General features: G+C 40.9%; 1 protein-coding gene across 2 annotated transcripts; it reads right to left on the reverse strand.

The window, feature by feature from the left end:
- Positions 1 to 35,105: 35,105 nt before the first annotated feature.
- Positions 35,106 to 108,004, reverse strand: GMPS (guanine monophosphate synthase). 2 transcript variants are annotated; one of them, XM_023223359.2, is made up of 16 exons: positions 107,642 to 108,004; positions 81,623 to 81,804; positions 77,310 to 77,424; positions 70,374 to 70,471; positions 67,467 to 67,570; positions 62,548 to 62,741; positions 62,153 to 62,318; positions 58,522 to 58,673; positions 56,935 to 57,108; positions 53,220 to 53,325; positions 50,013 to 50,128; positions 47,053 to 47,178; positions 42,267 to 42,382; positions 38,454 to 38,584; positions 36,978 to 37,150; positions 35,106 to 35,886 (listed from the first exon to the last, which is right to left on the reverse strand). In XM_023223359.2, the coding sequence occupies exons 1-16, from the start codon at positions 107,666 to 107,668 to the stop codon at positions 35,785 to 35,787; spliced, it is 2,082 nt and encodes a 693-aa protein (XP_023079127.1). In that variant the 5' UTR covers positions 107,669 to 108,004; the 3' UTR covers positions 35,106 to 35,784. The 2 variants fall into 2 exon arrangements, with proteins under 2 accessions (XP_023079127.1, XP_023079128.1); XM_023223360.2 differs by lacking the exons at positions 62,153 to 62,318; positions 62,548 to 62,741.
- Positions 108,005 to 117,086: the final 9,082 nt, after the last annotated feature.

Genomic DNA, 117,086 nt, shown 5'->3' on the forward strand with positions numbered 1-117,086 from the left:
ATACATATGTAACAAACCTGCACGTTATGCACATGTACCCTAGAACTGAAAGTATAATAAAAATAAAAATAAAATAAAAATAAAGGCCAACTGTTACTAACTCAGGTCACCAAATAACTCAAAGAAACTAGCACCATGTTAACAATAATGAGTAACTGCAGGCAGAGAGGGGATAGAGAGGAGAGGGAAGGAAAAAGTGGAGGGAAAGGAGAAACAATACAGAAATCATTGGACTTGAATTCTTAATACAGAAAATCTTGGACTCCAGAGGTGAAAGAAGAAAAAGCTGAGAAGAAAATTGTTTGCATTAATGAAAGAGAAAGCACACAGAATATTGCCCACTGCCTCTTTTAAGCTTCCAAGGGCTCCTGACTATGGGTCACAATCAGTGTCTCTGTGAGAACTGTCCCCCAATTGGGGCCCACTGACTGTATGATTTGAATGTTTAAAGATCAGGTTTTTGCACCTATTCTGTACCAGAATTTCTTCAAGGGAGAGACGTTTCAGCTCAATTCTTCTTTTCTCAAATGATCTTCTAACCACTGTCACCAGACTTTGCCCAAAACGATCAAACCCCATACTCCCAGCAAGTATCTCCCTTCCCTCCAGACTCAGGGACTCAGAGACTAACCTTTATCACTCCATGATAGCTCCAAATCTTCATAACTTACTGGCTGCATAAATAATGGGCTACCATCTAAGGCTTCCTTACAAGAAATATTTCTTACTTATTTTTGTTGTAAATTGTTCTGCATCCTGAATTTAAACGAGTCTTACTGAAGGAACGAGAATATTCCACTTATGTGATTTTCCTAAAAACATGTCCTAAGGGAAAAAACCCTTTAAGATAATCTGGGTTAATTCAACCACCAAATACTTACATTCTGGTCAAATTTTGGTCAAATGCACAAGGAATGACAGAACCAGGACTCAAGAATTAAACTTTCAAGATTAAGCTGACTTTTAGTACAGTGCTTTTTCCTATACACCATTTACCCCCTATAATTTCAGAATAAAATAATTTGGGTCTCACAAGGAAACAAGGCAGACCTGGATATTGGACTTACTCTTCTAAACAGAGTACAGGATCCCTCCTTTTAAAAGAAGGTCATTCTAAGTATATCTTAGGCTGTTGTGTGGAAAGCAGGAAGCATATGTTCGGCAGATAGTCGTACAGATGTTGGCAGCCATCTGCCCCATTCTAAGAGCTTTGAAGGCCAAGGAGTGCCTCGGGGTGCCAGGGCAATTACAGGATGTACAGACCAGCGGCAGGGCTCAAAAATGCCCATGCCATGCACTCTCTTCAATGTTGGGGAAAGAAATGTGTCAAGAAGGGACTAGAGACACATATGTTGTGTACAGGGACCAGGAATTGACATATGCAAGAAGAGCCCATCATCTCCAGCCATTGTTGGGAGCAGGCTTTCAGCAGCTGAGATTCTGAAATGTATTCATTATAAGGTGAAAATATGAAATGACCACTAGCAAATACTAGCTCTCACAGCACGTAGAACAGTATCAGTGCTTTCTACGTGCTATGCCCTATTCCAAGCACTTTACACATATTAACTCATTTACTCACCAAAACTTGCCCAAAAACAGATATTATTATTATCCCTATTAAACTGCTGAAGAAGTTGAGGCACAGGATTAAGTAACTTCACTGACATACCAAAGCTAGCAGTGGCAAAACCAGGATTCAAATGGAGGTAACCTGGTTCTGGGTCCATACTAATGCTGCATTCTCCCCCTTACAACGCTACCAATTGGTAGCCAATTTCAAGCTAGCAGTATGACATCACTGAACATACGGTTGGAGAAAGATGTGCACAGTTGGTTCTTGCCAGCTGTGAGCCAGCTCCAGCATGCCAGTGGGTTGAGTGAAAGAGGGAAAGAAAAAAAGGAAGGAAAGAAGGAAGGACAGGAGGGAGGGAAGGAGTTGTGGGGGGCAGAGACTAGAATAATAAGATATGCTTTCACCATGTGACCTCTCCCAGCAGTGATGCCTGGGGAATTTGTAGGCTGTCACAGGGAGGATCCCATTGTTGAGTCTGGTTGTGACATATCTTATTCATGTAATGAGTTGTTTCTTACCACCAGTAATCTCAAGGTGCAATTAAGACAAGATGACAAAATCTAGAGCTTTTTGCTGACCCCCACCAGCATGAATGCAGGAGCCTACCCATTGGCTCTTCTGTTCCATAATGGGGGACTCTCATCACTTGTCACCTTAGTCCTCTCTGTGACCATCTCGTATGTTTTTGGAATGGAGTCTGGGATGGTGCCTCTGGCTGCCAGCCCTGCCACCGTGGCTGACAGGGCTGCCTCCCCACCACGAGGTGGCTGCCATTTTTGTGGCTGCAGCCGTTCCTGCTCTCTCTTAACCAATGTAGCTGCTATTGTGCTACCACCTCAGGCACCAGTGGGACTGGTAGTTCCTTAGCACTGCTTCTGGCCACAGCACCCCTCAGGCCCACCCACTGTCTTCTACCTAAGTCCTAGGGCCCTTCTCCTCATCCAGACAGAACAAAGTTGGTCCTCCAAATGTTGCGGGACTTTTCCTTAGTTCAGCTAAAGTCAGGGTCCTTGTCCCATGGCCATGAAAATTTAGATTCGCAGATAGTCTGAAGGGTGAGTAAAGCAGGGTTTTACTGGGTGAAAAGGGAAAAAAAGGTAAACAAGGACCCTCTGCAAATCCAGAGTCCCTGCTGGTGCACTTTTGGCCTCACAGTTTGAATTCCAGGTTCCACCCAGGAAGAGGAGGGGCCAGGCTCCTCCTCTTGCTGCAAAGGGCATGAACTTCTGTGTTCCACCCCAGTGTGCACTCCTCCCTGTGCACAGGCACCTGGAGTTTTGCCAGGGAGCCCTTGCCACCTGTCTGTCTCACGAACATCAGGAGGCACATGCCTATTTCAAATCCAAACGCATCCAGAACAGTTCCATTTCTACCTCAAGCCTGGTTACCCTAAATTGAATCAGTATAGTCTCCCATTTGTACAACAGACATTTATGGAGAGCCTAGGCACCATGCTGACCTTTCAAAATGCAACAGTAAACAAAACAGTACCACTTCTGGGGTTTACAGCCTGGCTGGGGGTTGGAGGAATAGATTCCAGGGAAGTGTGAAGCTTTGCTTTGCTAGGAGAGTGCACCAAGAAAACTGATCCTGAGAAACTAACCTCCAATCAGCTTGCTGGTAAGCACTCAGAAATAAGCAGTGTGCTTGTATGTGGCCTACTCAGCTACTTGCCTGACCTGGCTCCTGCAGCTTTCCCCATCCTCCATGCCAGAAACCTTTCCTCCCAAAATATGCATGCAGCTGTCTTTCCTCACTTCACTCAGGTCCTGGTTCACATACCACCCAATCAGAGAGGAGTTACATGGCCACTTAATAAAAAAAAATAGCATCCTCACCAACATGTGAGAAAGATTCAACTGGCTGCTGCTGGCTTGGAAAATAAAGAGGCCACAAGCCAAGGAATGCAGGCAACCTCCAGAAGCTAGAATAGGGAAGGGAATGGACTCTCCCCTAGAGCCTCCAGAAGGCATACAGTCCTGTTAACACCTTCCTTTTAGTCCACTGAAACTCATTTCAGACTTCTGACCTCCACAATTGTAAGATACTAAATTTGTGTTACTTTAAGCCACTAAATTTGTAGCAACTTGTTACAATAGCAATAGGAAATTAATACACTAATGTTCCCAGCACATAGAGCCAAAGTATGAGTAGCAGTTTTAAAAGCAGCTGGGGGAATGTTTTTCCAGCCAGAGGAAGCAGTGGCAGCATGTGCAGAGCCAGGCAAGTGAGAGAACATTATGCTTTTAGAGAACTGGAAGTAAAGGGTAGGTAACATTGAGGGGTATACAGTGTACTACACATGCAATTTCTTATTTTATCTTCCAGAGATTATCTTATTTTCCACTGACCAGATCAAAGCAAAGAATGACAAGTTTGAGTGCTTTGTTCAAGAACCCAGCACAGGCCAGGTGCAGTGGCTCACTTCTGTAATCCCACCACTTTGAGAGGCCACAGAAGGAGGAGAGCTTGAAGCAAGAATTTCAAGACCAGCCTTGGCAACAAAGTGAGACACCACTTCTGCAAAAAATTTTAAAATTAGCTGGGTGTGGTGGCACATGCCTATAGTCCCAGCTACTCAGGGGGCTGAGGATGACTGCTTGAGCCCAGGAGGTCAAGGCTGCAGTGAGCCATGATCATGCCATTGCATTCCAGCCTAGGCAACAAAGTGAGACTCTGCCTTAAAAAAAAGAAAAGGAAAAAAGAATCCACAGCAAGTAAAATGCAGCCAAAGATGGCCAAGAACACACCTGTAATTGAACAAAACTGGGTTTAATGATATTCTTGTAAGAATGGAAAGCCATGCGACCTTTTATAAAAGTTTCTTAGCAAGTGCTTATTTTGTGATTTGGGCTTGTATTGAGGAAGCACATTGTGTTTTGTTTTTTTCTGGATTGGGTGCTCTCACATAATGGGAACAATTCTATACTTGGATATCTGGATAACTCCTATTTAGCAGGCCAGAGCTAGTACTGCAATGGGTAGAGAAGCAGTGGTCACTCGTGTGAGCCAGGTGAGGGGATGTTTAGTGTTTTTGTATTTTGTACAATGTCCTATTTTTGTCAGCGCCCAGACATGATTATAAGTGTGGTCCTTCGTCTCCCATTGTTGTGGATACACAATGACCTTGTCAGATATTGGTGTTTTGTGAAATTGTTTACATTCAACAAGAGTACCCCATGCCAAGCCAGCTCCCACTTGACAGCTGTCAGGGGCTGCCTTCTTATTTCTCACTTAGCTGGGGCTCAGATTCCTATCTTCTGATGCCAGGTCCTATGCTCCTTCTACTTCATGGCTCCGCCACCATTCACTGGATCTGTAGAGTTGCAGTAATTACAAGACCTTAGCCAACAGTTCCAAACTCCTTCTCCTTTTGTTCCAATTTCTTCTCCCCTTATTTCCATTTTATTTTCTGAATATGTTGTATATGATTTTGTATCCGGCCAGGATTGGTGGCTCACGTCTTTAATCCCAGCACTTTGGGAGACAGAGGTGGGAGGATCACTTGAGTTCAGGATTTCAATGCCAGCCTGGGCAACAAAGCAAGACCCTGTCTCTACAAAAAATTAAAGAATTAGCCAGGTGGTGCATGCTTCTAGTCCTAGCTACTCAGGAGGCTGAGGTGGGAGAATCACTTAAGCCCAGGAGTTCAAGGCTGCAGTGAGCTATAATCATGACACTGCATTCTAACCTGGACAACAAAGCAAGGCCCTGTTTCAAAAAGAAAAGGAAAAAGGAAAAAGGAAAAGAAAAGAAAAGGAAAAAGGAAAAGAAAAGAAAAGAAAGAATAAATCGTAATCACAAAAGAAAAGCATAATCAGTTTGTACTATTATATAATTACTCACAAACGCACTTTGCTCACATACCACCTGGTTCAGTTTTGCATTTCTTTCTAGATCTGCTCCAACAGCATCCACATTTTTATACAGACATGATGATAGGGTGAATATAATATTGGGTTTTTTTCATTTAATACTATATAAGAACCTTCTTTTCAAACTATTACAAAATTACACAGCATAATGAAGAATAACTTTGAATAAAAAATGTATCCTTTCAAAGGATCCAGTCATTTTGGGTGGTTGTCAGTGGGATTCTACACCCAAGATGAAAAAAAAGAGAGATGGAAAAGTAAATAGACTGAAAGGGTACAACTGAGTAGAGTTAGTGATTGGCTGAATGGCCTCCAAATTCTCACACCTTGGAGGCCACTGTAGACTCTAGTGTTCCATAATTGTTTTCTTGAGCTCTATCCTATGGAATCTGGAGTATATCTTTGGGGATAGGAGAGCTCCATAGAGGCAAGGATAATCTGGAGACCAGTCATCTTTTAAATTTTTAAATTTACTGGCTCAGAGAACAGCAAAAGGAGAGCTTAAAGGAAAATTTAAAAGATGACTGGTCCCCTGACACCAATCAGGAAGAGCCTGAACACACTCTCTGAGGGAGCTTAGACCAGGACCACTGCTGGGGAACCTGCCAGGAATTGCCCCAGTCACGCAAGTGTGGAGGTGGATACAGAGCTATGGGTTCTGCTGGAACCTCACAGCCAGAAAAGCGCTTCACCCTAGAAACTGAAAACCAGCCCATGTGTGGAAAACCAACTTTTCCAGGAAAGAGTCATCTCAGAGGGTACTGTAAGCATATCCTGTAATCATCTTCCGGGACTGCACCTGACACTACAGGTTTTGGAATGGAAGCATCTCAGGTCTCAATACCTCTAGTGAGTGTCCTACCCATCTTTCCTATTGAACAACAGAAGGGGCAGAGATTGATTTCTTTTTAATCAACACATTTTATGAGGGAGCAGCATATCCAACTAAGAAATGTTATGAGGTTTGGGCTGATGAAGGTGGTTGGAACTAGATGGAGTGTGGCTGGCCAAGACCGACAGACTGCAATTAAAACTGTTCCAGAGGAAGGAGATTCATGGAAAATACTGAATTCATTGCAAAATACTCTAATCTCAACTCACGTCACCATCTGGGTGTATGTATGTTAATGGTCAGTTCCATACCCAAGCTGCTTTAGCTCTGACTGATGTAGAAGAATGTTACCTGTGAGAGCTGAGATTCCTAGGTGTATTTGTCCATTTTTGCATTGCTACAAAGAAATACCCAAGACTGGGTAATTTATAAAGAAAAGAGGTTTAATTGGCTCATGGTTCTGTGGGCTGTACAGGAAGCATACCAACTTCCGTTACGGAGGAGGCCTCAGGAAACTTACAATCAAGGCGGAAGGCGAAGGGGAAGCTGGCACATCTCACATGGCCAGAGCAGGAGGAAGAGAGATAGAGAGGGGAAAGGTGCCACATATTTTTAAAACAACCAGATCTCATGAGAACTCTATCATGAGAACAGCACCAAAGGGATAGTGCTCACCCATTCAAGAGGGATCCACTCCCATGATCCAGTCACCTCCCACCAGGCCTCATTTCTAACATTAGGGATTACACTTCATCTGAGATTTGGGTGGAGACACAGATGCAAACCATAGCACTAGGTGCCTTTTCTCTGAATAGGGAAGAAAAATTCTGAGGCCTGAGCTGGGTATTGAGACATTTAAAAAAGAGAAAAAGAGAGAGAGAGACAGCACACATAATGTGGTTAAGGAGCTCCCCTCTCCCCACGAGGAAAAGTGTTGCCAGCCTTAGGACATGGGGGCTGGTGCTCCAGAATCTTAGGGTGCCCCCCTCCCCCTTAAGAAGGCAGAGCTTCCCAGGCATCTGAGATAGCTTTGTGGAAAGGAAGAGCCATAGGATAATTGTGGACTCAGCAGCAGTAGGCTGGGCCAGGAAAGGGAGATGAAGTGTCTGAATTTTGCCTTTGCTCATGATGAAGAGAAGACAAAGGGGATGGCAGAGGGGGATAGAATAAGACACATGGCTGTTAGAGAACCATAAGAAACAGCTAAAGCATGAAGTAGTCCCAGAGTAACTTTTGGAGAGATGGCTACTTCCTTTTAAGTCTGGGATCAGAACATCAGGGACCATTCTGTTGAATTGGGGAAACTGGCATTCTTTTTACTGTGATGGGAGAGGTTCTCTGGTGTCACTTCTGAAACCTGTGAAGGCAAGGGAGGGAAAGTTACAAGAGTGTCAAAAACAATGAGATAAGAAAGCACAAAGAGAAAGAGAAGCTGTCAGATCATGGGTACCTAACAAGGGTCCTAGTTTTACCCCTTATTGACTATCACCTCTGGGACCATTGGGAGGATACCCAGAAGACTGGAATCATCCAAACTAGATCCAGAAACACTGGACTGACAAGTGGGTTGTCAGTCCCACTTGGTGGGTTGATTTCTGAGCATGGATAGGAATATAAGGAATATAATGAAGCCATGGTGTTGGGTAGGAAGTCGTTGTAGAGAACCAGGATCTTAAATGGGCTAAGAACTGTGCCTGGGGTTGCCTATTTAAAATGGTATACTTGCATCCAGATAGCCAGGTGGGGCCCACATTAGTGAGGACTGGACCCTAGAAAATGTTGGCTCACCTATTACTATTAATTGCAGGAGTGTAAAAGAGACTACTGAGGGATGTGGAATGAAATTGTGGCAGTACAAAACTTCAGTAACTAATCTTAGCTAATAAGGATGAGACAGAAAATGTTAGTTCCTTTGTGGATGATAACTGGAAATGTTTTAAGGTTATTGTTGAATTGGGGAAATTGGCACTCTTTTCATTGTAATGTCTTACAAACTATTTGATAAGACAAAACTTGATAAATTTTTATCCATGGGGATAAGCCTGGTTGTGTCCACATTGAATGAGGAACAAGGTACCAGAAAATGTTGGTCCCAGGCCGGGCGCGGTGGCTCAAGCCTGTAATCCCAGCACTTTGGGAGGCCGAGATGGGCAGATCACGAGGTCAGGAGATCGAGACCATCCTGGCTAACATGGTGAAACCCCGTCTCTACTAAAAAAATACAAAAACTAGTCGGGCGAGGTGACGGTCGCCTGTAGTCCCAGCTACTTGGGAGGGTGAGGCAGGAGAATGGCGTGAACCCGGGAGGCGGAGCTTGCAGTGAGCTGAGATCCGGCCACTGCACTCCAGCCCTCCAGCCTGAGCGACAGAGCGAGACTCCGTCTCAAAAAACAAAAAAGAAAATGTTGGTCCCTCTGTTGATGGTAATTGGAAGAGCTTTAGGGCAACTAATGAGACTGGACTCAAATAGTAGGTCATCCAAACTTGGATGACCAGTTATTTATAGGGACCAGCTAGTTAGTGCCCACACTGGGTAAGAATCTGGTACCCTAAAATGTTAGTTTCTTTGTTGATGGCAGTTGGAAAAGCTTTAGAGTGGCTAGAGAGAAGCCTAAAGAGAAATTGGGTTAGGACAAAAACTAGATGGCCAATTAGATTCAAAAGAAAAAGGTTAGGAAAGAACTAGTTTCTTCAACCTATTGAGTCGCTGAGGGCCCTGCCCCTGTGTTTGGTCAAATGATATTTTCCATGTGTTCTGATTCTTATCGTTTAAAAACAATTTGTTTTAAGGTAATAGGGTGAGACATAGCAAGGGTTTATTGCACAGAAAGAAGCAGCTTCAAACAAATGGAGTTGAAGTACACATTGAGAATAAAAAGAACACTGGAGATGGAGAAAAAAGAAAAATATGGTAACTATTAGTGGTATCAAAAATGGAATGAGAAAGGGCAAGGAGGCAAGAGAAAAACACTGTGTCAGTCAGACATGGAAGACAGCCACAGAGCCAAAGAAACAAAAATAAATTTCTCTCTCACCCTCACTCCTGACTTCCTTTTTTTTTTTTTTCCTTCCTTTAACAATCATGGAGTGGCCACTATGTGTCAAGCTAAGTAGAAAATGTTCTACACCATGTTCTATAGGCCGGGCGCGGTGGCTCACGCCTGTAATCCCAGCACTTCGGGAGGCCGAGACGGGCGGATCACGAGGTCAGGAGATCAAGACCATCCTGGCTAACAGGGTGAAACCCTGTCTCTACTAAAAATACAAAAAAAAAATTAGCCGGCCATGGTGGCGGGAGCCTATAGTCCCAGCTACTCGGGAGGCTGAGGCAGGAGAATGGTGTGAACCTGGGAGGCGGAGCTTGCAGTGAGCTGAGATCGCGCCACTGCACTCCAGCCTGGGCAACAGAGCGAGACTCTGTCTCAAAAAAAAAAAAATGTTCTATAAAATATAAGACTCACTCTCTGCTCTGTGGGTCATTGCTTGGGACTAACACTTGGGAGAGTACAATAGTAAACCGCTAGTAAGATGGACATCAAGCTTTTAAGAGGAATTAAGAAGGAGTGGCAGAGTGAGGATCAGATGACCAAAGATTTAACTACCAGGGATCTCATCCCTGAGAGAAAGGCCAAGTCTGCTATGGAGAAAGGCCAAGGAGAGCAGGGTGGGAGGGCAGTTGTGAGAGCCACTTCCTACAGCCTAGAGTCTCTGAAGGGCCACAGATTTAATTCCCACCCCACATTTCGAGGTCGACTTACCAGATGTTGCCATTCTTGGAGTAAGAATGTTGTGCCGGGCGCAGTGGCTCAAGCCTGTAATCCCAGCACTTTGGGAGGCCGAGACGGGCGGATCACGAGGTCAGGAGATCGAGACCATCCTGGCTAACACGGTGAAACCCCGCCTCTACTAAAAAAATACAAAAAAAAACTAGCCGGGCGAGGTGGCGGGGCGCCTATAGTCCCAGCTACTAGGGAGGCTGAGGCAGGAGAATGGCGTGAACCTGGGAGACGGAGCTTGCAGTGAGCTGAGATCCGGCCACTGCACTCCAGCCCGGGCGACAGAGCAAGACTCCGTCTCAAAAAAAAAAAAAAGAATGTTGAATTGCCTGTGCTCAGAGACCTGGCCACCCAGCTCCCAGGCATTATAGGTGCAAATGACTCACACCATCCCACATCTAGTGGTGGCGTGGTTACACCAGGAAGCCTTTACACACGGGGAAGTTCAAGAGAATCTGTGTGTTAGTGCCCACACTGGGTAAGGACCCGGACATTTATTTTTGTTTCTTTGGCTCTCTTCCATGTCTGACACAGTGTTTTTCTCTTGGCTTCTTGCCGCATTCCATTTTCAGTACCACTAATCATTATATTTTTCTTTTCTCTTCCCATATCTCCATTTTTAAAACACTGCAGGGTGTGGGGTCAGAGAGGAGATTCTCTATCTGTACTTCAGTTGTGAGTTTAGCTGAGCCAGCTGGAGAATCACAAAATGCCAACCTGGTGCGGCCTAAAGCAGGCATTCATGTTACATGGAATTTTTAAATGGGTTAAGGAAAGTTCATAATTTTTAGCATTACCAGGAAACACATAAAGATATTCTTTAATATATTATTGATTGGCACTCTGTTTCCAAAAGGCTTTTGAGGTAGCTCTTTGTTGATGCTAGGTTCCCATTTTCTTTTTTTTTTTTTGAGACGGAGTCTTGCTCTGTGGCCCAGGCTGGAGTGCAGTGGCCTGATCTCGGCTCACTGCAAGCTCCGCCTCCCGAGTTCACGCCATTCTCCTGCCTCAGCCTCCCGAGTAGCTGGGATTACAGGCGCCCGCCACTACGCCCAGCTAATTTTTTGTATTTTTTAGTAGAGACGGGATTTCACTGTGTTAGCTAGGATGGTCTCGATCTCCTGACCTCGTGATCCGCCCACCTCAGCCTCCCAGAGTGCTGGGATTACAGGCGTGAGCCACCGCGCCCGGCCCCCATTTTCATTTAATGGGAGGAAAGCTTCAGGAGAAAGAGTCATGGGCCGGTAAAATTTTGATGGGAGAAAATGCAGCAATAAATCTGAAGTATTCACATCACAATAGAAGATCTGCAGAAGCTACAGGACAGTGGAGAAAAGTGATACATGTGCTCAGAAAAAGGGGTGGGAAAAAGAATTTCAAGTGGAAGACAAACTTTTCTTCCGTTGTGTCATATTCTACACAAAAAGCAAGAAACATTGTATTGCTACTGTGGACTTCAAAAGTAATACACAAGGCCGGGCGCGGTGGCTCAAGCCTGTAATCCCAGCACTTTGGGAGGCCGAGATGGGCGGATCACGAGGTCAGGAGATCGAGACCATCCTGGCTAACACCGTGAAACCCCGTCTCTACTACAAAAAATACAAAAACTAGCCGGGCGAGGTGGCGGGCGCCTGTAGTCCCAGCTACTCTGGAGGCTGAGGCAGGAGGATGGCGTAAACCCGGGAGGCGGAGCTTGCAGTGAGCTGAGATCCAGCCACTGCACTCCAGCCCAAGGACAGAGCGAGACTCCGTCTCAAAAAAAAAAAAAAAAAGCATTATTTCATAATCATCACTATCTGAATCAAGGATCTGCATGTCTATGAATCATTACAGAAACTTATGGAAATATAGAATTAAGGTCAACTTAACAGTTTTCCTTTATAAAGAGAATTGTGAAATATACCAATAAAGACCAAGAAACACACTTTTCTTTTTTTTTTTTTTTTTTTTTTTGAGACGGAGTCTGGCTCTGTCGCCCAGGCTGGAGTGCAGTGGCTGGATCTCGGCTCACTGCAAGCTCCGCCTCCCGGGTTCCCGCCATTCTCCTGCCTCTGCCTCCCAAGTAGCTGGGACTACAGGCGCCCGCCTCGTCGCCCGGCTAGTTTTTTGTATTCTTTAGTAGAGACGGGGTTTCACCGTATTAGCCAGGATGGTCTCGATCTCCTGACCTTGTGATCCGCCCGTCTCGGCCTCCCAAAGTGCTAGGATTACAGGCTTGAGCCACCGCGCCCGGCCCACACTTCTCAATAAATATATTAAAGTCATTGTCAAAACAGACATCATTGCTCTGGAATGCACAGGGAAGACAAAAAAGTGAGAAATAGGGAGAAATAGTGAGGGATAAAGGAAGAGACATAAACTGTTTACACTTTCAGAAGCTCAATGGACACAGTATTAATAATTTACTTTGAAATACATTTTCTGAAATAAAGCATCTCAGCTTTCAAAAGTCCAAAAATATTAGTAAATTTGCCAAGTTTACATTTATGTGACCAACAAACATGAAAAACAAAGCTCATCATCACTGGTCATTAGAGAAATGCACATCAAAACCACAATGAGATACCATCTCACACCAGTTAGAATGGTGACCTAGTCAGGAAACAACAGATGCTGGAGAGGATGTGGAGAAATAGGAATGCTTTTACACTGTTGGTGGGAGAGAAATTAGTCCAACCACTGTGGAAGACAAGTGTGGCGATTCCTCAAGGATCTAGAACTGGAAATACCACTTGACCCAGCAATCCTATTACTGAGTATATACCCAAAGGATTATAAATCATTCTACTATAAAGATACATGCACACATATGTTTATTGTGGCACTATTCACAATAGCAAAGACTTGGAACCAACCCAAATGCCCATCGATGATAGACGGATAAAGAAAATGTGGCACATACACACCATGGAATACTATGCAGCCATAAAAAAGGATGAATTCATGTCCTTTGCAGGAACATGGATGAAGCTGGAAACCATCATTCTCAGCAAACTAACACAAGAACAGAAAACCAAACACTGCATGTTCTCACTCATAAGTAGGAGCTGAACAATGAGAACACACGGACACAGGGAGGGGAACATCACACACCAGGGCCTGTCAGGATGTCGGGGGCTAGGAGAGGGATAGCATTAGGAGAAATACCTAATGTAGATGACAGGTCGATGGGGGCAGCAAACCACTATGGGACATGTATATCTATGTAACCTGCACGTTCTGCACATGTATCCCAGAACTTAAAGTATAATTTTAAAAATTATTACTTAAACTATAGCAGCAGAAACTTTCCTAAAATTCCCTATTTTCCGAATTTTCAGTTAAATATATATACACACACTGTGGACTAGAGAAAATGACTTTTTCGATTTTACAAACCAGGAGTTAAATTTCATAGAACAATACCCTTGTCCTCCAATCCCCTAGCTTCTAGAATATTGCTACAAAATACTTTTTGTGTGTTTGTTTGTGATGAAGTCTCCCTCTGTCGCCTAGGCTGGAGTGCAGTGGCGCAATCTCTGCTCACTGCAACCTCTGCCTCCCGGGTTCAAGCGATTCTCCTGCCTCAGCCTCCAGAGTAGCTGGGATCACAGGCATGCACCACCACACCCAGCTAATTTTTGTATTTTTAGTAGATACGGGGTTTCACCATCTTGGCCAGGCTGGTTTCAAACTTCTGACTTCAAGCAATCCACCCGCCTCGGCCTCCCAAAGTGCTGGGATTACAGGAGTGAGCCACCACCCCCAGCCAAATGTTGTTACAAAATACTTTGGAAAGTACATTACATTTTTGTCTATATACATGAGCCAGTTTATATGAAGCCAAGGTAGATATCACATATGAGGGATAGTTTATTCTCTCTTCCCATCTCCTGCAGCACTAGTTGCCAAACTTGGAATTCCCTTAAGGCTGCATTTATAAAAATGTGCAGTATTCAGTCATCAAGAAGCAGCTGAGGATCTAAATTTAGCAGTCTGGAAAATAACTCGACGTCAACCATCTTTGCTCCTTAGAGGCTGTAAGATTCAGAAGCAGAGTTTTGAGGCACAGACAAGGTGACAGACACAGTATGGGCTCAATTGGCTCATTAAATTTTTCTGCCAATTACCTTTTCATGTGCATTTATTTAAACAACACTTATGTAGAACTTTCTATAGCCCAAGCTGTATTCTAAAGGCTTTGCTCTCATTGCCTGTTTCTCATCTGCCAACTGGGAATGAAAATAATAACACCTACTTCACAGAGCTGTGAGGTTCTATGAGGTTAAGTTTGTCTGAGGTCGTATCTACTGCGTGGTGGAGTCACTTAGCCACGCTTCATCTTCTCTGGGTTCAGCCTTTTCCGCTTCCCTTAACCACTAGTTCATTCAGTCCCCCAGTTCACTGTGATGGAGATTAGATGGGACCTAGAAGTTCTATCCAATCCCATCTTTACTAGTCTCCAAGTTTTCTAGCACTTGTTCTTGAGTGCTCAGTTGAAATTTATGATTTAAGAAATTTACTATTTAAATCTTTTTTTTTTTTTTTTTTTTTTTTGAGACAGTTTCACTCTTGTCACCCAGGATAGAGTGCAGTGGTACGATCTCGGCTCACTGCAAACTCCACCTCCCAGGTTCAAGTGCTTCTCCTGCCTCAGCCTCCTGAGTAGCTGGGACTACAGATGCCTGCCACCACACCCGGCTAAAAATATTTAAATCTTGAATTAAAATATTATCATGAATACAAAACCTAAAAGAGTTAGGAGAGCCAGAAGAAAAACTGGAATTTTTAAAATAGTTTTGAGAAATTATGAAAGCTTTTTCCCTTTAACTCTCATGCGACAACAAAATTTGATATCTGGGAAAGAAAGAGAGTTTGATGAAGCTTACAATGGATTTAGATCAATGTAAACCAGTTTGTGTTTTTCTAAATAAATTTCTCTGGTTAGGGTAACTATTAATCACATGTTAATTAGTGACAGTGACCCAATATTAAAAGTCAAGAAACAAACTAACCAAAGATAAAACAATGAATGTTGTAGTATATCGTTAGGTGTACACCATCGCCCCCCACCCCCTCACAAACACATCCATTTCCAGTTATGTGCACCTTTCAAGAGTCACTGTTGACCTGCTACAGAATGCATGTTCAAGTCTCCTGGAGGCCTGATCTGTCTCTCCTGCGGGCAGATAATTCATGGTTTTCCCCTCTCTAATGCAGGCCCCTAGTGGTGTGACTTCTAGTTGTGGGTTTACATTATACAAGTCCAGTAACATGGAGCTCATTGCACCTTACAAGGTGCCCAGCTTCCCGAGGCCTATTTAGTTCAAAACACCTGGTCCAACAAAATAATTAAGTCAAACCACAAGAATGGGGTTTCCTGGTAGGCAACTGCTTTTCTGTAGTATTTTCACTTTTTCTTGGGCTTTCAAAGAACTTATGCTCCCCTGCCAAGTACCAAAAACTTTTGCTTTTATCAAGACTTCTGTTTCACATGTCCCTAAGCCTCTGCAAACCACTTTTAAACCATTAATTTTATCTAAAAGTCCTATTCCTGGTTTCTTCAGGTACTGGTTAAACAAAATGAGGGTTTAAAGTGCTATTAGTTGGCAGAGCAAGGTGGCTCACGCCTGTTATCCCAGCACTTTGGGAGGCTGAGGCAGGTGAATGACTTGAAGTCAGGAGTTTGAGACTAGCCTGGCCAACATGGTGAAAGCCCATCTCTACTAAAAATATAAAAAATTAGCCAGGTGTGGTGGCATGTGCCTGTAATCCCAGCTACCAGGGAGGCAGAGGTGGGAGGATTGCTTGAACCAGGAGGTAGAGGTTGCAGTGAGCTGAGATCGCGCCACTGCATTCCAGGCTGGGCGACAGAGCAAGGATCCATCTCAAAAAATAAAATAAAATAAAATAAAATAAAAATGACCCTCAGAGGAGTATCATTTGGGGAATATATTTTTTCTCCTATGAAAGTAGCATGTGTTGTGGGAAATTTAGAAAATTCAAACCAAAAAGGGGGGAAATTTAGAATACCCTCTAATTTCATTACCCTGTGATAACTCACCAATAACATTTTAATGAACACCCTTACAATTGTTTTCATAAGGATATTTTTGCAGAAATAAGTTTAATTAGTACATGCTTCATATACCAAAAGTATCTTCTTGTGATTACAATTTTCTATCACATCAATTTTAGTATCTATTATATGGATGTACTTTAATTCATGTAACCAATATACTGCTGTCTCAGGTTATCAGACTCTGAGAACTTGCACCTAGAAGAGACACCCCACTGGAGACCCTGAGAACAGGAGGCCATGGTGTGATGGGAGTTCTCTCCCAATGAGGAGAATCACAGTGCCTTTACAGCAGAGTGTGAAATACATAGGTTATATCAGGTGGAGGATTCTTCGGAACTGTGTTTTCATGTATGGAATGAACAGTCCTATCCTGTGTTAAGAGGCCACAGCATTTAAACACTAAACCTCTCTTGAGGTGTCTGCCCATCTCACAATATATTTATTTAACAGTGATGTTACTTCAAAGCCATGTTTACCTTAAGATAGACACAGTTAGATAGATGCCAAAACAATTATAACAATGTGTACACACATGTGCTAATATACACTCATATTTCCTAGCTTGTCCACTAGGGTCTGGAGGCAGTAACACACACCCCAGTAGCAACAAGCTCCTAGATCTTGGTTTCTATACCATTCTCCAAAAGAAACCAGAGCTCTTTGAAGAAGTGGCTGATTTTAGGGCTGGGGCAGGGAATATATAAGATGAACCTGGAATATGACAGAAAGAAAGGCTTTACAAAAAGGAAAAAAAAGATCAGACATCTCAAAGCGACAAAGGTGCCAACCTAAAAGAGCTCTCAATGGCCAAAGCTGGAGCACTTTCAACAGCAAAATAAACAACATAGTCCCATAATATAATAAAATAAATATCCATGAGTACATACTGGTCTAAACAAATGACTGAATGGGAGAAAAGAGCAAATCTCCTGTACAGAACTCTAATTTATGTAGATACTCCCACCTTCCACTCTCCTCCCCCAATTGCTTCCAAACAGTAGGGTATAGAAAGGAAAGAATAAGTAACTTAACAGTGAAGGAACCTGGCCAACACTACCTTGGCCTGGTAGTCAAGGTTAACATCATGAGTGCCAAGACATAGAGATAACATGTTCCTCCTGAAATGACATCATGAAGGCACTTCACCTTTGTGGTCTTCCTCACAAAATCCGTAACTTCGTTCTGAAAGAAATATCATGCAAACCAAAACTGAGGAAATATTATTTGGCAATACAAGTAAATGAAATACTGGTACAATCTATAATGTGGATGAACATTGAAATCATGCTCAGTGAAAGCAGTCACAAAAGACTACATAATATCTCACTGCATGTGTATGAAATGTCCAGAATTGACAATCTACTGCCCCAGCCCTAAAATCCATAGAGACAGAAAGTAGATTAGTGGTTTCCTAGGGCAGGGAAGTTTGAGGGGAAACTGGGAATAACCACTAATGGGTAGGGAGTTTCTTTTTATTTATTTACTTTTATTTTTTTCAAGTGGTCAGTCTTATTACTGAAGTTTTTTTTTTAGAGGTGATAAACTGTTCTACAATTATCTCTATAATGAGAATTACAAAATATTGCCAAAAGAAATCAGAGATGACACAATCAAACGGAAAAATATTCCACACTCCTGGATAGGAAAAATCAATATTGTTAAAATGGCCATAGTGCGCAAAGCAATTTATGGATTCAGTGCTATTTCTATGAAATTACCAATGACATTTTTCACAGAATTAGAAAAAACCTATTCTAAAATCCATATAGAACCAATAAAGAGCCTGAATAGCCAAAGTAATCCTAAGCAAAAAGAATAAAGGCAGGCATCATATACCCAACTTCAAACTATACTACAAGACTACAATAAACAAAACAGCATGGTATTGGTACAAAAACAGACACACAGACCAATGGAACAGAATAAAGAACCTAGAGATAAAGTCATACAAGTACCACCATTTGATCTTTGACAAAGTTGACAAAACAAGCAATGGAAAATGGACTCCCTATTCAATAAACAGTGCTGGAATAACTGGCTAGCCATATGCAGAAGATTAAAAGTGGATCCCTTTTTTTCATCATATAAAAAATTAGGCTGGGTGCAGTGGCTCACACCTGTAATCCTAGCACTTTGGGAGGCTGAGGCTGACGAATCATTTAAGGCCAGGAGTTCGAAACCAGCCTGACCAACATAGCAAAACCCTGTCTCTACTAAAAATGCAAAAAATAGCCAGGCATAGTGGCGCATGCCTGTAACCCCAGCTACTTGGGAGGCTGAAGCATGAGAATTGCTTGAACCCAGGAGGTAGAGGTTGCAGTGGACGAGATTGTACCACTGCACTCCATCCTGGGAGACAGAGTGAGACCCTGTCTCAAAAAAACAAACAAACAAAAAAACCCTAAAAGGAAACCTAGGAAATACCTTTCTGGACATAGGCCCTGGGAAAAATTTCGTGATGAAGACACCAAAAGCAATTGCAACAAAAACAAAAATTGACAAATGGGACCTAATTAAACTAAAGAGACCCTGCATAGAAAAAGAAATTATCAACAGAGTAAAAAGACAACCTACAGAATGGGAGAAAATATTTGCAAACTATACATCCGACAAAGGTCTAATATCCAAAATCTATAAGGAACTTAAGTTAACAAGCAAAAAACAAATAACCCCATTAAAAAATGGGCAAAGTACATGAACAGACACTTCAAAAGAAGATATACACATGGCCAAGAAGCACATGAAAAAATGCTCAACAGCTTACCAATCATTAGTAAAATGCATATCAAAACCACAATGAGGCTGGGCGCAGTGGCTCACACCTGTAATCCCAGCACTTTGGGGAGGCTGAGATGGGTGGATCACGAGGTGAGGAAATAGAGACCATACTGGCTAACACATTGAAATGCCATCTTTACTAAAAAAACAAAAAAATTAGCTGGGCATGGTGGCGGGTGCCTGTAGTCCCAGCTACTCGGGAGGCTGAGGCAGGAGAATGGTGTGAACCCAGGAGGTGGAGGTTGCAGGAAGCCGAGATCTCGCCACTGCACTCCAGCCTGGGCGACAGAGCGAGACTCCATCTCAAAGAACAAAACAAAACAAAAAAACACAATGAGATACCATCGCACACCATCAGAATGGCCATTATTAAAAAGTCCAAAAAATAATAGATGGTAGCAAGGTTACAGAGTAAAGAGAACACTTACGCTGGTGGGAGTGTAAATTAGTTCAGCATCTGTGGAAAGCATTTTGGAGATTTCTCAAAGAACTTAAAACAGAACTACAATTTGATCCAGCAATCCCATTACTGGGTATATACCCAAAGAAATATAAATTGTTCTACCACAAAGACACATGCATGCCTATGTTCATCACAGCACTATTCACAATAGCAAAGACATGGAATCAACCTAAATGCCCATCAACAGTGGGCTGGATAATGAAAATGTGGTGCATGTACACCATGGAATACTAGACAGCCATAAATAAGAATGATATCATGTCCCAAGAAGTAACATGAATGGAGCTGGAGGCCATTATCCTAAGTCAATTAATGCAGGAACAGAAAATCAAATACTGCAGGTTCTCACTATTTTTCTTTTTCTTTTTTTTTTTTTGAGACGGAGTCTCGCTCTGTGGCCCGGGCTGGAGTGCAGTGGCCGGATCTCAGCTCACTGCAAGCTCCGCCTCCTGGGTTCACACCATTCTTCTGCCTCAGCCTCCCGAGTAGCTGGGACTACAGGCGCCCGCCACCTCGCCCAGCTAGTTTTTTGTATTTTTTAGTAGAGACGGGGTTTCACCATGTTAGCCAGGATGGTCTCGATCTCCTGACCTCGTGATCCACCCGTCTCGGCCTCCCAAAGTGCTGGGATTACAGGCTTGAGCCACCGCACCCGGCCGCCAGGATGGTCTTGATCTCCTGACCTCGTGATCTGCCCACCTCGGCCTCCCAAAGTGCTGGGATTACAGGCTTGAGCCACCGTGCCCGGCAGGTTCTCACTTATAAGTGGGAGCTAAACACTGAGTACACATGGACACTAAGAAGGAAACAACAGACACCAGGGCCTACTTGAGGGTAGTATCGAGTACCATGCTTTTTACCTGGGTGACAAAATAATCTGTACACCAAACCCCCACAGCATGTAATTTACCCATGTAACAAACCTGCACATGTACCCCCAAACCTAAAATAAAAGTTGGAAAGAAAAAGTAAATAAAATAAGAATTATACTGGATAACATTTAAAAAGTTAAACATGTATCACAGCAATTTCACTCCTAAGAATGTGCCCAAGATAAATGAATGCATATATCCATGCAAGCTTATACAATGTCATAGTGAAACCACCATTGCAAAATTATAACTGAGACAGTGAAAGAGATCTGACCTAACCAACTCCATCTTGCTTCTAACTTCCAAGCTGCCCTTGTTCATTCCTGGGCATAGGGCAAACTAACTTTGGGCGGAACTTAGTTTAGAGTTTAAAATAAAGACGATAACAACCCTTTCCCAGAGGAGACCTCCTTCTTGCCTGGAGACTAGATTGCCTTTGTAGGACTAACAAACTAGCCAAAAGATTAGAAATTATGGTTTAGGCATCATGCAGCTGGAGGCTACAGGATTCTGACCTTCTCTAAACTGCTCCTAAGAGATATTTTGCACACCCTGCACTTGACAGATCAGCTGGCACCACCCAGATACATCAACTGGCTCATCTGATCTTGTAGCCCCCACATAAGAACTGACTCAGCCCAAGAAGACAGCTTCAACTCCCTATGATTTCATCTCCGAACCAACCAATTAGTACTCCCAATTCACTGGCCCCCTACCCACCAAATTATCCTTAAAAACTCTGACCCCCAAATGCTCCAGGAGACTGATTTGAGTAATAATAAAACTCTGGTCTCCTGCACAGCTGGCTCTGTGTAAATTAGTCTTTCTCTATTGCAGTTCCCCTGTCTTGATCAATTGGCTCCATGTAGGCAGCAGGCAAGGTAAACCCAATGGGCAGTTACAATAGCAACTCTTTTCATCACAGCCCCTAACTAGAAACAACCCAGATGTTGATCAGCTGGTGAATAAACAAATTGTGATACATCTTTTAAAAAAGAAATGTTCTACTATTGATGGTGGCAATGGTTACACAGCTCTGTGAATAAACTTAAAACCATTGAATTGTACAGCTTAAATGGGTGAATTGTTATGTAAATTCTATCGCAATAAAATTGTTTTTTTTTTTTTTTTTTTTTGAGACGGAGTCTTGCTCTGTCACCCAGGCTGGAGTGCAGTGGCCGGATCTCAGCTCACTGCAAGCTCCGCCTCCCGGGTTCACGCCATTCTCCTGCCTCAGCCTCCTGAGTAGCTGGGACTACAGGCGCCCGCCACCACGCCTGGCTAGTTTTTTTGTATTTTTTAGTAGAGACGGGGTTTCACCGTGTTAACCAGGATGGTCTCGATCTCCTGACCTCATGATTCGCCCGTCTTGGCCTCCCAAAGTGCTGGGATTACAGGCTTGAGCCACCGCGCCCGGCCTAATAAAATTGTTAAAAAGAAAACAAAACAAGGCGCATTCAGCAAAGTACCTGACCGGTACTGATACAGGAAGTAAAAAGAAATCACTTAGGTAGATAGTGAGGGTAAGGAAGTCCTCAATAAGGTTTTCCTTTCAATGAAAAGCAGCCCCCAAATCATTTCTTCTCTAACAAAGAACGGCCTGTAAAAATCAAGCTGCAGACACAGATAAGCTGGAAGCTTGCATGGATGAATGCTGGCAGCTGTACCAATATGAAAAGGCTATGTGGGGGCTAGGCATGTTCAACATGGCAGCTCCATCTTCCTTCTTCTTTGCCAACCATGTGTACAGTAAGGAGCAGACAACATGGTGCCAGCCGGGTAGAAAACACATTTGCGTTATATAAAAAGATTAGGGTGGGGTGGCCAGCTTCTTCGTGGGCTATGTAAACATCACACCTGGTCCAACCAATCTTTGGGTCCTATGTAAATCAGACACTGCCTCCTCAAGCCAGTCTACAAAATCTTGTGCACTCTGCTGCAGACCAGAAGTCCCACTCAGGCACCCCTCTCTCTGCAGGAGGGAGAGCTGTGCTCCTTTCTCTTTCTTTTGCCTATTAAACCTCTGCTCCTAAACCCACTACTTGTGTGTCTAAGTCTTCAATTTCCTTGGCATGAGACAACGAACCTCAGGTATTTCCCCAAATGACATCCACACCACTTCAGTACATACAAAACTGTCAAGGTCATTATAAACAAGTCTTAGAAATTGTTACAGACAAGGGGAGACTGAAGAGACATGAAAACTAAATATAATGTAGTGTCCTGGATGGGATCCTAGAACAGAAAAAGGACATTAGGAAAAATCTAGTGAACTAGTAATAAAATGTGCCTGGTTACTAATGCACCAATATGAGTTCCTTAACTGTTATAAACGTAACGCACAGGAATGCACCCAGGCCTGTCTCATTCTACAGTTTGTTTTTTTTAGCCACCAAACCACACTGCCTCTCTGTAACCCTAATTATGGAAGCTGACCCTGCCCTCATGTTGGAGGCTTATCTCTGTCTCATCCAGGCCTGCTACTGAGATCCCAGGAGGCCTCATCAAAAAGCTGCATCAGTTAATAAAAGAAACATCACTTCCTCCATAGTTCTGTCTAAAGACAGATTAAAATATAAAGCAGAATCAAAGTATATGAGAACCACATTATGACTCTCTTCTGAGTCATAATGAGGTGATTGAAGCATGGAGTGGGCATTCAAATGTTGGTTAACTAAGTAAATGAATTAGCTTCTGAAGGCATTAAATTGCTCTTTTCTTCAAACACTTAAAAAGTTAGAATAAGAACATTTAAAAAGTTCTAAAAGTCTTTTTAGAACTCTGCTTTCTAAAAGACCTCTGAGATTGAAAAATCAGTCCCTATGATCTGATACAGATTAGCTTGAAGGGGGAAGAAAAGCTTTTTCAGGTGATGTTTGTCTGCTAAAAGGACACTGGTCTAAGAAAGAAGCAGAATGAGTTTATTTTTAAAGTGAACTTGATGGGGGGGAAGGAGAAGCAAAGGCATATAAATATAGCAATGACCCAAGACAGGCAAGACTGACCAATGGGAAGAGGTATTTGCTCTCAAATGTGCTTGTAGGGGGCTGGGGGAAGTCTACCCTGACCGTTAGGATCCTCAAGGCAGGCGGGCAGGCAGTCTAAAATAGTGGGAAGTGCTCCCAGGCAGGAGTCCCAAGATGGGAGTTTTCTATGCAGCCCCAGCTTTAACCAGAGTGCAATCTTTCCACTGCTGGAAACTTAAGTTGCCCTACAGGATAAAACTAAATGCTTTTCCTGGGTCCTTACCAATTCTCATCTTTCAGAAATCTGAAAGAACTAGAGCTAAGCGTCAAATAACCTTGAGGCCAATAGTATATTTCCTCCCCTACTGAAACTGTCTGGGCTGAAGTTATCAAGAAATAAAACTATAGTCAACCCTTGTGTATGTAAGGTTCCAGGACTCCTGCGTATTCCAAAATCCACGCATACTCAGGTCCTCCAGTAAGCCCTGCAGAACTTGGGTATATGAAAAGCCAATCCTCCCTCCACAGGTTTCATATCCTGAGAATGCTATTTCTCCATCCACATTTGGTTGAAAAAAATCCAGGTATATGTGAACCCATGCAGTTCATGCCCATGTTGTTCAAGAATCAACTGTAGCTTGTGTTTTCATGCCCTTCCTTCTCAGTGACAAAGGAGCAGTTCAATAGCTAGTCAGGCAGTAAGACAGAGGGCACGGGGCATACATAATTAGGCTAGAATAGCTTTCAGATGGATAGATACCAAAACGCACTTTCAACTTATAATTGGACCAAGTCATACTATGTTAGCTTCAACAGCTTGCCCTCACCAATTCATATACCCTATTTTTGTTTTTCCTAGGAAACCACAAGGATCTAGAATAAAAAAAAAAAAAAAAAAAAAGAAGAAAACAAAAACACAAAACCTGACTTCACTTATTTTCCCCCAGATATTGGTGCTGCAAATATTTTAAATGGAGGCAGTCTGGCTTTTTACTAAAAGATGAAGAAAAGGAACCAATTAAAATAGAAACTCCTTTCCAGGTGGAATCAGAAATAAAGCAGGTAAGGTTTTGTGCCTCACTAGAGTGAGGTGCTGGTGGAGGGTGTGGGGGAGTGGTGCACAGGAGGCGCTGAAGATTTGGGAGGTGTTTAGCTCTTGTGCTAAGAGGACTCAGGTAAACTTTAACATTATTTCTGAACTATTAAACCAGGATGATGGGTTTGGTTAACCTAAACTGCAAAACTGAACTAAGGTTTTTCCTTGTCACCCGCATTGTTTTTTTTTTTTTTGTTTTTTTTTTTGTTTTTGTTTGTTTTTTTTTTGAGACGGAGTCTTGCTCTGTCGCCCAGGCTGGAGTGCTATCACCCACATTTTCAACATTTGCAGCCTCATTTAACGTATCTGTGGATCCTTTGCTCTCTGGCTTAGTTCTTTTGGATAATCATGCCAAGTTCCTACCCATCACAGGAATCGTGATTGGAATCCACCAGCCCAGCACCCTGTACTCTGCTGCCCCAAGTGATTACACGTGAGCCTCCTAGAAAGAACAAATACTACTCTTGCAACTCCTCTCCAATGCTGACAGGACTGAGTCCTGGGGCAAGTGGATCCAGGAATTGCACTGCAATTTCGCAGTAATTCCGTCTGGAGAAGCACACACTAGTTAAGACTGTCACAGTCCTAGAAGAGGTAGGAACAACAAAGCCCACATTATCACGATGTCTTCTGGTGGCAAGAAATCTTTCTCCCACCACCATCCCCTTCCTCCCAGCATCTCTGCCCCTTTGTGTATCTCTTCTGCTCTCACTTGACCACCTTATCCTGCGTACTCATAACCTCACCTTGCACAGTGCCAACATGGCCTCTCAAGACTCACTCTGAAGTTTTTAGTTCTCATGCTCCTATATAACTCAGTGTTTCAGAATACCCTAGTTTATTTTTTAAGACAGGGTCTTGCTGTTGCCCAGGCTGGAGTACAGTGGTGTGAACAGGCTTACTGTAGCCTCAACCTCCCAGGCTTAAATGATCCTCCCACCTCAGCCTCCCGAGTAGCTGGATCCACAGGTGCACATAACCATGCCTGGATATTTTAATTTTTGTAGACACAAAAGGACTCACTATGTTGCCCAGGCTGGTCTTGAATTCCTGGCCCCAAGCAATCCTTCTGTCTTGACCTTACAAGCGCTGGGATTACAGATGTCAGCCACTATGCCAAGCCCAAACTAAACTAAACATTTTTCAAGTCAAGATCAGTGATTTACTTGTGTTTGAACTCTCAGAGCCTGGTTCATAAAACGTAAAAATTGAATAAATGAACAAGCTTATTTACAGTGAGGTATTAGTGATCAAATTTATGATCTCTTTAAGGAGTTTCTGCTTTTTATTTTCTATTTTCTATTTTTTTGAGACAGTCACCCAGGTTGGAGTGCTGTAGCGCAATCTCAGCTCATTGCAACCTCCACCTCCCAGGTTCAAGCAATTCTAGTGCCTCAGCTTCCCAAGCAGCTGGGATTACAGGCACACGCCACCACGCCTGGCTAATTTTTTAGTAGAGATGGGGTTTCACCATGTTGCTCAGCTGGTCTCCATCTCCTGAACTCAGGCAATCCGCCCGCCTCAGCCTCCCAAAGTGCTAGGATTACAGGCATGAGCCACTGCACCTGGCAGTTTCTGCTTTTTAAAACAGACCTGCAAGAAGAGAGCAAGGCTTATATCAAAGGAATAAATGTCTAACAGTAGAATTCCAAGTATTAGACACCCAAGTGAAGCTGAACATGGGCAGGATTTAGCCTGCACCCTCGGCTTCACACTTCACATCACCAAATAGGAAACCCACTTATATTTTTCCCCTATGTATAGCTTCAGCCTTTCCTGTTACAGCCCTAAGTGCAACGCTGTTTTGTTTGTTTCCAGAACTCTAGACAGTCTGTTCCTTGGCAGATTCTGTTTGAATTGTAAATTAAAATATGATAGCATGGAGAATAGCATGCAAGGTTGGAGATTAGCAGACAGGAGTCAGTGTGTTCTGTTCTGTTAGGGTTAATATCATGTGGCATAAATTTCATAATGAACAATGAAATTGTTATATAATGGGGCAAGTACAAACCCCATATAGTTCAAAGCAAGTGACCCCACACCATCTTCAAAATCTGGGACTCTGTCATAGTCTAAATTTATCTGATTTGTCCCAGCTAATTGAGCACAATGAGACTATTAATCCTACAGCACTCATTCTATCTGCACTGCTATGTTTTAAATAAGAGATTATGCTTATGTTATACATAAAGCACCTTCTCATATTTTCATACTTCATGTACTGGTAAATCAATTCCTTATACATTCTTTCACTTGACCCACAGAGGCAGTATTATTCCTCCATTACATGAGTGATTCAGTGCCAAGGAGATTGTTGCCTTACTCAGGGTTACACGGCTACATGGAGTCAGTCAGAAATAAGATACTGGATTTTAGGCCAATGTTTTACCAACAGATTTAGACCTATATGTTACAAGTGAATATTCTAACATACTGGAACAAATATTAGATAAAATAGATTCCCAAGATTACACCTAACTCAACTAGGAATCTTATTCTTATGTCACTCATACTCTGAAAATGCCTCATTCCCATTTCTCAAAGATAAAATGTTTACATTTTCTATAATGGTCCTCTTCTGAGATTCAGGGTAAAGAAATCACACAAAGATGAAAATATAAAGATAGTTATGCTTCTTTAGTAGGCTTTTTAAATTCAACTTATTTCCAAACTAATGTGAGCAATGCTGATTCCCTCTCTGCCTTACTGAACAACATCTCTAAACTCAAACATATCCAAACGATGACCATTATTGTTTACTTAATGGGAAAAATTTAAAAATGTATGTGGTGACTATTTCCCCTTACTTTACAAAGGGAAACCAACATAGTAACAACACTGTAAATAGCACATCTGGCCTTTTCTAAATCCAGTATATTAGAATATTCACTTCTATCATAATGGTCTAAAAGGTATGAGATAGTTTTAAATCTCTGTAGTAATACCAGTTACCTGAAAAAGCTAGCTCCAAAGTGAATTTAAGTATGCTTTAAATGTGGATCTAGGGACATTCTATACAGGTCTACTTTAAGAAATATATGGGATGTCTGTACCTTTACCCCAGGAAGATGCAATAAGATTTTTAAGTACCTATATTTTTGTAAAGTATTCCAACTCTTAAATGTCAAAACAGGAAAGACAACACTTTCAATATTAAGGAGCTATATACATATGTTTTTTATTTTATTTTATTTTTTGAGACAAGGTCTCATTCTCTCACCGGGGCTGGAGTGCAGTGACATGATCACAGCTCACTGCAGCCTTGACATCCTGGGCTCAAGTGATTCTCCCGCCTCAGTCTCCCAAGTAGCTGGGACTAGAGGTGCACACCTGGCTAACATTTGTATTTTTTTTAGAGACGGGGTTTTGCCATGTTGCCCAGGTTGGTCTTGAATTCCTGTGCTCAAACTATCTACCTGCCTCAGCCTCCCAAAGTGCTGAGACTACAGGCATGAGCCACTGCACCCAGCCAAGGACACATATATATTTTAAGACATATCCTTCAAAGTTAAGAAACACTGAGAAAAGAAAAAAAAAATCACAATAATCAGACACCATGGTTCTCAAACTGTTCACCAAGGCACTCCAAGCCACTGCAACAAACTCACAGAGACACAAAGTGAACTATTAGCTTGTGGTCAATTTTCAACACAGCATCATGCTACATTCCATTTAATGATGTCATGTTTGCACAGCTGGCTGGGTTTTCAGTGGCTGTGATTAAAAACATGTATGTTGCAAAAATCAGCGTGAAACAGAAAATGAGGATGGCAGTGATCTGAAAAGCTTTACAGTGCTCAACAGATGCATATATCCCATTCATAGTTAACTTTAAGGATGGAAAGAATGAATTTTTTTCATTTACACATTTTTTCAAATGGCTATGTTGACAGGACACAACTTTTTAAGTTGTTTTGTAACTATTAATAAAATGGAACTGTTATTTATTTTGGCCTAGGGACACTACTAAAATTACTAAGGGAACTGTCAAAGAAGAAAGTTTGGGAACCTCTATACTAAATTCACATCAGGTACTCCAGCAGCCTGACCAGAAAAAGACAAAACAAGTAAAACAATGCCATTCAAAATGTATTTTATTTAATGATGAATCTTTAAGTTTCTCTTTAAGCAAAAATCTAACAGAAAATAGGTCAGGACAGCAGCATAACCATTAAATTAAGTAAATGAATTCTCCAAACCATCTCATTTCTTTAAAAAATCTCTGGGTACTGGCCAGGCACAGTGGCTCCTGCCTGTAATCCCAGCACTTTGGGAGGCTGAGACAGGTAGATCACTTGAGACCAGGAGTTCGAGACCAGCTTGGCCAACATGGCAAAACCCCATCTCTACCAAAAACACAAAAATCAGCCAGGAGTGGTGGCGCGCACCTGTAGGTCCAGCTACTTGGGAGACTGAGGAAGGAGAATCGCCTGAACCTGGGAGGCAGAGGCTGCAGTGAGCCGAGATCACACCACTGCACTCCAGCCTGGGCAACAGAGCAAGACTCCGTCTGAAAAAAACAAAAAATCCCTGAGTACTTATTGCCAACTTTTTGGAAATCTCAACCGTGTGCTATATGGCTAATTCAGTCACTAACGAATCATGTTATTCTAATTCTTGAGTCTGAGTAATAGGAATATTGGGGTGTGCTAATTGCATTATTCTACTTTTGTGTATGCTTGAGTATTTTCACAATAATTTTAAGAAGGTCGTTGAACACCTAATAGTCATGATATACAGAATTCTTGGTACTCTCTCATAAACAAAATAAGCACAATAAGCAGTTCAATCTATTATATGCTCACTACTACTCACAATAAAATAGAAGTTGTTTTCCAAAAGAATCAAAAGATGAGATTGTTTTACTTAGCTAGACAGATTTTTAGTCCACTGAAACTTTCTTCTTATTCAGAGTATCAATCATCCTAATGCAATTAGATAAAGACATCTTGACAAAAGGTTCATGTTTTCCACACCGTTTATGTAGCCATATTAAGTGGAAATTTTAAAAAGTTTTCTCTAATAATGTTATTTTTTAAAAAAGAATGTTTTGGCAGGTTTCATATTGTCTAAAGGAACAGTAATATATACACAAGGAATGGCATTCTGAAATATGAAAAAAGCATTTAATGATTAGAATTTGACACACTACTTGAAAACAGTGAAGTTAACATAAGATTCCTAGCTGCTTTTCTTAGAATCTATATAATTAGAATAACTCACTAATAATCTACTGAAAAAACAAAAAGCAGAAACAAAAACAGCTGTGTGGTGTTTATATAGCTTTTGATAAAAGGAGTATTAAGAGGCAGAATGTCAGTTTTGAAATACAGGAGTTCAAGATTAAAAACCTAATACTTTTGTTATGAGTTATGCTAAAACAGTAAAAAAAAATTTTCAAAAAATAGTTCTCTCAAATACAGTCTTCTCAGATAGCAGAAGGCCAGGCAAGGGCACTGACTTGAAGGGAAACAGACCACGGTAATATGACTGCCTGAAAGTAACTATGGAATTCAATTTCTCAACATTATTATTCTAATCTTCATATTGATAACTCACTAGTACATTTACTTTGATGGGTTTAATCAACTCTGATAACATAGTTTCAAACAATTAAAAGGACCTTATGTATTAAACAAAGGTTCAATTGTTCTTGAGAAACTGACAAAAGATTTGGTCAAATGTAAATGAATATGCAATAAGTCACATAAGTCTGTGTATATACATATATATGACTTTAATTTTATAAGTGCATGTGTATACGCACACCTTTAGCTTATCATTTAAATAAAAAGCTATCCAATGTTTTGTATCCATTATGTTCCCCGTTAACACCAAGCAAAATGCTAACGCCTCCTATGTATGTAAAAGAAATAGAGTAAGTTGTTACATAGAAACCCCTGACACTATATGCAATTTCTTATGTCCCATATTCTGATAATGTCTGTCCTCTTGGCTCTCACTTCTTGGACTTTCTCATAAACATGGAAGCTTCATGACAAAGTGTGAAAATCATCATTTCCTCCTTTATGAAGTATACTGAAGACAAAAGGGATTAAAGTCATTTCACATTTAGCAAAGCTATTTTATGGCAACATTGTTACAACACAAAATAGACATTGCAGTTTACAATTAACAATTACATAGTGATTTCATAACAATTAATACTACTTACTCCAATTAACAAAATATTTCTTTATAAAAAATATGTTTAAAAGGAGGTTTACATTCACTTCTTTAATATCAAGGTTGTAACAATGGTCTTAGGAGATGCAAAGACAGAAAACTACTTACCTTAAAAATCTGTATTCTTGAAGATATGTACTCCACTTGGATACTGCTCAAGGTTTAGGCTTCCCAGACAACTCAGCGGATTTTGGAGTTGTACTTAATATACCCAAGAAATAGCCAAATTTCCTAAACTCAAAATTTTGCTAACCAAGGGCCCTTAACAAAGTTAAAAGACACCACGGGGTTCAAAAGTAAACAAATACGTTGTTTTTGTTTTGAGACAGCGTTTCACTCTTGTCACCCAGGCTGGAGTGCAGTGATGCAATCTCTGCTCACTACAACCTCCATCTCCCAGGTTTAAGTGATTCTCACACCTCAGCCTTCCAAATAGCTGGGATTACATGCACGTGCCACCAGGCTCTGCTAATTTTTACATTTTTAGTAGAGATGGGGTTTCACCATGTTGGCCACACTGGTCTCAAACTCCTGACCTCAAGAGATCCGCCCGCCTCGGCCTCCCAAAGTGCTGGGATTACAGACATGCGCCACCATGCCTGGCTACAAATATGTTAATGAGTTAATTAAGATGGTGCTGCTCAAATGATTCTAATTCAGGAAACTTAGGTTGCAGGTAGGTAATCTCCAGTTCTCTAAAGAACAATACCCAAATGGCAGGAGGATTTATGTGTTGGTGCAATAATAGCTCAGTCTGTTTCATGACCTAGCTAGAGTCAGAACTGGAGCAGTGGCTACAGCACAGGGGTGGCTTTCTCCTCTCTGAAGGAAAAGTAAAGAAGTAGGAAGAACGAGGTTGAAAGAACAGCTTACACAGTTGTTGCCCAGATCTCGAAATTAGCAACAAGTATGTCAGCTGTCCTAATTATTACCAAACAGGTCCTGGGAGTGTCTGACATACAACATAATAAAGGTATAATCAGTTCCGGAATCTGGTTCCTGGATATGAACTAATTTAGCTCTAAGACCTTCAGCAAGACCGTCTCTATGTCCTGTATTTCTCTCCTATAGGTTTGACAAAGATTCACCTGTAAGTCTGATGAAGATAGGCTAGGTATGGCCCTCAGTAAGAATTTATTCTGGCTGGGAGATTTAAAACTGTAAATGCTTGAGTTCTACCTCCAGATTCTAATTTTATTTAATTGGACATCAGACCATGGTGTCTGATTAAGTAACTGTCCAATTATTTAATTGGACATATTGTATTTTTTAACTCCAGGTTATGTAATAGGCATGAAGTATTGAGGAACACTGACAAAAAGGTTAAGAGTTCAGTGAGACACTGAGGCCTCTTCAGTACATAAAAATAGGGTTGGAAGTTAGCATCTTGACACTCTTTGGGGCATTCCATATCTCTTCACTTGCCATTAAGTGAAATGTTCAGAAATTTAAGAGTCAACAATGCCACCATTACTGCTGTCAAAGTCCTTCAGTGATTAAAAAGATATCGTGATCCCTCCATCATCTGGTGGTGTTAAATTACTTCAGTAAGAACAAAAGATGTGCTTTCCAAGGGTGGAGACATCCAACTTGTATACAGTTCCCCATTGCATTCTGGATTTGGGTCAATGAAAGCAGCATCCATTGGGGTGATAGCTAAGGCGTGCCCTCGCCACGTATGAGTGAGATTTCTGGAGGGGAGTAGTGTGGAAAAGTGGTTTTAACATTGGACAAGAGGATGTCAGAGAATTTCTGAAAGACAGGCCTATCTCTAGAAACTCACTGTAAGTAAAGAGACAATTAACACTTTCGAAGCCCATTTATCCCTGATGGTCAATTACACACTAAGAACTTCCTTTTTAAGATTTGCCCTGAAGGGCCCTAGAGCATTACCTCTTCCATGCAGAGAATCAGAAAGCTTGGATTCTAGCTCTAGCTCCCAACAATTAGCTGTATATAATTGATGATGGGTGACTTCATTAGTGTCAAAGTCAAAGCATATTCTCTGTCAGCTTTTCAAAAAAAAACATGCAGTAAAGAGAGATTCCTACCAGGAAACTTTGATGGGTGTTTTTCAAGTGTCATGTCACAGCAGAAGATTCCTCAAGTGGTCAAACCTTGCCAACAGCTTCAAAAACAAGGTAACTAGGATTTAACTTGACAGTGCATTTTGATGTTTCCCTTTGTGTCATATCTGACAATAAAAGAACTTAAAAAAAAAAAAAAAAAAAAAAAACCACTATCCAGCTTCTCCATTCTGTCTCCTGCTTTGCTTTTTCTTGTTTATAAAATACAAATTTATGGCTGGATTTGATGTTGAAAATTTAATATAGTTACCTCATGTCACAGATAAACAACAAAAATGACTTGACCAAGTTCACAGTGTTGTTTAATGGCAGAGCAAAGCACTAAAGACGGATAGTCCTGCCTTCCTAATTTGGATGCTCTTATCTCTACAGGTTAGGGTCAAGTTATTCAGTAAAATAGGCTATCAGGAGGTTAAGCCCAAACAGTGAGGACACAAACTTTTATGATGCTTGTTTGACTAAATGCATGCAGTTTACCTCAAGATTAAGGGATTAAAAAAAGGTTGGAAAACAGTGTAACCCTATCTCCTGGATACATCTACAGACCTGTATTTAGGAATTATGCCAGGCTGTTATTTCTAACAGAGCTAATGATCATAGATGGGGCCTTTAAGGCAGGACTGGGTATTTGGTTCTTAAAAATGATTCTGTGCCTGCCTGTCTTAGGAATAAATAATGCTTTCAATGATCTGCATTCTTCCGTCTACCTAAAAGGTACAAAGAAAAAGAATATATTTAATTAAAGAGAGATGTGTCCCAGGTAGATGGTAAGCAATGGGAATAAAGTCATGATATGCCCAGCATAACCAATGATGAATGTTATTAGCCAGGTAGCCACCATTCTAGTCTTAGTCAAAAATAAGCATCTCATAAGTTTACATAATTTTAGGTGTCAGAATACACGTAAGGAAAGGACAATCTAGACTAAGGAAACCTGAAATTTAATTCTGAAATTCATTAGGGAACCATGCCTAAGATGAGTTTATTTTCTTAACTGTAAAATGGAAGTGCAACCTTTAACTTTCCTCAGTGGCTCAGATGAAATACTGTGAAGGTACAGAGTAATGCTATATGGCACAAAGCAAAAAGTGCTATGCAAAAGAAGACAGTGTGCTAAATATTAGGAAATTTCTGAGTTCCAGAAAATTTAGATTTTTAAGAAACTATGTCATGTCAAGATGTGTTTTGGAGAAACAATTTTTCCAATATTATATTAAGTATATACTAAGTATATATTAGGAGGGATTATATAAAAGGTGTTCAAAAAACAAGTATCAGGAAAACACTAAATTAAGCAGAATTTAGCAATTGTTTTTAACTTCAGAATTTCTCAGAGCTTTGAATATTGTATACCATGAATCTCCAAGAAAGGACAACTGAGCTTATTCTCCCCAAACTTATATGACCACCTAATCCTTTTTACATGGACCTTCTCAGTGGAGCAGTGTTCCAGATAACATACTTAGGGAACACACATTCTTACTATTTTCCCAAAATTCCTATTGTTTGCTTCAACACAAAATAGTAAGACACTGTGGCTAGAATTTTTTTTTTCATATAAACATAAAGTGTACTGACACATGTTGGTAAGCATTTTATAGGCTGTCTATTCTAGCTCTCAAATAACATGACTCTAAATCTAAACCAGATCACTAACATAGCCTCTTTCCAGAAGGCCATAATGAGTACCTCCTCATCAGGATAGAGAATGTACCCTTTAAGTTTTGTAGGAGTCAAGTACCCCTTTGTCTTGGGGACAGATTTCTGTTAAGACAGACAGAAACTCTTCCCTTGCTGGTCCAGCAGCGGTTTTCTTGTTCTCTGGACCAGCCAGAATAAAAAGACTTCTTGCCATGCATCATTTTGTTGTTTATCTAACACTGAATCCCAAATAAAATTTCATACCTGATTAATAGATCTGACCTTTTAAACTAGAAAAGCAGCAGCAACCTGAGATGGAATTGGTAAGAGAAAAATATGGTAACATTCTTAGCTAAAATACTGAGAGAAACGGAGAGTTTAAGTCTACTACTGTCTACAGTACTTATGTGAATGTTATAAAAGATCTGTTAGAAACTGGTGGCGATGGCAACAAGTCCTGCACCAGTTCTTAAATTCTCTCTTATAGCTAGTAGAAAGGATTACAAAGTTTGGCAAACATCTTGCATTGATCAAGACTGTTCACAGATGTCTGAGCAACGAATAATATGTCTATAGATTAGATCTAAGAGCTCATTTTACAACTGTTTACTAGAAGATATAAACATTTTTGCTCTCCCATTTGTAAGCTGTAGGTATGCATCATGGTTTCTGGGATCTCAGAGCTGTTTCTCGGACCAGCAAAAGAAGAGATGAAAATGCTCCTCTTGACCTCTATTTGCACTATACCAGAAATGTCACTGAGCCAGTTTCTTCTAGGGAGGTAACAGAAACATTCTATGCAAGGCTGTGGGGCGCTGGTAATATAAGGCTAGGAGGATAAAGCTCCTTACTAATGAACAAGCTGACATTGAATAACATGGCATCTATGTGAAACATGGTTTGAAAACATTTTAAGATCATTCATAGACATCTGAGACTACTCACAGTTTCTTCCTCCCAAGGCTGTGAAATAAAATTCAAAAGTACATCAACAAATTCCTGGTGCTTTTCCATTTTATGGTAGCTTACATTTTATACCCTCAGTGTCCTTCAAAAGTGGCTGGAATAGCCCACCTATACCTTTATCTGATATGTTCATCTCTTTTTCACCCTTTGGAGAAATAAGATTACTTATAAGAAAACTGATTCTCCAAAAAGTATATATACATAGTACGTAACACTGGTAAATAATGGGTGTTTCTAACAGTTCTTAGAAACTGGCAAAGAGACAGAAGCCCATAACTACCCCCAAACTCACCCACCTTCATACATCTTCACAGAGACATCAATAGCAACAGTGAATTTATACATAAAGAATAAGTGAGGCAAAGGCAAAAGCAGTATCAAATCTGTCTGAGTGTAGGCAATGGTGCCTTGATTATTTACCCGTACAAACTCTTCAGTCCCTTTTGGTTATCCCCAACTCAGCTTTTAAGCCGTAGATTTTTGCTGTGGAGAACTCAGATGTGATGTAGCTGCTCCAGTAACTCTTTTCACAGTACTGCATGTCAATAATGGGAATGATTTCTAATCAATTTAAACTGCACACGGTACTTTAATAGAACAAGAAGTTTATTACTCCCACTCAGTAGTTCCTGGGGGCTTTGATGTTAAGTCATACATAATTCGAGAAATACCAGGAATCTTCTTAATCTCAGTGACCATCTTTAATACCACCTATTAAAAAAAATTACAGAGAAAAGTCAGCATCCACTGCATGTCCAGCAGTCCTAGAGGGCTTACATTTCTAATTTAAAATTAAAAGTTGACTATTTTCACTATTGTCCTCCATGTATATGGGATGGTTTCCGATTAATCTTATAGAATGAACCTATTCCCCTCTGCAGGGATAGGTTTAAGTTACTAAGGTTTAAAATATTAGTGACTTTAACTCAGTACTACTCAAAGTGTGATCCACAAACAGGTGCTAGTCTGCAATTTGTGTTTGTGACTGAGCCACAACAAATGCTTAAGAACATACAGTGATTTGACATAGCTGTGGCATCCAGGCATGTGACTTTATGTGTTTCAGCCAATGCTCTGCAAATTATCTGCAGCTTAAACATACAACTCTAAGGTGGCACAGAGTACACTGTAATAATCACTATCAAGTATACAGGAGGAGAGGACAGCCTGCTCACTTGTCAAATTTGGCAAATTTGAGTCTCAGAGAAAACTAACAAAGCCACATTCCCCAACCCATCTACCTAGCTACAACCACAGCCTCGTGTTAGTGCACTGGAGGCAGTGGCCCAACTGATAGAGTCTCACTTTGATTTTCATTTGCTATTATGCAAGTAGCTCCTTTGGAATGTTCTGGTGAAAACAAAGAAGGATCAAACATTGAGTTGGAATTGGTAGTAGGGAGAACATTTAGGCAATTCTTGGGTGTCTGGCCCTAAAGCTATCAAATTGCATCCTTATTTCTAACAAACTCTTCTTCACTCCTAGAGTTTTCTTCTTTATTATAGTATTTCAACACTATTTGTAAAGTAGAAACTGGCAGGATTAGATAAAATTATTATAATTGATTACTGTTTATATAGTAATCAGACATTTGGAGAGCATTTATAACTTAAGGCCTTTTTCTGCCCCAGTGTATTAATCAAATATGTGAAAATTAAAAAAAAAAAAAAAAAGGCCTATCTTATGAACAGAAAACCAACATCAGAAATACAGCACTGGCATAGCCTATTCTATTCTATTTACTGTATTATAAAATGTAAGAGGTACTGAGAACATGCATTAGAAAAAAATATATAAATTACCTCTACAGGGATCTCATTGCCAGGTGTTGCAGGTATACCAGTCATGAAGTCACTAGTAATAAAGGTTCGAATAACCACAGATCTCTGGCATGAAGGCTGCTTTTGAAGTGGGTCCCGATCAAAATGTAATGGTGTCAAAATTACTGGCATCTGGCTGATTTTCCCAGCATACCCTAGAGAAAGGTACATGTAGAACCAATCACCGCACCATAGAAAAGCACTCTCAGTTCAATTAAATCCTCCCAGACAATATCTGAAATCACATATACACACACAGCATACTTAAGACTGTCATCATGCATTGATTCCAGCTACTCGCAGAGCATTTTAATTGGACTCAACCATAAATGCAAAAAACAGAATTTGATCACATCAGTGATGTTTCACTGATGTGCTATAGAGAGAAAGAGTCCATTCTCATTATTCTCTATTATAATTAGCAGTATAGTTATATTCTACACTGCAAACAATGAATTAGTGAATACTGAACCATTTCTCCCAGGGGATATGGAGGGTTAGGTCCCTGCAAGCCTCTGGTTGCAATATTTTCATCAACTGATTAATATATAACCTTGTTTTATGTGTGTTTCTGATTTAAGACACTGTATTTAATATTTATTATAGATTCATTAACACTGAACTCAAAATCAACAGCTGTTTAACTCATGCCTGAATGAAGTTTATCTAACACACAGATTTTCTCTGTAAGGTACATCACAGCATTCCTCTGCTTAGGAACCCAGACAGCACTTCAACACTATACTTGAGATCCATTTTAAACAGCAAAATCACCAACAAAAAGCATAAAAATGCAAAAGATATTTCATCAAGGAGACCATGAAAAAGACTTGTTCACATTATGAGAGCTGAAACAAGAAGGCATAGTGTCACCTTGTTCAAACTCAGCTGGGAACATCTAAGTCTGGAAATTCAAATTTTCTGCTGCTCTGTGCATACCCACAAATTGCCACAAAGGTGAATATATTTTATTTAGAAGCAACATTATAGGCTAGGTGCGGTGGCTCACACCTGTAATCCCAACACTCTGGGAGGCCAAGGCTGGCCTGACCTGACTCCTGACCTGATCACCTGAGGTCAGGAGTTTGAGATCAGCCTGGCCAAAACGGCAAAACCCCCATCTCTACTAAAACTACAAAAAAATAGTCAGGTGTGGTAGCGGGTGCCTGTAATCCCAGCTACTCAGGAGACTGAGGCAGGAGAATCACTTGTAACAGGAGGCAGAGGCTGAAGTGAACCAAGATTGTGCCACTGCACTTCAGCCTAGGTGACAGAGCAAGACAGACCCTGTCTCAAAAAAAAAAAAAAAAAAAAAGAAGTAGCATCATAGAACATTCAAAGATTTAAATAATAAAAACAAAAGCATCTAAAAAGCAAAAGCTACATCCTCCTACTCTTAATGTCAAGCTTCCAAAAACTAGTTTCAGAGGGTAGTGATCAAAAACATGAGCAACTTACCAGACTCCCTCAGAATGTTATGGGCCTCAAAATCTGCTTGGCGTAAAGTACTGAGCACCCCTGTTGTCAAGAAAGTGGGAGTAACATCTGTAGGAGGTTCTTTAACTGGTGGGCCAAATATATAAACAACTCTGGAAACAAAGAGGTAAAAATAATAGAGCAATTACATTTTAAATGTAGAAATTACATTTCAGTATGAGAAGCAAGGCACTTAGAACAGTAACATTCTTTCCATTTCCCACTTAGTTTTAGGCCCTTCTCCTGCCCACTTCAACTCCCCAAATGGATAGGACAACATGTAAGATTATAGGAAGGTCTGTGTTCTATGTGCTTTCCTCAAAGTGTGTTCTCTGGAACATTCTGTATCTCAGAATGTGCAAAGATATAAGTGATTATTACGACTCTCTTTTCACTTAATGTACTGGGTCAAAGAGTATCCCCAAAACTTCATGTCCACCCAGAATCTCTGGGGAGAAAAAGGGTCTCTGCAAATGTAATCAAGTTAATACTGGATTAGGATAGGCTCTAATCCAATGACTGGTATCCTTTCAAGTAACGGAAAATTTGGATACACAGACACACATAGGGGAATGAGGGTCATGTGAACACAAAGACTGACTGGATTATGCTGCCACAAGCCAAGCATTGTCAGCAACCATCCGATAGTAGGAAGAAGCGAGGAAGGATCCTCCACTAGAGTCTTCAGAGAGAATATGACCTTGCCAACACTGAATTCAGACTTCTGGCCTCCTAAACTGTGAGAGAATAAATGTCTGCTGTTTTAAGCCTCCCAGTTTGTGGTAATTTGTTATGGGTAGTCCTAGGAAACAAATACACATAGTTAAAATTTAAAAATAGGTGTCTTTATGATAAGACTTCAGAAACTATGCTAACATGCACTGGAAATCTCCAAGAGGAAATTACAGTGAATTTCCCAAAATCAGTAAAATCATCTTTTTTTCTCTACTTGAGAAACAATGATCCTAGAGAGATTCTCATTTGCACTTCATTAAAAGGGCCATTGAAATAGGACTTAGTATCCTACTACTTCCTTCCAAAAAAACCAATTCATTACTGCTTTATATAAATGTCTGTTTGAAAGACATGAAGATACACCACAAATATCTTCATGTTAATGAGAGTCAATGAGAGTACAGTTTGGAACATAACTTGAGGAAATCAGAATCAGACAATTTTAACAACTTGAAGTGTAGCTGGCCATTGGTTTGAAGGGATCTGTTTCACAATCTTCACCCAGAAAACAAGAGGGAATCACGGTAGAGATATGAGTGCCACTTAGCTAGTTCTCCCTACTCCAGCCAGTTAGACAATTGTCACTTTTCATCAGTCATGTTTTTAGCAAAGAAAATAAATCTCCCTGGCAACTATCATGGTAAAGTTTAATGTTTTTTCTTTTTTTCTTAATATGTACTTAGGTAAAATACACAAAAGAAAACCATATTAGCACAAAACCACTGACACCACCAACTACTTTATTGTCTCCTTCCAAACATACTACAACAGAAGCAGGTTTTCATCCCAAGCATAGACAGTAAGTTACACCTTTTCTAAACAATATAGTTCCTAAAGCTCATAAAAGATCTTTAGAGGAGAAGGTTAAGAGAATGCCATGAATCTGCTTTTTTCACCTTCTCATTTCTTACATACAAAATCACTAGAGTGTACTAGGACAGGTATTTACCCACACTACATATGACAGTAAAACTGGAACAGTCCCTCCCTGTACAGAGATTCCCTCATCCAAATTAGGAAAAAAACTGGCAAACATGGAAGAATGTTTTAAAACTCCAATTCACCAAAAAGACCCCGGCAAAGAAATCTAAAGTTCACCAAGATTCTCTTTTTGTTTGAGACAGAGTCTCGCTCTGTCGCCCAGGCTGGAGTGCAGTAGTGCGATCTCGGCTCACTGCAAGCTCTGCCTCCTGAGTTCACGCCATTCTCCTGCCTCAGACTCCCAAGTAGCTGGGACTACAGGTGCCCACCACCATGCCCAGCTAATTTTTTTTATTTTTAGTAGAGACGGGGTTTCACTGTGTTAGCCAGGATGGTCTCGATTTCCTGACCTCGTGATCCTCCCGCCTCAGCCTCCCAAAGTGCTGAGATCACAGGCATGCGTGAGCCACCGTGCCCGGCCAAGTTCACCAAGATTCTTTTAAGAGCTTGCTGGGAAAATCTAGTTTTTTGTTTGCTGATTGTTAGGCTTTTTATTTTTTTTTCTTTTTTGAGAAGGGAGGAAGGAAGAAGAGACAAATAGGGAAAAGAGAGAGAAACTAGAATATAAACATAAAAGTTTAAACAAGGATGTGTGCCCTTCGGCAAAAGAAAAAGAAGAGATAAAACTGTAAGAATGCTGTGAATGAAGAAATACACTAATTACACAGTAAAAGCGTGCAGTTCAATTTAGGGAAATTCTCTCTGTGATATATAAAGTTTATATAGCATTCTACAGAAGGCAAATTATGAGCCACTGTTCTAACTAAGACAATTATGTCCACTCAAAATAGGCAATTAAAAATTTATCATTATTGAAGTTTTTTTGTTTGTTTCGTTTTGTTTTTGAGAAAGGGTTTCACTCTGTTGCCCAGGCTGGATTGCAGTGGCACGATTTTGGCTCAAGGCAACCTCCCAGGCTCACGCGATCCTCCCACCTCAGACTCCCAAGTAGCTGGGACTACAGGCACACACCACCATGCCTGGCTAATTTTTGTATTTTTTGTAGAGATGGAGTTTCACCATGTTGTCCAGGCTGTTTTCAAACTCCTAAGCTCAAGTGATCCACTATGCCTGGCCCCCATTATTGAAGATATTAATAATTCTATTTTTCAGCATATGAAAGATGCTTCTGTATTTGGGGGTCTTCAGTTCATTTGAGTAAGCTTTTGAATGAGCATGTACCCATCAGTAAAAATACGGCTTCCCTGTAACTCCTTATCTCTAACTATACAGACTCTGCTAGGTTAACATTAAAAGGTAAGCTTCTGATTTCTGCAGCAATTTGAGCAAAATGAAATCTCAAGTAATTCTTTTTGGTCTGCCTAACACCCATGAAGAAAATTGAAGAGAGAGAATAACTGTGAAATAAGAATATTTATTCCCTAGTACAAAATAAGTGAATTTTTAAACTCTATATGATAAGATGAAATTGAGTATTAGAAATAGATTATAAATCAGCTGCTGATATATCCAATGTAAGAAATTAGTATGCAAATTAAAGGAAAATTAATCTAAAATGTAAATTATATATAAATGTAACTATTTTTATGCTATCTGGCACATGCCCATTTCTTCGCTTTTTTTCCTTGGGGTTACTACTAAATTAACCAAGTCTCCATTTTTGTTTGCGGGGCGGGTGGTTGGTTGTTTTGTAGGGTTGGGGGTGTGTGTGTGTGTGTTACTTTATTTGTAATTCTGTAACCTGGACATACTTTTTTTCAATCCTTCTGGAATAAAACATGTCACCATAAAACCAATAGCTAATATAAGCCACTAATTTAGAAGATATGTTTTACAGCTGCCTTTAATATTTTACACTAAAATAAAAAATCCTTCTCCTTAAATAATTTTTAACAGATGATTACACTGTGATAAAGAGTCAAAACACAAGATAATATTACATATCTACTTAACTGTGACCTATGTGCATATTTGAATTGCAAACACAGCCATTTACTCTTATCTACATGACCTACCTATATCTACATTTGAGCCTTTTGGTCTTTCATTAATGGAAAGCCCTTAAGAAGCACATCCTTCCATTACACATGCCCCCACCCTAGCTCCTGTGAAACACACCTGTTAACGTTGTGACACATGCGAGGTATAAGCCTAGCCAGAAAAATAAGTGATTCCCAGTCAGGTTCATCTTTACTGGAGATTCCACACACATAACTGTAGGAACGACAGTCACCCTGAAAATAAAAAGATAATCAATAATTTTTAACAGTCAAAAGTTTAACTTGACAACGCTGTTTTTTTTTTTTTTTGGAGACGGAGTCTCGCTCTGCCATCCAGGCTGGAGTGCAGTGGCCGGATCTCAGCTCACTGCAAGCTCCGCCTCCCAGGTTTACGCCATTCTCCTGCCTCAGCCTCCCGACTAGCTGGGACTACAGGCAGCTGCCACATCGCCCGGCTAGTTTTTTGTATTTTTTAGTAGAGACGGGGTTTCACCGTGTTAGCCAGGATGGTCTCGATCTCCTGACCTCGTGATCCGCCCATCTCGGCCTCCCAAAGTGCTGGGATTACAGGCTTGAGCCACCGCGCCCGGCCAACACTGTTTTTTTTTTAAAAAAAGAAAAGATGCATTGAAAAATATCTTATGCATGGTGATACTATAATAGTTTTTTTTGAAATCTGAATGAAAGTATAAACTAGATGGTTCTTTTATGGTATGAATAAATTCCAAATTAAAATCCCATATTAAATCCTACCTGAATCAGTTAAGACATACATAAGGTATCATGGTAATATCAAGAATTTTTTTTAGGCTGAGCATAGTGGCTCATGCCTGTAATCCCAGCACTTTGGGAAGCCGAGGTGGGCAGATCACCTGAGGTCAGGAGTTCAAGACCAGCCTGGCCAACATGATGAAACCCCGTCTCTACTAAAAATATAAAAATTAGCTGGGCACGGTGGCATGAACCTGTAGTCCCAGCTACTTGGGAGGCTGAGGCAGGATAATCGCTTGATCCTGGGAGGCGGAGGTTGCAGTGAGTTGAGAGATCATGTCACTGCACTTCAGCCTGGGTGACAGCGAAACTCTGTCTCAAAAAAAAAAAAAAAAAAAGAATTTATTCAACATTCCCATTACCTGCTAACTGTGGATAATTTGGCAGACAAGGCCAGGTACAGGTACAGAAGCTCATACCTATAATTCTAGCACTTTGGGAGGGCGAGGTGGGTGGGTCAGTGGAGCCCAGAAGTTTGAGATCAGCCTAGACAACATGGCAACACCCTGTCTCTACAAAATATACAAAAATTAGCTGGGCAGTGTGGTGGCATGTACCTGTAGTTCCCGCTACTCAGGAAGCTGAGGTGGGAGGATCACCTGAGCCCAAGGAGGTCGAGGCTATAGTGAGCAGTGATCATACCACTGTACTCTAGCCTGGGCAACAAAGACCCCATTTCAAAAACAAATAAATAAAATTATGAAAAATTGTCATTTGGCAAACAACATCTGCCCATGTGTTCTGAGTGGATAAAGAATTCTTAAGTGGGAGACAAAAACAATTCATAAACATTTACTTATCAATGTGTTTAAGTATCAGCTTAAAAGCTAATTTTAAAATAAATAAAAATAAACTGATTATAATTTATTCTCTTTTCCTGTGTCCTGTTTAATCCAAGTAATTTGCTTTTTTTATGAAAAGCATTTTAAAAAGTAACAGATTAGAGAAGTACCAGAGTGGCAGGTACCAAGAACGTGAAAATTCAACGTATGTGAACGCTAATGTGATAGCATCTATAAAAGTGTAAAATGGGCCGGGTGCGGTGGCTCATGCCTGTAATCCTAGCACTTTGGGAGGCCAAAGCGGGTGGATTGCCTGAGCTCAGGAGTTCGAGACCAGCCTAGGCAACATGGTGAAACCCCGTCTCTACTAAAATACAAAAAATTATCCAGGCATGGCAGTGTGTGCCTGTAACCCCAGCTACTCAGGAGGCTTAGACAGGAGAATCGCTTGAACCTGGGAGGCAGAGGTTGCAGTGAGCTGAGATCATGCCACTGGGCTCCAGCCTGGGCAACACAGCAAGACTCCATCTCAAAAAAAAAAAAAGTGTAAAATGCACATTTAACACAGAAAATGATCCTACATAAATACATGGATAACTGATGGGATGCCTATATAATAAAAAACTGAGAACAGTTTAAATGCCCACTGGTTAGAAGAATAGTTAAATAAATGATGGTATGCATAGAATATGAGGGAACAATTAAGAACAATCTACTCGGAAAGGCACAGAAAGGTAAGTTCGTGATGCTCAGTTAAAAGAAAAAAGTTGATAATGTGTACCCCAAATCCCCTATTTTCTTTTTAAAGTGTTTCTAGAAAGACACATACAAAACTTAACTGGAGAGTAGAAATACAAAGAATTTTTTTAATGTATTTTTGATTTTTTACAAATATGGTTTACTTTGGTATTTAGAAAATAAAATGCGTTCTTATACTAACCATGAACCATCATTTTTATCTGGGCTTGCAAGGGTCTAAGCTTCAAAGGGTAAGAGACTAAAGTCAGTTATCCAATAACAAAAGAAAATTTTATTTTGGTGGGAAAAGTAGTAGAGCCTGAGTAAGTTTCATTTTCAAAAAAGAAATCACTTATTCATCAAATTACCTCAAATATCTATTTTTTGTAACATTTCTCTAAAAAGAAGAGTAGGGAACTATTTCAACTCAACTCCCTGTGTAGCATGAGTTAGCATACAGACGTGGAAGTTCTCTGTAACAAATCTACTTAAAACTGAGAAACTTTTAAGAATTAAATAACCTGTCCACAATTCTATTTTTATATATTAGGGTAATACTGCCTGTAAGTGTCATTGCAAATTTCAAAATAAATTTGTATGTGAATGAGATAATCCATAAACCACTGAAAGAAAACATCAATAACTCCAAGTAAGGTTATTTCAATAGTGATTTTAAAACAACATAAGCAGCTTACAACATTTTGCCTTTAAAAAGAAGGCAAGAGTTCCTTAACCCAAATAGCTAGCTCTATCACTTTCATGAAATAAAATATTTTAGTTTAAAAATAACAATCAATTTTTTCTTTTTTAAGACGCAGTTTTGCTGTTGTTGCCCAGGCTGGAGTGCAATGGCGTGATCTTGGCCCACTGCAACTTCCGCCTCCTGGTTTCAAGCAATTCTCCTGCCTCAGCCTCCCGAGCAGCTGGGATTACAGGCATGCGCCACCACACCCAGCTTATTTTGTATTTTTAGTAGAGATGGGGTTTCTCCATGTTGGTCAGGCTGGTCTCAAACTCCCGACCTCAGGTGATCCGCTCACCTCGGTCTCCCAAAGTGCTGGGATTATAGGCATGAGCCACTGTACCCGGCAACAACCAATTTTTATCTTGTTTTATTTACAAGCAGAACTGCATGTATTCAGAGCAAAAAGGAATTTAAACTGACAGATTCATATATTTAGAAAAAATGCTTATTAGGTTTTAGATGAATAATCTCTAAAACAGTAGAACTTCTTTCTACACATAATTTTACTGTAAGAGGACATTATAAACACATTAACCCAATAACTGGCACTTATACCATTTTTAAGTTGAACTACTGATACCTCTTCTAGTTTCCATTTAACCACACACTCGAAATAAAATAACCTTCCTCTTCCCTACCCTCCCACACTTTTGTTCCCTAAAAACTCATTTAAGGATCATATAAAGAAGGCTGGGCACAGTGGCTCACGCTTCCAATCCTAACACTTTGGGAGGCCAAAGTGAAGGATCACTTGAGGCCAGAATTTCAAAGCCAGCCTGAGCAACGCAGTGAGACCCTATCTCCACAAAAAAATTTAAAAATTAGCCAGGCATGATGGTGCATGCCTGTAGTCCCAGCTACTTGGGAAGCTGAGACAGGAGGGTCGCTTGAGCCCAGGAATTCAGGGCTATAGTACACCATGATCACATCACTGCACTCCAGCCTGGGTGACAGGGCAAGACCCTGTCTCTGGAGAAAGTAACATACTATCTTATGTATTTTACTGGTTTTTAGCAGGGGATTGTATTTGGTATTTCCTTGAGTTGTGTGTGCTATGCACTATGCCAGAAATTCACAGCTGAGGGCTAGGACTATGAAGAAGTCTTAGGATAAGAAATGCAGATTATATTTACATACATTCAGGCTTTAGTACCCTGTCACCAGCAAGTGATGCACCTTATCTGAGTCAAATATTATCTCTAATGCTTTTTGCCATAAAGTAAGTTTTGTCTGAAATTACGTTATTAGTCATTTTGCAAGTAGCATTTTATAATTGAGAACTATATTAATCTCATGTTCTTTTACAACTAGAAAGGCAGAATAAACACAAAAAACACCAGCAGAACATGTTCCCTAGTATAGGGAATACACAAGCTGAGAACAACACCTAAATGGTGTAACTTAATTCATCTGGAGGCCTTCCTGCAGTTAAAGACTTCTAAAACCACAGTGTATTTCACATCTAGAAGGATAAATGACCTCTTGATCCCTGCCCTACATGGCAGAAATAAGCATGCCAACCCTGTAGGGAAGGGTTGCTTTCAATATTTGCCTTTGGTTAGAGTTCATAGATGTTCCATAACTACAAAATCTCAACCTATTTAGTTCCTGTAACTATTCACTCCCTACACATTCTATAAAAAATTACCTTCTTATTTCTCTAAACTTGGTATATATACTTACATATTTCATTTTTCTAAGTAATCCTTATTTTAATATTAGTAGAAAGAGTGCTTGAACCCAGGAGGCGGAGGTTGCAATGAGCTGAGATCATGCCACTGCACTCCAGCCTGGGCAACAGAGTGAGACTCCGTCTCAAGAAAAAAAAAAAAAAGTGTATCACTGGCGAATGAATTCACACAACTCACCTGCACACCTACAGTTTTAATTGGCAGCAAGAAGGCATTCAGTGAATGCAGACTGGTAATTTGCATCAGCTTCTCCTGATCCTCTTCTGTTGTGCAGGCTTTGACTCTCTGTAATAGGGTATGTGGCTGAGAAAAACCAGAGGCATTTTTTCAGTTTTAAGAAATAAGGTATTCACTCTTTTATTATCTACTACTATCTTATATATTTTACTGGTTTTTAGCAGTGGATTGTATTTGGTATCTCCTTGAGTTGTGTGTGCTATGCACTATGCCAGAAATTCACAGCTGAGGGCTAGGACTATGAAGAAGTCTTAGGATAAGAAATGCAGATTATTTTTACATACATTCAGGCTTTAGGACCCTGTCACCAGTAAGTGATGCACCTTATCTGAGTCAAATATTATCTCTAATGCTTTTCGCCATAAAGTCAGTTTTGTTTGAAATTAATATAGCTCTAGCCATTTCTTTATTTACCTGGTATATGTTTTTCCATTCTTTAATTTTCACTCCTCCTATCCCTAGGTATTAGTAATGCCTGTTGGGAACAGACTATACTTTTCATATCTAGTATTCTATACTAAACAGATTTTAGTTTTCAATCTAGTTTGACAGTCTATGTCTTAACTAGGGATATTAGTCCTTTTAATGAGTTATCAGTATAGTTGAATTTCATTCTACAATCTTATTCTGTAATTATCTATTTATCCCACTTTTTACTCTTACTCCTTTTTGTTGTCTTTTGAACTAGTGATTTCTCCCAGCTCATTTATTTCCTCTTTACCGATTTTGAAGTTAAATCCTCTATTTCTATTCTTGCAGTAGTTGCCCTTAAGTGTTAACAAGGATATTTAAAAGATAATCAATCTTCTGTCCTTCTGGCAAATAATACAGGCATCTTTGAATTCCTTAACTCAAATCAGTCCCTTTGTGGCTTACATGCTACTTCCGCTAAACATTGTTACATATTTTCTAATGAACAAGAACAAGTAGGTATCATTTTTAACTCTACACCCAATTTTATAATTATGTTTATCATTTTATACAGTCCATGTTTGTTTCAGTTTTACTCATTTACCATTTTCTTTGCTTAGCATTCCTTCTTGTACTCACGACTTTCTCCTGGTATCCTGCTGCTTCTCCTCAAGTCAGTTCTTTAAAACAATGGTTCTCAGCCGGGCACAGTGGCTCACGCCTGTAATCCCAGAACTTTGGGAGGCCGAGGCAGGTGGATCACCTGAGGTCGGGAGTTCGAGACCAGCCTGACCAACATGGAGAAACCCAACCTCTACTGAAAATACAAAAGTAGCCGGGCGTGATGGCACATGACTCTAATCCCAGCTACTCGGGAGGCTGAGGCAAGAGAATGGCTTGAACCTGGGAGATGGAGGTTGCAGCGAGCCGAGATCGTGCTATTGCACTCCAGTCTGGGCAACAAGAGCAAAACTCCATCTCAAAAAAAAAAAAAAGGTTCTCAACCCTAACTGCACAAATTACTTGGGATGCTCAGGTCCCATCTCAGACCAATTAAATTCTAGGGCTATATATCAAGAATAGTATACTTCAAAAGCAAGGGACTATTAGTAGTAAATTCTATTTAATCTCAAAATAACTTTATTTTGCCCTTGTTTTTAAAAGACAGTTCAGCTGTTCACTACAGTTAATTATTTTCTCTTAGCATTTTGAAGTCTTACCTTTACTGTTTCAGTATAATTTCCTGGGTAGGTAATTGATCTGTTCTCTGCAGCTGCTCTGTCTTTGGCAGTCTTTAATTTCTCTAAGATATGCTTACTAGGTGTCAAATGATTTCCCTGTATTCTGCTTGAGATGTGTTACGTTTCCTGAATCTGAGCCATCATGTCTTTTACAAGTGTGGAGGAGTTAATACATTTTTGTCTATTATTTCCTTCTGGACATATGTTAGCACTTGCCTTATCCTTCTATCTTAACCTTCTGTACCTATATTTTCTTTATGATGATTTGTACTAATTTCTGGATAATCTCTAAACAACTTTCTTTTAGCTCGTTAATTCTGTCTTTAAGCTGTTTTTCAGTTATTATTTTCATTCCCAGGACTTATTTTCAAATCTGCCCAGTTATTTTTAGTAGTCTCTTATACATTATTCTTATTATCAATAGCTTATTTCTATTTACTTTACATATTGCTTGTTAATTCCAGTAAAGTCCTGAGGGTCTTGTTCTGACAGTTTTTTCCCTTCTCATTCATGGTGCCATAATTCTATATGTGATTTATATTTTTTATTATAACCTCTTATTTGTTGGAATTCTATCTATGAGAATCCTTTGGGACCTAGGTGAAGATATTCTAAAGAGAATCTGCATTGTTCCTTGCCTAACTCCCATAAGCACTATCAACTGAGATCCACTTTAAAATTCTTACATTGCAATTTTCAGACCACGCATATTACATAAATTAAAACCCCACATCTGTAGAATAAAGTAGACTGGGGAACTTTTCCATTCATCTTCAATTTGGAGCTAAAGTGTTGCATAGTGTGAAGATATCTGATCCAATCTCTGGCCCTTCTTGGACCCAGTCTCATACTCAGACACCTGTACACGAATGAAATTGTTAAAACTCAAATCCTAGACCACACAGGATTAGAAGCTGTCCTCAGAGGAGCAGACAGCTTTGGTTTCTTGCAATGATGCTCCCAATAAATTCCTGACTCAAAGGATTTCCCTTACTTTCTTGCAATACACATACAAGAGTGCTTTAAAATACTTTGACATTTTTAGAGACTCAGGATATCCAGTCTTGTTTCGCTGGAAGGAAGAATGTGTATGTAAGAATACCCATGGAATACTTTCTCCACAGTCATTTAAAGGTTACATTACTCCAAATATTCAAATAATAAAACCCTAAAAAATTCACTATAAATGCTGGTATATAATAAGAATCCATTCAATTTCTTGTAATGATTAGCTGTATCGAATATCACCTTTTTAACACTTGCAGAAAAATCAGCTACTATTTTCAAAATATTGTTGGTTTCAGGAAAGTCCTTACAAATATAAGGTTCTTCAGCACATATAACTCTGATTGCCAGGCCAGGACCTAAAGGTAAGAGTAACAATAGTATTTAACATTAATGTTATATTTCCAATATAAAAATCTAATATAAAAATGCAACTATTTTCAAAATATAAAAACTTTCCAAAATTAAAATCTATCTGCCATCATAAGTATCCAAATGTAGCTATTAGTTTCCCATTCAACTCAGCATTTTTTAGAATACTTCAACATTCTAAAAATGTTGTAACATTTAGAATGCTGCAACATTTAAGTTATGCACACTTTTTAGTCTGCTTAACTTTTCAGCATGTTAGTCTCTGTCCCTAAGTTTCTTCATCTATAACACAGGATAATACTATCATAGTTTCCATTGTGAGGCTCAAATAAGACAACATGTTTAATTCTCTCCCTATCATTCCTATCTCTCTTTTTAAGAGATAGAGTCTTGCTCTGTCACCAAGGCTGGAGTGCAGTGGTGCAATTATTGCTCACTGCAGCGTCAAATTCCTGAGCTCAAGCAGTCCTCCCACCTCAGCCTCCTAAATAGCTGGGATTACAAGCACACGCAGCCATGCCTGGCTAATTTTTCCAGTAAACACAGGGGTTTCACTATGCTGTTCAGACTGGTCTTGAACTCCAGAAGCTCAGCTTCTGGAAATGCTGGAATTATAGGCGTGAGCCACTGACTGCACTTGGCCTATCCTATTTTTACAGTCCATGTGTTAAGTATCACAAAATTATCCAGTTAATATTTTTAGTTTATAACATATGTGCCAACCTATTCAAAGTTTTTAATAAGGGAATTTTCCAACATATACATAAAGAGGACAGTATAATTAACCACCTTACTCATCATCCAGCTTCAACTATCAATATGATTTTAGGAATGGTATTATACTGTTAAAATATATACATAATCAAATAAATAATGTGAGTTCTTAATACCAAAAAGTGTGAACTGGTATTTCTATTTTATTTTATTTTGACAGATTCTCATTCTATCACCCAGGCTGAAAGGCAGTGGCACGATCCTGCCTTACCCTCCCCTAGCAGCCACCAGTAGTACCTAGTACAGGCATGCACCACCATGCCCAGCTAATTTCTTGTATTTTTAGTAGAGATTGGGTTTCACTGCGTTGGCCAGGCTGGTCTGGAACTCCTGACCTCAAGTGATCCGCCCGCCTAGGCTTCCTGAAGTGCTGGAATTACAGGCATGAGTCACTGCACCCGACCTCCATTTTACCAAATACTTAAAAGTTCGTAAAAACACAAGGTGTGCGTTGATGTATGAAAAACTGGATTCTGCTGCTTTACTATAACAGAAGAGGCATCACTTGAGATGCCTAGTTGTAGGCAAAACCTCAGATATGTCCATTAATTTCCTAGTCCATTCTTTACCTTTAGAATAAACAGCATATTTAAGATAGGTTTTAAAGCAGCAAAACAATTTTTGCCAATGAAATCTTACATAACAGAAAACTCAACATACAAAATAGATTTTAAAACATCAAGTGAGTCTAGATGAAATAATGACCAAGGACATAGAACACTTGGCTTCCCTCCATTACATTCACAGACCATTCTTTTTCTTTTTCCAAGATGGAGTCATGCTCTGTTGCCCAGGTTGGAGTGCCGTGGTATAATCTCGGCTCACAGCAACCTCCGCCTCCTGGGTTCAAGCGATTCTCCTGCCTTAGTCTCCCGAGTAGCTGGAATTACAGGTGCCTGCCACCACACCTGGCTAACTTTGGTATTTTTAGTAGACTCAGGGGTACAGGCATGAGCCACACTCCAGTCCACAGACCATTCTTTGCCAGCATGCAGGTTAGGGACTAAAGATCTCAATCTGATTACTAGATTTGAGAACAAGTGCTAATCACCACATAGGTTACACATTTGTAAAGCTGTTTATGGAGCCAAGATGATCATTAAGAGTATAAACTCAGAGCTAAAAATTATTGGGGATATCATTCTGGCTCCACTCCTTTCAATCTGCATAACTTTTGGCAAATCAGTTGCTTTCCCTAAGTTTCTTCATCTGTAAAACAGGATAATACTAGTTTCCATTGTGAAGATTAAATAAGACAATAAAAAGTATTTAGCAGAGTACCTAGCACATACAGAGTACCCAAGAAATGTTAGCTATTATTCTGTATTCTGATTTTCAATTCAATGAGGTCATTCTCCCAAATCATCCCCTAATCACTATTACAGTGAGCTAGAACCTGAGGTACAGACTTGCCCAACCTCTCAAGAAATAGTAACAAAAACAGGTTAAGACTTGCAGTCCTAACTTTAAACAAGTATCACCTCTAATTTTTTTCTATACGACAGCAAATGGAGTATTATTTGTTCAGGAATCAGTTACATTGTGCCAAGAAGAAGTGGTTCATCCATTCAAACAAGTCAGACATAGGACAAGGATTTTAAAGAGCTAAGTTTAAATCCTCACATCTTCCATGGAAAGGACTATGGTATGGTACAAAGAATATAACAAATCCCAGCTCTACTACTAGGACTGTGTGGCAATGTTATTAAAATATCTTTATGTCTTGGTTTTCTCATCTGATGGCAACATCAGATGCCAGACTCCCAAGGATAATGTAACACTGAAATGCAAAGACAATGGAAAATGAGTATTTAATAAAATGAAGTAAATACAGTAGATACTCAAAAGATTTCAATTATTCCCTAACCATCCTTTCCTTTCTCTCATGTTACATATTCCCTGAGATGACAGATTATTTCAGAATTGCCTGAATTGATTTTTCTTCAACGTGAAGGTCTAAAGATGAATCAGGCCGGGCACAGTGGCTCACGCCTGTAATCCCAGCACTTTGGGAGGCCGAGGTGGGCAGATCACGAGGTCAGGAGATCGAGACCATCCTGGCTAACACAGTGAAACCCCGTCTCTACTAAAATACAAAAAAAAATTAGCCAGGCGTGGTGGTGGGCACCTGTAGTTCCAGCTACTTGGGAGGCTGACGCAGGAGAATGGCGTGAACCCGGGAGGCGGAGCTTGCAGTGAGCCGAGATCACGCCACTGCACTCCATCCTGGGCGACAGAGTGAGACTCCGTCTCAAAAAAAAAAAAAAAAAGATGAATCAAACAAAATTCAATTCTAATTTTTACCTGGAAATGGATGCCTGGAAACTAACTCTTCTGGAAGTCCAAGTTCTCTGCCCAAAATTCTCACTTCATCTTTATGAAAATCTTTCAGAGGTTCTATTACTTTTCCCTACAGGGAGGAAAGAAGCCAACCAACACATATTAGTAACCAAGATGACATGACAAACAAAGGGTAATAAATTATTGGCTTTTCCTGTTACCATTTCTCTTAACACTAACAGATTATTATTAAAAATGCATCTTTTAAAGTATTTACTCCTAAATGCCTATAAGGAATTAGATGAATATTTTAGTGCTATTATTTCTCTTTGAAGCACATTTTAAACATAAACTTTTTAAATATAAGTAAATCAGGGTAAACCAATCCATCATCTCTGATCTAGTTCTCATTAGAACACAAAGCAATTAGAAAATATACTAGTGTTCCGGCCGGGCGCGGTGGCTCAAGCCTGTAATCCTAGCACTTTGGGAGGCCGAGACGGGCAGATCACAAGGTCGGGAGATCGAGACCATCCTGGCTAACACGGTGAAACCCCGTCTCTACTAAAAAATACAAAAAACTAGCCGGGTGAGGTGGCGGGCGCCTGTGGTCCCAGCTACTTGGGAGGCTGAGGCAGGAGAATGGCGTGAAACCAGGAGACGGAGCTTGCAGTGAGCTGAGATCCGGCCACTGCACTCCAGCCTGGGCGACAGAGCGAGACTCCGTCTCAAAAAAAAAAAAAAGAAAATATACTAGTGTTCCAAAATTAGAGAAAAAATTTGCAAATCATATATCTGATAAAAGATTTGTAACCAGAATATATAAAGAACATTTACAACTCAATAATAAAAAGATAAATAAGTCAATTAAAAAATAAGCAAAGCTAATGGGTACTAGGCTTAATACCTGGGTGATGAAATAATCTGTATAACAAACCCCTATGATACAAGTTTACCTATATAACAAGTTACAGTTACCTATGTAACTAGACTTATACCCTTGAACTTAAAATTTTTTTTAAAAAAAGGGAGCAAAGGATATGAATAGACATTTCTCCAAGATACACAAATGGCCAATAAGCAAGAACATGAAAAAATGTTCAACATCATTAGCTATCAGGGAAATGCAAATCAAAACACCACTTCATATACACTAGGATGACTAACATTTTTATTTACTTTTTTTTAAGACGGAGTCTCACTCCGTTGCTCAGGTGGAAGTGCAGTGGCACAATCTCGGCTCACTGCAACCTCTGCCTCCCAGGTTCAAGCAATTCTCCTGCCTCAGCCTCCAGAGTAGCTGGAACTACAGAGGCATGCACCACCAAACCTGGCTAATTTTTTTGTATTTTTAGTAGAGACAAGGTTTCACCATGTTGGCCAGACTGGTCTTGAATTCCTGGCTTCAAGTGATCCATCTGCCTTGGCCTCCCAAAGTGCTGGGATCACAGATGTGAGCCACTGTACTGGGCCAGATGACTAAAATTTTTTAAAGTCAGATAACACATCCATAAAAAAATAGAAAATAACAAATTGTAAGCACATTTGGAAAAACTGGAGTCCTTATGTACTTTTGGTTGGATTGTAAAATGGTGCAACTGCTATGGACAACAGGTTCCTCAAAAAAATTAAAAACAGAACTACCATATGATACAGCAATCCCAATTCTGGGCATATATCCAAAAGATAAACAAAAATGGATAAGCAAAACGTGGTATATAGCTATAGTAGTATATTACTCAGTCTGTTTTTTGATTTTGAGATGGAGTTTCACTCTTAATGCCCAGGCTAGAGTGCAATGGCAATCTTGGCTCATTGCAACCTCCGCCTCCAGGGTTCAAGCGATTCTCCTGCCTCAGCCTCCCAAGTAGCTGGCATTACAGATGCTCACCACCACGCCTGGCTAATTTTTGCATTCTTAGTAAAGACAGGGTTTCACTGTGTTGACCAGCTGGTCTCGAACTCCTGACCTCAGCTGATCCACCCGCCTCAGCCTCCCAAAGCACTAGGCATGAGCCACTGTGCATGGCCCATTATTCAGTCTTAAAAAAGAAGGAAATTCTATCACCTGCTACAACATGAATGAACCTTAAGGACATTATGCTAAGTGAAATAAGCAAGTCACAAAAATGCAATACTGTATGATTCCACCTATATAAGGTATTTAAAGTAGTGAAACATAGAAACAGAAAGCAGAATGGTGGTTACCAGAGGGTGGGGGCCAGAAAAAAGGGAGAGTTGTTTTTCAACGGTATAGAGTTTGTTTTGCAAGATGAAAAGTTCTGAAGATCTGTTTTACAACAATGTGAATACACCTAACACTACTGAACTTTATACTTTAAAATAGTTAAGATGAGGCTGAACGCTGTGGCTCGCACCTGTAATTCCAGTACTTTGGGAGGCAGAGGCGGGTGGATCACCTGAGGCCAGGAGTTCAAGACCAGCCTGGCCAACACAGTGAAACCCCATCTCTACTAAAAATACAAAATTAGCCAGGCCTGGTGGCGCATGCCTGTAATCCCAGCTACTTGGGAGGATGAGGCAGGAGAATTGCTTGAACCAGGAGGCAGAGGTTGCTGTGAGCCAAGGTCACATGACTGCTCTCCAGCCTGGGCAATAGAGTGAGACTCTGTCTTGGGGAAAAAAAAAAAAAAAACAGGGTTAAGATGGTAAACTTTATGTTATGTGATTTTGTGTTTTTTACAATAAGAAAAGAGATAACAACAAGTCTTGGTGAGGATGTGGAAAAATTGGAATCTCATACATTGCTAGTGGGCATGTAAAATTGTATCGTCATTTCAAATAATAGTTTGGCAATTAATCAAAATGTTAAACCTTAAGACCTAACAATTCTACTCCCAGGCATATACCAAAAGAAATAAAAACACATATCCACAAAAACTTATGACCAATATTCATAGCAGCATTACTTACAACAGCCAAAAAGTGGAAATAACCCAAAAGCCTATCAACTGATCAATGGATAAATACAATGCATTATACCCATAAGATGGAATATTATCTGGCAATAAATAGGAATAAAGTTCTGATACATTCAGCAACATGGATGAACCTTGAAAACATTACGGTAAGTAAAAGAAGCCAGTCATAAAAGATCACATATTGGCTGGGTGCGGTGGGTCACGCCTGTAATTCCAGCACTTTGGGAGGCCGAGGCGGGCAGATCATGAGGTCAGGAGATCAAGACCATCATGACTAACACAGTGACACCCCGCCTGTACTAAAAATACAAAAAAATTAGTCGAGCGTGGCGGCGGGTGCCTGTAGTCCCAGCTACTCGGAAGGCTGAGGCAGAAGAATGGCGTGAAACCAGGAGGCAGAGCTTGCAGTGAGCCCAGATCGCGCCACTGCACTCCAGCCTGGGTAACAGGGTGAGACTCCGTCTCAAAAAAAAAAAAAAAAAAGACCACATATTGTACAATTCCATTTATATAAAATGTCCAAAATAAGCAAATCTAGAGAGACAGAAAATAAATTATTGGTTGGTAATTGCCTAGGGCTGGCAAGAAAGGAAGAGCTGGGGAGTGGGGGCAGGATGACAATGACAACAGGTAGAACGAGGAGTGACTGCTAATGGGTATAAGGTTCCTTTTTAGGGTAATGAAAATGTTCTAAAATTAGATGTGGTGATGGCTGTGCAACTCTGTAAATATTAGGAGGGAAGAAAGGGAGACTTTCCATGTATCTACTGTATGAAAAAGTTCTCATAAACTTTTACCTCCTCTCTCAACTTTCTGATGAGCTCTGTGTCATTGTGATGGGTTTTGATGAGTTCAGCTTTGCCACTTGCAACAAGGGATGCACTTTCAATTAGATCAGGCCGTAAAGTACCTTGGGCAAGGAAAACCTCCTCTGGTTTCAAGTTCATTTCTCCAATTACTTCATTGGCAATCTATAATCAACAGGAGTAAAACAGCCTTGTAAGAGAAAAAATTTTGTAAAAGCAAAAGTTTATACTTTCAGCTAAATCTCCTAGAGTCCTTTAGAAATATTGACCAGAAAATAAAATCCACCAACCCCCAAAATAAACTCCTTTATGAACGTGTCCTTTAACATGATTCAAAAAGGTACGTGAGGCCAAGCACAGTGGCTCATGCCTGTAATCCCAGCACTTTGGGAGGCTGAGTGGAGCGCATCACTTGAGGCCAGGAGTTCGAGAACAGCCTGGCCAACATGATGAAACCCCATCTCTACTAAATACACAAAATTATTTAGTGTGGTGGGCATGGTGGCTCACGCCTGTAATCCCAGCACTTTGGGAGGACAAGGCAGGCAGATCATGAGGTCAGGAGTTTGAGACCAGCCTGACCAACATGGTGAAACCCCGTCTCTACTAAAAATACAAAAATTAGCCAGGCGTGGTGGCACATGCCTATAATCTCAGCTACTCAGGAGGTTGAGGCAGGAGAATCACTTGAACCCTGGAGGCGAAATTTGCAGTGAACCGAGATTGCGCCACTGCACTCCAGCCTGGGAGGCAGAGCAAGATTCCATCTCAAAAAAAAAAAAAAAATAGCTGAGCATAGTGGTGCATGCCTGTAATCCCAGCTACTCGGGAGGCTGAGGCAGGAGAATCGCCTGAACCCAGGAGGCGGAGGTTGCAGTGAACCACTGTACTCCAGCCTAGGTGACAAGAGCAAAACTCCGCCTCCAAAAAACAAAACAAAGGTATGTGAACATTCCATTCAAGAGCTTGAAATTAGCCATTGAGATAACCAATGAATTAAAGTCCATGATCAGCTGAAGACATCTATTCTTAAAAAGTTAAAATAACAGTCTGGCAATGTAAGCAAACGTGTTTATTAAAACATACAACAGTTGGCTGGGCGTGGTGGCTCACACCTGTAATCCCAGAAGTTTGGGAGGCTGAGGCGGGCGGATCATGAGGTCAGGAGATCAAGACCGTCCTGGTCACCATGGTGAAACCCCGTCTCTACTAAAAGTACAAAAATTAGCTGGGCATGATGGTGCACACCTGTAGTCCCAGCTACTCAGGAGGCTGAGGCAGGAGAATCACTTGAACCCAGGAGGAAGAGGTTGCAGTAAGCCGAGATCGTGCCACTGCACTCCAGCCCAGCCTGGTGACACTCCGTGTTTGGTGAGACTCTGTCTCATAAAACAAACAAACAAACAAAAAACAGTTTCTACTGGTCAATATAATGACAATATACAGTAAAACTCTCAGCCACATAAGAAAAAGGAAAAAATTAGCAAATTTCGTTATTTGATATAGTGACAAGGAAAAACAAATACAAAGATTCACATCAAAAACAGTACATGTTGAGGATATTAAAAACAAAGGTACCTTAACAAAAGTATCCCCAATGATTTTTCTTTTCTCTTCAGGACTTGTGGTCATATTTAACGTTTTGCTAATTCTTTTCCGTGGGGTTCTATCTTCATCTGATATTGGTAGGGTTGTTGTTCCATTGTAGAAAGAATGAGCAGCATTTATCACTAGAGGAAAGGGGAGAAGCAGTTTAAATTGGTATAACATGTTTTTTTAATCAAAAATAACAAGTCAAACTACAGAAAGAAAAGTTATTTCTCTTCCAGGCTGAAGAACAGTCCATGGTTCCTTTGATCTCCCCTAAATCTGCCTACAAATTTCAATAAACTATCAATATTCAAGAATTACTGGCCAGGCCCGATGGCTCACACCTGTAATCCTAGCACTTTGGGAGGCCGAGGCAGGCAGATCATGAGCTCAGGAGATCGAGACCATCCTGGCTAACATGGTGAAATCCCATCTCTACTAAAAATACAAAAAAATTAGCCGGGTGTGGTGGTGGGCACCTGTAGTCCCAACTACTGAGGAGGCTGAGGCAGGAGAATGGCGTGAACCCAGGAGGCGGAGCTTGCAGTGAGCCGAGATCATGCCACCCTAATCCAGCCTGGGCGACAGAGCGAGACTCCATCTCAAAAAAATAAATACATAAATAATAAAAGCAAATAAATAAATTTAAAAAACTATCAATACATCCTGAGTAAAAGAATTCAGATACAGGCACTCATTAAATGTTGTTTCTGTGAGAATCTCCTGGCATTTAGATCTAGGGCCATGACATCACAAATTATGCTGATTAGGACTGGCACGGTGGCTCACGCCTGTAATACCAGCACTTTGGGAGGCCAAGTTGGGTGGATCACTTGAGGTCGGGAATGTGAGACCAGCCTGGCCAAAATGGCAAAACCACATCTCTATTAAAAACACAAAAACTAGCTGGGCATAGTAGCACATGTCTATAATCCCAACTACTCGGAGGCTGAGGCAAGAGAATTGCTTAAACCTGGGAGGCAGAGGTTGCAGTGAGCCGAAGTCGCGCCACTGCATTCTGGCCTGGACAACAGAAAAAGACTCCGCAAAAAAATAAAATAAAATTATGCTGATTGTTTTCCCTCTGTTCAGTGCTTCATCAGAGCAACAACCAAAAGCCACAGCAAGAAGCATCGCCCCAAAGGAGTCAAAAGCACTGATTCCCAAACAGAATCAAAGTCGTTTGGAATCACACACTAGTGTCTTGTAAAACTGATATTTATGAACACACGTTTAACAATCCTTGGCTTTTTATTTAATGACAGGAAACTAAAAACTGACTAAGATCTCTATTTGCTAATAAAACTTAGCTACTGGAGGCCTTCACTGTAAGACGACAAGGCAGCTTGCTATTTCATTGTGGAAAAGCCAGTGAATTTGTAGGTCTTTCCTGCACCTGGTCAACTACCCAGAGAAGACATCTACTCTCCTGCTTATTGGCATTCTGGCAGTTGAACAGAAGAAGTGGTAGCAAGAGGGAGTTGCCATTCAGCATAGAGACTTTTACTTAATCCTGTTCTTAATGTAGAGTCTTACCTCCACCTTGCTTAATTATGCCTGGTATTAGTAGGCTCAAGTCCAGAACCTCTCTTGTTTAGCCCCTCTAGAGAATATATCCACAGTGTTCTGATGGGGAAGGAGAGTGCAGTTTGCTCCTGTGCTAAGGAAAAGGATCTGCTTCTCAGATATTTAATCCATTTTAGGCTAACCCAGAGACCAATGCCCCAAAAAGAACCCAATGCTTCAAATTCCTGAGCCTCCTCAGAAGTCTACAGCACAAATCAGCTTGCTTTTTGTTGGCTTCCTTCCCACCCCACCCCAAGGTTGTGAATTCCTCCATTCTGCTATGTCAGTTACCAGGGACAGATCCAAGTTTTGAAGGCCTCCTTCAAGAAACAGAACAAATAAGATATTAAAAATCTTAAGTTATACTAGGATGGCTACCAAGTACTTAACTATACACAGAAATAATTGCAAATCACATATATACCTCTAAACCCATACTAAGCACATCCCCAGCTCATCTTTGTCTTAGCCTGATCTCAAAATGCCCACGGTCATTCCAGCACCACCTAACAGAGAACAAGTTAGAGCTGAAAGAAAATAAACAACTACAAATTATCAAAATATCTTACGTGCAAATTTCACAAAAACATATGACCATGTGAAGATACCACTGGGGACCTTCCCAGGATGTTGAGAGAGACCTCCCTAGCTTAAACAGAGAAAATCCACCTCTACCCATCTGCTTTCCACTTCCCAACATTTTATTGAAAGCATCTGTCTGCTATCATCTCCTCTATCCCTCTTCCTTATGGTATTACACTGTTTTATGCTTTTACTGTTATTTTAGAGAAGTTTCAAAGAAATAGACTCATGTTCACATCATGCTTACCTACAAGTCTTCATTTTATTCAGCCTTTTGGTATCAATTCCAATTAATTCAATAATATGTACAATAACTTGTATCATTAAATCACTGACCTCATTTCATTATAACTATCAATTGCACCTTGTTTTTTTGTTGTTGTTGTTGTTGTTTTTTTTTTTTTTGAGACAGAGTCTCGCTCTGTCGCCCGGGCTGAAGTGCAGTGGCCGGATCTCAGCTCACTGCAAGCTCCGTCTCCTGGTTTCACGCCATTCTCCTGCCTCAGCCTCCCGAGTAGCTGGGACTATAGGCACCCGCCACCTCACCCGGCTAGTTTTTTGTATTTTTTAGTAGAGACGGGGTTTCACCATGTTAGCCAGAATGGTCTCGATCTCCTGTCCTTGTGATCTGCCCGTCTCAGCCTCCCAAAGTGCTGGGATTACAGGCTTGAGCCACCGCGCCCGGCCCGCACCTTGTTTTTAAAAAGTATAAAAGGTATCTACAAAAGTAAATGTTATTAAGGACTAAGAAATTTATTAGTGGCCCTTTAAAAAAAAAGTATAGAATCTTCACCTCTCCGACAATAAGCTTTTCTGTTTGCAAAATAATCTGTATATCCATACCTGAGGAGGGTTTGGGTAGCCTCATGCTATATAAATATCATGAAATAGAGTGGGAAAAGATCATTTCTTTTTCTTTTTTATTGAGATGTAATTTTGCTCTTGTTGCCCAGGCTGGAGTGCAGCAGCATGATCTCTGCTCACTGCAACCTCCACCTCCCATGTTCAAGGGATTCTCCTTCCTCAGTCTCTCGAGTAGCTGGGATCACAGGCGCCCACCACCAAGCCTGGCTAATTCCTTGTATTTTTAGTAGAGATGGGGTTTCATCATGTTGGCCAGGCTGGTCTCAAACTCCTGACCTCAGACTGATCTCCCTAAGTGCTGGGATTACAGGCGTGAGCCACCGCGCCTGGCCGGGAAAAGATAATTTTAACAGCGAATGACTAGAAGAGAACTGAACAGTAGCTGGAAAATGTTAACTTATCAATCTATGTATAAAATTAGCAGAATCAATAGTTTAAAAATTTATACTGAGACCTTCCTTACACCAGAGGTAATTGTAAAAATGAAAAGCATTTTCAACCTTGAGCATACTGAGAAAACTGTAATTGTGCTCACTTAAACCATAAGACTAGATTTGATTACACAAGTCCTAACATGTAAGTTAACTTTTCTGGGGTTCTTCAATACCTTTGACCTGAATTCCAAGCTTTTTGAGGGCCTCTTCAACAGACTGGCTTTCTCGTTTTCTCATAAAGCCATTATCAATGTGTACAGCAATGACTTGATCTTGGTTCAAAGCACGATTTAGCAAAGCTGTACAAACTGTTGAGTCTACTCCACCACTGAGTAAAACCTACGGGGTAAAATGAAAAATCAAACTAAGCAAAACAAGCAAAAAAGAAAATAAACACTATCAGCTTAAATAGTTACCTAAAAGTGCTATTTATATCAAAGATATGTATGCTAACTGGAAAAACACTCTAAAATTATAGAACATTTAAGGACTGTGTTGAGGACTCTAGCTCCTCAATTCCAACATTATTGATATAAATTTGTAGACTTCTAGATAATAAATTGCTTACCAAAACTTTTGACGTGCCTACTCTCTCTTTGATCTCTCGAATGCACTCAAGTTCTCTGTTCTGCACCGTGAAGGTTCCACTGCACCCAGCTATATCATAAAGGAAATTCTTCAGTATTACTTTTCCATTTTCTGTAAGGCCAACTTCAGGGTGGAACTGTGCTCCATATAATTTTTTAGATTCATTTGCTATGCCTTTATAGAGAAAATAGTCACAAATTAAAATTTTTTCATGCTGAAAAGACTCAAGCAATAACCACAATTAATTTCTCACAATCTCTGCCTCTATGGTTTAAATTTTTTTTTTTTGGAGACAGAGTCTCGCTGTGTCACCCAGGCTGGAGTGCAATGGCATGATCTCGGCTCACTGCAACCTCCGCCTCCTGGGTTCAAACAATTCTCATGCCGCAGGCTCCCAAGCAGCTGGCATTACAGATGTGTGCCACCACGCCCAGCTAATTTTTTGTATTTCTAGTACAGATGGGGTTTCAATATGTTGGCCAGGTGGCCTCAAACTCCTGGCCTCAAGTGATCCACCTGCCTCAGCCTCCCAAAGTGCTAGGATTACAGGCATGAGCCACTGCTCCCAGCCAATTTTATTTTATTTATTTTATTTTATTTGTTTTTTTCATGTGTTTTGTTTTGTTTTGAGACGGAGTCTCACTCTGTCGCCCAGACTGGAGTGCAGTGGTGCGATCTCGGCTCACTGCCACCTCTGCCTCCCATGTGCAAGCAATTCTTCTGCCTCAGTCTCCTGAGTAGCTGGGACTACAGGTGCCTGCCACCACGCTCAGCTAATTTTTTAAATATTTTTAGTAGAGACGGGGTTTCACCATATTAGCCAGGCTGGTCTTGATCTCCTGACCTTGTGATCCGTCTCGGCCTCCCAAAGGGCTGGGATTATAGGCGTGAGCCACCGAGCCTGGCCTATTTTATTTTTTAGACAGGGTATTTACTGCTCTGTCACCCAGGCTGGAGTGCAGTGGCGTAATCATAGCTCACCATAGTCTCGATCTCCTGGGCTCAAGTGATCCTTTCACCTCAGCCTCCTAAGTAGCTGGAATACAGGTGCGTGCCACCACACTCAGCTAATTTCTAAATATTTTGAAGAGACGGGGTTTTATCCTGTTGCCTGCTGAACTCCTGGGCCTAAATAATCCTCCTGCCTTGGCCTCCCAAAGTGCTGGGATTACGGGTGTGGGCCACTACACACAGCCTTCTTCCTCTATAAATTTTTAAACTGATATATCTCACTGGATTTTTAGCTATAGGAAAAATAAATACATAACAAAGACAAAAACTACATTGCTGTAACCTTTCTTTATAAAGGTCCTTCTTGACACAGCAATTAATGAGCTATAGGACGGTACATTCAGTCCCACACAGAGATTATTTAACAGTATTCTCACCTCTCCACCCAAGTTACTTCAGTTGCCTTGTCTATCTAGTGCATTGATAATTCAATTTTGGTTCTCATGCTGCACATGGCTTTCAAATGCATTGTACAGCTACCAAGTTCTCATATTAAAAGAATCTCATATATCAGACTTGTCAGAATATACTGTTTCTTTCTTGACTACTTTTTTTTTTTTTTTTTTTTTTTTTTGAGACGGAGTCTTGCTCTGTCGCCCAGGCTGGAGTGCAGTGGCCGGATCTCAGCTCACTGCAAGCTCCGCCTCCCGGGTTTACGCCATTCTCCTGCCTCAGCCTCCCAAGTAGCTGGGACTACAGGCGCCCGCCACCTCGCCGGCTAGTTTTTTTGTATTTTTAGTAGAGACGGGGTTTCACCGTGATAGCCAGGATGGTCTTGATCTCCTGACCTCGTGATCCGCCCGTCTCGGCCTCCCAAAGTGCTGGGATTACAGACTTGAGCCACCGCGCCCGGCCTTTCTTGACTACTATTAACCACAAATATATATTCACCTATTTGACTAATGTGTTTCCAGCAAATATTACCTATGGGGCAATAGATGTTAGGCTAGGTATTTTACATGTGCATGTGTTACCCCTATTTCATAGCTCTGAGATATCGAGAAACTTGTATGAACGCTCAGGTAATTAAGTAACTAAATCAGGCCTGACAGGCTCCCTAACTCATACTCATTCTACTATACCACAGTACTTCACACCTTATTTGGCTCTCAGGATACCACTCTCTTGGTTTACTTATTTTACTGTCTATTCCTTCTCAATCTCCTTTGCTGGTTCCTCTCCATCTTGCCCATCTCTATATATGGAAGTTACTCAGTCCTCAGCCCTTAAATCTCTTTTCTAAACATTCTGAGAGATCTCATACTCTCATCACCTTAAAATTCTGTCTGTATGCCGGTAAACCCCCAAATTTATACCTCCAGTCCAGTTTTCTCCTCTGAAGTCCAGGCTCACATATACAACTGCCTATTCAGCACCTTTGTTTTGATGTTTAATACAGCACCTTGAATTTAATATTGCAAACTCAAACTCCTGAGGTCTTTCCAATCAGGTAATTAGAAACATTTTCCTTTTGGTTCCTCAGGCCAAAAAACTTCGGAGTGAAAACTTGATTCTACTTTTTCTTCCTCACTCCATATTCAATCTAACAGCAAATCTTGTGTCTCTCCCTTCAAAACAGTGGAATCCAATCACTCCTAACAACGTCTACCTCTATTACCCTAGTCCTGACAACTTCCACCTCTGCCAACCTGGTCCTAACAACTTCCTCTTCTACTGTTATTAAAAAAAAACTGGGTTCTTTTCACATAACCAGGAAAAGTTAGGCACGCAGACACTTTGAAAGGTAAGGAGTAATGGAATTTATTGAGAAAAAAGGAAAAATCTCTCAGCAAAGCGAGACTTCCTGTTAACACGCCCCCATCTCACAGATTGAATCCCAGGTCACCACACAGGAACGGAAAGGCCAGGTTCCTCCCTCCTGCAAAGGGTGAGAACTTCCTGTGGCTCCACCCTGTTCTCCCAGTAGGCAGGCTGGTGGGAGATTCTCCAGGTACCCTCCTCCCCTTTTATCTTCTTCCTGCATCTATCACTACTATCTTGATCCTGACAACACTGTCTCTCTCCTGGTTACTACAATAAATTCCTAGCTCGTCTTCTTGCTTCTCTTTCACCTTGTATATTTTCTCCTCATCACAGCTTAATCCTGAAATTAGATCACATCTCTCCTTCATTTAAAACCCCACCTCACTATGAGTAAAGCCAAAGTATAGGAGTGGCCAAAAGGTCCTGTGTTCTGGCATCCAACTACCTCTCTATACCTTCTTTCACTCTCCCCGTCATGCTTACGCTGCTCCAACCACATGGATTCCTTGCTGCTCCTCAAATATGGTACCCACCCAGGATCTCTACTGCTGTTTCCTCTTTCCCCAAATATCCAAAAAGGTTAGCACTTATTTTCTTCATGTCCAATGTCATCTTATAGGAATGCCTTCCCTGAATAGCCTATAAAATTGCAACAACCCTAATCATACATATTCCAGAATACCCTCTTCCCCCTTAGTTTTTCAATGTAAACACTATCTGACTCTGACATATTCCGTATTTCTTTATTGTTTACTTTCCCTTTTTTCCAGTGTTAAACGAGAATTTTTGCTATATTGGTTTTAGGTTTTGTTTTCTTTTTAAGAGAGAGGGTCTTGCTCTGTTGCCCAGGATGGAGTGTAGGGGCGCAACCACAGCTCAACACAGCCGTGATCTCTTAGGATCAAATGATTCTTCTACCTCAGCCTCCTGAGTGGCTAGGACTGCAAATGTGCATCACTATACCTGGTTAATTTTTTTTTATTATTTTTATGTAGAGATGGAGTCTTACTATGGTGCCCAGGCTGGTTTCAAACTCCTGGCCTCAAGCTCCACCTTCCACAGTCTCTCAAAGTGCTGAGTCACAGACCCTCAAGTGAGAGTCACCACACCTGGCCTGTTTTATTCATTGCTAAATCCTAGACACCTAGAACTGTGCATGACACATAGTAAGTACTCAAATGTTTGTTGGATGAATAAAAATACACAAGCCTATCTACCATGGTTAACCTTTTTTTTATGAAAAACCTTTTAGTATAAAAACCATTCTTGAGCATTCCTATGCTAATGTCGGTTAAGTAACTGCAGGCAGATTACTAAATTCAGCATATCCATGACAAATCTTTTTTTCAACTTATTATTTAGCTGTGGCATCTCAAAGAGAACTTTATTGATAAACCCACCTTTTTCTTTCACTGACTTCCAGGACTATTAGTGACCATTTACATTATTCAGGTAAGCAAGTCAAAACCCCAAACAGCCAGAAAGTCAATTTCCCTTCCTCAAAAAAGTAGAAAACAAAATGGTTTAAGAGCATGGGTCAGCAAACTTTCTGCAAAGGACTAGAGAGTAAATAGTTTAGGCTCTGTGCAACATATACAGTCCCTGTATTTTATTATAACCCTTTAATAATGTAAAAATCATTCTTAGCTCCTGGACATTAAAAAAAGGCAAAAGACGAGATTTGACCCACAAGTCACAGTTTGCCAACCCTGGTTCAGGGAAATCTCTTGAGTACTTATCTGGGTGCTATGGGCTATGTATACCTAAGAAAGGAATAAAGACAAGTAACTCTGAATATAGTATAGTAGGAAGACAGCAAGTTCTCAAATTTTTCCTGAGTCATAAAGCTATAGTGTTTTATGTTTGAGAAGCTTATATTAGGATGAACATTTTTCAAAGTATTTCAAAGCAAACTAGTAAACCAGTAAGTGAGAGACTTCTGGATAATCCTCTTATTATTAAATTCCCTTCATAACAGTTAATCCTACATTCATTATCTTTTAAAAAAGAGAAGAAAAATCAGAAGAAAAAGGAAAAATCAAAGAGTACCTCATACAGAAGCATATGCTTACTCTTCAGATAAAGTTTTTAAAATGAACTCTGCAAAACTTTTAGAATTTTCACCTGCTACTATGTTTCCAGAACGTGCCACAACCTTGAATCCATCAGCTACTTTGTCTACACTATCTCCATGTGTAAGCAAAACAACTTCTTCCTTCTGAAGGCCCCTAAACATAAAAAAAAACACACACACAAATATCTTAATTAAAAACATGATTCCTGGGTTCTTTTGTTTTAGAAACACAAGCTTGCCATACATGATTAGAAAAACAGAAAAAAAAGTGACAATGGAATACTGCTAGCATTCAAATATTATGTCCATTACAAATAAAGCCAATAAAAAACGATAAATCTTAAAAAAGGCAATCCATAAAAACTGGAAGGAAACTAGAACAAATAAATATATGCAGTTGGTAGTATAACCAGACACACAGGAATAATTTCAAGAGAGTATAGAACAATAATTTCAACATTATGTATCTGTTGAGATTTATGTTAAGAACAGAGGTATTTCAAAGACCTTAACACTTCATTCGGTAGTCTTATGTAAGTAGTAATAGGACTCAGTACTAAAACTATTATCCTGTAACTGTAAGTACAGTATAGATACAGGCATGTGGTAGGTTAAAACAAATAATATAATTAGCAGTCAACATTTTCAGCTTAAGAGTAAGGAGATACAAAATCAAAAGAGTTAGGTAAAAACCCTATAATCTTTCATTTTAACTGGAAATAAGTATACACTAATGATTCTGTTTTCTAATTCTTTTTTTTTTTTTTTTTTGAGATGGAGTCTTGCTCTGTCACCCAGGCTGGAGTGCAGTGGCCGGATCTCTGCTCACTGCAAGCTCCGCCTCCCGGGTTTATGCCGTTCTCCTGCCTCAGCCTCCCGAGTAGCTGGGACTACAGGCGCCCGCCACCTTGCCCGGCTAGTTTTTTGTATTTTTTAGTAGAGACGGGGTTTCACCGTGTTAGCCAGGATGGTCTCGATCTCCTGACCTCGTGATCCGCCCGTCTCGGCCTCCCACAGTGCTGGGATTACAGGCTTGAGCCACCGCACCCGGCCTCTGTTTTCTAATTCTAAAAGACTAGGTACTGCCCAACTCTGTTGTACCAATGTGGACCTCTAGTGCCAAACAAATTAATGATACTTAGTTAAGAAAGTGTTACTTAAGAGATTTAAGGCCGGGCGCGGTGGCTCAAGCCTGTAATCCCAGCACTTTGGGAGGCCGAGATGGGCGGATCATGAGGTCAGGAGTTCGAGACCATCCTGGCTAATACGGTGAAACCCCGTCTCTACTAAAAAATACAAAAAACTAGCCAGGCGACGAGGCGGGCGCCTGTAGTCCCAGCTACTCGGGAGGCTGAGACAGGAGAATGGCGTGAACCCGGGAGGCAGAGCTTGCAGTGAGCTGAGATCCAGCCACTGTGCTCTAGCCTGGGCGACAGAGCCAGACTCCGTCTCAAAAAAAAAAAAAAAAAGAGATTTAAGTAACATTAATCAAATGTAATGTGTAGACTTTCTCTGGACCCTGATTCAAACAAATCAACCATAAAAATATACTGTTTACGTTATGGAAAATCTGACTAAGAACTCAATATTAAATAATATTAAGGCACGGCCAGGTGTGGTGGCTCATGCCTGTAATCCCAGCACTTTGGGAGACCGAGGCAGATCACCTGAGGTCAGGAGTTCAAAACCAGCCTGGCCAATATGGTAAAACTCAGTCCCTACTAAAAATACAAAAAAAAATCGCCTGTAATCCCAGCTACTCGGGAGACTGAGGTGGGAGAATCACTTGAACCTGGGAGGTGGAGGTTTCAGTGAGCTGAGATCGTGCTACTGCACTCCAGCCTGGGCATGCAACAGAGCGAGACTCCATCTCAAAAATAAATTAAATTAAATTACAAAATAAATAATAAATAATATTAAGGAATAAAAATGTAAATTAAAAATAAAGCAAGAAGATAAAGTACATTAATGCCAAAAAGATATTTTGGGGTTTGTTGTTGTCATCATTGTTTAAGAATAGTATAGGTTGAGATAGAGTCTCAGAATTTTAGAACTAGAAAGACAGAAAAATGTCAAATCTTAACCAAATCTTTATGTTTAAAGCTTCTTCTGGTATATCACAAACAAAATTCCTGAAATGGTTCGCAAAATTAGTCACATGAAATAGGGATGAGTGCATGTGTCAACACCTCTCCATTATGAAGCTGAACAAGCACTGCCTTTCAAACACATTTTGGCAATGAGTAACTTCAGTTTAAAAAATTCTTTTGAGTAACCTTGGCTTTTTTATTAATCTTCCTTTGAAAAATAATAATCTCCGGCAGGGCATGGTGGCTCATGCCTGTAATTCCAGCACTTTGGGGGGCCGAGGTGGACGGATCACAAGGTCTAGGAGTTTGAGACCAGCCTGGCCAATATGATGACACCCTGTCTCCACTAAAAATACAAAAATTAGCCAGGTGTGGTGGCTCACACCTGTAGTCCCAGCTACTCGGGATGCTGAGGCAGAAGAATTGCTTGAACCCAGGAGGCACAGGTTGCAGTGAGCTGAGATGGTGCCACTGCACTCCAGCCCGGGTGGCAGAGCAAGACTCCGTCTCGAAAACAAAACAAGAAAAAAAAGAAAGAAAAAGAAAAATAATAATCTTTAAAAACAGATCAAAGAGTGAAAAGGGAAAATACAAATGTTGATATCACTATGTATGACTCCAAATAGGGTTCCACAACTGCACAGGTGTTTTCAAATTTCTTAAATACCTTCCTTACTCCCTGTTAACATCACCACCATCCCATGTTGTCTTGACACTCAACTGGAAGGCAAACATGACAATTACACTTGTGGTCACTACTATACCCTTAATTTTGTTTATGAATTATAGAATCTCCAATTGTGGCAAAATAACAGTATCAACTTTAAATTAATTACTACTGTTCTTATTCATCTAAAAATGTAATACCTGAATAATGAACATGTATTATCCACACTAATGTTGAAAACTCCATCTTCTCTAACACTTTTTTTGTGCACAGTACCTCCAAATACCTTATTCATCATCTGTTCAAAGAAAAAAATTAATGTTAATAGAAATCAAAAGAAAAATTTCCATTGTTATACTGATTTAATAATTTATATTATTTCTTTTCAGAACACCTGATGTATCTGTATCCCCAAAATAAAAGGAGTTTAATAAATGTAGATCATTTGGTATTGTTATATATAACTATACAGTTATTAACAGGCATTGTTATAAAACAAAATTGGATTCAAAATTTGACCTGCGGTTAAGTTTTGTTAAACACTGGCAGATTTTCCACTTAGTGTACTTTAATGAATTCATCTGCTTAAAAATAGATATCTTAATTACTTACATTTGAGTTTGATTTCAAAGCATTTTAAAAGGTATTCTGAGTTTGGAAAAAGCTACAGCAAACAACAAGAACCTTATACCAGAACAAGAATTAGACAATAAATTTCTCCAAGCTATTTAAATCTTTGGCTCCAAAGGAACAGTATGAAAGCCTGCCGAAGGCTGTGCTGTAGAGAAGGGATAAGCAGGAAAATCTGGCCTTTCAGTTAAGCTCATCTGTTCAAGTCCCATAAGCTTATACACTGATTTCAAATGGTCTCTTCAATTCAGCACCTCCTCTGTTAATCAATCTTCTTTTCTTATATATCATTTACATGTCCCAAACTTCCCACCTCAGATAAATATACACAAGATTTTTGCAAACATTAAATCTGCAGTGATATAAACACTCCCACTCATCTTAGTGCATCTGTTCCACAACAGGTATCAGAAGATATCTGCCTTAATAATGTATAATGCAGATTGACCCAGCCCCTGACAGAAAATAAGACAGACGACTTAAATAAATGTTCATTCTTTTAACTCAGAGTAGCATATTCTTCAAAACCATTACCAAATGGTACCCTCTACATTCTCCTTTTAGGTATTCACGATACACTGTCCCACAATAAAGGTTTGCATTCGCTCCAGCAGTAAAGACACCTGCTAGCACTTGTTTAACACAGTATCTGTCAAACTAAAACCCAGAAACAAAACTCTTTACTGTAGCACATTAACAAACATGCAGTTTAAGAAACATTGCTATGGTCTAATCAGTTCCCTTGACTCTAGTCTTGCCCATCTTCCAGCAATGTTCTAGAGACCTACCAATGTTAGCTACTACAGTATAAAGATGATTATGTTAGTCTATGATTAAATTCTTCATTAGCCCTCTAGCATCTACAGCAAGGGTTGGTAAACTTTCTGTAAAGGGCCAGAGAAAAATATTAGCCTCTGCAGGCCCTGTGTCTGTACCAACTATTCAGTTCTTGCCACTGTAGCTCAAAAGCATCCATAGACAATACTTATAAAGAAATGCGGCCGGGCGAGGTGGCTCAAGCCTGTAATCCCAGCACTTTGGGAGGCCGAGACGGGCGGATCACGAGGTCAGGAGATCGAGACCATCCTGGCTAACACGGTGAAACCTCGTCTCTACTAAAAAATACAAAAATCTAGCTGGGCAAGGTGGCAGACGCCTGTAGTCCCAGCTACTCGGGAGGCTGAGGCAGGAGAATGGTGTAAACCCGGGAGGCAGAGCTTGCAGTGAGCTGAGATCCAGCCACTGCACTCCAGCCTGGGCGACAGAGCGAGACTCCGTCTCAAAAAAAAAAAAAAAAAAAGAAATGCGTGTGACTGTTCCAATAAAACCTTATTTATGGACACAGACTTGAATTTTATTTTCACACATCACAAAATATAATTATTTTTCAATTTCCCAATCATTTAACAATGTAAAAAAAATCATTCTTTGCTTGCAGGTCATGCAAAAACAGGTGGCAGGCCAGATTTGGTCTATAGGCCATAGTTTACTGACGCCTGGTCTACAGGATAAAATCCAAGTTCCTTATATTAAACACAAGACTTCCTTACCTGACCCTTGTCTAATTTTTGGTTTCACCTTCCCCCTCATTTTCTACTCCAGTCCATTCAAACTAGAGTGATTATCAAAATAAACTATGTTCTTTCCTCCCTGTCTTAAGGTCTCTTTACAGCCCAAGGGCCATAGCAAAGTATATGGCCAGTATGGATTCCTGATAAACCTCAAGGTTCTAACTGCCTCAAGGAAACCCATATAGTAGTACTCCAGGTCCACCACCCAATCAGATCAGATCCTCTCATCTTTCTTATATATCAAAGTTTTCTAAGTTTTAGAATGGGAAGGGAGAAAGGGAAGGAAATTCTGCCCAATAAAAATAATTGGACAAAATCTTGTGGGAGTATATAAAGAAGCCAAGTAAAACCATAAAGAGTCTTCGAAGAGAAAAGTCACAATCCAGAAGGTATCTGCAATAATATATAGTTGGGAAAAGTTTAGTATCCAGAATATATAAAGGCTCCCACAACACAATAACAAAGACAATTTAATATAAAAATGAACAAGTATCTATAGTAAAGCAGACACAAATGGCAAATAAACATATGAATCTTACAATAACAAGGAAAATTAACTTTGAGACTACAATGTGACCCCCATTTAATACCTTTGCAGATAAGAAAATACAAAAAGAAATCTAATCATGTCAAGGGTTGGCAGGGATATAGAGCAGAAGATGTTTTTATATATTGTTGTGGGAACATAAATTGAGGGAAAAAAGTATCATTTACCTAGTGAAGCTGAAAATGTACATTATGACCCAGTATTCCTACTGCCAGTTACCCTGGAGAAAATTTTGTGTATGTATAACACCAGAAAACAAGTACAAAAATATTCATGGCAATACTGTCTATAATAGAAAAAAACTAGAAAGCCAACAGTATGAACACTGGAATGTAAAAGTAACATGCTATATTCAAACAAATTCAATAGTGAAAATAAATAATTTACAGTAAAATGTACTAACATGAACGAATCTCAAAACCAAAGTTGAAAATAATACAGGTAGTATGACTTCACTTATATATAGGTCAATAAACAAAACAAATATATTATTTAGGAATATAAACATACGTATAAAACTATAAAAAAAAAGAAAGGGAATGAATAATAAAATTCAGGAAAGTTGGTCGCCACTGATGGGAAGAGAAGAATGTGAATGGAGACATACAAAGAAAGTTTCAAAAGCTCTACCGATATTCTGTTTTTTATGCTGTGGGGTGTAAATCAGTAAGAGATATAAAAGGGAGTAGTATAGATATTTTTCTTCTAAAGCAAAGAATCACGAGGAAGCAATTAGAAAGACTGTCAGGAGAGTCCAGTTAATGGGAAAAGATGGTATATAAGACACTGAAATTGCTCAAATTTCAGAATGTCATGGGGGGCAAAGGTATACACTTAGGTACTAAAATTACCCAACCTAGTTACTAAGTAGCAGCCCTTTACAAACAATACATTAGCTAGACGGCATCATCTATATCCTTATTTTATGGAAAGGCAAATTCTGCCCAAATAACCAAGATCGGCATATCCCATTATCTTACTACAAAAGTTCAGATGATAATAAAGGCAAAAATTGTTATGCATTTAACATCAGCAGGTCTGGCTTTGGCTATAAGATATACTATCGAATGACAGAACAATTTGGCCTTATAATTATATCAGGAAACTGACATAATGGGGAAACACTAAGCCATTATCTCTTAAATTAAAGGAGCATTTTTCAGACATATTTCACTCTAAGTAGGCCCTAAAAATATATCTTGTGAGATTCTTCCTTAGGAGAAGTTATAATGCCTCTCAATATACTAACAACCATTTAATATAATTTTAAGTTGTGCTATATGATTAACAATGAGTACTCAACAAAGAAAATCAGTAAATTACATAAATATATGACACCCTGGGACAAAAAAAAAAGAAGCCAGCCAATATCCAACATTCAACTCAATCAGGGTGCAGGCTCTTCTAAGACTACTAGACGGAAAAATCTTTCTTTTTGCCGAGTCAAATTCATAATCACTTTTCAAAGAACACTGAGAGGAAAAAAGAGGCTTTTACTATAAAATGCAAAATTGTACACCTACTTTGGAACACAGTTTTGGCAATTTCTTACAAAACTAAACATACTCTTAAAAAACGAGTTAGTAATCATTCTCCTTAGAATTTACTGAAAAAGCCGAACATTTATGTCCACACAAAAACCTGTACATGGATGTTCACAGCAGCTTTATTCATAATTACCGAACTTGGAAGTCACCAAGACGTTACTAGATGAGTAAGTAAACTGTCACTTCCTGAATAGGTTAGTGAGTGAATGAACTGTGATACATCCATACAAAGGAATATTATTCAGTGCTAAAAAGAAATTAGCTACCCAGACTGAAAAGACATGGAAGAACTTTAAATGCACATTACTAAGTGAAAGAAGCCAATCTGAAAAGGCTACATACTATATGATTCCAACTATATGACATTCTGAAAAAGGCAAAACTATAAAGATGATAAAAAAATTTGAGTGGTTGCCAGGAGTTGGGGGATGAATAGGTAAAGGATTGGGCAGTCAAAATACTATGCATAATACTACAATGGTAGATATATGTCATTATACATTTGTCCAAAACAACAGAATGTACAAAAATCAAGAATGAACCCTAATATAAACTAAGGACTTTGGGAATAATGATGTGTTGATGTAGGTTCATCAGTTATATCAAATGTAACACTGGTGTGGGATATTGATAATGGGAGAACCTATGCATGTGTAGCGGTTGGAGGTATTTAAGATATTTCTGTACCTTCTTAATTTTGCTGTGAATGTAAAACCACTCTAAAAACAAAGTATTTGAAAAAAAAAGAAAGAAAAGAAGAAGAGTACCTTATCTCAAGACCTCAGTAAGTCCCTACTTATTCTTACTTTTTTCTTTTTGAGGAGTTTCCCTCTTGTCATTCAGGCTGGAGTGCAATGGCACGATCTCCGCTCAACGCAACCTCCACCTCCCGGGTTTAAGCGATTCTCCTGACTCAACCTCCCAAGGAGCTGGGATTACAGGCATGTGCCACCATACCCAGCTAATTTTGCATTTTTAGTAGAGACGGGGGTTTCTCCATGTTGGTCAGGCTGGTCTCAAACTCCCGACCTCAGGTGATCCACCTGCCTCGGCCTCCCAAAGTGCTGGGACTACAGGCGTGAGCCACTGCGCCTGGCCAGATTTTTCTATTTTTTACAGAGATGGGGTTTCCCCATGTTGGTCAGGCTGGTCTCGAACTCCTGACTTCAGGTGATCCGCCTGCCTCAGCCTCCCAAAGTGCTAGGATTACAGGCATGAGCCACCACGCCTGGCCTATCCTTACTTTTGATATAAAACCAAGATACATATACTTATTAATTAATGCTACAGTGGAGACACCTGACAGATACCATCTTGATCAAATAATCCAAGTTAACATCACCCGTCATGCCACAAATCCACACCGTGTGCCTCCTGATAAGATGCTCTGAGAAGCACAGCACCAATTCTGTGACATTCCTGCCAAAAGTTCATAACCTGAATCTAACAATGAGGAATCATCACAGAAACCAAAGTCGGGAAATGTTCTACAAAATAACTAACACATACTTTTTAAAAATACTTTCATGGTCATGAAAGAGAAGGAAACACTGAAGAACTGTTTCAGACTGAAAGAGTCTAAAGAAACAACAACTAAAAACAACATGTGGGGAAAAGAAAGAGATCAGCCTGTTACTGTGTCTATATAGAAGGAAGTAGACATGAGAGACTCCATTTAGTTCTGTATTTGAAATGCTGTTAATCTGTGACCCTACCCCCAACTTTGTCCTTGCAAGAGACATGTGCAAAGGTGATTTAAGGTTAAAAGGATATTGGGCTGTGCAGGATGTGTCTTTGTTAAACAAGTACCTGAAAGAGGCTTGATGGTTAAAAATCCTGCCCGTCCCTGGGCAATGGAACATCTCGGTGTAAAATGTGTGCCTTGTTTACTGAGTAAGGAGAAACCGCCTTTAGGAATAAGGTGGGGCTTGCTGGAGCAATACTGCTAAAACGTTTATGGAGATGTTTGCATATGCATCTCAAGGCACAGCATTTTCCTTTAAACTTATTCATGTTACAAGGATTTTTGTTCTTATGTCTTACTGCTGATTTCCTCCCTACAATGATCCTATTTTCTAGCTACTCCCCTATCGTTTAGATGGTAAAGATAATTATCAATAAATATTAAGGGAACTCAGAGGCCGGTGCCAGTGTGGGTCCTCTGAAAACACAGCACTGGTCCCCTGGGTCCCGCTTTTCTTTCTCTATACTTTGTCTCTGTGTATTATTTCCTTTTCTCAAGTCTCTCGTCCCACCTAACGAGAAGCACCCACAGGTGTGGAGGGACAGGCCACCCCTTCACAACACATAGTCCTGACTGATCTGTGGCCTATAAGGGATATTAATGAGACAAACTGTGAAATGTGAAGGAGTCTGTGGATTAGATTCTAACAATAAGTCAATGTTAACTTTTCTGACCTGGATAGTTGTACTGTGGTTAGGCAGTGAGAGTGTACTAATATTTAGGAAATATAAGTAACAGGGCATCCCGTGTGCAACTTTCAAACGGTTCAAAAATGTCAACAACTGGAGTATTAGGTAAAGGTATACAGGAGCTCTGTGTACTATTTCTGAAAATTTTATGTAAATTTGCATGTCCAAGGTTTTTTTAAATGGATAGTGTTTTGTTACATGAAATAGTATACTTACTACTCTGGAAATAGATTCCCTATTAGGCCAGTTCTGCCATACTAGTCTGGCAATTCACATATTTGTAATATTTGCGCAAGTTATCTCATCCAACTAATCCTAAATATCCTAAAGAGAGAAAATACTAATACAGTATGAGTCACAAGCAGAATAAAATATAAGTAAGCTTTCAAAACAAATTTGCTGACATACCTGCATTCCATAGCAAATTCCAAGAACAGGCTTGCCAATAGTGAATATTGCTGGATCAAACCAAGGAGCATCTTCAGCATACACAGAATTAGGTCCTCCAGAGATGATAATAGCACTGTGATTTAAGGAATAATCAGTGAAGAATCTCTGTTAATTTTTACACAAGGTCTATGCCCTCTCTCCCTTGGGCCACTGAGGGAAACAACACAGATTCAGAAATTTTGTTTTTGGTAGAATGTAGCAAATTCTAATTATATCACAGCGAATTACCATCCTACATGGTTTAATTATTTTTACTGTACTTTACTGCAATGTTTAGAAGTCTATCAAGCATTTACTTGTTAATAAGCACAAACTTCCAAATAGATACTACCAATGTTTCTATCTGTGATAATTAGCATGGATTTGTTTTACTTCTTTCCTTATCAGTGGAAGAAGTACATAAGAATTCTGGAGATGGTGAAAACACGGGTCTTCTCAGAGCCTAGCAGGTCACAGAACAACAACTGAAGGTATTATGAAAGCGCTAGGTGGCTCAGAGCAAAATACTCTACAACAAAAGATGGCAGAATAGAAAGTATAAATTACCTAACTTTGCCTGTTTACAGCATCCACCATCCCCAGCAATTTTCCCTGAGCCCAGGAAAGGGAGCTAATAACAATTCTGCCCCACATGCCCTGCGCTCAGAAATCAGGCCAGTAGTATAATTTAGCTACCTCACAATTTGCAGAGCATGGGTTAACTTGGGAGTCAAACTACTACACTAAGGGAAAACTCCAAACTGAGGCCTATGTTCCTCTCCTGGCTATTAATACATCTACACTGGCCATCAGTATTCACTCAAAAAATTCAAACATTTTAATACCAGGAATTTCACAGAAATTCAGATTTCTGGATCTTCTTTAGGGAAAAAAGAATCTGGAAACACTGGGCCTTCACTCCGGTATAACTACAATCAACTGGAATCATAAAGAGGCTTGCACCTTCAAGCTGCACATGCTCTCCAGTTTGCCACACATGCCCACTCACACAATAAAGGTATACTTAGTCCTTTTATTCAATTTAAGGTACTCTCTAACTCATTTCGAGTTTGCAGATAAATTGATTTCATCTGTATTTCAAAGAAAAAGGCATTGTAAAATCTAATCAAAATTTACTTACAAATTTGGATTGCAACACACTTTTTAATTAGTGGTTCCCTGTAATATAAAAATATACAAAGTATACTGCCAGATTTATAATAGATCCAGAAGAATAATATGACATAAGTCAAATTTATTTTTTTTAAAAATCTCAGTAAGGCTGGGCATAGACGCTCGCACCTGTAATCATAGCACTTTGGGAGACAAAGATGAGCAGACTGCTTGAGCCCAGGAGTTCAAGACCAGCCTGGGCAATATGGCAAAACTCCATGTCTACAAAAAATTTTAAAAAATAAAAAACAAAACAATGAGAGAACAAAAAAAATACTCAGCAAGCTAGGTCATTTTTTTAAAAAACAGCAATTTCAATGAGCTCAAAAGCACCTTTTGAACTTTGTATGGGCAACCTGAGACGTGGTAAACATTTGCCAGCATGTGTACTGCAAAAGAGAGATGGATGACAACCTACTCAGATGATAAATATGACATCTTTAAGATAACAATTCTAAATGGGGATGGGGTTACCCCTAAGGGTAGATCTATAACCTAACTCCTTAAAAATACAAAGCTAAGGTCAGGTGCAGTGGCTCACACCTGTAATCCCAGCACTTTGGGAAGTCAAGGAGGGCGGATCACGAGGTCAGGAGATCGAGACCATCCTGGCAAACATGGTGAAACCCTGTCTCTTACTAAAAATACAAAAAATTAGCCGGGCATGGTGGTGGGCGCCTATAGTCCCAGCTACTTGGGAGGCTGAGACAGCAGATTGGTGTCAACCCAGCAGGCGGAGCTTGCAGTGAGCTGAGATCACACCACTGCACTCCATCCAGCCTGGGCAACAGAGTGAGACTCCATCTCAAAAAAAAAACAAAAACAGAAGCTGAAATTCTATAAAACATACTTAATAACCAAGACCTCTAGATTCTATCATATTATACTTAGTTTCACAAAGGATAACCACCATGGGACTGCCTAGTACTCCTTAATCTGCTAAATAACTCAAGGATATAAGATTCTTAGTGCTATTAAAAAAACAAAAAAGTCATGGACTTAGCTAAGGATAAAACTCAAGCAGTACTTAAACCAATTATGAACGTCTTATTTCAACAAATCTTTAAAAGCTAATCACTCTTTGAGCCTTCCATTTCTACCCTGCTATTTTGAAACTAACTTGCAATTACAAGGCCCAATAAGCCATAATTCATTCCAAATACCAATTTTATGTATCAGGCAGATGAAGCTTGTAAAAATAGATGGGCCACGTGGGGTGGCTCACGCCTGTAACCCAGCAGTTTGGGAGGCTTGAGGCAGGCAAATTACCTTAGGTCAGGAGTTCGAGACCAGCCTGGCCAACATGGCAAAACTCCATCTCACCTAAAAATGAAAAAATTAACCAGGCGTGGCAGCACCTGCCTGTAATCCCAGCTACTCGGGAGGCTGAGGCAGTAGAATCTGCCAGGTTGAACCTGGGAGGCAGAGGCTGCAGTGAGCCGAGATCACACCACTGCATTCCAGCCTGAGCAACAGAGTATAAGACTCCATCTCAAAAAAGTAATAATAATAACAAAAATAAGTAGATTGAGATGTCTCTCATGTCACAAGATGTTCTAGAAAAGGGGTGGTCAAATAGTTATTTCTGCAGAAAGGATTATAGTAATAAAAGCCACAGTGATATAGTTCCTATTCTCCTGCTACATAAGGGAAATTTGAGGTACAAGCTGAACCTAGACACTGTTTATGACCAAGTGACATGAAACCCATTAGATTTCTCTCGCCAAGTATTCAGCTATCCTATTCTAGTATCTATTTAGTCTGTTACTTTGCTGGGGATTTTTCATTTGTTTTGGGTAAAGGGAATGACGGAGCTCTGATCTGACAGAGAGCCATTCAGATTTATCACAAAGTTTTTTGATCCCTCTAAAAAACTAGTTCTTACTGGTAAATAGTCAGCTGAATTAGATAAATTCGAGGGTCCCTTATTACTCTAAAATTCTATAGTTTAAAAGAGAGAGTCATTTTTTATCTGTATCCTAACACTAGAGCAGAATTAAATTTAAACCCGCCTTTTCTAATTTCTAATTCACTCTACTTCAGAGCCAAAAAATCACAGGATAATGCACACATTGTCTGTGAAGTCTTTAAAAGTTCTTTTAACCACTTTCACACTAGAAAGATAATTCTTTTAAGAAAAATAAAATTTTAAATTTTGGGAGAAGCATAGTACATCTAATATTAAAGTTTAAAAGCCAATTAAGGACATAAACTACAGTTGCTTGCTTCTACATAACAGTCTTAATTTAAGAAAAAACAACAACTAAAAAAAAAATTAAAAAGCATGACATTGGCCGGGCACGGTGGCTCACGCTGGCAATCCCAGCACTTTGGGAGACTAAGCAGGCGGATCACCTGAAGTCAGGGGTTCGAGACTAGCCTGGACAACATGGTGAAACCCATTCTGTACTAAAAATACAAAAATTAGCCAGGTGTGGTGCCATGCGCCTGTAGTTCCAGCTACTCCAGAGGCTGAGGCAGGAGCAATGCCTGAACCCAGCAGGTGGAGGTTGCAGTGAGCCAAAATCGTGCCACTGCACTTCAGCCTGGGTAACAAAGTGAGACTCCGTCTCAAGAAAAAGAAAGCATGACATTAACCAAAAATAGCTGCTAAAGGAAGAAACGATATAAGCTGGTTGTTATTTTGACTAGTTCTAAGGGTAAAAGCTGTCAAAATTAGCCCATATATTAGATTTAAGAAATCTTCTCCATACTTTAGAAACTAGTCTATTGGGACAGGAAGCAAAAATACTTATTGTACACAGATTTCTTCTCTTTGGAGTATTCTAGCCAACCTCCTACTTTCCTTTGATAAAATGCTTTTGGGTAAATGAATGAATGACCACAACAGCTACATCTAACTCTAACCCACAAATCCTATAAAACATAAAATACTCAAAAGATAATAAGTTCTTTCAACTGTGCAGTTAAAATTAATCCTTTTAAATTGAAAGCTTAAATTTTTCCTTTTCTCCCCAAATCAGAGCCATGGGAAATTTCTCATAAAACCATTCTATATCTTATTTTCGTAGAAAAATTCAGTGCTCAAGCAAATTAATAATAAAATATTCCACAATCTAAGTTCAATCTCCTCATAAAAAGGTTAGTGAAAAGCCTACCGGAATCCTTGTTCTTTTATAGCAAATGCTGGTGTTTCCAAGGGGAAAATTTCAGACTGCACGAACAGTTCCCTCACTCTTCGGTCTATGACTTTCCCGTACTGAGCACCAGCATCCAGAATGACAACAGCTCCTTCATAGTGGTGGTGGCCATCCTTAAGGTCTCCTCCAGCATTCTCCAGCTGCCAATATCAATACAAATACAAAGTCTTAATTATGAAAATTAAAGTTACAGTACTTAAAAAAAAAATTAATGATCACTGTCAGCTCCAAAAAAACACAGGAATGAAAACTTAGGACTTTCTGAGTTACCAATTCAAAATATCCCTTTTAAAGGGAAGATTTTAATATATATCCATGCATGGGCATATATTAAACACTTAAACTTAATAAATGCTACCATTTATTGACTATGTAATATAGTGATCGTGTGTATATATACCTTATATATATGACCTAATGGTAGGATGAGCATACAATCCAGCTGTGCCAAAATATAGTCCTGGTTTATGTTCCTTATATGGACATTATTATTAACAGTACATCCTTTCTATCTCAAAGTGTCCCAGTTTGGACAATAAGTTATTTGGTCACCCTATCAATAGTCACAACATTTTTATGAGGGATATATACTGATAGGGAAACTAAAAGTTTGATGCCAGACTATAAGCATGGCCAAATTCACTGTGTTAGGATTTTTTTGTATTATCTGAGGAAAATGATATATGCATCTAACTCATAACACTAAGATTTTTAAAAGGCCTTTTAGGCCGGGTGCAGTGGCTCACGCCTGTAATCCCAGCAATTTGGGAGGCCAAGGCAAGTGGATTACCTGAGGTGAGGAGTTCAAGACCAGCCTGGCCAACATGGTGAAACTCTGTCTCTACTAAAAATATAAAAAATTAGTTGGGCGTGGTGGTGGGCACTGTAATCCCAGCTACCGGGGAGGCTGAGGCAGGAGAATCGCTTGAACCCAGGAGGCGGAGGTTGCAGCGAGCTGAGATCACGCCACTGCACTCCAGCCTGGGCAACAAGCGAAATTCTGTATCAAAAATAAATAAAAATAAAAAGACTTTTTAAATCTAATCGCTGTCAGGTATACATGGATAACACTTTTCTGGAAGGTTAATTTGGCAGAATGTCAAGTTGTTAACTGAAATACTTACCTGAAAGATGTTTCAAAATAATGCAAAAGTAGGTGGCTATGGATGAAACAAGATTGCTCGGGTACTAAAATCACTGAAGTTGGGTGATAGGTACATTAAGTTCATTGTACTAATCTGGTCTCTATCCTGGGTTTGTTTGTTTGTTTGCTTTTTTTTTTTTTTTTTTGGTATATTTTAAATTTTACATAAAGAAACTCTTTAAAAGTTTCTGTGTACCCTGAAAATCCACTTATAGGAAGCATATACAGTATAACGCCACTTAAATATGGCTTGTATGAAAGTGTAAAAGTCTATATGCATGCATAAAAAAGGAACAGTATGGCTGGACATACACCAAAATATTAACAGTGATGAAGTAGTTCATCTAAGTAATGGAACTATACGTGATTTTATATTTTTATTTCCTTACACTCTTCAATATGTCCTAAATGTTTACAATAAACATATTAAGGCAGGTCTTCTCCCTCTAGTTGTAAAATTTGCACATAAAAACCTTAAGTCAATCTGTTAGCCACTTGTGTAATCTTTTCCACCCTTCATCCCTTCTCCATTTGTCTGCAAAAAATAAATGCAGGCCTCACCTACAACACCATTATTCCTTCTGCTGCAAAAAGGAACAAGTGTTCAGGCATGGTAGCTCACACCTGTAATCCCAGCACTTTCGGAAGCCGAGGCAAGCGGATCACCTGAGGTCAGGAGTTCAAGACCAGCCTGACCAATACGGAGAAACCCTGCCTCTACTTAAAATACAAAATTAGCCAGGCATTGTGGTGGGCGCCTATAATCCCAGCTACTCGGGAGGCTGAGGCAGGAGAATCACTTGAACCCAGGACGTGGAAGTTGCCATAAGCCAAGATCGCACCATTGCACTTCAGCCTGGGCAACAAAAGTGAAACTCAAAAAAAAAAAAGGAACAAGCAAGTCAATCATCTACAGAGGAGGATTTGTGAGAGGGACCCAATCCGGTGCCAGAAGAAATTACTCAGGTCATAGAAATGAAGGTTTTGGTCATATGAATATCCAATAATGTAGAAAAGTAAGATCATAGAACAAACTAAAACTTTGTCCTTTCAGACCTTTACCCTTAGTGTTACTGTATACACACACACACACACCCCTTCGTGGATCTTCTCTATAATTCCTTAATCTTAACTTTTTTTTTTTTTTAATTATACTTTAAGTTCTAGGGTGCATGTGCACAACATGCAGGTTTGTTACATATGTATGCTTGTGCCATGTTGGTGTGCTGCACCCACCAACTCGTCAGCACCCATCAACTCGTCATTTACATCAGGTATAACTCCCAATGCCATCCCTCCCCTCTCCCACCTCCCCGTAATAGGCCCTGGTGTGTGATGTTCCCCTTCCGCAGTCCAAGTGATCTCATTGTTCAATTCCCACCTACGAGTAAGAACATGTGGTGTTTGGTTTTCTGTTCTCGCAATAGTTTGCTGAGAATGACGGTTTCCAGCTGCATCCATGTCCCTACAAAGGACGCGAACTCATCCTTTTTTATGGTTGCATAGTATTCCATGGTGTATATGTGCCACATTTTCTTAATCCAGTCTGTCACTGATGGACATTTGGGTTGATTCCAAGTCTTTGCTATTGTGAATAGTGCCACAATAAACATACGTGTACATGTGTTTTTATAGCAGCATGATTTATAATCCTTTGGGTATATACCCAGTAATGGGATGGCTGGGTCATATGGTATTTCTAGTTCTAGATCCTTGAGGAATTGCCATACTGTTTTCCACAATGGTTGAACCAGTTTACAATCCCACCAACAATGTAAAAGTGTTCCTATTTCTCCACATCCTCTCCAGCACCTGTTGTTTCCTGACTTTTGAATGATTGCCATTCTAACTGGTGTGAGATGGTATCTCATTGTGGTTTTGATTTGCATTTCTCTGATGGCCAGTGATGATGAGCATTTTTTCATGTGCCTGTTGGCTGTATGAATGTCTTCTTTTGAGAAATGTCTATTCATATCCTTTGCCCACTTTTTGACGGGATTGTTTTTTTCTCGTAAATTTGTTTGAGTTTTTTGTAGGTTCTGGATATTATTAGCCCTTTGTCAGATGAGTAGATTGCAAAAATTTTCTCCCATTCTGTAGGTTGCCTGTTCACTCTGATGGTAGTTTCTTTTGCTGTGCAGAAGCTCTTTAGTTTAATTAGATCCCATTTGTCTATTTTGGCTTTTGTTGCCGTTGCTTTTGGTGTTTTAGACATGAAGTCCTTGCCCATGCCTATGTCCTGAATGGTATTGCCTAGGTTTTCTTCTAGGGCTTTTATGGTTTTAGGTCTAACATTTAAGTCTTTAATCCATCTTGAATTAGTTTTCATATAAGGTGTAAGGAAGGGATCCAGTTTCAGCTTTCTACATATGGCTAGCTAGTTTTCCCAGCACCACTTATTAAATAGGGAATCCTTTCCCCATTTCTTGTTTTTGTCAGGTTTGTCAAAGATCAAATGGTTGTAGATGTGTGGTATTATGTCTGAGGGCTGTTCTGTTCCGTTGGTCTATATCTCTGTTTTAGTAGCAATACTATGCTGTTTTGGTTACTGTAGCCTTGTAGTATAGTTTGAAGTCAGGTAGCGTGATGCCTCCAGCTTTGTTCTTCTGACTTAGGATTGTCTTGGCAATGCGGGCTCTTTTTTGGTTCCATATGAACTTTAAAGCAGTTTTTTCCAATTCTGTGAAGAAAGTCATTGGTAGCTTAATGGGAACGGCATTGAATCTATAGATTACCTTGGGCAGTATGGCCATTTTCACGATATTGATTCTTCCTATCCATGAGCATGGAATGTTCTTCCATATGTGTCCTCTTTTATTTCACTGAGCAGTGGTTTGTAGTTCTCCTTGAAGAGGTCCTTTACATCCCTTGTAAGTTGGATTCCTAGTTATTTTATTCTCTTTGAAGCAACTGTGAATGGAAGTTCATTCATGATTTGGCTCTCTGTTTGTCTGTTACTGGTGTATAAGAATGTTTGTGATTTTTGCACATCAATTTTGTATCCTGAGACTTTGCTGAAGTTGCTTATCAGCTTAAGGAGATTTTGGGCTGAGATGATGGGGTTTTCTAAATATATAATCATGTCATCTGCAAACAGGGACAATTTGACTTCTTCTTTTCCTTACTGAATACCCTTTATTTCTTTCTCTTGCCTGATTGCCCTAGCCAGAACTTCCAACACTATGTTGAATAGGAGTGGTGAGAGAGGGCATCCCTGTCTTGTGCCAGTTTTCAAAGGGAATTTTTCCAGTTTTTGCCCATTCAGTATGATATTGGCTGTGGATCTGTCATAATAGCTCGAGCAAACACATTCAAAAGCTAGCAGAAGGCAAGAAATAACTAAGATCAGAGCAGAATTGAAGGAGATAGAGACACAAAAAAACCTCCAAAAAATCAATGAATCCAGGAGCTGATTTTTTGAAAAGATCAACAAAAGTGATAGACTGCTAGCAAGACTAATAAAGAAGAAAAGAGAGAAGAATCAAATAGACGCAATAAAAAATGATAAAGGGGTATCACCACTGACCCCACAGAAATACAAACTACCATCAGAGAATACTATAAACACCTCTACGCAAACAAACTAGAAAACGTAGAAGAAATGGATAATTTCCTGGACACTTACACTCTCCCAAGACTAAACCAGGAAGAAGTTGAATCCCTGAATAGACCAATAGCAGGCTCTGAAACTGAGGCAATAATTAATAGCCTACCAACCAAAAAAAGTCCAGGACCAGACGGATTCACAGCCGAATTCTACTGGAGGTACAAGGAGGAGCTGGTACCATTCCTTCTGAAACTATTCCAATCAATAGAAAAAGAGGGAATCCTCCCTAACTCATTTTATGAGGCCAACATCATCCTGATACCAAAGCCTGGCAGAGACACAACAAAAAAAGAGAATTTTAGACCAATATCCCTGATGAACATCGATGCAAAAATCCTCAATAAAATACTGGCAAACTGAATCCAGCAGCACATCAAAAAGCTTATCCACCATGATCAAGTGGGCTTCATCCCTGGGATGCAAGGCTGGTTAAACATACGCAAATCAATAAACGTAATCCAGCATATAAACAGAACCAAAGACAAAAACCACATGATTATCTCAATAGATGCAGAAAAAGCCTCTGACAAAATTCAACAGTCCTTCATGCTAAAAACTCTCAATAAATTCGGTATCGATGGAACGTATCTCAAAACAATCTTAACTTTTTAAAAAATATTTTTAAGCACTACATTATTGCATAAATTTCTCAGACTCAGTCCCATTACTATCTTTCCCATTTTTACCAAATGTAAGTATGCTTTTTTACATTACAGGTGGAGTTCTTGACTTGCATAATCCTAATATGCACAAATTTCAATTACTATGGTTTATATCAATGTTTAGTTAATTACCAGTCCCCAACAACATGGCTCAAATTTCAGTTATCATACATTACTGTAAGTAACTACATAAAGGACAAACTTCATTGCCAGCTCTTCAGTCTACAAACCACCATGTAAATAACAGATGAACATCAGGATCAGTGACCAATCACCTCCCTTCTTTCATTCTATTGGTGATTGGTCACTGGACAACAAACAGCCAAGAGTGCAGTGTGTTGCCTGTCTTACAGTGATAAACCCCAAAGGACTTTTTATAAATACAGATAGATAATCTGGTCGGGTGCGGTGGCTCACGCCTCTAATCCCAGCACTTTGAGGAGGCCGATGTGGGCAGATCACGAGGTCAGGAGATCAAGACCACCCTGGCTAGCACAGTGAAACCCCGTTTCTATTAAAAATACAAAAAACTAGCCAGGTGTGGTGGCGGGTGCCTGTAGTCCCAGCTACTCGGGAGGCTGAGGCAGGAGAACGGTGTGAACCTGGGAGGCAGAGGTTGCAGTGAGCCAAGATCGCACCACTGCACTCCAGCCTGGGCAACAACAGAGTGAGACTCTGTCTCAAAAAACCATCTCAAAACAAAACAAAAATACAGATAATCCCAACAGGGCTGGCCAACAAAGATGAAAGTGCAGCAAAGAAATGAAGAGTGATAATACTGGAGTGAAATTTGAATATATGGAGTTATAGTAAAAAATGCTGACTATAGCAAGGCTGACAAGGTTTCAGGGCCTCTAGATATACAGCCAGAGAACTTATCAACATCAGTGAGGAAACTGGTTGTGATGGAAAGAATGGCAACGTCCCAGAGGAAGTGACTCCAGGAAAATAGTTCACATTAAAGAAACTCTAGGACATTTTATGACATTAAAAGTGCAAAGGATAAAATGTTGGAAGCAACCAAGGCACAGAAAAGACACAGAGAAGTGCTCTTTAAACTACTATTGAAACTAATACTGACAAGCTTTTTACAAAGAAATAAAATATTTTAATTCTCAATATTCTTAGTATTTTAAGTTACATTGTAGTAAACAGTAGTTTTACTATTTTTTTTGTTCCCCTATACTTTTGTAATTAACAATAGATTTTAGTGTTTTAATAAAAATTTTTAAAGATCACAAAACAACTGTAATTTTCCCACTTTTTTTTTTTTTTTTTTTTTTTTTTTTTTTTGAGACGGAGTCCCGCTCTGTCGCCCAGGCTGGAGTACAGTGGCCGGATCTCAGCTCACTGCAAGCTCCGCCTCCCGGGTTTACGCCATTCTCCTGCCTCAGCCTCCTGAGTAGCTGGGACTACAGGCGCCCGCCACCTCGCCCGGCTAGTTTTTTTTTTGTATTTTTAGTAGAGACGGGGTTTCACCATGTTAGCCAGGATGGTCTCGATCTCCTGACCTCGTGATCCGCCCGTCTCGGCCTCCCAAAGTGCTGGGATTACAGGCTTGAGCCACCGCGCCCGGCCCCACTGACTATTAAAATTGCTTTGCACGGTTTCAGCTTGCATTATTATTTTTAGTCGTTTTACTTATCCTGCATAGCAAGGACTGCCTGTATTTAAGTAAACTAATCTTTACTCAAAAAAGGTATTTTAAAAGAATATTCCTGTTTTCTTAGCAATAAATATTCAATTCTGTGCCAGAAGAGGTTACTGAAGAAACTGAATTCTTGCCCTATTTCCTTCTACCTTGGGTATGACCTTGCCTATGCAGCAACTGTCACAGCTTTGACAATTCAGGAGAAAGCAAAAAGGCTCCGCTAGTAAAGGCAAAGTTCCTCTCCCTCAAAACCTGGAATTTATTTACTCCCACTTCACACACAGTTGAAAAGCTTGATAATTGGACTTCAAGAGATTAGAAAAACCACCCTAAAGAGAAAAAAGAAACTCAGTCACATCAGTGCAGCAACAAATAAAATTCAGCATCACAAGACAGAAAAATCTACCACATCTATTTACATAAAGTTATTAAAAAGACAAATGCCTAAAGACTTAAGGTGACTATCCCTCAACTGCCCTGAGTGCATCACAATAAAGTAGGCAATATTCATAAAGATATATTTTAAGATATCAAGAAAAAAATATTAAGGAAAAAACTAAACCATATACAGCAAACTCTTTAAGAATAGGACAAGAAGATCTAGCAGATTCTGGAAAAGTAGAGATGGAAAAGTTTTGGGATTTTCCTGGATCCCACATAACTACTGAACAACTAGATAGCAATGACCTTTACAAGAACCCCAAAATACAAGTTGATGGTGACAGACTACCACAGTCACAAACCCTAGTGCTATAGCACCTACATGGGAAGTAATCCAGCCTTATTAAAGGACCTGAAAACAGGAGAATTCTCAACACCCAAGAGGTATGACCCAGAAGGCACAGCAGCCAATTGGAGAACTGCAGCACACTACGAGGAGGTTTGTCCACACCAATAATACACAAGTAACAGTGAACCCAAGGTAAGGCATAAAGGGGCCAGAGGAGTTTAACCCCCATGAACGTTTGACACTAACCAGTCAGAGATCCTTTCCAGGAGAGGGCCTGCTATGAAGAGCCACTGCTGGGAGATGAATCAAAATTAACAGGACAGGAAAAAGGGAGAAGGAACAGACTAACATGGGGCACAGGGACAGAGCCAGGAATCCTTAGAAAACAAGTGCCATAATTTTTTAACAGAAGAGGGAGTTATATAAAGTTAGAAACATTATCTTGACTAGCTTCCTTCTAAAAGTTGAGGAAAACTAAATTCACATAAAAAGGAAACAAAGTATGGAAGTTAAATCCCATACAAAGTTACTAAAAGTAAGAAGAAGGGAGGCCAGGTCCCTGTGACTAAAGCCTGTAATACCAGCACTCTGGGAGGTGGAGGTGGAGGTGGGCAGATCGCTTGAGCCCCATGAGTTCAAGACCAGCCTGGGTAACATAGAGAAATCCTGTTTCTACAAAAATTACAAAAATTAGGCCAGGTGCCATGGCTCACACTGTAATCCCAGCACTTTGGGAGGCTAAAGGCAGGTGAGGTCAGGAGTTCAAGACTAGCCTGGCCAACATGGTAAAATCCCATTTCTACTAAAAATACAAAATTATCTGGGTGTGGGGGCACATGCCTGTGATCCCAGCTACTTGGGAGGCTGAGGCTGGAGAATCGCTCGAATCTTGGAGGCGAAGGTTGCAGTGAGCTGAGATCACGCCATTGCACTCCCGCCTTAACAAGAGCAAAACTCTGTCTTTTAAAAAAAAAAAAAAAAAAAAGTAGCTGGGAGTAGTGGTGCGTGCCTGTGGTCCTAGCTACTCGGGAGGCAGAGGTGAGAGGAGCCCAGGAGGTTGAGGCCACAGTGAGTCATAATCATGCCACTGCACTACAGCCTGGGTGACAGAGCGAGACCCTGTCTCAGAAAAAATAAAAATAAAAAATAGAGGGAATAAAGAACAGAATGATGTCTCTATGACAGTAAGCCAGAATGACATCCTCAGATCAAAACTAGAATGTACTATTTCTATAGAAGCTAAAAGATACTTTAAAAATTACACAAGGCAAGAGAGAACATGAATCAACATTAGTCTATGAACTCAGAACGACCAACCCTAAGACATACTCCAACAAAATTGCTGGATTTAAAAAAAAAAAAAAACCTTTGGATATTTTAGATTAAAAGCACACATAATTTTTTAGGCTAAGGTGGGGGGATTACTTGAGCCCAGGAATTGTAGACTAGTCTGGGCAATACAGCAAGATCCTATCTCTTAAAAAAAAAAATTAATAATTAAAAAAAAGGAATGTTGATCAACTTTACTGAGGTTTTTCATAAGAAGCCGTCATCTCACATATAACACTGAATGAAGCTGGAACCTAAACTAAAGTGTTAAATCAAAAAGTTTAAGCCTCTGTAGTTCTGTTATCTTACCATGTACTTACTCTACCCTATCCCTTTTTATTTTTATTTTTATTTATTTATTTATTTATTTATTTATTTATTTATTTATTTATTTATTTATTTATTTTTTCGAGACGGTGTCTTGCTCTGTCGCCCAGGCTGGAGTGCAGTGGCCGGATCTCAGCTCACTGCAAGCTCCACCTCCCGGGTTCACGCCATTCTCCTGCCTCAGCCTCCTGAGTAGCTGGGACTACAGGCGCCCGCCACCACGCCCGGCTAGTTTTTTGTATTTTTTAGTAGAGACGGGGTTTCACCGGGTTAGCCAGGATGGTCTCGATCTCCTGACCTCATGATCCGCCCGTCTCGGCCTCCCAAAGTGCTGGGATTACAGGCTTGAGCCACCGCGCCCGGCCCACTTTTTATTTTTAAAAATTTTAACCTAAAGAAAAGTTGAAAGTTTGGTATGATAAACAACACTCTTCATCTATATCAATGCTCAGTAACATTTTGCTATATTTGCTTTATTTCCATCTACATATACTTTTTCCACCTGAACGACTTAAAAATAAACTGTATACCTTTCACTCCCCCAAAACCTTTTCAGTATGCATCTCCTACAAACAGGGACAATCTCCTATGTAACTACAATATCATTATCACATCCAAGAAAGTTAAAACTGATAATTATCTACATATAAGTTTCCCCAATTGTTTAAGTTTTCAATGTTTAAGTTTTCAATGTTCGACAGGTTTGGGAAATACAAGTCTCTACTGACATACAATGTTATCTCAGCTTTTCACCACTCTTGGTTAATAACTTCATACACTGAGAAAACTCTTTTCCCTAATGAGATTTGAAGCTAGTAGGTATTCATTAAAGACTACTTAGTTTCTACGTGTTATGTATATTGTTTCAAATTCAATTATTTTTCCTCCTTAACTGAACCAGTTTGTACCTCTGACCTCTGACTGCAGTTTCATCTTCTTTTGCTAACCAAACACATCTTAGTTTTTCAAAGTAATCCGGACTCTCTTCTACCCTATCACAAGGGGCCAATAGCTCCTTTCAAGTTCATGTGGGCACCGTCCCAGAATATAATGAACAGGTGAATATACTATCTAAATCAATGAACTAAAAAACAACTTAGCTTTAACTTAGATACCAGTTCTAGCACCCACCTGAAGACAGCCAGAACCCCATACACATACCCAAACCATGGAATTGGGTTGACGAATTCTATCTTCTCAGGTAAAATGAATACAGTTCTACTGTATGTAATCTGTACATTATGAACACTAGAAGTAAGAAAATAGAACAATTCTCTATTATCTTTTTCTTCTAATTTGAGGGGAAATTTAAAGTTGGTTCAGGGCCACAATTTCTAATCTGATTTTTTAACCTTTGAAATCAATGCCTATTTTCCCCTCGAGTTTCAATTATCCTAAGACTTGTCTTTCCAGAAAGTTAAGGCAATATTATTTTGTTGACACAATATACGTATGTGACCAGTTCTCAGATAACTAAGAAAAGTTGGCACTGTTGACTAAATGAAAGTATACTGTTCTTTGCCCCGTGATTTTTTTTTTTTTTTTTTTTTTTTTTTTTTGAGGCAGAGTCTCACTCTTTTGCCCAGACTGAAGTGCAGTGGTGGAATCTCAACTCAGCTCACTGCAACCTCCCCTTCCCAGGTTCAAGTGATTCTCCTGTCTCAACCTCCTGAGTACTTGGGATTACAGGAGTGCACCACCATGCCCAGTTAATTTTTGCATTTTTAGTAGAGATGGGGTTTCACCATGTTGGCCAGGCTGATCTTGAACTCCTGATCTCAGGTGATCCACCCGCCTTAGCCTCCCAAAGTGCTGGGATTACAGGTGTTAACCACCATGCCCAGCCTGCCTCGTGATATTTAAATCCCTAAAATCTTTATTATAGCTAGTTTTTCTATTCAATAACAAGCATTAGCCAACTAAGGAACAAGGTTATCTTTGGGTAGGTTTAAACCAGTATCAATCAGCCCGAATCAATCTGTTTCCTAAAGTTGGCAACGTACGCAATTTTGAAAAGGGTAAACATTCAGTAAAAACTGTTGTCAAACTATTAAAATATTAGAACGAAAAGTTCTGAACTGCGTTCAGTCTGATCAATTCTGTTCTGTTAAACTCTTTGGGTTTTTTCTTATATTCACCTTTAGTTGTCCTGACTCACTCTGCATTCCTGTGGTGACTGAGATCTACTATTTTAACAAAAATTACTTTTGAAGGTGATTTCGAGTGTGTGCACATGTGTAGCCTGTTTGCATGAAGAAACAAAGGTATCTTGCAAAGAAGCGAAGAAATGAAAACAATACAGATGTATACCCAAACTCTGACTCGTTCTCTTCAGTTCATCTTCCCATACTATCAGTGTACTAAAGATGATCTTAAAATACGAGACAGTTTTTATGAAGAGATGAAAGATTATCAAAGGGCTATATTTTTCTAAATATACTGAATTGGTGAACACTCTTAATTTTGATTATCATATGATCACTATTCCTAAAGTATTTTTAAGACATTTATACATTTTTTTCCTTAAGAAATAAATTAGGCCAGGCGCAGTGGCTCATGCCTGTAATCCCAGCACTTTGGAAAGCTGAGGCGAGTGGATCACTTGAGCTCAGGAGTTTGAGACCAGCCTGGGCAACATGGTCAAACCCCATCTCTACTAAAAATACAAAAATTAGCTAGGCGTGGTGGCCTGCGCCTACAGTTTTAGCTACTTGGGAGCCTGAGGCATGAGAATGGCTTGAACCCAGGAGGCAGAAGTTGCAATGAGCTGAGATAGTGCCACTGCACTCCAGCCTAGGCAACAAAGTGAGACTCTGTCTCAAAAACAAAAAGAAAAAAATAAACTTTAAGTAATAGAGTGTCACAATTTCACAAGTATTTAGTATGTAGGTAGTATGTGGTCCATTTTTCAAGATGTTACTATTTTGTACTTCATAAACCCAGTCTCTTTTCCACATGTGACCCTTTCTATTATACAGCATACATTAATTGCACCATTGGAAATAATGAATAAAACCTGAAAAAACTATTTACAAAATTGGTAAAATAATACTGATAATGAGAATGAATCAAGCATGTATTCTGACTCTACCAGAGTAACCACATAGTTAGCGAAGGAACATTTTTAAGCAAACTGTTACCAGTTCATGACAAAAAAATACATAAGTTTTATATAAGCATCCATAAATTTGCATAACAAGTTGACAAAGTAATTTTATTTCTGTTGTATCTATAATAAATATCGGGGGCTTTTAAAATATATTAGATTTTATATTTTCATTTGTCTAGAAATATATTGTATTTTACAAAAGTAGCAGTCCTCAGTACTGGAATTTTTTTTAAAATGGTCTTCACTACAGATGTTTGAGAAGCACTGAAAAACAGTGGCTATTAAAACCATGAGGTAAAAGGTTAATGAGAGGCTGGGCGCGGTGGCTCAAGCCTGTAATCCCAGCACTTTGGGAGGCCGAGACGGGCGGATCACGAGGTCAGGAGATCGAGACCATCCTGGCTAACACGGTGAAACCTCGTCTCTACTAAAAATACAAAAAAACTAGCCGGGCGAGGTGGCGGCGCCTGTAGTCCCAGCTACTCGGGAGGCTGAGGCAGGAGAATGGCGTAAACCCGGGAGGCGGAGCTTGCAGTGAGCTGAGATCCGGCCACTGCACTCCAGCCTGGGTGACAGAGCGAGACTCTGCCTCAAATAAAAAAAAAAAAAAAGGTTAATGAGAAACCTGATAATGATGGATAAGTTGTTAACATCTGAATCAACCAATGCAGCTTAACATACAAAAACAGACAACCAGACAGATGTAACTATCTTACTGTGATGCACTACATAAATATAAATGAAAGACTGGTCACATGTTGATAACTGCTGAACTGGATAGGGACATGAGGGATCATTATACTCTTCACTGTACTTATGCAAATGTTTTCAATTTTCCATATACAACAGTCTGCATCATTGGCCCTAATTCTTCACCATTTCCTGTATCTATGATTTTATCACTTGAGTCTGCAGCTTGTCCTATTATAGACAGAATATACTTCCCTCACCTTTGTCACTGGGCTCAAGCCCAAGACTTGCTTTGGCCAATATAACGAGGGCAAAAGTCGTAGTACGCCAAGCCTTAAGCAGTCTTTATTTTATTTTATTTTTTTGAGACAGGGTCTTACTCTGTCACCCAGGTTAGAGTGCAGTGGCACGACCTCAGCTCATTGCAACCTCCACTTCCCAGGCTCAAGCAATCCTCCCAGTTCAGTCTCCCAGGTGGCTGGGACCCCCCATGCGTGCACACCAAACATTAGCCTGACTAATGTTTTGTATTTTCAGTAGAGACAGGGTTTTGTCATGTTGTCCAGGCTGGTCTAAACTCCTGAGCTCAAGTGATAACGCCCACCTCAGCCTCCCAAACTGCTGGGATTACAGGTGTGAGTCACCAGGCCCTGCTGCCTTAAGCAGTCTTAGTGTTTCCACTTGCCTCTTGGGCTTCTGCCACCATAACATCATGAGTGTACTAGTCTCAGGAAAAGGACAAGATCAAGTGGAGCTAAGCAACGTCAGCTGACCCATAAACTCATGAGCAAAAAATAAATGCTTATGTTTGTACGCTATTTACATTTTATGATTGTTAATCAGCATTATTGTGGCAACAGCTAACTGAAATGCCACAGTACAATTTTAAAAATTAGTATCATCATATGCCTTTGTGAAGATGTTTCTACCACCAGCTTAAGTAACATTTAAAAAACTAATATCAAGCTGGGCACAGTGGCTCACGCCTGTAATCCCAGCACTTTGGGAAGCCAAAGCGGGTGGATCACTGGAGGTTGGGAGTTTGAGACCAGCCTGACCAACATGGAGAAACCCCTTCTCTACTAAAAATACAAAATTAGCCAGGTGTGATGGCACATGCCTGTAATTCAAGCTACTTGGGAGACTGAGGCAGGAGGATCGCTTGAACCCAGGAGGCAGAGGTTGCGGTGAGCCGAGATCACGCCACAACAAGAGCAAAACTCCATCTCAAAAACAACCCAAAAAACTAATATCAAAGCATCCATAGCAGGCTCTGAATTAATAACATACTTTGTCAAAACATCACATTGTACCCCATAAATATATACAACAAATAAATACTAATAACATGTTTTGATTCTGCCTTCGCTGGCTATATACAACAGAAATACAAAGAGTGTAAGTCAAAATTGTACAAAATGTCTATAATTATGGTCATCTCTCTGTGACTTTGTCTTTATGATAAACATTACACTGATTCTTTAGCTTTAGACATTAAAATACAAATGCACACTTATCTTTTTCTTTTAATAAGGGAGTAACTAATGAAGGAAAGACATCAGAGAAAAGAAACCACTGAGAAGCACTATTAACCTCTAGAGATACAGACCTGGTTAACCCAAGATGTACCACATTAGACAAGATAATATGCCTAACAGAGAAACTGATAGAGATTTTAATAACTGAAAAAAGTTTTTACTTAAAAATACTGCACCAATACCAAGTTTGCATTTATTAAAAACATCACTTTGTTAAATCCAGAGTGCTTCTGATTCTATTTGTTGTTCAAGGGAATGTTGTGAGTGACAGAAATGTTCTTTATCGATTGGGGTGATGGTTACATGAGTACATATATATGTCAAAACTCAAACTACATACTTAAAGATCTATGCACTTCACTGCATGTACATTTTACCACAATAAAAACAAGCAAAACAAAACACCTATTAGTGAGTTTTTTAAACTACCACCTCTCTCTACAAACTTATACTAAAGATACAAAACTGATATAAAAAGATGCTACCACAATGAGCAACTGTTACCCTCAGCCTTCGGGGCACTGACGGTCAAGCTCTGCCAGCGTGTCAATAACAAGGCCAACAGTCTCCAAATCTAAGAGCCAGTCTGTTAAAAAACCATAAGTCAGATTAAATCCACCTTAGAAAAGATACAAAACTGATCTCAAAATGAAACAAAGACATAAATAAGAGCAAAAACTATAAAACTTTTATAAGAAAACATAGGTAATTACACAAATCTTTGTGATATGCATTGAATTAGACAACAGTTTTTTAGATGACACCAAAAACGAAAGTGACAAAAGAAATAAATTAAGCCTCAAAATTAAAGGTTTTGGTGCTTCAAAGAACACCATTAAGAAAGTGTAAAAAGGCCAAGCGCGGTGGCTCACGCCTGTAATCCCAGCACTATGTGAGGTCGAGACGGGCGCATCACGAGGTCAGGAGATGGAGACCATCCTGGCAAACACGGTGAAACCCCGTTTCTACTAAAATTACAAAAAAATTAGCTGGGTGTGGTGGCGGGCGCCTGTAGTCCCAGCTGCTCGGGAGGCTGAGGCAGGAGAATGGCGTGAACCCGGGAGGCGGAGCTTGCAGTGAGCCAAGATCGCGCCACTGCACTCCAGCCTGGGTGACAGAGCGAGACTCCATCTCAAAAAAAAAAAAAGAAAGTGTAAAAAGATAATTCACAGAATGGCAGAAAATAATCACAAATCATATTGATAAGAAACATCTCTAGACTTAAAAACAAAACAAAAAACTCTTAAAACTCAATAAAAAAGAAAAACAATCCAATTTAAAAATGGGCAAAAGAGTCAGCCAGGCATGGTGGCAGGTCCCTGAAATCCCAGCTACTTGGGAGGCTGAGGCAGGAGAACTGCTTGAACCCAGAAGGTGGAGGTTGCAGTGAGCCAAGATTGTGCCACTGCACTCCAGCCTGGGTGACACCGTGAGACTCCGCCTCAAAAAAAAAAAACAAAAAACAAATGGGCAAAAGACCTGAACAGGCATTTCTCCAAAGAAAATACATAAATGGCCAACAAGCACATGAAAAAATGCACATAATCAGTCATTAGGGAAATGCAAATCAAAGCCAGAATGAGATCCCACTTCACAGCTACTCTGATGGCTATAATCAAAAAGACAAGTAGGTCAGGCGTGGTAGCTTATGCCTGTAATCCCAGCATTTTGGGAGGCTGAGGCAGGCGGATCACCTGAGGTCAGGAGTTCGAGGCCAGCCTGACCAACGTGGGAAAAGCTCGACTCTACTAAAAGTACAAAAATTAGCCAGTGTGGTGGCGCACGCCTGTAATCCCAGCTACTTGGGAGGCTGAGGTGGGAGAATCGTTTGAACTGGGGAAGTGGAGGTTGTAGTGAGCCGAGAGAGCACCACTGCACTCCAGCCTGGGCGAGAGAGAGACTCTGTCTCGGGGAAAAAAAAAAAAAAAGGATGTGAAGAAATAGTGCTGGCTAATTTCAGGTATAAACTTGACTAGACTAATAATATCCAGACAGCTGGTAAAGAATTATTTCTGGGTATGTCTCTGAGGGTGTTTCCAGGAGAGACTGGCATTTGAATCAGTAGACTGAGAAAGGAAGATCGACCCTCATCCAATGTGGGCAGGCATTATCCAATAGGCTGAGGCCAGGGCAGAACAAATTCAAGGCAGGGGAAAGTCGAATTATCTCCCTTCTGGAGCTAGGACACCTTCTGCCCTTGTATATAAGAACTTCAGGATGTGGCCTTCGGATTCCAGGACTTGCACCAGCAGCCACTCTCCCATCATCCTCTCACCAACCCTCTTCCACCAAGGTTCTCAGGCCTTCAGACTGAGAGTTACACCATGGACTCCCCTGGTTCTCAGGTCTTCGGACTTACACGAAGTAATGCTACCAGCTTGGTGGGTTCTCCAGCCTGCAGACAGTCTATCGTGGGACTTCTCAGCCTCCATAATCGTGTCAGCCAATTCCCCTAACAAATTTCCTCTCATATTTCTCTATATATACATATCTATTATCTATTTCTCTGTCTATAGCCTACTGTTTTTCTGGAGAATCCTAACATATACTGCTACACAGTAGACAGAAATATAATATATTGCAGCTGCTTTGGAAAACAGCTTGACAGTTCAGTAAAACGTTAAACGGAATCACCATATGACCCAGAAATTCCACTCCTAGGTATATACTCAAGAGCATGAAAACTTTTGTCTAGATAAAAACTTACGCAGAAATGTCCATGGCAGCATTATTCACAATATCCAGAGTGAAAACAACCCAATGTTCACCAACTGATGAGTAGATAAATATAAGGTGGTATACATATAATGGAATATTAGCAGGTAATAAAAAGGAATAAAGTACGTACACATGCTACAAGATGAACCTCGAAAGCATTATGCTAAGTGAAAGCCACAAAACACCATATATTTTAAGATTCTAGTCACAAAATGTCCAAAATAGGTGCTATGGTCTGAATGTTTGTGTCCCCCTAAAATTTGTATGTTGAAACCTAATCACCAATGTGATATTAGGAGGTGAGGTCTTTGGGAGGTGGTTAGGGCATGAGGGCAGAGCCCACACGGATAGGATTAGTATCCTTATAAAAGAGGCCCTAGGGGCCAGGCACAGTGGCTCACACCTGTAATTCTAACACTTTGGGAGGCCAAGGTGGGTGGATCGCCTGAGGTCAGGAGTTCATGACCAGCCTGGTCAACATGGCAAAACCCCGTCGCTACTAAAAATACAAAAATTAGCTGGGCATGGTGGCACCACTGTACTAGTGAGACTCTCCAAAAAAAAAAGGGGGGGGGGCCCTCACCTTGCACATAGAAGTGCAGGAAGCACTTCTATGAACCAGAAAGTGGGCCCTCACCAGGCACTGAATCTGCAGGTCCCTTGATTTTGAACTTCTCAGCATTCAGAATTGTCAGAAATTTTTGTTGTTCATAAGCCACTCAGTTTCCGGTATTTTGTTTTAGCGGCCCCAATAGACTAAGACAATTGGCAAATCTACTGACAGTAAATGAATTTGTGGTTGACTAGGATTGGGAGGGAGGAGTGGTTGCAGGAAAATGGGGCCCTTGCTAAAGGGCAGAGGATTTTTTGGGGGAGGGGAGACGAGAATGTTTTAAAATTAACTGTACAAATGGGGGATGATGGTTACATAAATCTATGAATACACTAAGAACTATGGGGTTGGACACTTTAAATAAGCAAAGTACATGGTCTGTGAATTATATCTCAATAAAGCCATTATAAAAAAAATGCTTTTTAAAGAAAAGTAAATGGTAGAATCCAGATTGGGGACGTGGATGTTGACTAAAATTTCTTTTAATTTGCTTGCGAAATAATAAAGCATAATAAAGTTCTACTACTACCAGTAACATCAAAATAATGATGTATCTACAAGTACTTTTGTTCATCTAAAATTTCCCAAATTAATCAGAGATCGTTGATCCAAAATTTGTCCAAAGCAGAATTTTAGAAATCTGGAGTCCTAAATCTACATTCATAATAGGATTCAGGAGAATTACTGGGACTCGTTCTCCAAATTGCAAATGAGGCAGAAGTAAATTAAATTTACATGGACTGCTGTGAGTTTTGAGATTAAAAGGCTACTGTTTTTCCAGTGACAAACAGGAGTAACTAAACAGAAAACTTCACATGCCCAGGCAGCTTTAAAGGTTTGGGAAACATCCCTTGCAAGTGTTATGGCAGACTAGAGAAGATTATTTTACCTCTCGGTCAGGTTCAGTATTGCTGACTCACCACTTTTAAAAAACAAGTAATTAGTGACACTCAATTTTTAAGAATTTTAGGGTAATACTCTTATTATATAATTAACTCAGAAAAATAATGCTAATGTATACACATTAGACTTAAATTTTAGCCAAATTTTAAATACACATCACTGGGAGAAATCAGAGCCAAACTCAGAACAATACGTGCTCTATAACTGGAGTGACCATATGGTCCAGTCTGCCCAGGACTCTCCTGATGTACATCTGTTATTCCGGTATCCTACCCAGCTTAACGTTTGTCTCAGATTTTTCTTTTTAACAACATACTATGAATAACTGCATTAAAGTAAAATAGGACGGGTTTGTTAAACTTTCACCTTATATTTAATACCACCTTCAGCTATGGCTTTGTCTAGTGTCGTGTGGGTTGCAAGCATAGTAAACAGAGTTCTCACTTTTAACTTCTCGTTCAGTCTGAATGCCAAATACTGATAACACATCTTTCCTGACTCTTTTCTGATAAAATCAAGTACACCTGGACACAGGCAATTAAGGATAGCTAACTCTATCTAGTCTTGGGTGATGGTAGGAGAAATATCTGAAGTTCCTGTTCCTGCCAGCTACTCAGTGTACCTCCCAGTTGTGTTACAGCCACTCTTCACCTTGCAAGATGCACAGGAGCCTCAAGGCCATTATAAGCTGGGTCACTGGGAAATATGGGGTATTTGTGTAACACATGCAGGAAAGAGATGTTATACGTCCCTGTGTATAATGTACAGAAGACAGTAATCTGAACACTCTTGCTACAGGAGTTTTGCCATTTACTTACTAATCGTATTGTGCAAATCTACAATTTTATTGTGCAAATCTACAATTTTATTTAACAGCAATTATTATAAATTTAAATTTTCCACACCTTATTTTTTTATGCTCATGTGCCCCAGTTTAGAGATCTTACTCCCTTTCACACTATAACAATCTTAATGAGTGTATAAACTTAACTATATAATCTCCTAGGTCCTCAAAACCATGAACCTGAAGCCATAGCAAGGGTCCACCAACAAGAAAACCAACTGACTGTTATGTTTTTACTATAATAAAGCGATTTTTTTAACCACCATCATTCTTGAGCAAATACAGAAACATCTCTATTCCACAATAAGCATGAAAAGAATAATATTCTACACAACCCAGAATTGTATATGCCATACAGAGATTTAAAATTCTATGAAACAATCACTTTTGGCCGGGCGCGGTGGCTCAAGCCTGTAATCCCAGCACTTTGGGAGGCCGAGACGGGCGGATCACGAGGTCAGGAGATAGAGACCATCCTGGCTAACACGGTGAAACCCCGTCTCTACTAAAAAATACAAAAAACTAGCCGGGCGCGGTGGTGGCGCCTGTAGTCCCAGCTACTCGGGAGGCTGAGGCAGGAGAATGGCGGGAACCCGGGAGGCGGAGCTTGCAGTGAGCTGAGATCCGGCCACTGCACTCCAGCCTGGGCGACAGAGCGAGACTCCGTCTCAAAAAAAAAAAAGAAAAAAGAAAAAAAAAAGAAACAATCACTTTTCTGTTGATTCACACAGTGCTTCAGAATTATGCATTAACCCTGACACCTTCATTCATTTTCAGCATCTAAACATGCTTTAGGTTAGAAAGAGGCATAAAAACAAAGTTTAGCCGGGCGTGGTGGCTCAAGCCTGTAATCCCAGCACTTTGGGAGGCGGGCGGATCACGAGGTCAGGAGATCAAGACCATCATGGCTAACACGGTGAAACCCAGTCTCTACTAAAAAAACACTAAAAAATCTGGCCGGGAGAGGGAGAGGTGGTGGGGCGCCTGTAGTCCCAGCTACTAGGAAGGCTGAGTCGGGAGAATGGGGTAAACCCGGGAGGCGGAGCTTGCAGTGAGCTGAGATCAGGCCACTGCACTTCAGCCCGGGCCACAGAGCCAGACTCCGTCTCAAAAAAAAAAAAAAAAACAAAGTTTAAGGCCAGGGCCGGACATGGTGGCTCATGCCTATAATCTTAGCAGTTTGGGAGGCAAGGCAGGCGGATCACCTGAGCCCAGGAGTTCGAGACCAGCCTGGGCAACATGGTGAAACCCCATCTCTACTAAAAAGTACAGAAGTTAGCCAGGCACGGCGGCATGCATATTTAGTCCCAACTACTCGGGAGGCTGAGTCGGGAGAATTGCTTGAGCCTGGGAGGCGGAGGTTGCAATAAGGGGAGATCATGCCACCACACTCCAGCCTGGGTGACAAAGCAAGACTTTGTCTCAAAAACAAACAAAACAAAACAAAGCACAAAGTTTAAGGCTAGACATAGTGGCTCACACCTGTAATCCCAGGACTCTGGGAGGCCAAGGCGGAAGACTCACCTGAGATCAGGGGTTCTGAGACCAGCCTGGCCAACAGGGTGAAACCCTGTCTCTACTAAAAATATAAAATTAGCCGGACGTGGTGGCACATGCCTGTAATCCCAGCTACTCGGGTAGCTGAGGCACAAGGATCACACAAGAATCACTTGAACCAGGGAGGTGAAGGTTGCAGGGAGCCAAGATCATGCCACTGTACTCCAGCCTGGGCAACAGAGCCAGACTCTGTCTCAAAAGAAAAAAAAAAAGAAAAAGAAAACAAAGTTTAAGAATGTCTCACAACAGTAAAATTTGATTATTCTGGGTAGCAAATAATTATTCGTTACTTCAAACATCATCCTTTGGAGTGTAACTCATTAACCTTAAAAAAGTATCAAATACATTTGTACAAGTATAGGACAAGTCTATACTTTTTGTAAAAATTCTTAAAAGACTGAATTGTTTTCCTTAAGTGACAAGTTGGCCCACGCTAAAGGCAATGTCATCTGAGATTCCTGGAGGAATTTCAAAACCTTTCAAGTCTAAGAACATACTACACTAAAAACCATTCCTTTTGTCTGCAGCAGTTCTTCCACTCTAAATGAATATCCTAACGGAATAAAATCTGAAAAATCTAACTTTTATCTAAGAAAAAAATTTACTAAGTTGTGACAAAAGTTGATACAGTTGTTTACTTTTCAGTGCATCCTGGATAAAAATCCCAGGTTATATTCCCATTCCATTCAAAATCTTAAATTTGGAAATTCCAAACTTAAAATAAACATTTTTTTTTTTTTTTTTTTTTTGAGACAGAGTTTCGCTTTCTGCCTAGGCTGGAGTGCAATGGCGCGATCTCGGCTCACCGCAACCTCCGCCTCCCAGGTTCAAGCAATTCTCCTGCCTCAGTCTCCCGAGTAGCTGGGATTACAGGCATGCGTCATCACCCCGGCTAATTTTGTATTTTTAGTAGAGACGGGGTTTCTCCACGTTGGTCAGGCTGGTCTTGAACTCCCGACCTCAGGTGATCCACCTGCCTCGGCCTCCCAAAGTGCTGGGATTACAGGCGTGAGCCACCGTGCCCAGCCAAAATTAATATTATTAAATGCCATTAAAGATTCTGTATCACATGCAATCACTAAGGGAGTCTTTATAAAACATCTTTCATCCAAGTATGATATAACCTAGTCATAACCTCTCAATGAAGGTGATAGGACAGGTACCACCTTTACTCCAAACAAGAGTCCCACCCTTAGATGGGGGAAAGGAGAAGGAAACTTGACAAGTCACCCAAAGCACTACTCTGATAATGCTGCCTTAATGAAACTCAAGAAAGTTGCCATGTCAAATACACCCTTGCCATAATAAAAAGTTTTTAAAGAAAAGCTGATCACCTATGCTGTGAGGATGCAAAGCTGTAAGAATGACACAATGGACTTTGGAGACTCAGGGGGAAAGCGTGGGAAGCGGGTGAGGGATAAAAGACTACAAATTGGGTGCTGTGTATGCTGCTCGGGTGATGGGTGCACCAAAATCTCACAAATTACCACAAAATAACGTACTCATGGCCGGGCACAGTGGCTCATGCCTGTAAATTCCAGCACTTTGGGAGGCCGAGGCGGGCGGATCACGAGGTCAGGAGATCGAGACCATCCTGGCTAACACAGTGAAACCCTGTCTCTACTAGAAATACAAAAAAATTAGCTACAGGTGGCAGGCAACTGTAGTCCCAGCTACTTGGGAGGCTGAGGCAGGAGAATGGCGTGAACCCGGGAGGCGGAGCTTGCAGTGAGCCGAGATCTTGCCACTGCACTCCAGCCTGGGCGACAAAGCGAGACTCCATCTCAAAAAAAAAAAAAAGAACTTACTCATGTAACTAAATGACACCTGTTCCCCAATAACATATGGAAATAAAAAATTTAAATAAATAAAATGCCAGCCAGGCACAGTGGCTCACTACTGTAGTCCCTGCACTTCGCGACGCTGAAGTGGGAGGATCGCTTGAGCCCAGGAGTTCCAGACCAGCCTGAGCAACATAGCGAGACCTGTCTCTACAAAAAATAACAATTAGCAGGGTGGGGTGACCCACGCCTGTACTCCCAGCTACTCATGAGGCTACGGAGGTCAAGGCAGCAGTGAGCTGTGATCACACCACTGCACTCCAGCTTGGGTGACAGAGGAAGATCCTGTCTCAAAAAAATAATATAAATTAAAAATTAAAGTACTGTGTATAAAAAATAATTAAAATATCCCAAATGCTTTTAGAGCTGTTAGGTCCCTCTCTAGTTTCTATCATGCAAAAATGCCTTTTCAGAAAATCCTGATAACTGAAATGTACCAGAAACAGGAATCAAAACCAGCTCTTGCCCAACTTTTAATTTATGAACTAAGATACACAAAGGCCCAATCAATGTACAAAGCAAGCCCTTCCTCCCAAGGGAAAGGTGGTTCAATGGTAGGCTATGCAAAATAAAACTCCTACTTATTTCCAGGTGGGCCTCTCAGAAATATGCATAATAAAGTAGGTGATATAGGGTATTTCCCACATTTAATATTTCTCTACTTAAAATGTTTATGATCAATGGCATGTTATGGTTTGTCAGGACTTTTTTTATCCTCAGGGGTACATACAATAATCATAGGTTTGATGAAATATGTTAATTCTCCAGATGTTCCTCTTGAAAATGCTTCCAATTCAGTCCACAACTAATCGTTCACATAGTTTTTAAAACGTTTAATTATGCTATAAAACATAAAGAACCTTGAAATAAAATTAATTCACCTTAGGCTCAAATATAGCAAACGGGTAAGATTATCTTTGTAATTCTAAGTCGAGCAAAACAAAAAATACCAGTTAGGAAAAAGAAAAATCCTCCTATATCCTCTGGAAAGAGATCTTAACACTTTCCTGTCACTTAGTTTTGTGAAAATACTCCTCTAAAACTCACTATGTATCTTTCAGAGCCCATAAATTTTCAGTCCTTCTAACACCAGTTATTTCATCTATCAGCATAAAGATGAATCTTTCCAATGAGTTGTCAGGCTCAAAACTAGACAGAAAAATGCTTTGCAAGTCAACTAGTATGTAGGAAAGAGCTGAACAATGAGGTTTACATTTGCTCCTGCGGTCAGAAACTAAAGGTTTTGTGTGTCTTCATCAGATTTACAACCCTCAGAAAGAGCTCCCCGGACCCAAGCACCACTGGTGCCTTGGTTAAAAGAGTTAAAATCAGCTACCTTATAATCTTTACTCATTTGTTCAACAAATACTTTTTGAATTACTACCAGGTGCTAAGCAACCATTCAAGAGTACCTCCTAAGATGTGACCCTTGAGCACCACCTTTTAAAGAGAATGTTAAAATTCTGCCTGTATAAGGCACTACTATCTGACGTAGACCACCAAATCCCACTCGAAGTATATAATCCCACCTCCCGAATGAAATTTAATTAAGTTTTTTCCTAAAGCTAGGCCCTCAACAGCGTACAGGAGGAGGTATATATATCTTACTCAAGTAAATCGCAGTTCAAAACTGCGCGGTTTCCCGCAGGCAAAACTGACTTAGTGAAGGTCGGAAAGAACTCCAGGCCAATGAAAATGTTAATACAGAGGTGAAAGCGAAGGTGCCCAATTCAGAAGCGGGACGAAAGTACGAGAAAGGGTCTAAGAAAAAAGTGAGTTGGAGGCAAGGAGATGCGCAGCAGCGGTCAAACGTGCTCTCCCCGCCGGGTACGTCAAGGTGGCAACTTTTCCAGCACTCCGGAACTCCCGACTGTCCAGCCCTCGGGCAAGCTGGCACGACTCGCATCCCGGGGAGCGACCCCAAAGGCGGGAAAGCGGGTTACCCCGCAAACCAGCAAGCTAGACAGGGAGTAAGCTGGACGGGGGCGGGACCTGGACACACACCCTTTCCTCTCTGAGAAGGAAGCGGGGAGGGGGAACGGAGTGCGCGACCCCGGGGTCACCAGCCCTCACGCGGGCCGGCGATGGGGGAGGGGGAAGACGGTGCAGCCCCGCGGGGTTCGTCCAGAACCGACCTAACCGCTACGGAGTCCAAGGCCAGCGGGGGAAATGGAGCGGGCCTCGCCGAGGGCAGGCGGGAAACCGGGTGGCGGGAAGACCAGAGGCCGGCCCAGCTCCAACACCGCACAGGAGGCCTCGACCCTGCCCTGCCTTCGGCGGGCCACGGGATCGCCACAACAGGCCCCCAGCCTCCCAAACGTACGGGGTGAGAGCCAAGGAAGCCCCCACCACGACACGCAGACACATAAGCCTGCTCACCTCCCTACCCCCACCCTCGGGCCGCGCTCGCGGGCTCTGCGCCCCACAGCGGCGCGGGGGAGGCGGGGGCCATTGGCGCGGCCGCGGGAGCTGATGCCCTCCCCGACGCCCGGACCTCGACACGCAGACAGAATCAACAAAGCAAAGCATCGCCGCTCCCGAGAAAAAAAATGCCACAGGCCCCGACCAGGGACTCTCCGACGCATGGCTGCCCGGGCCGCAGGGCTGCGCGGACGGGCTGGGGGAAGGGGTGGGGAAGGGCCCCGCGGGGTGGCTCCCCGGTCGGAAGTCTCGCCTCCGCCGGGATGCGGTGCTGCAGGGACCCCCACGCTGACCTTGGAGTCTCCGTTGCACAGAGCCATCGGGGCCAGGGCCGGGGCCGCGGCGGTGACGGCGACAGTACGAGACGGGGCGGGAGGGTGCCGGAAGGGTCGGCGCCGCGGGCCAAGGCTGAGAAGGAGGCCTGGTCGAGAAGCAGCCGGCAGCGGAGAGGAGCCAGCCGCCAGAGAAGCGCCGAATGGAGCAACAGCAGCAGAGCGCGGGCCCCAGCGCCGCGGGAGAGAAGACCAGCAGCGCGCACGCTGCCCCCGCCTCCTGCTTCCGCCCCTGCCGGCCACTGGGAGGAGCCAGAGCCCGTTCGGCTTGGCAGCCGAGCCTCAGATACCCTCCGCAGCCGCCGCCAAACCGGCCGGCCCTCGAGAGGAGGGGCTCGCGGCGTCCGGCCCCGCCCCCAGCCCCGTCCCCGCCAGCAAAGCCGGCCGGGTCTCGGCAGCCCGCCCTTGGGAGGAGGAGCCCGCAGCACCCACCGGCTCCGCCCCTCCCGCCCTCGCAGCGAGGAGCCCGCCCCGGGAGGAGGGGCCTGTGGCGCCGGCCGGGAAAAAAACCGAAGCCGAATCCGAGCCAGTTTGCTTGTACCCGATTTGCCTGCTACCTTGGACGACTGCGGGAGACTGGTGGCACCAAGGAGGCCTCCTGAGAGCTGGGCCTCTGGCGGAACTCTTAGCCGGTGGCGTGGCCTTATCTCAGGTTGTCGGACATGAGGGAGGCCAAGGCTGCTTTGGAAAGTTCCGTGACCATATCTCAAGGACGTCATTGTAGGAACTGATCACTTAGATACTTAAAAAGTTATACAGCTCCCTACAAAAAGTTCTACAGCAGGCGCAGTATTTCCGAAGAAAAGGGAGTTTGGGAGTGGTAATCTGGTGAGCAGCAGGCCCAGGGAACTGGTCATGAAGTTCTGTTTGCACAACAATGTTTTTATTGGAATTGTTTGTGGGGAAGGGGCTGCAGTCCCTCCACCTATCCCTTGGCGACCATCAAGATGAGGTGTTACCTTGAATTTGGTTACCTAGAGGCCTAAATCGAGATTGGGGTATAAAGAATAATACTTGAGATAGCTTCCAGCTAACAAAGCCTTTCCACAAATATTGTTATTATAATACAGCCAACATTCTGCTGCAGTCATTCTTGTGTCAGACTCTAGTTCGGGTATTAAGGAGCCAGAGTGAGAAAACACTTTGAAAACTAACTTTAACCAGTCCCGTGAAAGTAGTAAGGTAAGATTGATGTTCTTATCCTTTTTACAAATAAGGAAATTGAGGGGTAGTGAGATAATGTGCCTCTCAGGATAGAATGTAGGGGCTCACTAATCTTGAAAGAGTAGACAAGTTTATTAGTGAAATATTTACAAAAACGAAAGGTCCAAGGTCCTAGTGGGACTGAGACTCAAGTATTTCGCTTACCTTTTTATGAACCGAAAATTGAATATTTGAACTCTCCAAAGCTATGGATACTGGCTTCTCTGGGTAGGTCTGCATGCACAATCTAAAGAAGAGGGTAGTAACCAATAGGAGAGCCTCAACTTACATAAATATCCACCCCCAATGGAATGGAATGTGATGTGATATACTGGCATTAAGGATTGGCTAAATCCCATCTATCTTAAACAATGCTTAGTTTAAATATATTCTAGGCTGGGCATGGTGGCTCACACCTGTAATCCCAGCACTTTATGGGAGGCCGAGGCGGGTGGATTACCTGAGGTCAGAGTTCCAGACCAGCCTGGCCAACATCATGAAACCCCGTCTCTACTAAAAATACAAAAATTAGTCAGGCGTGGTGGTGCGTGCTTGTAATCCCAGCTACTCAGGAGGCTGAGGCAGGAGAATCGCTCGAACCTGGGAGGGAGAGGTTGCAGTGAGCCAAGATCATGCCTTTGCACACCAGCCTGGGCGAGAAGAGTGAAACTCCACCTCAAAATAAATAAATAAATCAATAAATAAATGAATAAATAAACAAACAAACAAATCCTAGTGGTCAACTGTGCTTAATGGCTAAGAATATTGGCATGCACACAATATAGGATCCTGATATTCTTAAGTTCTTCTTTAGCTTCTGACTCTATTGACCCATCCCTCTTTGTTGAAACTGGATTTTCCTTAAAATGCACCAAAAAGTTGTCTTTTCATCGCTGTGATTGCTCTTGGTTGCCTTTGCTTGCTCCTTTTCCGGTATCTGTCCTTCAGGAGCTTTAAGGTCTAGATTTCTTCAGTATTTCTATTCCTAATCCTTCTCTCATCTTACTCTTCCTTGGGGCACTTGTTTAAAAATACAGACTTGTTGGCCAGGTGCGATGGCCCACACCTGTAATATCAGCACTTGGGGAGGCTAAGGCAGGTGGATCGCCTGAGGTCAGGAGTTTGAGACCAGCTTCGCCAACCCCGTAAAACCCCGTCTCTACTTAAAAATACAAAAAATTAGCCAGGTGTGGTAGTGGACACCTGTAATCCAGCTATTCAGGAGGCTGAGGCAGGAGAATTGCTTGAACCTGGGAGGCAGAGGTTGCAGTGAGCGAAGATGGTGCCACTGCACTCCAGCCTGGGCAACAAGAGTGAAACTCCATCTGAAACTAAATAAATAAAAAAACAAAATATAGACTTGTTTTTAAAATACCCTTAATATGCTCTATGTTTTAACAACTCTCTTCTGTGCTCCAGACCCAGATAACTATGTTCATCCTCAGTTCAATTGTCAATGTCATGTTAGGCCCCAAACTCAACAAGTCAAAACAAAACTTCTCTCCCAATCTCTCAAACTTCATATTGACACTTACTTTTTCTTTTTCTTTTTTTTTTTTTTTTTTAGACGGAGTTTCGCTCTTGTTGCCCAGGCTGGAGTGCAATGGTGCAGTCTCAGCTCATTGCAACCTCCACCTCCTGGGTTCAAGCAATTCTCCTGCCTCAGCCTCCCAAGTAGCTAGGATTACAGGCATCCCCCATCACGCCTGGCTACTCGTTGACACATATTAGGGAGAAAACATTCAGTCTTTCACAAATAACCTGTGGGTTTTCATAGATGCCCTTTGTCAAGTTGAGGAAGTTTCCTTCTGTTCCTCTTTTGCTGAAAGTTTTGGTCAAGAATGGATGCTGTCAAATGCTTTTTCTGTGGCTATTCAAATGACTATATAGTTTTTCTTTTTTCAGTTTTTGAATGCGTTAAATTACAATGATTTTGTTTGTGTGTTTGTTTGTTTGAGATGGAGTTTCACTCTTGTTGCCCAGGCTGAAGTGCAATGGTGCAATCTTGGCTTACTGCAACCTCCACCTCCTGGGCTCAAGCAATTCTCCTGCCTCAGCCTCTCAAGTAGCTGAGATTACAGGTGTGTGCCACCACACTCAGCTAATTTTTGTTTTACTAGTAGAGACTGCGTTTCACCGTGTTGGCCAGGCTGGTCTCAATCTCTTGACCTCAAGTGATCTGCCCGCCTCAGCCTCCCAAAGTGCTGGAATTACAGGCATGAGCCACCGCGCCTGGCCCTGATTCATATATTTTGTCTGAGTTTTTTTGTTTGTTTCAGGCAGGAGGGTAAATCCAGTCCCTGTTACCTCTTCTTTGACAGAAGCAGAAGTCTGGAAACCTTTTCTTTGTTTTTGTTCCTGGAGATCCATGTCCGCTGAATGGAAGTCTCTTTTAATGATACATTGAGGCAGCTTAAACCTACAAAGTCTTCCTTCTTTTTTTTTTTTTTTTCCCGAGACGGAGTCTCGCTCTGTCGCCCAGGCTGGAGTGCAGTGGCTGGATCTCAGCCCACTGCAAGCTCCGCCTCCCGGGTTCACGGCATTCTCCTGCCTCAGCCTCCTGAGTAGCTGGGACTACAGGCGTCCACCACCTCGCCCGGCTAGTTTTTTGTTTTTTTTTTTTAGTAGAGACGGGGTTTCACCGTGTTAGCCAGGATGGTCTCGATCTCCTGACCTCATGATCCGCCCGTCTCAGCCTCCCAAAGTGCTGGGATTACAGGCTTAAGCCACCGCGCCCAGCCAAGTCTTCCTTCTATGCTTGTCATATAAATATTTTTGTTAAGGGACAAGGTTGCCTTGAATTCAAAAAACTTAGGCAACATAGAACAGTGATTTTGAGTCCTTTAAATGCAATTGTATGCTTTCTAGGACCAATACATTTTTTCAAAATACAGTTGCTAAAACCCACAGATAGAAATTTCATACAATATTTCAGATTTGGTATGTATGTATCATGTCATAAAATATGTATTTCAGGCATAATCCATGGTTACCTTATTTCATCTTTCAAAATGTTTAATATTTTCAACCTCCCATTAACAAAAAATTAACTTGTAAACTTATGAAAAATATTAGTTGTTAAAATGTGGAAGGAGGTACACAGTTTTACAAAATTATTTTAGGGCAGTATATGAGGTTTTTTTGTTTGTTTGTTTGTTTGTTTTTGAGACAGAATCTCACTCTGTTGCCTAGGCTAGAGTGCAGTGGCACAATCTCAGCTTACTGCAACATCTGCCTCCTGGGTTCAAGTCATTCTCCTACCTCAGCCTCCCAAGTAGCTGGGATTACTGGTGCACACCCCTATGCCTGGCTAATTTTTTTTTTTTTTTTTTTTTTTTTGAGACAGATTCTTGCTCTTGTCACCCAGGCTGGAGTGCAATGGCACAAACTTGGCTCACCGCACCCTCCACCTCCTGGGTTCAAGCAATTCTCCTGCCTTAGCCTCCTGAGTAGCTGGGATTACATGTGCCCACCACTATGTCTGGCTAATGTTTTTATATTTTTAGTGGAGATAGGGCTTTGCCATGTTGGTCAAGCTGGTCTAGAACTCCTGACCTCAAGTGATCCACCCGCCTTGGCCTCCCAAAGTGTTCGGATTATAGGCATGAGCCACTGTGCCCAGCAAATTTTTTTTTAATTGAAGACAACCATTCTAAAATACAAATGTGATCATTTTATGGCACCCCATGGCTCTCAGGAAAAACTCCAAACTTCTAGCATTTCTTATTAGGCTCTTGGAGGTTTGACTAGCTCTTGTTTACCTTGCAGCCTGCTCTCTTACCACTGCCCCCATCACTCTACTCTCTAGCCATGTTAAACTGCTTCAATTCCATAAACATGACATGTTCTCTTTTGACATGGGCCTTTTGTACATAAATATCTTCTGTGTGGAATATTTCTTTTTTTTTTTTTTTTTTTTTTTTTGAGAGGGAGTCTGGCTCTGTCGCCCAGGCTGGAGTGCAGTGGCCGGATCTCAGCTCACTGCAAGCTCCGCCTCCCGGGTTCACGCCATTCTCCTGCTTCAGCCTCCCAAGTAGCTGGGACTACAGGCACCAGCCACCTTGCCCGGCTAGGTTTTTGTATTTTTTTAGTAGAGAGGGGGTTTCACCGTGTTAGCCAGGATGGTCTCGAACTCCTGACCTCGTGATCCGCCCGTCTCGGCCTCCCAAAGTGCTGGGATTACAGGCTTGAGCCACCGCGCCGGGCCAGTGTGGAATATTTCTGATTCCCTCCCCACAACTCTGAAGTCTTGGGTTACACGTCTTCTCCTCTTGTGATCCCATAACCCTTTCCTCTTCATTAATACTTGCCACCTTCTACATTTTTTGTTTTTGTTTTTGAGATGGAGTCTCACTCTGTTGCCCAGGCTCGGGTGCAGTGGCACAATCTCGGCTCACTGCCACCACTACCTCCTGGGTTCAAGCAATTCGCCTGCCTCAGCCTCTGGAGTAGCTGGGATTACAGGTGCCTGCCACCATGCCTTGCTAATTTTTAGTAGAGATGGGGTTTTACCATGTTGGCCAGGCTGGTCTCGAACTCCTGACCTCAAGTGATCTGTCTACCTTTGCTTCCCAAAGTGCTGGGATTACAGGCATGAGCCACCGCACCCAGCCTTCCTTTTACTGCTTTTATTTGTTCACTTGTCTCTGTCCACAGAGAGACGCTGACAACAGTATCACTCCAATAGCAATAAGCAAAGCCAGCACCCAAATACTGGTTTCTAAATACCATTCTCCAGCAAGAGAAACCAGGGCTTCTTAGAGAAATGGCTGATTTCAGGACCAAAAAAGAGATAAGATGACTAGGAACAACTTTTTGTACCAGAAGTAAGGAAGTGCTCAAGGAATCATGGGGACATGTCAGAAGGACACAGAAGTCAGCTTGAAAGAGCTTTTACTGACCAAATCAAAAACAACATGTCAAAATAGACAATGTTAGTAAACATTATATCCACTGAATCAATTAGGAATGTATCAGTCTATGCCAATATAAACAAATGAAAGATTAAATGGAGAGAAGAAAAAGTTCTTCCTTATAATGGAATGTTGACTAATAAACATATAAGGAATAATTGAATTAGAATATCTTCATTTTGCAACCATCATAAACATAATAAATTGCCGGGCGCGGTGGCTCAAGCCTGTAATCCCAGCACTTTGGGAGGCCGAGACGGGCGGATCACGAGGTCGGGAGATCGAGACCATCCTGGCTAACACGGTGAAACCCCGTCTCTACTAAAAAATACAAAAAACTAGCCAGGTGAGGTGGCAGGTGTCTGTAGTCCCAGCTACTCGGGAGGCTGAGGCAGGAGAATGGCGTGAACCCGGGAGGCAGAGCTTGCAGTAAGCTGAGATCCGGCCACTGCACTCCAGTCTGGGTGACAGAGCTAGACTCCGTCTCAAAAAAAAAAAAAAAAACATAATAAATTTAGGCAGTAAACATCAGTGGATAGTAAAATTAGTGGGGGAAAGATGGATGAGGGAATGGGTTTTATTTATGTTGTCTCAGAGTATCTCCCCACAAAATAATTATCAATTATACAAGGAAAAAGAGTAACTTTACAATGGAGAAACATGAAGATATGTCTTTACTCAAGGATTAAAATTAACATCAAGAGTAATGGAATAAATCAACATCATGTGTCACTTGATGGATACAGTGAGATGTGCACAGTATTATCTTAGTAGTGTCTTGCCTAAAATGCATAGCCTGAATTTAATCATGAATAAACATTAGGCAAACTCAAACTGAGCCACAATCCATAAAATAGCTAGTCTGTAATTGTTCCACTCATCTGCTGTTATATAACAACCCCCAACCTAGTGGCTTAAAAACTACAACACAATTTTGCTGCTATTTGGGCAGGCTTCAGCAGGGGCAGCTTTTCTTCATCCTGTTGTGTCAGCTGGCATTGCCCAAAGCCCAAGCCCACTAGGCCTTAGCTAGAGTAGTTCAAAGGCTGGAAGCTGGAATCATCTGAAGGCTTTCTCACTCATATCTGTGATACCTGAGCTGGGACACTCAAACAGCTGGGGGCTAGAACAGTTGTAGTCCTCCTGGCATCTCTACCTCTATGTGGTCTCTCTATCACAGCTACTTCAGGTTAACTAGATTTCCTATGTGTCAGCTCAGGACTCCCAAGGAGAGTTTGGGGGTGAGTGGTAAGGGATGGGCAGTGAGATATCAGGCACTAGGTAGAAGCTGTGTGGTTTTTTCTAATCTAGCCTTCGAAATCACACAGGTTTACTTCCCTGCATTCTATTAATTAAATGCATCACAAGACCCACCCAGATTTAAGGAGAGTGTTCTGGAAGAACACGTGGAACTGAAATCATGGTGCAATACTTGGAAAATAAAATTAGCCACAATAGGCTGAGTGTGTTGCTTCACACCTGTAATCTTAGCACTTTGGGAGGCCAAGGCAGGCGGATCACTTGAGGCCAGGAGTTTGAGACCAGCCTGGCCAACATGGCGAAAACCCATCCTACTAAAAATACAAAAATTAGCCAGGCATAGTGGCGCATGCCTGTAGTCCCAGCTACTTAGGAGGCTGAGGCATAAGAATCACTTGTACCCAGGAGGCGGAGGTTGAAGTGAGCCGATATGGTGCCACTGCACTCCACTCCGGGCCACAGAGTGAGACTCTATCTCAAAAAATTAAATAATAATGATAATAATAATAATAAATAAGGCCGGGCGCGGTGGCTCAAGCCTGTAATCCCAGCACTTTGGGAGGCCGAGACGGGCGGATCACAAGGTCAGGAGATCGATACCATCCTGGCTAACACGGTGAAACCCCGTCTCTACTAAAATACAAAAAAAAAAAATTAGCCGGGCGTGTTGGCGGGCGCCTGTAGTCCCAGCTACTCGGGAGGCTGAGGCAGGAGAATGGCGTGAACCCGGGAGGCGGAGCTTGCAGTGAGCTGAGATCCGGCCACTGCACTCCAGCCTGGGCGACAGAGCGAGACTCCGTCTCAAAAAAAAAAAAAATAATAATAATAATAATAATAATAAATAATTTAAAAAGTAATCTTCACAAGATTCCTGTACAATGGGCGATATACTTTTCTTTTTTCTTTTTAGAGGGAGTTTCACTTTTGGCGTCCAGGCTGGAGTGCAGCGGCGCGATCTCGGCTCACTGCAACCTCCCCCTCCAGGGTTCAAGCAATTTCCTGCCTCAGCCTCCCGAATAGCTGGGACTACAGGCATGCACCACCATGCCTGGCTAATTTTGTATTTTTAGTAGAGATAGGGTTTCACCATGTTGGCCAAGCTAGTCTCGAACTCCTGACCTCGGGCGAGCCACCTTCCTCAACCTCCCAAAGTGCTGGGATTACAGGCATGAGCCACTGTGCCTGGCCTAGATATTATTATACTCTTGTCACCCTTTTATGATTGAGAAAACAGATAAATTAATTAGCCTGAGCCCACATAGGTAGTAAACCACAGAACTGAGATTCAAACCAAGCTAACTGGTTCTAGCCTTTATATTGTTTGTTAAACATTCAAAATATACTTAACCAAACAATCTCAAAAGGGACAAACATCACTGGGAAAATTTTCTTTTTTTTTTTTTTTTCTTTTTTTGAGACGGAGTCTCGCTCTGTGGCCCAGGCTGGAGTGCAGTGGCTGGATCTCAGCTCACTGCAAGCTCCGCCTCCCGGGTTCACTCCATTCTCCTGCCTCAGCCTCCCGAGTAGCTGGGACTACAGGCGCCCGCCAACACGCCCAGCTAATTTTTTGTATTTTAGTAGAGACGGGGTTTCACCGTGTTAGCCAGGATGGTCTCGATCTCCTGACCTTGTGATCCGCCCGTCTCGGCCTCCCAAAGTGCTGGGATTATAGGCTTGAGCCACTGCGCCCGGCCGGAAAATTTTCTTTTTCTTCCCTTTTTTTTTTTTTATACAGAGTCTCACTCTGTCGTCCAGGATGGAGTACAGTGGCACGATCTCGGCTCACTGCAACCTCTGACTCTTGGGCTCAAGCAATTCTCCTACCTTAGCCTCCCAGGCAGCTGGGATTACAGGCACCCACCATCATGCCCAGTCAATTTTTTGTATTTTTAGTAGAGACAGGGTATCACCATGTTGGTCAAGCTGGTCTTGAACTCCCGTCCTCAGGTGATCCGCCAGCCTTGGCCTCCCAAAGTGCTGTGATTACAGGCGTGAGCCATCACTTCCGGCCTCTTTTTTTTTTTTTTTTT

The sequence above is a fragment of the Piliocolobus tephrosceles genome, chromosome 2, assembly GCF_002776525.5.
Source record: "Piliocolobus tephrosceles isolate RC106 chromosome 2, ASM277652v3, whole genome shotgun sequence".
Taxonomy (NCBI): Eukaryota; Metazoa; Chordata; class Mammalia; order Primates; family Cercopithecidae; genus Piliocolobus; species Piliocolobus tephrosceles.

Coding starts and splice junctions, on each gene's coding strand:
- GMPS (XM_023223359.2), bottom strand. CDS start 107,668: ATGGCTCTGTGCAACGGAGACTCCAAG. Junction 58,674..62,152: donor GCTTGGAATTCAGGTCAAAG/GTATTGAAGAAC, acceptor CCTTTCCTCTAG/TGATAAATGCTGCTCATTCT. Junction 35,887..36,977: donor GCAATGAGATCCCTGTAGAG/GTAATTTATATA, acceptor TTTTTTTAATAG/GTGGTATTAAAGATGGTCAC.